Source organism: Aphelocoma coerulescens, chromosome 4A (genome assembly GCF_041296385.1).
Source record: "Aphelocoma coerulescens isolate FSJ_1873_10779 chromosome 4A, UR_Acoe_1.0, whole genome shotgun sequence".
Taxonomy (NCBI): Eukaryota; Metazoa; Chordata; class Aves; order Passeriformes; family Corvidae; genus Aphelocoma; species Aphelocoma coerulescens.
The window spans coordinates 21,227,736-21,338,603 of record NC_091018.1 but is presented as its reverse complement, the minus strand read 5'-3'; the positions used below and the strand labels follow the sequence as shown (position 1 = coordinate 21,338,603).

The 110,868-nt window shown below is 56.8% G+C and overlaps 11 protein-coding genes across 14 annotated transcripts; 9 read left to right on the top strand and 2 right to left on the bottom strand.

The window, feature by feature from the left end:
• Nucleotides 1-4,617: 4,617 nt before the first annotated feature.
• BCORL1 (BCL6 corepressor like 1) lies at nt 4,618-22,084 on the top strand. The gene is made up of 13 exons (XM_069015784.1): nt 4,618-4,736; nt 7,159-7,249; nt 7,497-10,064; nt 10,350-10,524; nt 10,999-11,079; nt 11,235-11,675; nt 13,131-13,360; nt 13,471-13,677; nt 13,756-13,922; nt 14,065-14,210; nt 15,075-15,152; nt 19,440-19,593; nt 20,657-22,084. The coding sequence occupies exons 1-13, from the start codon at nt 4,651-4,653 to the stop codon at nt 20,931-20,933; spliced, it is 4,701 nt and encodes a 1,566-aa protein (XP_068871885.1). The 5' UTR covers nt 4,618-4,650; the 3' UTR covers nt 20,934-22,084.
• An 841-nt stretch (nt 22,085-22,925) lies between these two features.
• Nucleotides 22,926-24,805, bottom strand: LOC138110636 (uncharacterized). The gene is made up of 2 exons (XM_069015783.1): nt 23,610-24,805; nt 22,926-23,468 (listed from the first exon to the last, which is right to left on the bottom strand). Exons 1-2 carry the CDS (start codon nt 24,120-24,122, stop codon nt 22,947-22,949), a joined length of 1,035 nt encoding a protein of 344 aa, XP_068871884.1. The 5' UTR covers nt 24,123-24,805; the 3' UTR covers nt 22,926-22,946.
• Nucleotides 24,806-24,987: 182 nt separating this feature from the next.
• AIFM1 (apoptosis inducing factor mitochondria associated 1) lies at nt 24,988-39,698 on the bottom strand. 2 transcript variants are annotated; one of them, XM_069015780.1, is made up of 16 exons: nt 39,552-39,698; nt 38,309-38,451; nt 35,599-35,692; nt 34,443-34,555; nt 34,225-34,355; nt 33,566-33,656; nt 32,774-32,858; nt 32,261-32,337; nt 31,304-31,412; nt 30,556-30,663; nt 29,635-29,723; nt 29,414-29,554; nt 28,732-28,874; nt 26,570-26,694; nt 25,862-26,058; nt 24,988-25,200 (listed from the first exon to the last, which is right to left on the bottom strand). In XM_069015780.1, exons 1-16 carry the CDS (start codon nt 39,616-39,618, stop codon nt 25,129-25,131), a joined length of 1,785 nt encoding a protein of 594 aa, XP_068871881.1. In that variant the 5' UTR covers nt 39,619-39,698; the 3' UTR covers nt 24,988-25,128. The 2 variants fall into 2 exon arrangements, with proteins under 2 accessions (XP_068871881.1, XP_068871883.1); XM_069015782.1 differs by lacking the exon at nt 38,309-38,451 and adding an exon at nt 37,390-37,517.
• Nucleotides 39,699-39,778: 80 nt separating this feature from the next.
• Nucleotides 39,779-44,036, top strand: MARS2 (methionyl-tRNA synthetase 2, mitochondrial). Its single transcript, XM_069015777.1, has 3 exons — nt 39,779-39,998; nt 40,138-40,472; nt 42,789-44,036. Exons 1-3 carry the CDS (start codon nt 39,779-39,781, stop codon nt 43,989-43,991), a joined length of 1,758 nt encoding a protein of 585 aa, XP_068871878.1. The 3' UTR covers nt 43,992-44,036.
• A 2,185-nt stretch (nt 44,037-46,221) lies between these two features.
• Nucleotides 46,222-49,601, top strand: RAB33A (RAB33A, member RAS oncogene family). Of its 2 annotated transcripts, none has more exons than XM_069015778.1 (2): nt 46,222-46,543; nt 49,109-49,601. In XM_069015778.1, exons 1-2 carry the CDS (start codon nt 46,319-46,321, stop codon nt 49,565-49,567), a joined length of 684 nt encoding a protein of 227 aa, XP_068871879.1. In that variant the 5' UTR covers nt 46,222-46,318; the 3' UTR covers nt 49,568-49,601. The 2 variants fall into 2 exon arrangements, with proteins under 2 accessions (XP_068871879.1, XP_068871880.1); XM_069015779.1 differs by lacking the exon at nt 46,222-46,543 and adding an exon at nt 47,149-47,707.
• A 308-nt stretch (nt 49,602-49,909) lies between these two features.
• On the top strand, nt 49,910-52,230 carry RBMX2 (RNA binding motif protein X-linked 2). Its single transcript, XM_069015776.1, has 6 exons — nt 49,910-50,001; nt 50,084-50,199; nt 50,280-50,331; nt 50,397-50,526; nt 50,626-50,806; nt 51,347-52,230. Exons 1-6 carry the CDS (start codon nt 49,997-49,999, stop codon nt 51,748-51,750), a joined length of 888 nt encoding a protein of 295 aa, XP_068871877.1. The 5' UTR covers nt 49,910-49,996; the 3' UTR covers nt 51,751-52,230.
• Nucleotides 52,231-52,522: 292 nt separating this feature from the next.
• Nucleotides 52,523-60,015, top strand: SLC25A14 (solute carrier family 25 member 14). The gene is made up of 9 exons (XM_069015775.1): nt 52,523-52,648; nt 52,745-52,892; nt 53,685-53,779; nt 55,871-55,956; nt 56,813-56,908; nt 57,245-57,369; nt 58,419-58,554; nt 58,904-58,984; nt 59,556-60,015. The coding sequence occupies exons 1-9, from the start codon at nt 52,585-52,587 to the stop codon at nt 59,595-59,597; spliced, it is 873 nt and encodes a 290-aa protein (XP_068871876.1). The 5' UTR covers nt 52,523-52,584; the 3' UTR covers nt 59,598-60,015.
• Nucleotides 60,016-61,418: 1,403 nt separating this feature from the next.
• GPR119 (G protein-coupled receptor 119) lies at nt 61,419-63,590 on the top strand. The gene has a single exon (XM_069014969.1). The coding sequence runs from the start codon at nt 62,505-62,507 to the stop codon at nt 63,528-63,530; it is 1,026 nt and encodes a 341-aa protein (XP_068871070.1). The 5' UTR covers nt 61,419-62,504; the 3' UTR covers nt 63,531-63,590.
• Nucleotides 63,591-65,740: 2,150 nt separating this feature from the next.
• On the top strand, nt 65,741-90,636 carry ENOX2 (ecto-NOX disulfide-thiol exchanger 2). 2 transcript variants are annotated; one of them, XM_069015774.1, is made up of 15 exons: nt 65,741-65,872; nt 73,296-73,427; nt 74,044-74,175; nt 76,209-76,364; nt 77,078-77,284; nt 77,756-77,989; nt 78,812-79,024; nt 80,512-80,618; nt 82,693-82,807; nt 83,812-83,993; nt 84,547-84,654; nt 85,464-85,520; nt 86,484-86,592; nt 86,836-86,921; nt 88,250-90,636. In XM_069015774.1, exons 3-15 carry the CDS (start codon nt 74,079-74,081, stop codon nt 88,379-88,381), a joined length of 1,803 nt encoding a protein of 600 aa, XP_068871875.1. In that variant the 5' UTR covers nt 65,741-65,872; nt 73,296-73,427; nt 74,044-74,078; the 3' UTR covers nt 88,382-90,636. The 2 variants fall into 2 exon arrangements, with proteins under 2 accessions (XP_068871875.1, XP_068871873.1); XM_069015772.1 differs by lacking the exons at nt 65,741-65,872; nt 73,296-73,427 and having other exon boundaries at nt 74,028-74,175.
• A 1,250-nt stretch (nt 90,637-91,886) lies between these two features.
• Nucleotides 91,887-103,180, top strand: ARHGAP36 (Rho GTPase activating protein 36). Its single transcript, XM_069014968.1, has 11 exons — nt 91,887-92,021; nt 94,245-94,414; nt 96,041-96,103; nt 97,068-97,324; nt 97,861-98,056; nt 98,594-98,649; nt 98,792-98,942; nt 99,410-99,558; nt 99,925-100,095; nt 100,306-100,403; nt 101,199-103,180. Exons 2-11 carry the CDS (start codon nt 94,300-94,302, stop codon nt 101,335-101,337), a joined length of 1,395 nt encoding a protein of 464 aa, XP_068871069.1. The 5' UTR covers nt 91,887-92,021; nt 94,245-94,299; the 3' UTR covers nt 101,338-103,180.
• A 1,070-nt stretch (nt 103,181-104,250) lies between these two features.
• On the top strand, nt 104,251-107,495 carry LOC138110628 (regulator of cell cycle RGCC-like). Its single transcript, XM_069015771.1, has 5 exons — nt 104,251-104,306; nt 104,896-105,051; nt 105,578-105,658; nt 105,953-106,015; nt 106,960-107,495. Exons 2-5 carry the CDS (start codon nt 104,898-104,900, stop codon nt 106,965-106,967), a joined length of 306 nt encoding a protein of 101 aa, XP_068871872.1. The 5' UTR covers nt 104,251-104,306; nt 104,896-104,897; the 3' UTR covers nt 106,968-107,495.
• The last annotated feature ends 3,373 nt before the right edge of the window (nt 107,496-110,868 follow it).

Genomic DNA, 110,868 nt, shown 5'->3' with positions numbered 1-110,868 from the left:
CCCACTCGAGTTTCCAGCAGCTGACCTCGTTTTATATTTTGTAGCCATCCGGGGGATAGAACCCCCTTCCTTCCAGGTTTTGCTGCTCTGGGAATGAATGTTTCAAAGGTGTCTCCCGCGGGTGTGTTTCCAGGGTCAAAGTGCATTGCTCCCGGCCTTCCACAGTGGCCCCTGGCCGCAGGAGCCACACGGTGCTGTGAGAGGGCAACCACGGCATCCTCCCCATCTCCTGCTGCCAAAGGATGTGGGAGCCTTTCTCCTGTTCCATACCCTGAGGCTGGGAAGTCCTTTTCCTTCTTCTGTGCCGCTGGCCCACTCAATGCAGCATGGACGGAGGCACCACTGTCTGGGCAGCGTTTACTGTGTCCATAAAGGCTCTGGAGCAGCTGAGCTGCACCAAGTGACCCACACTGGGATCCCTGGAGTCAGCTCATGCTGTGGCTGCCACTCATGCAGGGGGAAAGGCAAAGCTGATGCTCTTCCTGGGTGAACATGGGCCATCGGCTGAGCTCCTGTTGCCAGCAGTGGAGCACGTGCTGCTGGTTGAGTCTTTGCTCGGTGCTCTCCCACCGGTGTTGGGGATGTTGTGCCTGCCCTGAGCCCAGGCAGAGGGAATCCTTGTACTGGGGGGGTTGAGAAGACTGGCTGCTGGTGTTTCAGTGCCTGTCACCCCACACCTGCCTAGGCAGGGCGCAGCAGGACAGTGTCCATCTCTTGGTGTGTGGCTCATGTGCTGGGGCTGGCATGGAGGAGAGGAAGGGTAAGCACCTTGAGATCCAAGTGGTTTTAGTACTTGGAAATGCACAGAGCAGGAAAATACATGGAAAGCCTCTTGTGGGGGATCAGGGCAGCATGGTCCTACAGAGGGATGTGTTTGCACCGTGGAGAAGTGATTGGCACAGGCTGTGTGTTGGAGGAGCAGGGAAAAGCCCCCTTCCCGCACTGGTAGGCCTGGCTCTGCCGCAGGTGCCGTAAGGTGGATGCTGTTGGAGGTCATGGCTCTGGTTAATCTGATCAAAGTGAGTTCGACCAGGTGGCAATGTAGTTGTGACATCTGTGAGGGCAAACACCAGCAGCACCAAACTCCCCAGTGAGAAGCAAACCCTTGGCTATCTGTGACTGACAGGTTGGTGCCAGCCCGAGAAGTTGCTTTATATGTTTGCCAATGCAAGCACTTGAGGAGCTGAGAGTTGTCAGCTCCGGGATCTGATCAGGCCAAGGGATTGCTGTCACTGGGACAGGAGGGTGGCTTGCAGCAGGATGGCTTCAGAATCCACTTTGCAACCCCTTTGGTGCGTTAACGCTGGGGTGGGAGGTGTGAGTGTGAGGGGCAGCGTTGCTGTGGGAAACAATTAGGCAGCCTCATTTCAGGCAACTCAAGCTGGGATCCCCAAGAGCCAGGGAACAGACAGGGTTTAACCAGGTCAGCATGGAGATGGCATGGGCTTAATTCTTGTCAGCAGTGGGAGCTGGTAGGTGAATGCTGCGGGAGCCTGTCCTGGAACCCTTGCTCAGCCTGCCCTGAAATGATGGTTGTCTTGGTGCTGTTGGGTTTTCATTGCAAGGAGGACTCGTCTAGAGATAATGGTTAAAAAATGTCCATTCCTGAAGAATTTCATCTCGGGAAACTTCTTTCCATCACTGTACAGCAGTATTTCAGTAGAGTAATTTCTTGACTTAATCCAAGGGAGCTTCCATGGGTAGCCAAGTCATCGCTAACCTGAGTAAAAGCACGCTTTCACTGCAAGGAAAACATCTGCTTTGCTTTTCCTGGAGCCTGGAAGAGGCAGGCTTGCAGAGTAGCATCGTTTCCTTTTGCGAAATGATGAGTTGTATTGCCTTAATGAACAAAATCCCCTTTTCTTTTAATTCATCATATTAGCTTCATTGCAAACCTCTCCGAGGACTTGTTGTTGAAGGTGAGCGTGTTCAGCACCTTCCTTGCTCACAGTTCTTAGGGCACGTTTTGTTTCAGGAGGTGAAGGTGCTTTAATACCGTATGAGCTTCCCCACACAGAATGCCTCGATGTTCTTGCTTCATTCTAAACTCGTTTTCTTTGGCGTTAATTAGAATTGGCTGAGCACCTATTTAGCTAAATCAAAATAAGACTGTGGTTTCGTATACACTTCCTTTGGCAGACGTTGTGGATTAAGTAGAGCCTGTGCCAGGCTCTGCCCTCTCTCCCTCTTGGTGAAGCTGATCTAGGAGCTGGTATGGGTTAAAACCAGTCCAGCCAGGAAAAAAAAAGAAAAAAAAAAGTGTTTTAAACAGAGATCAACTCCCTGGTCAAGCTTACTGCGATATTGCAGGGCTTCAGTGACATGACTGAAGGGGTGAGGGGAGAGAAGGGCTCCAACAGTTTCTCAACAGCTTCTTCTGCTCGAAGACAGGCATGTGAAGCCATGCCCTAGTTGTGTTCTCCAAGGGTTTCCTACGAGTTTAATTACATCCCTTTAATGTCGCTTCCAGCTGCACCAGTGTAGATGGGAGATCTGCTCGGTTTCCTTGTGCCGACTCGGCTAGCAGCGTTCTGACCCAGGGAGGCTGCAGTTGCTCTCCCTGGTTCAGTGTTGCATCGGGAGGCTGCTCATCCCTGCATTTCCCAATAAACTTCCTGGTCTGCCTTTTTAAGGATGCTGTTGCTCCACTGGTTTGTGTTTGAACCCACGTCTGGTGCTTGGCCCCTTCTTTATTTCTTCTCTGAGTTCATATCTGGATTCTTTTTCTTTTCTGTTCTTCGTTCCCTGTGAAATGCCTGTCTTTGGCACGTGTCCCACCTCGTCTGTAGAGGATAGAGGCCAAGAATCCACGAAACAGTGTTGATCCCTGTCGCTGTGTCCTCCCAGCTCTCTTCTTGTGGCCGTCGTTCCGGCTCTTTTGACCAGCTCTTACTCGAGCACTCCAAACGTGCTATTTCTCCCAGCTCCTTGCAGCACCCCGTTATCACTCCTCCCTTGGCAGATCTTTTCCAGGGTCACGCCTGATCTCTGCTTGTCCCCAACTCCACGTTGTGCAGCCACACGCATCCCGTTCCCCCGTTGCACAGAAGGTCCCTTTTGATTCCTCCTGGAACATCTGTCCTGCTGCTGTGCTTGGGGGGCAGAACCTTCCTCCTCCCCTTCTTTCAGTTTAGCCTAAGATGGTGAAATCCCCGCAGATTGTTTGTTCCCCTATTTCCTTTATGTTGCATTTCTCTCCAAGCATCGAAAGACTCCTCCCCTTCCTGCTCCAAGCCACCTCGTTCTCTTTGGGTATGACCCTGCTCTCTGCCTCGGCGTCTGCCCGTCTCCCCATCGCTACCGAGGATTTCTCCTGTCTCACAGTGTGTGTTTTTAGCAGGTTTCCCCTCTTCCCCTGACCTTCGATTTCCGTGCAGTGTTTGCTCACTTGTGCCCTCGTACGTGCAGATGGGTCCGTCGCTTTCTCTTTGGCACACCAGCTGCCTTGCCCCCGTTTCTCCCGTGTGCCTGGCCCCTTTTTCCTCTCCCGAGGATCCCCCCCGGCACGTTCAGGCTGCAGCGAGGACACCCGGCAGCAGCTGCGTTCGGAGGAGCCTCTCAGTCCTGTGCCTTGTCCCTTGAGCTGTTGGCCGGCAGGTCCCTGTGTGGCTCCTTTCCTGGCACAAGCTGCTGCTTGTCCCGTGCAGAGCCGGTGTCGCCAGGAGTTTGTCAGGGAAAAGACAACTGACAGAGATTTGGGATCACGTGCTGCTTCCAGCTAATTCCCACTCCCACCGCTGCACCGAGAGCGTTGCCGTGGCTCTGTGCCTGCTTTACCTCCAGGGTTTAGTATTTCCCTGAACCTCCTTGACAGCATCTCTCTCCCTTTTGCAGTCAGTCCTGCTTGGTTTGGCTGAGTCCACTTGTTAGCACAGGAGATCCTCTCTTCCTCCTCTGCCTTTTCCCTGGAGCAGCAGAGCTTCTCAATGCTCCAACACCCAGCGCTGCACGATTGGCTGCAGCGCTCTCCCCTGAAAGCTCCACCCAGCTGACAGTGCCTCATGGATGCTCCCGAATCTCTGGATTCCCTCATGTTTTCCACCCATGACTCCAAAAAAAACCAGCACCTTCCTCACAGAAGGAGGGGATAAACCCTTGGCAGCACCACTGGCAAACCCCTGATCCCTCCAGGGGCCCTCAGTTGAGGAGAGACCCTCCTTGTTCCAGGCTTTGCCTCTAGGACCTGCCATGGGCTGCTTTAGGAGAGTCCTGTGCAGCCTTGAAGTTTCAGTGCTGTAAAAGACCATCACCTTGTACAGCTCTGCTTGTTGTCTTCTGGTGCTGGAGGTTCCTCTGGAGGGAGAAGAAAAGTGGGGGGAGTATTTCAAAGGATGTGTGAGTGTGTGAAGATGCTTGTGTGAAACTCTCAGGGAGGCCAGTGGCTTTTTAATTTTAATAAAACATTGTTTAATGAGAGGATGAGTGGACAGCGGATTCTGTCCAAAGGCACTGCTAATTCCTCCTTTTCCAGACCTGTGGCATCCCTGGGCGTTGTTCCCCATCTGCCTGGCAGCAAAGCTGGGGATGAGTTTTCCAGAAGCACGGTTGAATCGATCATCCTGGGGAGAGGTCCCAAGCCTCTGTTTCCCTTTTGCAGGCAGAGTGGCCCCTCGAGCCCCAGCAGGTCCCGGAGGGTGAGGAGCAGCTGTCATGATCTCTACGGCACCTCTGTACAGCGGGGTGCACAACTGGACCAGCACAGAGCGGATTCGCATGTGTGGCCTCAACGAGGAGAGGTGAGGTGCGTGGGCGGCGGGCAGGGGGAAGGAGGGATGAGAAAGCCACGTAGGGATCTGGAGAGGCTGTGGGAAAGGGAGCTGGTGCTGACTCAGCCCCTTTTTACTGGGGTCAGAAATGGCCTGAAGTGCAAATGAGCCACAGGGAGGAGCTGGATGTATTGGATATGTTGGCATTTTGGGAGGGTCCCCACATCCCATGCTCCAGCAAGGAGTGAGCTGGAGGTCTCGCAGAGGATCTGTTGCCTATGTGTGGTTACATTGCCTCTACGGCTTTGATGGTGATGAGGCCAAGTTGTCTGCATGTGCTGTTGGCTTTACCAGACCTGTGCTCTCAATGGCCAAGAAAGGGAAAGAGCTTGAACTGAAAGCTTTTGGTGACCCAGGAGGGTTTGTGCCAACCAAATGATCAGATGGGAGAGTTGTGAGATGCCACCAAACAGGAGATTAGGGAGGATTAGTGGCTGGGAGGTAGGATCGATCAAGCCAAGCTCTGTGGCTTTGCATCGCCTGTTCGTTCCTGTGGCTCAGGGGTCTTTTTCTCAGAACCGACTCGTACGTGGCTTCCTCAAGGCCACCGTGTCTCTTCCGTGCATTTGCCAAAGCCAGGGAAGTTTTATGTGCACAGAGGCAGCGTGTGGCTGTCATTGCTGGCCGCGAGTGCCGAGGGTTTTGGCGGGCGTCCCCTGAGGCCGGTGCAGCAGCGGTGGGCAGGGACAGCCCCAGGTCTGGCTCGGGCAGAGCTGATCTGCCGCCCGCAGCACCGCCGGGCGCCCTGTGTCCCGCAGATAAGGGCTGCCATGGCGTTACCCGCCGAGCCTCTCGGCGCTGCTCCGAGCTTACAATAAACGTCAAATTTTGGGATATCTGGGCAGGGCGGGGGGCTGCGGCAGGCGCTCTCGCGCCCACGATCCCCATCTCATTCCTTGGGCCCCGTCTCTGCGGGCGGCATCGCGCACTGCCCCGGGAGGAGCCCCGGCAGGGCCGGGCGGAGACCACGCACCGCCCTCAGGGCTGCTCCGGGGCAGCCGAAGGGAGCTGGGCAGGGGGTCCCGCCGGCCCTGCGGGTAGCGGCGGGCGAGCCGCGGGCCGGGAAGCGCCGGGGATCTCCGGGGATCTCCGGGGAGCGCCGGGGAGCGCCGGGAAGCGCCGGGGAGCGCCGGGAAGCGCCGGGAAGCGCCGGGAAGCGCCGGGAGCGCCGTGCCCGGGCGGGCCCCGCGGGCGGGCGGCTGCGCTCGGGCGCCCCCTCGCGCTCGGCCCCGGCCCCGCTCCGCGCCGGCCCCGGGACCCCGCGACCCCCGGGACCCCCGCCCGCTCCGGCCTCTCGGGCCGCTCACCCCCGCCGCCGGCTGCGCTGAGACGGCTCGGCCCCGGCCGCCATCCCCGCCCCGCGGCCTGTGACGGGCGGGCCGGGGAGCCCTGAGAACGCGGGAGCCCCTGGAGGGACCGACCGGGCTGTCGCTGACCCGGAGGTCGGGGGGGATGGCACAGAAACAGCCCCAAGCAGAGTCCCGGCACTGGGATACAGAGCAGCGTCCTGGGGCTAAGGCAGCCCAGAGCGGGGTTCCGGTGACGGGGGAACAGAGCAGTGTCCAGGTGCAGAGGATACGGAGCAGGTTCCTGGCACTGGGGGTACGAAACAGAGTCCCAGGGCTGAGGCAGCCCAGAGTGGGATGCTGGTGCTAGGGGTATGTAACAGGGCCCCAGCACTGGGAGTACAGAGTCCAAAGATGAGTTGTGTGCCCATAGCTTGTGTCTGTGCAAGCCCAGGGTGTAGGGAGCAATTCCAGCTGAAATGATGTCATCAACAGAATCCAAACTTGATCTGTTTTGTCCTGGCCCCAGCAGCTTGTCCCAAGCAAAACACCAGGGAAGTGCTGTCCGGTGAATACCACCAGGGAAGGAGCGTCCCAAGGAGGTCACAGTCCTTGTCCTGAATCCAGGCTTTCCACTGAGAAATCACATTCCAGAGACAAGGGTCCAGACATGCTGGCCAGCAAGACACAGCACATCGGGATGGCCGTGGACACTCGCAGCTCCTGTCCAGGCCTCCTGAGCCCAGAGTGCTTTGGCACCAGAGGGAGATCCCCACTGGCAGCTAGGCTGGGCTGGGAGTCCCAGGGCAGGGAGGAAGCAGGAGGAATGGGAATGAGGAGGTACCTGTGGAAGAAGAGACAAGCAGGATGAGACTCAGGGGAGGATGGAAAGGTGTGGTGGGACAGAATGGGAAACAGAGGGGACAGGAGCAGGTGTGTGGCACGAGGCTGTGACACTGGGGAAGGCTGGGCTGGCCCGTGATGAGGGTGGAAGGTGTACAGGAAGGCGTACAGCTGCTCCACTGTCCCACACAGGGACAGGGAGGGGTGGGATGCTGAGAGGGTATTTTGGGGTTTTGTAATACTGTGTCTTCTTCCTCACCTAGGAGAGCCCCAATTTCTGATGAGGAGTCTAAAACGAGCAGCTCCCAGCACTTGGGGTCTCAAGAGTTTTGTGTCAGCAGCAGCCTTTCCGAGGTGGGTTCTTTGCCTGCACAGCTGGGTCCAAGAAGGCCATTCCCTGATGGAATAAGCCAAGCAGGAGCATTTTCCCTAATGGATTCCATGGCTTGTTGAGAGGGATGCAATGAAGCAAAGCGGTGCTCTCCTTTGGGCAGAGCTGTTTGCTGCTTCTGGCTCTGTGTCCTGAGTGGGCAGATCCTTCCTGCTTCCCTGGGTGCCACCTGCACAGCTCCCAGCAACACTTTCTCCCTTTTTGTTGCAGGTGGAGCTCACAGCAGTCAGCGGTGGTGGCAGCAGTGCCCAGGGGCTGGATGCTGATGGCAAGGTGGAGGAAAAGCTTGGACCCAAACTGGAGGAGCAGCCACCTGATCCCAACCCAAACCTGGAGTGTGTGGGAAAGACTGTGACAGATGACGCCCTGGGCCCTCTGGCAGGTCAGGGGGATGGCAGAGGGCAGGAGCCAGCAACCCCCAGAGCTGTGGAGCAGGAGAGCAGTGGTGCTGACACCGCCTGGACACTGGCAAATCCTCCCAGCGACAAGCAGGCTGATGCTGCCCCAGCCTGCTCTGTGGCTCCAGAGAGTGAGACTGCTGGGAATGAGAAAGCCCCCCCGAGCACTGCAGCACAAGGGCCAGGCGTGCTGGGAGAAGGGACGTTGTCTGTGGTTGTCTCCAGCTGCACCACCTCTGCCTCCACTCCTGCCACCTTCACATTGAACAGGGTTTGCTTTCCCCCCTCTCAGGCCCCTGCTATGCAAAAGCTGCCCCTGTCCTTCCAGGCTGGGGCTGTGCTGAGCCCGAGCCAGTCACTGGTGTACATCCCCCCGCCCAGCTGCGGGCAGCCGCTCAGCGTGGCCACGCTCCCGGCCACCCTGGGGGTCTCCTCCACACTCACCCTCCCCGTCCTGCCTTCCTACCTGCACGAGCGTTGCCTGCCGGGCATTATTGCTTCCCCAGAGCTGCGTTCCTACCCCTACACCTTCTCTGTCACCAGGCCCTTGGCTTCGGATGCCAAAGTGGTGTCTGTGGAGGTGAATCAGCTCAGCTGCCCCCCACCCTCGGGCGGAAGCAGTGCCCAGGCTGCGGCTGAGAGCACTCCCCTGTCCAGCACCGGCCTGGCCCTGCCCTCCAGCCAGGCTCCGCCGGCAGCATCGGGCGGGAGCACTGCTCCCTCCTCAGGCACCACCGTGCAGGCCAGAGCCCCGGCAGCTCCCGAGCCACATGCACCGGGGGCTGCCACTTCCCTGTCTCCTCTGAAGTCCCCTCCCCAGCTGGAGCGTGAGATGGTCTCATCCCCGGAGTGCAGTGAGATGCCTCTTGATCTCTCCTCGAAGTCCAACCGCCAGAAACTGCCTCCGCCCAGCCAGCGCAAGACCCCGCCCATGCCCATCCTCACCCCCGTGCACACCAGTGGCAAAGCGCTGCTCACCACCGTCCTCTCCAAGTCCCAGCGTGCGGCACAGGCCACGGGCAGCAGCGTCACCTCGTGCCTCGGCACCACCCCGCCCTTGGTCATCTTTCCCGAGTTCCTGCGCAACGGCGAGCAGGGCTCCTGGGTGAAGAACACCACGCTCATCAGCACCATTCCCGGCACTTACGTCGGCGTCGCCAACCCGGTGCCAGCCTCGCTGCTGCTCAGCAAGGACGCCGGCGTGAGCCTCAGCAGGGACCCGCGCCACCTGCCCAAGCAGGAGCCCATCTCCATCATCGACCAGGGCGAGCCCCGCAGTGCCGGCATTCCCTGTGGGAAGAAAGCCAACCAGGTCAGCACGGAAGGACAGCAGGATCCTGCCAGGAGACTGCTTCACGGCAGAGTTGCTCCAGGAGCTCCTTTGTGTCAGTCCAAGGACATCGCCACCTGGAATCCCATCCAGGGAAGTGTGTACCCGCGATGCCCCGTCAATGGAAAACCTTCCAATCCTCAGCTTCTGCCCCTGGGCTGGTCTCCTTATCATCAAACCCCACTGCTTTCCATCGGCATCTCCACGGCAGGACAGCTGCCCCCGAACCAGAGCAGCCCCTGCAAGCCAAGCGGGGTGGGTGAGCTCCCGGCCTTCCCAAGCGTGCAGCCCGCCGAGCCCAGCGCGGCCGCCCAGAGCCTGCCGGAGGGGCTGCCCCGGCTCCCGCCTCAGGAACAGGATGCTGCGGCCAAGAGCAAGAGCTGCCGGGCCTTGCCCAAGCCCTATGAGGAGCCAGCCAACCCAGCCCCGCTGGAGGCAGGTCCAGCTCTCCAGACCAGTGCTTTGGATGGGAAGGGAGGGAAAGGGAAGCTGGACAACACTCCGAAGAGTCAGGAGTGCACTCAGCCGGAGGCTGACTCTGGTCAGGTGGGCAATGCACAGACTGAGGCTCCCCAGGGGAGCTGTAGCCTCAAGCAGTCGGATGCAAAACCCAAAAACCAAGTGTTGGCAGCATATTTGTCACATGACCTGCCACCGGCTGGGCAGCAGGGCCTGCGGATGGTGCCAGAGGTGCCCACGGATGGCCAGCGCAAGGAGCCGGGCTGTGAGGGCTCCCAGGAGCCACCGGCCACAGAGCCCCTCCCGTGTGTGCAGCAGGTGGACCTGTGCAGGGTCAAGAAGGAGCGAGTGGAGTGTGATGTGTCCTTTCCGTCGGTGACCTGCCTGCGGGCCGGAGCGGCTCCTCAGGGCTTCGCTGACACCAAGCTCAAAGGAACGGGGCAAATCAAGCAGGAGGGTGGCACACGCTGCAAGGGCAAGCGGCAGCATGACGGGGACACCAGGCAGAGCCACAAGAGACTGAAGTGCCAAGGCCAGGACAGCAAGGAGTCCCCAAGCAAGTCGGGAAGCCGGAGCGTGCACGGCCGGAAGGTGCGTGGGACGGGTTGGGACATCCCACGGCAAAGGTGGGGCTGGGGGAGAGGAGAGAGCTCTCATGGGGGGACAGCTGAGGAGCTACCTGTGCTCCTGGGCATTGCCTGGCTGTGGGGGAATGTACCTGTGCTGCAGGTTGTCCAGGGAAAAAATGTATCTGGAGTGTCAAAAAAGCTGGAGGGGCACCAGCATAAGCAGTGGGGATGGAGTTTTGTCCTTTCTGTGCTGCTCCAGCTCAGCCAGTTGGAAGCTCCAGCTTCAGCCTGTGTCTTCCCTTCACAGTGGCAAAAACACCATGACAATCCACATGAGCTTGGCAAGCAGGAAGGCCGGGAAGGCCGCGGCAGCCTGGGTGCCATCACGGATCACAACAGCCTCAGGGTAAAGCGCAAGCGTAGGAGGCCAGCGAAGACGGAGTGCCCATCTCCGGCTCACCGCGGAGACAGCCATGAGGAAGGTACTCTGGGGAATGGCAGTGGGTTCCTGCGGGGTCAGGCTGCCCTAGGGGCCAAACTGCTGCTCCCCTGAAGCCAAATGGCCTCTGGAGCTGGGTTGGGATCCAAAATAGAGCTGCAGCATGATCAGACTCCCAGAATGGAGGAGGTTGGGGGGGACCTTAAAGCTCATCTTGCTCCACCCTGCTGCCATGGGCAGGGGCACCTTCCATTAGACCAGGTTGCTCCTGGTCGAGCCTGGCCTTGGATATTTCCAGGGATGGCACATTCCCCACCTCTCTGGAGAACCTGTGCCAGTGTTTTATCCCCCTCATTGTCAAAAACTTCTTCCCTATATCCAATCTAAACCAACCTCTGCTTGTTCAAAGCCATCCCCCTTACACCATCGGAGTAGCCCCTGCTATGGTGACACTGCACTGCCCTTCCCACATCACAGGTCTGTGGTCTGTTTTCTCAAGGCTTGGTTTTCCCCACAGGTTACTTGGAGAAGAAGCCCAAGAACAACTTCAGGGATTTCATTCCGGTGGTGCTGAGCAGCCGGACGCGCAGTCAGTCGGGTGAGTTGGTGCCCAGGCTCCCAGTGACAGTCCTGCTTGGACTGGGAGCATTCCCTTTGCACCTGGCCTTGTCCCTGCATTTTGTCCTGCTTTGAGGCTTTGCCTTGTGGATCCTCTTGGCTTTTTTGTCAGCTAGAAATCCCACTTTTTTGCAGGAAGCATTGCTGGCTCTTCTGCTGGTGTGACGGGAGAGTGTGATGTGAGTGGTCAGGAGATTTTACCATTGCTGGAGGAGGATCAGGAAGAGGAGGAGGAGGAGGAGGAAGAGGAGGAGGAGGAGACATCCTTGAAACATCGCAAGCTGCGTAAATCCCACAGGACATCCCGCTGCCACAGCCGCAGGGACAGGGACAGGTCTGTGTCTGAGAAGAGCAGCTGTCACACGAGGAGGACCCGGGAGCTGCCCTGGAGAGCGGAATCACCCAGGCAGCTGTGGGAGCCCAATGAGGAGGAGGAGGAGGAGGAGGAGGATGGCCACATCAAAAGGAAGAAAAGGAGACGGCAGAAAAGTCGGAAATACCAGACAGGGGAATACCTGACTGAGCGGGAGGAGGAGCAAGTGGGGTATCCCCACCGGAGGCGGAAATCCAAAGCAGGTACAACCTGGGAAGGGTGTTCTGGTACTAAACTGGGGACCAGCATGGGAATTTTTTGTTTTGTTATGTGTGGAATTGTGGGGATTTGGTTCTCAGGATTTTTTTTTGTAATGATGAAACTCCCTCACTTTTAATGACTTGGTGGCTGCAGCATGGACTGCTTCAATTGATCAGCTCTTCTTTCAAAAACATTTACAGTAAATTCCAGAGCAGTAAACAGCAATTTATGTGGCTAATTAGACACTGATCTTACCCTCGCATTAAGACAGAGGGCGTGGGAAAACGACAGTGGGACGAGGTAGCACAGTGGAATATTTCTGGACAAGCAGGGCCCCTGGGAGCTGTGCTCAGCAGTCTGGGCTAACGCAGGGGGACGCGGAGCCATCCCGATCCAACTCGGCTGCTCTTGGCTTCGTCTTGCTTGGTGAGGGCCACTTGCAGACTTGCACCAGGGAGCACAAGGGTGAGAGAATTAGAAAGGGTGGAGTGATGGGGGAACCCCCTCTGCGGTTTGTAGGTGTGAGGAGGAACACGCTGTGCCCACCTGTGCCCATCTCTGTTCTGCCACTGCTCCTGTGCCTTCCCCTGCCACTGCCACACCCTCTGCGAAACCTAAATCCATGATGAGCACGTCCCTGAGGGCAGCAGTCCCTGCGGTCCCCTCTCCCTGTGCAGGGACAGTCGAGGCCATGGGATCCGTCTGGCAGTGCACGGGGCTCAGTGTGTGTGGCAGTGTGCTGGCACTTGGCTGTGGCTCATAGCTGTGTCCAGGGTCACACAGGTGACTTCGGGGGCAAAGCTGTCATGGGCAGCCCTCTGCATGTTTGGGCTGTGCCCTTGGAGGGCATGAAGTGGACACGGCCCTGTTGCCTTCTGCCGCGTAGGAGCTCAGACTGGCACTCCTCAAGAGAGGCGGAGGCGCTGCTGAGATGCTGTGGGGAGCAGAGGTGGCTGCTGCCCTCCCGGCAGCCGGTATCTGCTCCAGCACGGTGTTACACTATCCTGCAGTGTCTGGGAGCCTCTGTCAGACCAGGAACAAAGTTTCAAGTCGGTTTCCCGGTGTCTTGGCAACTCAAGGGCACTCTCAAGATGCCTCCTGTTCAGAACAGGAGCCTGGAAGGAGCTTTGAGTGCAGCAGCATTCAGGAGGGTTTGCCCCTGCCCTGGGGCTGGATTTAGAATCATGGAATCCCAGAAAAGTTTGGGTTGGAAGAAACCTTAAAGCTTATCCAGTTCCACCATGTGCTGTGGGCAGGGACACCTTCCACTATCCCAGGCTGTTCCAAGCCCCGTCCAACCTGGCCTTGGACACTTCCAGGGATCCAGGGGCAGCCACAACTTCTCTGATTCCTGTGCAGCTGTCAGAGATGGGCAGTTTGTCTTGCCTGGTGGCAGAGGTCTGGGTGACCTTTGGTGTGGTACCTGAAGAAGCTCCTCATTCACATTTCTCCTTTAGATTGTAGGCACCGGAAGCAGAAGGAGTCTGGGAAGGGCAAAGGCACAGAGCTACAGCTGAGGAGCAGGCTATCCCCATCCCCCCGGAAATCTCAAGGACGCACGGACTTTCGGAATGGCTTCTTCCTGGAGCACTCCGACAGCTCTCCTGTCCAAGAAGAGCTGGAGAAACCATCAGGAAAACGCAAATGTAAAACCAAACACCTGGCAGGGATCTGTGACGAGGGGAAGGTAAGGCTTGAATGGATGAGGGGAACACATGAGGTCGGAGAAGAGGGAGAAGGGGACTCCTGTGAGTTGTGGCCACATGTGTTAAGGAGTTGTATTCCTTTCTTTCCCAGGGGAAAGGCTGCTGCAACCAGCCCAAAACGTGCTCTCTGAAGAAGCCCCAGGACTTGTGGACACTTTGTAAGTCCCATCGGGCCAGCCCGGGGAGTTCCCCTGAGTCGCCCCCGGCCCAGAACGTTCCTCCCGGAGCTCGGCGGCTGATTGTGAACAAGAACGCGGGGGAGACGCTCCTGCAGCGAGCAGCTCGCCTGGGCTACAAGGTGAGTCCTGTGTCCTCCTGCGTGTGCCCCTGCTGCCCCACCTGCGCTGCTTGTCACAGCCGTGCTCTCGTTGTGCAGGACGTGGTGCTGTACTGCCTGCAGAAGAAGAGCAGTGACGTGAACCACCACGACAACGCGGGGTACACGGCCCTGCACGAGGCCTGCGCGCGCGGCTGGATCGACATCCTGCACATCCTGCTCCAGCACGGCGCCAACGTCAACTGCAGTGCCCAGGACGGCACCAGGTGAGCCGGGGGCACGCCCGGGGCAGGGTGGGGCAGGGAGCGGGGTGGCTTCTCCAGGTTGGTCATCACTAAATTGATCTTAACCCAAACCAGAGCATTTCCTTAGCGAACTCCCGGCCCCCTTCTGCTTCTGCCCTTGCAGGCCTGTCCATGATGCAGTAGCGAATGACAACCTGGAAACCATGTGGCTTCTCCTTTCCTATGGTGCTGATCCCACTCTGGCCACATATTCTGGGCAGACAGCAGTGAAGTTGGCCACCAGCGATGTGATGAAGCGCTTCCTCTGTGGTAGGTGCCAGGCCTGGGGTCACAGTGCTCCCATCCTTCCCCTCTGGCAGCATACGGGCCAAGTCTGGGTGTCAAAGGGCTTGAGCAGAACCAGACTCAATCTTTAGCTCTGTCCTGTCACACAAGCATGTTTTTACCACCCAAACTTTAATTGTAGAATTTTATCTGTTTCCTGTATAAGATACAAGTCACTTTTCAGTTTTCAGCATGCAAGGAGACGGCTGCGCTGTGGTCATACGACTAAAGACAGTGCTTTGCTTGGAGATGCTGTTCCACAGTCCCTAGTTCTACTGCCTAACCTAAGTGAACAGATTTTTGCTGCCAAATAATGCTGCAAAAAGAGCCCTGCCCAAATAAATGCTGCTGCTGGCAGAAGGGGCCATTTTGGATCCCTGTGGCCTCGTTCGGTGCCATTTGTGTACACACAAGACGAGTGTTATGGCTTCTCCACAACAGCAAGGAAGGGACAGCCAGAGGTGGTTCCCAGACAGAGACAAGACAGAAAATCTCCAGTGTTGAAAAAACTCTGTTTGCCCACTGCCTGTGTGAGCTCCTCCAGGCTCAACTACTCACACAGGTTTTGGGGGTGGTGATTTGGAGCTCAGGACTGCTCTAAGAATCTTTCTTTCCAAGCCACTTCACACTGTCTGTTGTTTCCCCATGTCAGCTCCCATTTCTTGGTCGGGGGCCTGGGGTGATGCCCACTCCTGAGTGGGAACACCCTTCCTGCAGCCGTGGTTCAGCTTCTGCTGTAATGCCCAAGTGGGAAAAGCAGCAGGGGTGAAGCAGCTCCCCCTGGATCTGTGGGTATGCACACTGGGATGATGCTTTGAGCCATTAACCCTCTCGATTTCCCCTCTCTAGATTACCTGTCAGATCTGCAGGGCCGCAGTGACGGAGACCCTCGGACAGCCTGGGATTTCTACAGCAGCTCCGTGCTCGGTGAGTGCCGTGCGGGCTGGGTCAGCGGCAGCAGAGCAGGAGGTGGTGCTGTGTAAAGCACATCATTCCCTTGGGTTTGGCCACATCCCTCCCCACTCATGCTTTGGGTAGAGACCTTGCCATGCTGATACATGCTGGGAGTTGCTCCTGGAAGGGACTTCTTTGGGAAGCTGAATATGTGCATCCCTTGAAGTGCAGGACTGAGCACCAGGTGCTGCTGGTGACTCCTGAGGGTCTTTGGTTGTCGATCCCGAGCATGTCATTCTTGTAGCAGTTCTTGTTGCTCCCCTGCTAACCAGTCACCAAGGAAGGTAAAGGACATACTCATTCCTCCAAGGTGTACGAGTCTTGAACTCCCAGGTTCCCAGAGCTGCCCATGCCTCTCCTCTGCTTTGGAGGGGAGATGTTCATCCAGGGGAGGTCCTGTTCTCACACCACCAGGCATTTCCCAGTGAAGGGCTGACTTCTGCCTCTACTGTCACTTCCTCAAAACTGTGGTTACAGTGGAAGAAGTTCTGGATCTGGTGTGGGCCTGTGGCACACTGGAGTCCCTCCAGCCTCTTCCAAGTTCAGCGCTCCTGAGCCCTCCATAAGGACTTGGAGTATTTATGCTGGCAGGCTGAGAGGCTGCTTGTTGGTTGTAGTTGCTCACCTCCATAACTTCTAACATCCTTCTAGAAACAAAAAAGATCTGATACATTCAGGAGGGTGCTCTTGGTAGAGGACTTGTCCTTGGAGGACCCTGATGTCTTTCCATTCCAGAACAGGAGAAATTCTGCACTCCTGAGAGCGCTGTTTGTAGGCTGCTGCACCTCAGCCCTGCCAAGGGAACAGTTCAAACCTCAACCTCCTTCCTCAGAATTTCTCACTCTCAAAGCTGTCACAAGCCTTTACAAAGAAAAATAGCTGTTCTTTGTGGTATTTTTAAAGATACTACCCCTTTTGATTTATCACTGATTCCCACTTGGATTTCTCTGATAAACAAGGAAGGAAGATGGTGCGTGAATTTGTGGGTAGAAGAGTTTGACTCTCTTTGGTCACTGCTGAGTTCCTGGTTGCCCAGAGAGCTTTTTGCTTGAGTTCTGGTATCTCCCTGTGTCCCATTTGTCAGTGTCCCTTCCCTCTGGAAGCTCCTGGCTTGGGATGTAGGCTGCTGTCTTCCCACATTTCAGTCCTCCACCCCTACAGGCAAAAACAAAAGGATTGTTTCTTCAGTAAGCAAACCATCACTGACTCTTAGGTGTTCCTTGGGGGTGGAGGGGGACTGGAATGCCACAGTGATGGCAGTTCACTGCTCAAAGGGCCTTACTTGGAGCCTTGGCTAAGACGTGGAAAATCTCCATAGGGAGGGCTAAGCATTGCACTCCTTTTCCTGCCTCTGGACCTTAGATGATCTTTTCAGAGTATTTCTTCATTTGAGGGTGGTGAAACACCACCACCTCTGTGAAACACATCCAGCCTCTTCCAGTTGAAACACATCTTTCCAGGTGAAACATATCCAGCCTCTTCCACTTCACACCGAGTTCTGGCCACTGGGGATGTGTCTCTGCTGGGTCTCTGTCACTCACGTGATACCTTCTGCCAGGTTTTTCTTCTCTCCTGGGCAACCTGAAGCTTTTAACAAGTCAGACAATCCCACACTGATCTTCCTCTACCCTCCCCTGGAAGCATAATTTCATCCTTGCTGTCATGGAAAGATCCTTCCAGTGTTGGATGGGCTGATGTTCACACTTCAGGTGCTTTAACAGAGGTTCTTCCAGACACGGAATGATGATCCCTGGAGAAATGTAAGCTGCACAAAAGGTTCTGGAGCCCTGTGGCTTTGATGTTGCTTGTGGGATATTTCCAGCTGTGGCTGAGGCAGATCCCAAGTTGCTGTCTGAGGGCTGGGCACGCCATCCCTCCTGCTGCCCCATCCACAGAGCATTCCCAGTGCTGCCTTTGGGAGGCTGCCTGGCAAGGCAGGAGCTAACCCAGCTGAAAAGGGATCCCTTACCCTGCCAGGTCTGTCTCCAGCAGGCACAAGAAGGGACCCTCCTCCCCATCCTCCTGTGATCAGTTTACAGCAGCAGCAGCTGCGGTGCCAGCCCAGTGCCTGCGCTGTGCCGGACACTGCCAGAGCCACAGAAAAAGCAGGATGCCCAAGCCCGGGACATGGGGCTGGTTTCTTTACAGCCTGTTTACTCTGTGTCCTGAAATGTCCCTTTCTGGCTTGGGTACCTCAGCATTCGCCTCGGGTTACCTGGAACAGGTACAGCCCAGGGCAGGAAAGTACCTGGTTCTGCTCTGGAATAACCGAGCTGCTCTCAATCATCACAGGCAGCAAACAACTCTCCTCCTCCGGTGGATCAGTCCTTTGAAATCTCCCTTTCCATCAGCTCCACCAGCTGAAGCACTGTACGTCCCTCAAGATACAGGAGAAATCCCAGGCCCTGCTTGGGCTGTTCCTATTCTTTGAGGCAGGAATGCTGTCCACATTTTCCTTGAGGTCTGCAACTCTCTGGGGGCAGAAGGATAATGAAGGAAGCCAGGGTGTGGGATCTCTGAGGTGTGGAAAAGTCATCAGTGTCCTGCACTTGGTGCTGCTGGAGCTCCATACAAAGTCCCAGTCCGGGGTTTGTCTCCACCTGGAACAGGCATTGTTGTGCCTGATTGTCTCCCTCAGTGGTACAGAATGTTCCTGTCCTTGTCCCAGCCTTTGCACGGGCAGACAGGACTGAGCTTTCAGGACAGACACTGGGCCCTATTTTTGCCACGTTAAATGCATTTAATTATTTTTTTTTCTGAGTTGCTCAGGAAATCTGAGGTTTTTCAGTGATGGCATCTGAGCTTTGCCAGCAGCAACAATGGATCAATAACCATGTCACTTATTTTTGTCCTATTCTACAGCAAGTTTTGACAATTACAGCACTCTGTTTCTTAGAGAATTTTTTCCCTTGGCAGCACTAGGAAATAACTATTTTTCCCTGAGACCCTGCCTGCACCAGTGTCTCCTGTCACCTGCTGTTGTTCCTCTGTTGGAATCCCACTCGTGCTGGGTGAGCAGCTGGGTGTGTGAAACTTCCTCGTGCAGCACACCAAAAGATTTTCTTTTTTTCAGTCTTTTCTCTCATGTGTGGGGTTGAACTTTTGCATGATTGGTTTATTTGCTCAGGAGCACACTGGGCCTGGCTGCTCTCTGTAGAATCTGAACTCTCTTACCTGGAAGTTTTTTGGAATTCTCCTGTATTATCTCAGAGGGACAAAACCACTCTGCAACAATTCACACCTCTTCATAATAAAATCCAGGCAGCAAGCTTCTCTTCAACAGGAGCTTTTCAGATGGGTAAATAGGAAGATTATCTGGTATTAAATACTTTTGGATCCAGCCTGCTGTTCTCCATCCCCTCTGGACACAGATCCTGCTGGATCTCAGGTGCCTCCTGGAACAGCCAGGCAAATTCTCTAAGTCATAGAATCATGGAATGGTTTGAGTTGGAAGGGACCTTAAAGACCATCTTATTCCACTCTTCCACCATGGCAGGGACACCTTCCACTATCCCAGGTTGCTCCAAGCCCTGTCAAACCTGGCCTTAAGCACTTGCAGGGATCCAGGGGCAGCCACAGCTTCTCTGGGCACCTGTGCCAGGGCCTCCCCACCCTCACAGGGAAGAACTTCTTCCATATATCCAGCTTAAATCTCCCCTCATGCTTGTAGCTTGCTCGGATTAGTCTCTGGTGGCACAGCCTTGCTGTCCTCACTGGGACGGGTGCTGGCTCCCCTGGGTCACCTGCTGGAGGTTCTGAGGGTGGGATCTGGGTGGAGAAGCTCTTGAGGAGCAGAGCGCTTGCTGTGCCTTCCTTGGTAGGGCCTGTGCAGGCAAAGCCTCTCTACATCCACCTCCCACCTCACTGTTCCAGGCTCTTCCAGGCTGAGGAGGTCTGTGCTGACGTGGGAGAGGGCCCAAGGTCATTTTGGAGAGAGTCTGGGGTCTGCCAGTAGGGTGGCTCATGGTGCAGGCTGTGCCCCATCCCAGCTGTGGCACCAGAGCACACCTGAGCTTCCTGCCATGACTCAGGGTGTTCTCCCCACCTCACCTGGTCAGTGAGCGATCTCTCTGTGCAGGGCAGCAGTGCTTGCTCCATGTTCCTCTGGGACGAGGGGCTGGAGGGGAGCAGGAGGGGCGTGGTTCTCACCTGGCTGCAGGAATGTTGTGGGAAGGTGCCCGTGGGGTCGTGGCGGTGGCCAGGGAGTGCCAGCACTGGCTGGTGTGTGACTGAGCAGTGCCAACCTCTGTCCTGTTGCAGAGGGCAAGGACACCATCGGCTGCGACCTGCTGCTCAACCCTCCAGGGAGTTCAGACCAGGAGGAAGAGGAGCAAGAAGCAGATAACTTCATGTTTGAGTTCTCAGACAAGCCACTGCTTCCCAGCTACAACCTCCAGGTGTCCGTCTCCCGGGGGTGAGTACCTTTCCCTGGAGCAGAGCAGGACCACGGGTGGCTGCGGCCCCGGCACGGGTGGCAGCATGTCGGTCGTTCTGGTGGGGTTAAGAGCTGCTTGTGGATCTCAGGTGGTTTTTTTTCATAGAATCATCACAGAACCCCAGAATGGTTTGGGTTGGGAAGGGCCTTACAGCTCATCCCATTCCACCCCTCTGCCATGGGCAGGGACACCTTCCACTATCCCAGGCTGCTCCAAGCCTCATCCAGCCTGGCCTTGGACACTTCCAGGGATCCAGGGGCAGCCACAGCTGCTCTGGGCAGCAGAGGGGAAGTTGTGGCTGTGGCACAGGGGAATATGGGGAAGCAGCACCTGTCTTGGCACAGCCTGGAGTGTTCTTAGGGAGCAGGAAAGGCTCATCAGGGCTCCCCCCACCCTCCATGGCCAGGCACATCCTGCTGCCCTGCGTGTCCCTGTGCCGTGCCTGTCAGGAAGCTCCCCTCTCTCATCCCTGTGATCCTGCTCCTAGCCCCATTTTCCTTCAGCAGCAACTCACACTGATGGCTCTGAGAATTGTTTCCCTTCCACTATGGCTAAATCAGTCCCAGTACTGGAACAACCCTGCCCCCCCTGTGACATGGTGGCTGTTGCTGGGGCAGAAGGGTGACTTGGAAGAGGCAGCAACCAAAGCACCGCCCTTCTGTTCAGCAAATTTCTGTGCCTGCCAGTGTTTGTCCATGCAGAAGGACACATGCAGCATGCCCTCCAGCAATAAACCACACTAGAAGCTCCATTTCCTGACATGTGGTTTATTTCTGGCAGGGAAGCTGCCAGGACCTTGTTGAAGGCAGGACTTTCACACCGCTGTCCCTGCCTGGCTGGGAGTGTTTTAAAAAGCTGTGACCTGCAAGGCTGTGATCAAACCCCAGTCCGTGGGCTCCTGAGGGGAAGCAGCACATGGAGAACAGTGCCAGGGTCAGAGGGGAGGGCCAGCATGCCAGGAGGCGCGAGACAGGGGCGTGGGCACGGTGCCTGCAGCCTCCTCCACCCCTATAACCCACTGTGCTCTTGCCATCCTCGCAGGCCCTGCAACTGGTTCCTGTTCTCTGATGTGCTCAAGCGGCTGAAGCTGTCCTCCCGCATATTCCAGGCCCGCTTCCCGCACTTCGAGGTGGCCACGCTGCCCCGGGCAGAGTTCCAGCGCCAGGTGTCCCTCAGCCAGGTGCTGGCACAGGAGGAGGTGCCGGCAAGCCCTGAGCTGGCGCCGGGCACGGCAGAGACTGTGGAGCTGGTGCACTACGAGCCCGAGCTGCTGCAGCTGCTGGGCTCGGCCGTGGAGTACCAGGCCTGGAGCAGCTGACGGGGACAGGCCACTCCCGGCATCACGAGGCAATAATAAGGACCAAGGGGAAGCAGCTCTCTCAGCGCCAGCAGCAGGGACCCGAGTCTTTGAGCAGCCGCTCCTCCTCTCCTCAGGGTCTCGGCCAGCTGGGGAGGGAGGACCCTCGACTCCAAGGACTCCCCGAGGTCCCTTGGCCACGAGCAGTGGCAGTCGCTGCCGCCGCCTCATCCAGCTCCGGTGGGTGATGGAGCCCCGTCCACGGGGCTCAATGGGGCAGCGAGGGGTGGGAGCCGCCGCCCCTTCCCTCCGGACCCTACAGAACTGCGCCTCTCTGTTTGCCCTCCCCCTCCCAATGTCTTCCATAGTATTTATTTAATTAGTATTTAATTTGTAATGTTTTCTTTGTTTTTGCTGAGTCTGTATCACTGTGATGGTGAGCTCCGGGCTATGGGATGAGGCCGTCCCCCGCCCCTCTCCAGCGTGCCCTGAGGCCAGCCAGGCCCAGGGGTTCCCGTCCCTCCCTGGCAACAAGCCAGGGGACAGCCCCTTCCCTTGGCTTTGGAGCTGGCTCCTGCTGCCAGCGCTCAGCCCCAGCCGGGAGCCAGCCCCACTGCTCCATCCTCCCCCGGGCTCCTTCCTCCATCTCATTCGTGCTGCTGCTCCCTGTCCCCGGCGGCTGCTGCCCGGGCAGGCGCAGCCCGCGGCCCCCAGCGCGTCCCCCGCTTCGGCAGCTTGTGCCCCGCCCCAGGCTCTGTCCCCACGGCAGAAGCCCCCTCCTCGCCCCGCCGGTGTCCCGGGAGCAGCTCTCTGTGCGGGAGCGGGTGCGGGCGGGCTGCTCCGCCTCGGGGCCGGTACAGTTTTATTGTACAGGTGCTAACAGGACTGAGGTCGGGACAATCGGGGGATTTCTGGCTCTTCCCGCTCCGCAGCGGGAGCCTTGGGTGGGTTTTTCTGTTGGTTCGTTTTTCTTTGTGTTGTGTTTCTCCCCAGCCAGGGCAGGCGTTTCCCCCCTTGGAGCCCCGCTGCCAGCCTTCCCCCGGGGGCCTGGCAGCACCTTCTTTAAGCCGAGGGTTTTTTGCCTTTGGGTGTGTATTCTGGTTGCTCTTTCTGATTTCTGTTTTATTATATGCAGCAACAGGCTGTGGTGTCAAAAACACTGATGTACAGAAAAAACCTGCATCAGGCTCCCTGGCTCCTGCCTTTTTTTCCGTGTCCAGGCAGATTTCCGTGCATGTCAGCCTGAGCCTGTGGCTCAGGGAAGGGAGAGGGGAAGCTGTGTGGCCTGTGGAACCTGCAGGGCCCGTGTCTATGCACAGCTGGAAAAACAGGGAAACTCCACTGCTCCTCCCAGCTTCCTGCCTGACCCTGGTGCTGGGAACTCTGCAGCCAGGCCCAGCCATCCCCAAACACAGATGTCGGGGTAGCCCTGTCTGGTCCCAGCACTCCCCAGCCCGTCCGTGGGGCAGCTGGTCCCTGGCTGGCTTTACTCACCCCTGTGGGAGCAGAGAGAGCTCAGGGCAGTGCTGTGGTTTTGTTATTTGTTTCCTTAGAAAGGGCAGCAGGAATGCCCTGATGGCAGGACTAGGAGGAAAACTTTGCCCATGCACCCCAAGGAGGAACTCCCCAAAGTGGTCCAGGAGCAGCCAAGGCAGGCCTTAAAAAGAGGGGAGAGGGACTCAAGCAGGTGCTCCTACCCCCACACTGGGGAGGTTCCTCGTGAGCCCAAGGAGATGCAGGGAGGAGCAGCCTTAGGGGAAACTCACCAAATTTATGATCTGAAATGGTCACTTGGAGGCAGGGGGGTGGGAGGGAGCTGACGGTTCAGCTGAAGACTGGCCACCAGCACCAGCCCAGGGATCTGAACCAGAGGAGCTGGAGCACCTGAAGCCTGGGAGAGGCTGAGGGCAAGGGCACTGCTTGGCTGGAGAAACACAGAGGGGCTCTCCCGCTCTGCACAGGCCTTACCTGCAGCTGTCTTTCTCCTGATGGACTAGGCACAGATGGGAACGATTAGAGAAATGAAATATTTTATTAGAACTGACTCATCTCGATGAGCCATGGCCAACAGTAGGGCGGCAGTGCCATCCATCCCCACTTCTCTGGTGTGCCACGCTCAGGACACTGTGGCCACTTGGAGCAGTGGCTGTCCCTGGGATCCCACAGGGCGCTGGCAGCATGGGGCGTGTTCTCGGGCTGTCCAGCCGTGCAGGAGCACCAGGAGGCCCTGCGGAACAGGGAGAGCTGCTGCCGGCAAGCCAGGGCATCAACGCCTGTCGAGGGGGCAGACCTGTGGGCCTTGGTCTGTGTCCCCCGGTCAGCGGTTTGAGGAGAAGCTGAATTCTCCTCTTGTGTTGGAGTCTCAGTCTCTTGATCAGCCATGAGGGGAGCAGCTGAATTTTTCTCCTCTTCTGCCACGGTATCTGTCTGTGTCCCCTGCTCGGCATATTGAGCAGCTGAATCTGCCTCTTGTGCCCAGGTCTCAGTCTGGGTTTCCTGCTCGACACAGTGAGAGGCCTCTCTCTGTGGGCCAGGAGATGGTTTCCTCGTGGAGGCCTGGAAGGAGAGTGGGGGATTTGCAGAGGTCACCTGGCTTCCCCCATCAGCAGCTGCTGGGACAGGGGTGCAGGAGATGCCGGGCCTGCAGTGCTGCGGCTCAGGGGAAGCTTCGTCCGACCATCCGGGCTTGGCCCTCACCAGTTCCAGCCCCACCAGGCTTCTGCAGGCCCAGCAGCTTCTCACTGGCCGGTGCTGGCCACGGGCTGCGACTCTGCTGGCCGGGATGGCCGGCTGCGAGGAGCCACCGGGACGGGCCCTGCGCCCCTGGGAGCCTTGGCCCCGCGGCCCCTCGTCCGCTCTCCCGGTGCCCCTGGAGCTGCGGGCCGATGTCAGCCGGGGCAGGGACCGGGGCAGGGGCCGGGGCAGGGGCCGGGCCTGGCTGCCCTGGGTGCTGCGGGCCGATGTCAGCCGGGGCAGGGACCGGCCCTGGGTGCTGCAGGGCGCTCTCATCCGGGCCATGGACCGGCTCTGGCTGCCCTGAGGCTGCCGCTGCCGCAGCTGTGGGCGGGAGGAGGAAGAGGTGTGGGGGGCAGGCAGCTGCCCGGGCAGGGTGCTGGTACGCCTGGTGCCATCCTCCCGTTGGCCTCTCCCTCCATCTCTCAGCTGGTGCCTCTCCTCAGGGCTCTGGGGGTTTGGGTTCTGCTCCTCCATGGCTCCTTTTCCACAGGTGTCCTGGGAAGCTGCTGCTTCCTGAGCAAGATGTTCTGCTTGAGTGGGTACCCCAGGGCGGCTCCTTAAATACCCCAGGGGCAGGATGTGGCCCTGCAGTGTCACAATGGCCCCTTGGGGTCATGAGGCCCTGCAGTGTCACAATGGCCCAAGAGCACCATGAGGCCCCACATCACCCATGGCAGTTGTCAGGTGTGTTGGGTTTGCATGGCCAGGTTTTGGGAGCGAGTGGGCTACCGGGGTGGCCTCTGTGAGAAGTTGCCAGAACCTTTCCCCACATCCAGCAGAACCAACACCACCAGCTCCAGGATGCACCCACTGCTGGCCAAGGCTGAGCCCAGCAGAGATGGTGGTGACACCTCGGGGATGAAAGATTAAACTGCAGCCCACAGGAAGGACTCAGGCTGGGGAAGCTCATGGAGAACTGGCTCCTGTGGGAGGGACCCTGTGCTGGAGCAGGGGAAGGACTACCACCCCTCTCCTGGAGCAGGGACAGAAACAAGGTGTGATGAACTGACCATGGCCATCATTCCCTGTCTCCCTGTGATGATGGGAGGGAGGATGGAGAGCCCAGGAAAGGGGGGGGAAGTGTTTTTAAGATTTCTACTTCTCATCATCCTGCTCTGATTTTGATTGGTAATTGATTTCCCCAAGTTGAGTCGGTTTCGACAGGCTGGAGAAGGGGCAGAGAGCCTGCAGGCCTGCTCGCTCCCCAGCGGGAATTCCTGCAAGGAAAGAGGGAGTTCTGCAGGCTCCCCCAAGGCTGACACAAGGGAAAACCAACCCCAGTGGGCAGCACGTTCCCCTCTCCTCACCAGCCAGGCAGCGGTGCAGGAAGGAGCAGGTGCCTAGAACAATCTGACTTTATTGGTGCAAACACTGGGCTCGGGTGAGTGGAATATTCCCACGTGCTCCCAGGAAGCTGCCCAAGGTGAAGGGGTGCACACAGCCAGCAGCCCACTCCCGCCTGCTGTTCCTGCTGCCGAGCTCAGTCTTCGTGGATGTTGAAGAGCTTTGCTACTTCATTGAGGTCCTCGTGCTCCTCCCCGTCTTTGATGATCTGGAGGAAGGAGAACACATTAAATCCTGCACATCCCATAAAGAGCCAGGGCTGCAGGACTGTCACAGCCAATGCCAGGAACTCCTTGGATGCTCTCTGAAGCACCAGACTGAGACAGCCACAACACGACAGCACTTTCTACACCCAAATTCACATGGGAGTCTTAAATGTACCATCACCTGCCTACAGGAACAGCAGGAAAACCAACCTCCCGTCCCTGTGGGATTTGTTTCTGGGTTTCCCTTTACAGCCAGGGAGAGCAAGTGTTTTAAAAAGTGATTCAGCTCTGCAAAGGTGAGCCTGGCACTAACTTGGAGCCAGGATACCTGGCTTGAACCTGCAACTTTTAGATAAGATGAAGAGACCATGGATTTAGGGTAAGGGCTGCTAAGGGAGGGAGGGAGGGAGGGAAGGATGGGAGGGAGGAAGGGAGGGAAGGATGGGAGAGAGGAAAGGAGGAAGGCAGGAAGACAGGCAGGGAAGGCAGAAAGGAAGGCAGGAAGGAAGGCCATACCAAAAAGCACAGGGACAGCTCCCCTAATTCACCCAAGCAGTGCTCCCATTGGACATCTGCCTTTATTTATCCTCACTTTGAATTGGCAGATTGATTTTTCCACAAGAAAAGCCCCGCTCTAGCAAACCCCCCTTGCCCTGCACTGACCTTCCGAGCAATGGGCATCCTGTTGAAGATGTTCCACAACACAATTCCCACCACGACTTTATCCCTGAGGTAGAAAATGACACCTTTGCCGTAATCTTCTCCTTGCTGTGGGACTTGAGGCGTTGGTGAAGAGCTTTGAGAGATCTGAACCTCTGAGGCTTCTGCTTCCGTTTCGCTCTCAGATCGAATTCCAGTCCCTAAGGCAAAGACAGGAGGAGTCACACACCCAGTGCAGGACATGATGATGGGAGCACACTCAAGAGCAGGAGCCTGAGATGTTTCCCTTTGAGTTGTGTTCCCCAAAAGTTAAGTTTCATTAACAAAAGGATGAAACAATCCCAACATGGAGCACAACACTGACAGTTCCCAACTTCCACCCTCAAATGCAAAGGACAGCAGTGTCTGCTTCCTGCAGGCAGCGGATACAAAATAAACATGCTTGGATCCCTGTCTCTGTTATCCCAAACTGACCATTTTATTGCCACAGAGGAGATCAAACTTCCCTGGGAAAGTTTACATGTCAGTAGAGGCGTTCCCTGACATGTTCTTGGAGGAATGTTGTGTTTTAATCACATTTTAATATCAAAGCCAGCCTTTAAAGCTTGGTCTAGAAACGAGACAGCAGACTGCTGTGTCCTCGTGCTTTCAAAGGTCAGGGTGACTTTGTGGTCCCCACACCAGCACGTGCAGGAGCTCCCCAGTCCATACCTGACTGTTCTGTTGCACTTTTTGGGGTGTCCTTGGCTGTTGCCTTGGCGAACACTCCCACTGTGGGCAGACTGCTGTCCACAAGGCCGATTGCTTCGTACCCCACGTTGGGGCCCAGATCACTCCTAGGAATGAAGTGGGAATAAAATAAATTTGTAGCATTATTGAGACAAATCCAAGGCAATTCCATCCATCCATCCTCCACTCCTTACTCCAGCGTGGCGTGGGCAATGCTGGACACAGGCTGACCCACACACTGACCGATACACGGAGTGTCCTCGGTGCACACAGGTGCAACAAGGAGTCAAGACATAACAAACCCATAGCCCTGAGCTTCAGAAAAATCAGCTCACTGACCAGAACTCTGAAATCCTTCAGGCCTGCTCCCTGGGAGGCAGCTGGAGGCTTCCCAGCTTCTGGCAGTGCTGTTATCCACACCAGGCTTGGCAGCATGGACAATCACTCAGTGAGTATTTCAGAGAGCATTTAAGAAAGACTAAAGAGAAGAACACCTTGCCCTAACACCTCCTTGAACTGGGCACCCGGATCTGAACTGGGGTGCTGATAGGAGACAAAGCAGCTGTGGTTTGGCACCAGTAAGTACCAGGTGTCTGAAGCGTTTCCCAGGACACTGAGGAAACAGATGCATCACAAACCACTTTGGATCTATGTACAACACGACCTTCCCTGCCAGAATCCTCCAGCACAGACTGGGGTCACTGCAAGGAACACCAGTAACATGCCAGCTGTGATCAGGAGGGATCATGGAATAATTTGGGTTGGAAGGGACCTCAAAACCTATCTCATTCCACTCTTCTACCATGGGCAGGGACAACTTCCACTATCCCAGACTGCTCCAAGCCCCCTCCAACCTGGCCTTGGACACTGCCAGGGATCCAGGGGCAGCCACAGCTACTCTGGGCACCCTGTGCCAGGGCCTGCCCACCCTCAGAGGGAAGGATTTCTTCCATATATTGAACCTAAATGTCCCCTCTGTCAGTTTGGAGCCACTCCCCCTTGTCCTGTCACTCCAGTCCCTCTCTCCTTGCAGCCCCTTCAGACACTGGAAGATGCTGTGAGGTCTCCACACAACCTTCTCTCCAAGAGCATCGGGATCCAGAGCATGCTGACAAAATGCATGAGGAATTCCTGTCATTTCCCAGCTTTTCAGCACGGGGGAAGGAAGTGTCACTCTGTGAGGGCTGGCACAGTGTGACACCTGCCAGCAAACACGGGGCTGCAACTCACAGCCCTCCTTCACCTGCATCTGGTCATGGCTGAGAGCATCCTGAGGGAAAGCACCCCTGGGAAATGGGAAATGGCTGTCTCTGTGTCCTTAGCTGCACCTGATGACCTCTGAAGTTTTTCCCAACCTCAAGGATTCTGTGGCTCTGTTTCTTGTTTAAAAGTGAAGTGAGAAATGCTCTGGGCCCCGAGTCCAGGCAGGACAGACCAAGAGCTCAGGTAAATGACAGCAGGTCATAAATAACTGTTTCTGAGGGGATTTTCCTGAGAAAACTGGAACTCTTTCACCCCTATTTGAAATCCTGTTAGCAAACAGGATTTGGGATTTTCAACTGGGCTGAGCTAACAGCCTTTTGGATTTTTTGTGGGGCTTTTTTTTTTTTGTTTTGTTGTTCTGTTTTCATTCATTTTGTTTTAAAAAGAACTTCAGGAAGATATAGCAAAATTGCCCATTTTCCTGATACCTCTCTCAGGAAAACAATTTCTCAGGTACACCTGGATGCAGCAATGCTTTGCTACTAAAGCATCAGTTCAGCAAAGTGCAACACTCAGACCCCCACACTGGGCTGGGGAACTTCAGATAACCCTAACAGAAAATCTGCTGCTAGATTCAACCTGTAAATCAGTCTGCTCTGAGGAAAGGGCTGTTCTGTATTGCTCCTTGCTCTGCGGAATGGGACTCGTTCAGAGAGAAACTGGGATCTGCAGGGAGGAAAAACACTTGAGGGAGGTGAGGGCAGAGCAGCAAACGCTCAAACACCTCCCCCGCCCTGAGCTTTAGGAACATGAAGCTGTACAAGGTGTTTGCTGAGGTGGTTTCACTCCTCTTGGGAAACAGACACTTCCCGAGGCATATCTTGTCCAAGCTCCTGCAACGTGGCCACGCAAGGAACCCCCAAAGAGGAAAGGACCCTTACCAGAACATGGACTGGTGCCAGTAGGGCTTTGCAGCTCCTGTCATGTTTTCTCCAGCCAGTCTCCCGCTCACCACGGCGTGGTCGTGGTGCTCCACGCGCCTCCGGCCCAGTTTGATGTCATAAAAGCAGGCAGCATCCCCTGCCTTGGAGAGAACCATCCCGTGAGCCCCGAGACAGGGACAGCTTCCGTTAGTGCCCAAACAAAAAACATCGGGAAGAGACCAAGTGGAACAAGGAACTGAGTTTTTCTGGCAAACCCCCGAACACCACCACTACCTCATCCCACTCCCTGGACTACACAACTCCCAGTTTCTCAGCATTTTGCACCGATCCTTGGAAAAATAAGCCAGCATGAGGTACGTTTTCCAGAGGAATCAAAGTCTCAACGCCCACCAAGGGACTCTTATGCAAGCGAGTGATCCAGGCTATCTTTAGGTTACCCCAACTCCTCTTACACAGCATAAATATTCCAAACTCGCCGTGGTTACCATGGCAACGAGGCGGCTGCAGCGCCTGACCAGGCTCTGGGCCTGCGCTACGCCGCTCTCCTTACTCTCCTCACTCGCTCCTGCTCACCCCGGTCACCTCCTCGGTGCCACTCGAGGGTCCCGCTGCAGCAGCAGCAGCAGCAGCAGCAGCAGCAGCAGCAGCAGCAGCAGCAGCGAGCTGTGCCCACACTCACCACCCAGATGTTGGAGCGCGCCTGCAGCTCCGCGTTCACCCGGAACCCCCCGAAGTTGGAGTCCACCTCCAGCCCCGCTGACTTGGCCAGTTCCACATTAGGCTCCAGCCCCACCGCAGCCACAATGTGATCCGTCTCCACCTGTTTGGGGATGCAGAATTAGGATGTTAATTCCCTGCATGCCCCTGCAAACGTTGCCCTCTCCCTGCTTTTCCATTTACCTTCCGGCCGTCCTTCAGTTTAATCAGCAGCCGGTTGCCGGACACAGAGACGGATTTGACCACAGCATTGGGCAGGACATTGACCCCCTCTGGAAAGGAGCACAGGACACCTCACTACCTCACTGCCTCACTGCCTGCTCAGGGCTGGGCAGATCCCACCTGCAGCAGGTGGCTGGTGCAGACAGATCCAGGTGAGGAACCAAGACAGAGCCCACCCGAGTTTTGCTGCATGTGCTAGTGCAGCTCTGGGGGAAGCACGAGGAGAAACCCAGCTAAAAAGTCTGAAAGCTGCTTAAATGACAATCCAAAATACATCTTGTGATGACAAGGCCACATCCGAAAGAATTCCCTAAAACAGGTGTTCAGGAATTAAGGACGCTTAATTACCTATTGCTGTGTCACAGCCAGACCCAGAGGTCCAACAAAGCAGCTTCCAAAAGAAGAAATTAACTCAGACCTGTGGGTATCAGGCGCTGCAATCCACACCCAATGACATTCCTCCTCCCTCTCTCCCCCTCCACTTCCCAATGCACGGGATTATTTTGCACTTAATGCAGCAAATGGAAAAAGGTGTCTTAGACCTTACTGACATTATCAGCCAAACACTGCAGCACCTGGCCTGACACACCTGGTGTGTGCACGGGCACAGAGATCTTTCCAGGGAAACAGCCACAGGGAAGGAAAGCCTCACTGGCATCGGCAAGCCTGCTTGCTCAGCCTTCCAGAGGAACTGCCAAGAAGCCAGGAGTTCATGGCAGCCCTGTGCTGCCCAAGCTGCCTGAACTACAACTTCCTCTGTGCTGCACCTGGGCCACTTTGCAGGGCCCAGCCTTCCCAAGGCTGCAGAGACAGAAGGGAGCTGCATGTCCCCAGGAGCAGCTGCCCAGCAGCCACCAGCCCAAACCCGCTCGGCAGCTTCACCTCTTCGGACTTTCTCTGTGGTCCAGTTGCTCAGGTATTCGGGCAGGACTTTGCCCATGTTGCCGTTCTCTGGAAACAGCTGGATCACCTCCAGGCCTCGGGTTCGTGCTGGAAGGGAAGCATGGAGCAGCAGGATAAAGAGCAGCAGCAGATGTAAGGACACACATGCTTCACTTTACACAAGGAGCTTGACAGAAGTTTCCAAATCTGGGAGTTCTGACTCCCAAGGAGTCACAAAGTGACTGACCACTGCTTCTCATACACTTCCAAACTCTAGGTAACAGACTTTTAGGGTAAATGCTTGGTATTTTGGCAAAAAACTTTTTAAAATTACCATAAAGGCACTACTCACACACTGACAGTCAGAATCCAGCTGCTCACCACCTTTTTGAAATCACAGGATTAAGGAATGCTTTGGGTTGGAAGAGACCTTAAAGATCATCCAGTTCCAACCTCAAAATCATAGTTTGAGGGTGGCTTTGAGCACAGAGAACAAATGCGACTTTTCAGAGGGTGGAATGACTTTGCAGCTCACACTGGCCCGCAGAGCTCCCACCTCTGTGGTCAGGGGCTGCTGGGCAGCTAATGAGGGAGAAACTGGCAGAGCCTCAGCCAACAAAACACCCGTGTGTTGTTTCCTTCAGGCAAACAGAGGCTGTGCAAAAACCGAGCAGCTGGGGACTGAAAAGAAGTTTCTGATGTGAGGCTGCTGCCACTCAGTGCCTGTCACAGCTGGGGACACACTCACCTCTCCTTCCCAGAGCACAGGCCAGCTCGCTGCCGAGGAATCCACCACCAATAATTGTGATGGACTTGACTTCCCTGGAAATCTTCTCCAGCCTTCGGAAGTCCTCGATCTGAAAGAACATTTACCCCCATTTCCAATCCTCTCTAACAGGAATGGCAGCAGAAAGCATTTGTCTCCAGTCTGTCCCTTTGAAATAAGAGTGACTCTCCCCAGCCTGGAAAAAGACATGTTGCTCCTTCCTCCTGTTTGCCTGTTGCATAGAAAAACCTCCCTGGATTCCTTAAGTCTGTGCAAGCTCTTCCCTGTCCAGGAAATCTCAAATGCCTGCATTTCCCCCTACATTTCAAGGGCAACTACAATAAAACTTCTAAACTCAAATGTCCCACAGCACACCCAGTACAAGGATGCCACAGCTCACACCATCCATCCCTCCCTTCCCCACTGAGCAGACCACACCTCAGGGCAAGTCCAGCACAGAACACAAGACTCCCATATGCCTTATTCCCAATCCATTCCCTGAACATGACTAAAGGGAAGGCTGCATGCTTCTTCTTCCAAATCCCACATCTTCAAGAAAAGTAGAGTTTGCCAAAAAAAAAAAACAACTCTGCAGCAAATTCCAGAAGATTTTGGCCACATTCAATGGCTTTTATTCACCTTGGAAGGTGCAGCAAAATCACACAGGAAGGAAACTTTAAAAAATACCTAAACCCCATAATCCACACACTATTACAGCTCTCAGGCCGAGGCAAGCAGGTGAGTGGTTGAGTAGACTCTACCCTGGTTCCTGCATGGGAGAAGGAATAAGCAGCCAATGGATTCCTGGGCACCGTCTGAGGGGGGGCACTGCCAAGGCAGGACTGTCCCAACCCAAAGCAGAGGAGTTTAAAAACTGAAAGCAGTGGCAAGTGGCTCTGACTCATCCAGCCTCAGCCGGCTGGCAGCACCTGAGGTTACCTTTCGGAACAGGGTCAGCCTTTTCTGCACGTCCTTTCCTGCTCGTTCAATGGCAGGCAGGTTTCTTGGGGATCCCCCTGGACACAAGGAGGAGAGAAGAGAGACCAATGACACCACGGCCCTGGCACTGGATATCCAGACAGTGCAAAGCTGTCTCGGATCTCAACCGTGCTTCCCAAACTGCTCTGGTATGGGAATATCCCAGTATCCCTGCTGCTGTCTGAATGTCCCAGAAAAGCTGATGATGCAAGGCAGGTGAGAAACCCAGCGTGGCTGGCTGCACAACTGTCCTTCACGGGACTGCTCCCCAGCATGTTTGACACTGCAGAAACTTCTTCTCAAACAGAACCAAAGAATCACAGAATGGTTTGGGACCTTAAAGCTGGACTCCCCCAGCTCTCCCAGCTTGGCTCCACAGGGGAAGCACTCCAGAGAATTTATCTCTAGCTAAATGTCACTGAAATAAAAAGCCTGGCACAAGACCAGGAACAAGAGAAAAAACCCAGCACTTACCAGTGGCAATGAGACATTTGTCGTAGGATATCTGGGTGCCATCATTGAGCTTCACCGTGTTCCCTCTGACATCCATGTGCACAACCTGCAACATGAACCCAGCTGAGCTCAAGCTCTTCACTTCATGGACTGCTGATCAGAGACGCAATCTTGGAATTAACATTCTCCCACCTTTAGGTTTAGGGTGGGGGCAGGAGTGGGGAAGTGAGAGGACTGGAAGTGGGAATTGAGGCAACTTCTTTGGGAGTCACCATAGCTCAGGCTGATCTTCCCATGGTCTGAGTGTGAAATGGGCTCAGAGTACAGCTCAGCAGGAAGAGGAATCACTGACATTTATCATAGCAACATACAAAAAACTGAGGATATAAATATATTAGAAGGTTCACCATAAATTTCTCCACCTTCCTGCTGCTTCGGCACAGTGCTCCTGCTCACCTCATCACCCACTACCTCGATCTCTGTGCTCTCCTCACATCACCCTCCAGCCCACACAGCCCAGTTCCCACTTGTCACACCCCATCTCTAAGGTCTACATATTTTTGTCCCATGCCCAGACTCCAAACTTATCCACCTCTCTTCCCCATCATCTTCCCTCAGCTCACTTCTATTCCTCTTGCCTTCTCCCAACTTCACTTCAGAGTAGCATAATCTCTGCTCCATCACACTTTTCCCAAACTTACACAAATTCCCTTCCCAGCCAACTCCCCCTCCAACTCCAGTGGCTCAGTACCACCTTGGAATGCAGGCTCTGCTTAGAAGAGCTGTAGGAACAAGAGCCAGTGCTGTACCCACCTTCTTGCCAGGCAGAACTGCCACCCCACCATTTTCCACAGAAGGCAGGTCCTCGACAGGCACATAGAAAGACGGCGGCTGGAAATAGATACTGAGAGAAGCTCCATTACCAAACAGGTTCCACTAGCTCTGGGGCACCAGAAATCCAGCTGTTCAGCAACTCCAACGAGACAAAGACAACTCTGTGCATCCATAACAAGCTCCACAATTATTTATCTATTTTTAAGAATTAGGGTCTTCACACTGTTGAAGTTCAAGGGTTTGGATCACAGAATCACAGGATTGGTCAGGTTGGAAAAGATCATCAAATCCAACCACCAAGAAAGGCTTAATCACAGAAGTCAAAAAAATCAAGTGTGATCCCATGTCCCTGGACCTCTGCTCTAACCTGTAGAGCTTCACCTTTATTAACTTATTTCAGAGGACTCCTGCCCATAGAGGGATGTGTCTAAGGGGAATCACAGCAAAGTTCAAGAGGTATCGAGTCCTGAGCAAACCCCGGTGGGAAGCAGAATTCTTCAACCCCTGCCAGCACCGACACAGCCTTCCCTGCTCCTCAGTGCTCCACTGGCTGGTGGCTCTCTCCCAAGAACAGTTTGGTCATCGTCACCTTGTCACTAAACACTCTCCTGCGCCCTGTCACCTGCAGTGCCACGTACCTCCTCTCCTTGCCATTCCACTGCTTGAACCGCAACGTTTCTGTCACGTTGGGATCATCGGAAAACCACAGTTCTTTGGAAAGAGGCGGACGCATGTAGGGCAGGTTAGGATCTTCAGACACAATCAGCACCTTTAATTGGCCAGGAAACACATCAGCTGGAGCGACAGCAGGCAAATGGGAGCACACACAGGGGCTCTGGAGCAGGACAGCTCTTACCCGGGCTCCGGGGTCGCGGGCCCGGATGGATCTGGCAGCAGCGAAAGCAGCGGTTCCTCCACCAATGAGCAGGAAGGGGACGTGGGACGGGACCTTGGGATGAGTGCCTGGAGCTGCAGGTGACAGATGGGACAACTTACTGCAAATACAGGCAAATGGCCCAGCCCCAGGGCACAGAGTGTGTCACCAGGGGCCTTCCACATCCAGACTTCCTTTGGAAATTGTCCTCCTTCTGCCCCAGCATCCTTCCCAAGAACCCTGCTGCTGCTTCTCCCAAAGCTGCTCCCTGCAGGAATCAGTCAGATTTCAGCAAACTGGTTTTTCTAAGCAAGCCCAAAACTCTGCACTGGCCAACCAGTGTACACTTTATAAGAAAGGGAAGTTCCCCAAAAGGCCAAGGCACGTTTTTCTGTAATTTTGTTCAAGGAGACAACTTTTGAGTTCCTGCAGAAGGCACCTCCTCCCACAGGCAGGTCCTGTTGCTGAGCAACATGCGGTTAATCCGTAGGCAGGGACTAACCAGGCAGTTCAGTATTAGCACCAGAACTCACCTGCTGCACCCCCAGGAGCAGCACCTGCACTTGAAATTCGCTTAATTCAGCGGAGTACAGGCTGCAGTTTGGGAGCTGCAGCTCAGGGCTGACTCCAGCATGAACAGGCTCTCCACCAGTCAGGGAAAGAGGCCCTCTGGAATCAGTGTCCTTGCCAGACTGTGCAAAGGCAAAAGCCAGAAGCAGGGCTCACTCCTTTCTCTTTTTATCACAGAAGGAGTAAATGACAGAAATCAGCCCCAGGAGACATCCTACTTCATCCTCTGTAAAACAGCCTGTTCTGGGTCATGGAGCCAGCACTGTCTTCTGTGCTGGGAAATCACAGAATAAGAGAATCCCAGAACGGGCTGGGCTGGGAGAGACCTTAAAGCTCATCCAGTTCCACCCCCCTACCATGGGCAGGGACACTTTCCACTAGGTCAGGTTGCTCCAAGTCCCATCCAACCTGGCCTTGAATGGGAATTCCGAAACAAAGTCACACACTGAGAGGTACAATCCTCTGCAGGCATGATTGTGATTCCAGAGAGGCTCTGTTCCGTTTGTTTTGGAGGCCTCAAGCTCACGAAGAACAGAGCCAACCCCAGAACTGGCGGGCCGGTACCCACCGGAGGCAGAGGGCTCATCGTCTTGGGACCGCCTGGTTCCCGTCGAGAGCCGGCTGGTGAACCTCTCTTTGTTATCCCTCAGTGTTTTGTACACCTGCAGACAGACAGCAGACATTTACCTTGCCCACCTTACAGCACCAAGGCACCACCCTGCTGCTGCCCCTGGCAGGCTTTTGTCCACCCCACGTGCTGGAAAGGCCAGTGACAACATGTGGGGCAAAATACACCTCCCTGGACAAGGCTCCCATCAGGAATGTGCTCAGAAAATGACCTGCTCCACCTGGTGTGATGAGCCTTGGATGTCTGGCTGCTTCCCAGAAGCAATGAACTTTCCTGCAGGTGTCTGGCTGCACACCCCTTCCAAGGAGAATGGCTCCAATGAAGGAAATGCAGCCAAACCAGCCCCAAGACCACATGCAAGCTGGGCCATGACACAACACAAGGCTGCAGAAATGGAGACAAATCCAAAGAAAAAGCATTTCCCAGCTTCCAAAGCCCAGAGCAGCTGGGCAGAGCCAACAACCTGACTGGCTTGCTCTAGGCCAGGTGGTACAGGCACGGTGGTGGCAGTGGGGACACCCTGACATTAGCAGGGCCTTGAGCCACGGGAGTGGGGCTGCTCCAGGTATTGGCCCTGGGACATGGAATCTCTTCCAGCTGAATGCTGACCTGCTCATCTGACTGTGAAACTCGGGATACAGCATAAGCAGAGCCTGCATGTACAATTTACTGGGACAGACATCTCTTATGTCACTTTAGCTTCCAAGAAAAGCTGGCAATGGACAGGAGCTGAAGACACTGGGAGTGCTGGGAGCAGGTCAGTGTCCAGTATTTTTCCCCAAGGATAAAAAATTAGAGGGAAGCAAACCTTTCTTTAAGGCAATACCCAGCCTTGCTAATAGTCTCTGTCATGTGCATGACATCAAATTTCATTTGCCAATCCTCACAAGTTGGTGTTTTATAGCAAACAGTCTCAACCAAGAATGGAGGAATTTCATGCCAGGCACAAAAAAGAGCACAGGACAAAAGCCTGTCCAGGGAACTGGAGAAATGTCAGAAATATTAGAAACCAGGAACTTGTCAGTGTTGAGAAGAATTAAGATAAAGGTATTTTTAAAGCCTTTTGCTTCGAGACAGAAAAGCCAAGGTTAACAAACCACCTCTGCCTTTACAGGCAGAACCAGGAAGGTTTTAAGTGAGTCCAAAGGGCAGCATACAGCAAATTAAATCTGATCCTTCAGGAAAAAACACTATTATGCACAGGCAAAACATCAGATCAGGCCTTGAGGATAAATATTTCCAATGGGACAATGTCAAGTTATTTCTAGTCAGAAACAGAACTATACTTTGCCAGGACATGGGGTGATGTTTCAGTGCTCTTCCCTGAGGAAATCACCAAGTTGGACAAGTTTTCTTCCCTTCCCTTTAGCACACTTATATTCAGGTATTATTTCCTTTTCTGCATGCCAACATTACTGATATTGGGAGAGGTGCATTAATTAATAATTTGTGCCCTTACACAGTCAGAAGCCAAAGATGGCCAGTTTGGGTTCAGATTTACTTAATGTGGAAAGGTTAATTCTAAGGCAGGTTTCCCCACTAAGAACTGCACCACTTGAGAATATCCAATTTGTAACCGTAAATTATTTGGCAATGTCCCTTGAAAATGAAATACCTGAGGCCAGGGAGCACGAAGAGGGCTGGAAGTGAAGGGTAACAGGGTGGGAGGTACAGACAGGTGCCCCCCCTCCACCCTCCCACCCCACAAACACCTTTAGGGAAGCGTCTTACATAAGCTCCTGTCCCAGTGACTGTTCCTCCCACTATTAAGTATAACAAGAGGTTGCTGCCAGCTTTGCCAGGAACACCTGAAGACGTCAGGGATCTAGAAGGGCATCTTAGCTGATGGCATTGCAAAACTGCAGGGGAAGACAGGCAATGGAAGAGAAGAGGGAAAGAGCTGAATATTAGGAAGGATTCTTGATTAAACAGGTCTTGGGAAAAGCAGAGTGTGCTTTGTAATTTCAGCTACCTTGTCTGCCAAAGAAAAGGACAGCAGGGCACAGGGAATAATTATATTTAAAGGAAATGGGAAAATATTTTTCTTCCATGCACTGTTTTGAATTTTTTCCCCTTTCCCAGGAGCTTCCTTAGGAGAAAATCGGGATTTTGAACTTTTAATGAACACGATCCTCCAAGAGAAAGAGCTTGGAAACAAAGGTTTGTGTGATTTAAACCTGGGGTCTATCCACTCCCAGGCAATGCTGATACTCTTCAGCTCTCTGGGAATGTCATTTACTCTTTAAGTCAGGCTGAAAACCTTTATCCTTTTCGAGGAGGACATAAATGCTCCCCAGCTGGGGGTTGATTTGGTATACTTACACCAGTTAAACAAATGTTCTGAACTGAGATTTGGCAAGGAATCGTTTGTCCCATACAAGGCAACAGACAGAGCTGTGGTTGGTCATAACAAAAAAAAACAAGAGTGCCTTTAAGGTAAAAAAACTTAAAAGGTAACTGAAATTACAGTTAAAACCCAAGTAATCATAAGAAGTTAATTTCCATTTAGCTCCCCTTGAAGTTTTCTGAAGGAGGAAACAGAGATAAAGCTACAGAGATCAAAAGCTGAGTAAACAGAGCTGGAATACAGCAAATGCTCGACAGGAGAGATGGATTGCGGCTTCTTCCCAGGAACCACCTTTCTACTTACATAGGCACCTGCTCCTAAGGTGGACAAGCCCACAATAAGGACAAAAACCGAATTACTGCCCTTTTCCCCAGGCACGCCTGTGCTAGCCACTTGTCTGCTCAGCTGCAGGTCTGGGGGCACATTCCAGCGCTGCAACAACGTGCCTAAGGAACACAATTTGTTGGAGAAAACAACACAAAAACACTGTCAATACAAAGGTAAGTCTGGAAATTTAGAGACTAAGTCAGTTCTGAACCCAAACAAATTCCTTGTTTGGAAAACCCAGCACCACATCTGAGCGACTTATCCTGAGCCACAACAATGTGCTCCGGGCAGCTCTGGATACCAAAATACCTGTAAGATCAAGGGGTAACTGAACTGATGGAGAGCAGGAGCATCTCTAGGCAGCTGGAAAGGCTGCCTGCAGCTGCCGCCTCCAGCCACGCCGGGCTGGCCGAGCACGGAGATGTGGACTGGTGGTTCCTACACCCTCTCCAGGCCTCTCCTGTCCGAGGATGCACCTGGCTCCAGCACAAGCAAGCAGAGGCTGAGCTAACCCGGCCAGGGCCGGCAGCAGGGATGCTTACACCAGAACCAAACTCGCTCTGCTCACACAGCTCATTCCACCGGGATAAACCACCAGCAGGAACGGGCTTCTGCGGGCAAAAAAGGCATCGCCGGTGGAAATGAGCAGATCCAGGTGCAGGCAGCTCCCGCTGCGCAAGCAGGACAAGGGGCACCCCTGGCTGAGCCGCTGCACAGCGTTTCATTTCTCTGTCACCAAATCACAGCCACGGCCGCCCCAGTTCATCCCTAAACGGAGCGAGCGATGGCGGGGACGGCTCCGAGCGCTGTTCCCAGCACGGCCGATGCTCCCGGGAGAGGTTTGGGCTCTCTCCATCCCCACCTCCACCTGCTCCCGCCCGGCGAGTGCAAAACCCGCCTCACCCCAGCCTGAAGGCACTTATTTGTGACAAAAACCGCAGCAAAGCCACCAGCACCCGAAAGGCGACCAAGGTCCCAAGCAGCTCCGGGTAATTCACGCTTCCCAAACGCGTTCCCGAAGCATCCACACCTCCCCGCGTCCCCTCCCGCAGCGCCCCGGGCCCCGAACCGATCCCGCGGGGTGACCGCCCGGCCCGGTGCCCTCCGCAAACGGCGCTCCCGGCCGGGATCCGGCCGCGGGCCTGTGCCAGCCCCGGGCCGCGGGACGGAGCGGCGGGAATCGCGCCCGGTGCCCCCCGGCCCCGCGCCCGGCACTGACCCGCGTGGGCGCGTCCCCGCGGCGGGGGGCGCAGGGCGCGCGCCAGGGCCGCGCGGCAGCGGATCATGTCGCCGGTCGCTCGCCGGTCGCTCGCCGGTCGCTCGCCGGTCGCTCGCCGGTCGCTCGGTCGCGGCCCCGCCGGCCTGGCCCGGCCCCGCCGCGCACGCGCCTCCCGCCGCTTCCGGGCGGCCGCTCCGCGCCGCCGCATCGATGGTGCCGCCGCCGCCATGTGGCGGCCGCTCCGCCGCCTCCCGCGCCCGCTCCGCCGCGCCGCCGCCACCGCCGCCGCCACCGCCTCCGGGCCCGGCCGCCGCCTGCTGCTCTCCACCCCCATCTTCTACGCGAACGGGCCGCCGCACATCGGGCACCTGTACTCGGCGCTGCTGGCCGACGCGCTGCTCCGCCACCGCCGCCTGCGCGCCGCCGGCCCGGCCCGGCTCTGCACGGGTCAGCGAAGCCCCCGCTCCGAGCCCCCTCCCCGGGGCTGACCCCTTCTGCCGGGGCTGAGCCCCCTCCCCGGGGCTGACTCCCCTCCCCGGGCCCCTGTGTCCCCCCGGCCTCTCTCCACGGCCTCTCTCCGTTTCAGGGACCGACGAGCACGGGCTGAAGATCCAGCAGGCCGCGGCCGCGGCGGGGACGTCGCCCGCGGAGCTCTGCGAGCGGGTCTCGGGGCTCTTCCGCCAGGCCCTGACCCAGGCCGGCGTCGCTTACACCGACTTCACCCGCACCAGCGAGCCCCGGCACCAGCGAGCCGTGCAGCACTTCTGGGGGGCCCTCCGCGATGGCGGGGTGCTCTACAAGGGCTCCTACGAGGGCTGGTACTGCACGCCCGAGGAGAGCTTCCTGCCCGAGAGCCAGCTGGCCGAGCGCACGGACGCCCAGGGCCGCCCCTGCAAGGTGTCCGTGGAGACCGGCCACGAGGTAAGGGCGCTGCAGGAGCGCTGCCTGCTCACCTGCCGCTCTGCTCCGGCCAAATTTGGGGTGTTGAATGCTTCCCGTAGCCTTTTGTTAATTTTTGTTGGCTGAGACTCACCTGTATTTCAATAGAGTGTTACCTGTCAGTCCAGAAACCCCCTGGGTGCTGGGCTGATTTCCCAGCGAGAGCAGCAGGAATGGGGGGGTTCAGCTCCTCTGCCCCGCTCAGGTGAGACCCCACCTGCAGAGCTGCCTCCAGCCCTGGGGTCCCAGCACAGGAAGGACATGGAGCTGTTGGAGCGAGTCTGGAGAAGGCTGCCAAGACGATCAGAGGAATGGAGCAGCTCTGCCCTGAGGAAAGGCTAAAAGAATTGGGATTGTTCAGCCTGGAGAAGAGAAGCTTTGGGATGACCTAATTACCCTCTCCTACCTGAAGGGAGCCAATGAGGAAGATGAAGAGATGCTATTTACAAGGGCCTAGAGTGACAGAACAAGGGGGAATGGATTCAGAGTGACAGGGTTATGTAGGATATTGGGCAGAAATTCTTCCCTGTGCAGGTGGAGAGGCCCTGGCACAGAGTGCCCGGAGAAGCTGTGGCTGCCCCATCCCTGGAAGCGTCCAAGGCCAGGCTGGACGGGACTTGGAGCACCCTGGGGTAGTGGAAGGTGTTTCTGCCCCTGGCAATGGGGTACAAGTAGAACAAGATGGGCTTTGAGGTCCCTCCCAACCCAAACCATTCTGGGATTCTGGGATTCTCTGTGTTACAGTGGTGAATGGGGATCCCAGGGAGAGCTGCCAGACCCCACCCGGCAGGGGCACATTGTAGCTACGTGCCATAGGAAGGATTCAGCTTCTGCTGCTCCACAGGCTGCTGGCCTGGGAATGGTATTCTGCAGGGGTGATGAGAGAAGTTAGCTGAACAGGAGGATATGGGTATATAACTGAGGTGTTCCTTGGGGGTTCAGAGTTTCAAACCTGTTTTGTGAGACAGTTCAGTTTGGGCTCTGGACACTTACCCATCTCTTAAATGGGTTCTGGTCCTGCCTAAAGCACTGTAACATCACCTGCCTGTGGTCAGCCTGAATGGGTGCACCCAGGAGTGTGGTACCTGCCCAAGAGTCTCTCTACCACTGCTTTCTAGAAAGTGTGGAATTACATGATTTAATCCAGCAGCTACAGATAATCCTGCTCAGAGCTCAGCACAGGTCATGCTCCTGTGGTGTTTGTATGAGGCTGGGATGTGGGAGTGTTGGTCCACACAGAAAGGGCTTTATTGGCAAATAGTAACTCTTGAGAAAGCACCTAAGATAATTGGGGAAAGGATAAGTTTCCAAGCGAAGTAATCATTCTTCAGACCTAAAACAATCAGCAGACTTCAAAGTCAAGCTACCATGAGAACAGTTCCTGGCCTTGCCTGTTGAACTGTCCAAGGAAACGGGAGTGTGCATGGAGCAGAGAAGCTCTTGCAGTGTGGTGGGAAGGGATGGGAAGGTTCATCTCCAACCTGAAAGAGGCGGTTGGGCAGTTCCTTCCTTGGGAGTTTCGTGAAGGAAAAGGGGGAGTTTGCACATGCCAGACTTCTGGTGAGTGAGTGGGTTCTGGCATCTGGTGGAGCCTGGGGGTGAAGATGTACAGCTTGTCTTTGAATGATGTTCTTCAGGTCTTCCTTGTACACTGCAAGATTGCTGACCCAGCCACGGATCCCTGAGTGCCTTACACAGCTCACTCGTACCACATCCACCCACCAAGTTTTCACTGGTTTAGCTAAATGTGTCATTTAATGGATTTAACTGTGGGGGAGAAGTGCTGTCAGTGCTGTAAGCAAACAAAGTTAGTGACAGAGGCATTAAAGCATAAACTGAGGAAAAAGAGGAGTACAGCCCCAGGAAAACAAAGGCAGGCACCAGGAGTGGCAGTAGGGCAGGAATTACAATGTCATTTTGTCTTTTTGTGATTTTCCACTATTATTGCAGAACTATGTTGTTAAGAAGGTGTATTCTCATCTCCCTAACTCCTTTCTGATGTCACATCAGCCTGGCAGGTGGAAGGGTGTTCCTTCCCAGGGTTACAAGTGTTTTTAGAAGCAGGATGCTGAACCATCCCAGGTGCCTGAGACCTCAGGTGTGTTCCTGGGGATCTCAAGGAGGCAGTGTCTTGGGTAAGAAGGTTCCTACTAGTCCTGGAAAGATGCTGAGAGCTTCCCATGGCATGGGAGGACACCCAGACATGGGCAGTGTGTGACAAACTCCGTGCTGAGAACGGTGTGTGCAAATGTCAGCCTGTTCTTGGGGCCATAATCCTTTCCTCCCCTGCTGTCCCAGGTGCACTGGACCAAGGAGGAGAATTACATGTTCAGGCTCTCAGCATTCCGGGATCCCTTGCAGAACTGGCTCCGGGACAACCCACGTGCCATTTTTCCTGACCCTTTCTACCAGCGCGTGCTCCGCTGGCTGGACGAGGACTTGCCAGACTTGTCGGTGTCCCGCGAGCGAAGCCGGCTGCAGTGGGGCATCCCCGTCCCCAGTGACCCCACACAGACCATCTACGTGTGGGTGGATGCCCTGGTGAACTACCTGAGCGTGGTGGGGTATCCCGAGAGCCACGGCGCGTGGTGGCCGGCCGTGCACCACGTCGTGGGCAAGGACATCCTCAAGTTCCACGCGCTGTACTGGCCGGCGCTGCTGCTGGCGGCAGGGCTGGAGCCCCCCGAGCGCATCCTGGTGCACTCCCACTGGACTGTGCGGGGCCAGAAGATGTCCAAGAGCCTGGGCAACGTGGTGGACCCCACTGTGTGCGTGGGACAGTACGGCGTGGACGGGTTCCGGTACTTCCTGCTGCGGCAGGGCGTCCCGGAGCGGGATTGTGACTATTACGAGGAGAAGGTGGTGAAGTTGACGAATTCAGAGCTGGCAGATGCACTCGGAGGGCTGCTGAATCGCTCCACAGCCCCCAGCATTAACCCCAGCAACACCTACCCGCGCTTCTCAGAGCCCTGTTTCCCAAAGGTCCCGAATTCCAGGGAGGCAAAAGGCACAGGCAGGGCATCTGCTGAGGACTACGAGCTCGTGGCAGCAGTGGCCTCACTGCCTGCACAGGTGGACAGTTATTTCGAAGGCTTCCAGATCTACAAGGCTTTGGAATGCATTGCCCAGTGTGTGAGGCAGACCAACGGCTTCTTCCAGAGACACAGGCCTTGGAAACTTGACCGAAGGGATGGTGCGGAGCAGCTCTGGCTGGACACCATCCTCCACGTCACGCTGGAGTGCCTGCGTGTGTACGGGACGCTCCTGCAGCCCGTGGTCCCACAGGTGGCAGACAAGCTGCTGTCCCGGCTGGCTGTTGGGCCAGCAGAGAGGGGTCTCTCCGGGCTGGCGTTCCTGGCGCGCTATGATGGAAAGCCATGTCCCTTTGAGGGGAGGCAGCTTGGACCTGACACCGGCATCTTGTTCCACAGGCTGGGCAAGCTGGAAACTATGAAGAAGAGAAAGCAAGAAGCTCGAGTCCCTGACAAACAGCTTCTGTGAATAAAAACCTCCAGGAATTCCTGGAAAACATTGTCTCTGTTAAAAGGACTTTCCTCCCATTGGTGCTGGAGGGGTGGGAAGCCGGTCTGGGCAGGGCTGCACTGTCAGGATCACTCGTGCCTGGGCAGGTGGGGGTGTGAGTGGGGCTGAGGGCTTGGGAAGCTCAGCACCCTCGGAACATCTGAGTAGCCGAGTCAGTAACTGAACTGAAGGGCACAGCCTCGGGTTTGAACATTGCTGCTTTTATGCCCTGATGTATTTTATGGGATGTAAAAAGCAACTGAGGCAAATATTTATCACCTTAAAACAGGAAATTTCCTGCACAGTCCTGGGGCTCCATTACAATCCCCTTGCCTGTGTCTGTCACTGAACCATAGAATGAATTCCTGTCTGGTTTGGATTGAAAGGAATGTAAAGCCCATCTTGTTCCGCCCCCTGCCATAGGCAGGGACACCTTCCACTAGACCAGTTTGCTCCAAGCCTCATCCAGCCTGGCTTGGAACACTTCCTTCCTTTGCCTTGTCTGATGTGAGGAGCTGTCAGGTGCTTTGCTGAGGCCATTGTAACCATGGGTGTGGCAGACTGCTCAGCCATCCTTTCCAGAGAGACAGCAGCTCCCACCTGCTCACACCAGGAATCCTTTCTTGGGTGGACATTGAGGCTGAGATCCAGGAGGCGCAAGCAAGCCTTGAGGACAGGGTTGGTCCTGGGCCTCCTTGGTGTTGTCTCCTTGCACGGGGAGACGGATGAGCGGTTGCTGTGCAGTTAATGTCCTCACTTTTGATCCACAGGTTTTTGGCCAGGTCAGAAGTAGCTGGGGATGGTCAGAAATGGTTCTATGGGGCCGTGGTGCCCATGGATCTCATGGATGCCCACTGGGTCTCTCATCTGAGCTCCCTTTGTGGGCCAAAACAAGTCTGAGTGAGCCTCAATGGGGACAATGCTATGTGGCTGCTCTTTATTCTGGGGGGAGGATGATGCCATGGTTAGACAGTGGGTCTCATTCAGCGGTGCAGACCTGCAGACGTGACCAGAATGGGAATGGGGGGATGTGTTTCATCAGACTCGGCTTCCTGAGGCTTTTCCACCTGCTGCAAGGCTTAGTGCACCCTGTTTCATGTCCATGCTGCTGGAAGCAGCTGAGCACTGACCCTCTGGGGTGGTGGTGGCCACTGGGGGTCTCTGATAAATCCTTCCCAGCCTCTGGCTCCTCCAGGTCCTATCAGCGCTGGCACTGCAGGAGTCATCTTTCAGAGGCCCATTTTGGGGGACTCTGAGTTCTTTTGGGATTGCCTGGGCTGTGTGAGCAGGAGCAATGCAGCCCCTGGGGCTCTGGCCCATCTTCCCATTGGTCCCCATGTCACCGTTGCTGTGCCACAGCCTGATGCTGTCCCAGGCCAGGCTGTCCCCTCATCCCCTCCTGCCATGGCTCTCCTCTCCTCTCCTCCTGCAGATTGCCAGCTGCTCCCCTCACTCCCGCAATCCTTGTGTGCGTCCTTCCTGCTGCAGCCCCCGTGCCCTCGTGCCGTGGGTGCTGGCTCCCCACTGCCCTGTTCCTTGGGGACAGGAGGGACACAGCCCCTTCCCGGTCTCTCAGGCTGGCACACGGGGGCTGTGGCTGCCCGGCTGGATGGACATGGAGAGGGTCATTCTGGCACCGCTGGTTGTGATCCCGCTGACACCTCTTGGCACTGGGAACGCGCGGATGTTGGTGTCCCCCGGTGTCCGGTCCCGCCTCGCTGTGCCCTCTGTCTCTTGCTCCCTCCCGGGAGGGGCCAGGCCCGCTGCCCGCAGCCCTGCCGGTCGCCGCCGCTCCGCTGGGGATGCCCGCTCCGGCCCGGGCTGAAGGCACTCGGTGCCCGGTCTGCGGCTTGGCTCAGGGCTGGCCCGGGGCCGGAGCTCTGGGCCGGGTCGGGGTCGGTGCCAGAGCGGGGAGCGCAGGGCGGAGCCGCGCGGTGCCGGTGCCGCTACGCGGGGCGGGGCCGGGCCGGGCCGTGGCCGGTGCGTGGGGCGGAACCGTGTCGTGCCGGTGCCGGTGCGCGGGGCTGTGCCGGTGCCGGTACGCGGGGCGGGACCGTACGGTGCCGTAGCCGGTGTGTGGGGCGGGGCTGTGCCGGTGCCGCTGCGCGGGGCTGTGCCGCTGCCGGTGCGTGGGGTGGAGCCGTGTTGTGCCGGTGCCGGTACGCGGGGCGGGGACGAGCTGTGCCGTAGCTGGGGCGTGGGGCGGAGACAAGCGGTGCCGGTGCCGCTATCCGGGGCTGTGCCGGTGCCGGTCCCCGGAGCGACGCGCCCCTATGAGCCCGTGAGGCGGCAGCGGTGCGGGAGGGATGGCGGCGGGCGGCGGCGGGGGGCGACCGCCGGGCCCCGACCCCGCGCTGGAGCCCTACGTGCAGACCCGCATCTTCAAAATCATCGTGATCGGAGACTCCAACGTGGGCAAGACGTGCCTGACCTTCCGCTTCTGCGGGGGCACCTTCCCCGGCAAGACCGAGGCCACCATCGGCGTGGACTTCCGCGAGAAGACGGTGGAGATCGAGGGGGAGCGCATCAAGGTGGGCCCCGCACCGGCTCCGGGCTGGGTGACACCGGCCCCAGAGGGCCCTGCTCAGCCCCCGGTGGGTCCCACACCGGCCCTGCTGGGCCTCGCTCCGCCCTCTGTGGGTTCCACACCGGGCCCCGCTCCATCCTCGGTGAGCCCTGCTCTGTCCCCTCTGGGCCCCGCACCGGCCCCGAGCTGGCCGGCAGCAGCCCCAGCAGCGATGGCAGCCGCTCCTCATCCCTGCCCTGCTCCAGGGCTGCCTCTTGCCAAAGCCCTCCTGGGGGCTTTTCCTTTCATCCCAGTTGGAGGGAGGGAGGGAACAGGGCCAGGGAAGAATTCTCGTCCCTGTGTTGCAGAGATGCCCCTGGACCAGTCCCTGCTGCCTTGTCACTATTTCTGGGGTTGGCTTGAGGCTGCAGCGACCAGAAGCGATGGCTCCGGGTGAGTCACCGCCACCCTTCTGATGGGCACAGCTGGATCCTCGAAGCATTGGGGTGGCTCCAGCTCCGGACACTGGACCAGTGGAGGGGTAGAGCTGCGGAGGGATGGGGGACTCTGTGCCACAGCCAGGGGGTCTGGGGGGGCAGAGGGCGGTGGGCTGGCAGCAGCCGCGCTGGAAGGCCGAGAGCTCACACAGGCCAGCGGCAGCAGGCTCGGCTGCTGTGGCAGCGCTGCTGGAACCTGCTCCCAGCTGCACCGGGAGCTGTGACTGCAGCAGGACTGGGGCAGGATGAATTTGCTTATGAAGGCTGGTGTGACACCTGTAAAGAATGATCACCTCAGACCTGGAGAGCTCTGGCTGGTGTGTCAGAGCAAATCTGCCACTGGTAGGAAACCACCCGGGAGCAGAGTTTTGGTGGAGCTTGGCCTGCCCAGCTGTGGGGATCAGCACCCGCAGCCTCCGAGGCTGGTGCTGGAAGAACAAACATGGCCACTGTACTGACAGATGGCTGATCAAAAGTTGAACTCTCAATGAAACCAGAGCTTGTGTTGGTGGGTGAGAGCTTTAGTTGTGCTTCTAGGCTGTCCATGAATGTTTTTCCCTCTCTTCTTTAGAGGTGCTCATTCTCCCTGCCCTCCCCAGCTCTGTCCAGCCCCATGGAGCCGTGCCGGTGTGAGCTGTGGTGCAGGCTGGCATGGAGCCTGTTTGCTGCCACTATCTGGAAAATGTTGCCAGGTTTTCTACCTTTGGATATTATTTGAGCTCCAGTGGGCAGGAGTGGGAGGCAGTGCAGCAAACCGGCCTTTTCCTGGGATATGTATCCAAGAGAGGAGGTGAGAGGTGGGAGAGGGACCCTCCCTCTCTTGCTCTGCCTGGGAGAGACTGGCTCTGAAAGGACTGAGCAGCAGCTCTGCTTTGCCAGCGTTTTTCCATTGGAAAGACTCTGAGGCATGTGCTGTCTCCATGGGTACAGGGCAATATGGATTAATTTGGAAATTGCCACTTCCAGGCTACAAAACATTACCAGGAGAACCCAGACTGACCCCGGGGGTACCCTGCTGGTTACCAGCGTTCAACCAGACCTGGTGTCACTGACCAGCACTGTCTAGGCCCAGACATTCAGCCAGTTCCCAATCCACCTCCCTGTCTGCTTATCCAGCCCAGAGGCCTCTTGGCATCTCTGTCACTTGGGTCAGTTGTCATCGATGGTGTCCTGGAACGTTCTGGATTGCCTATGCCCTGCTGTGCTGTCCTTCCAGGAGGTGTTGGAGTGGCTGAAGTTCTCTGTGAGAACTAGGGGCTGCAAACACAAGGCTGCTGCTCACTGTCCATGGAGCACCTCATCTGCTTGCTCTTCCTGGCCAGGTGGTCTGTAGCAGAGACCCCCTGCAATGTCACCCATGATGTTCTGTTCTTTAATCCTCCCCCACGAGCTCTGTTGGCTTCTCACCCCTCCTCACAGAGCTCCTGGCCCTCCCACGGTGCTCCTACACAAAGGGTAGCTCCCCCTCCTCATTTTCTCTTTTCCTCTGTGAAATTGTCAGGGTTCTTGTTCATGGCGTAGGATTTTGTGCACAAATAGACATGGATTTGTTGGAATGAGTCCAGAGGAGGCTGCAAAGATGCTCTGAGGGCTGGAGCCCCTCTGCTCTGAAGACAGGCTGGGAAAGCAGGGGTTGTTCACCTGGAGAAGAGAAGGCTTGGGGGAGACCTTAGAGCCCCTTCCAGGGCCTAAAATGACTCCAAGAGAGCCAGAGAGGGACTTGGACAAGGGCCTGGAGGGACAGGACAATGGCCTTAAACCGAAGGACGGCAGGTTTAGATTGGATATTGGGAAGAAATTCTTCCCTGTGAGGGTGGGGAGGCCCTGGCACAGGGTGCCCAGAGCAGCTGTGGCTGCCCCATCCTGGGAAGTGTCCCAGGCCAGGTTGGATGGGGCTTGGAGCAGCCTGGGATAGTGGAAGGTGTCCCTGCCCACGGCAGGGGGTTGGACTGAATGTCCTTCCAGTCCAAATCATGCTGGGACTCTCTAAAAGCCGGACAGCTGGAAGCCCTCCTGTAGCCCCCTCCCATGGCCCTGCCAGGGCCATGCTCCGCACTCCTGTAGCCTCTTTTCTTGTCTGCTTCACTTCCCAGGTGCAAGTGTGGGACACGGCAGGCCAGGAGAGGTTTCGGAAGAGCATGGTGGAGCACTACTACCGCAACGTGCATGCCGTGGTCTTCGTGTACGACGTGACCAAGATGAGCTCCTTCACCAACCTCAAGACGTGGATCGAGGAGTGCAACGGGCACGCGGTGCCCCCGCTCGTCCCCAGGGTGCTCGTGGGGAACAAGTGTGACTTGAAAGACCTGATCCAGGTGCCATCCAGCCTGGCCCTCAAGTTTGCCGACGCTCACAACATGCTTTTGTTTGAGACCTCGGCCAAGGACCCACAGGAGAGCCAGAACGTGGACGCCATTTTCATGTGCCTGGTGTGCCGGCTGAAGGCGCAGCGCTCGCTGCCCTGCCGGGACACGGAGGGCTGGCCGGCGCAGCCCCAGCCGCATTCCCGGCGGCTGGACGAGGCCAGCGGGAAAGGCTCCTGCCCGTGCTGAGCGGGACCCGCCCGGACCCCAATAAAGGCTCTGAGCCCCCTGCGCTCCGACTCTTGCTTTGCGCCTCAGCCCGGTCGGCCGTAATCGGCCGTAATCGGCTCGGCTCGGCCACAATCGGTCCGGTTCGGCCCGCAGAGCTCGCTTACAATCGCCCAGCTCGGCTGTAATCGGCCCGGCTCGGCCACGCTCGGTCCGGTTCGGTGTGCAGCGCTCGGCTACAGTCGGTTCGATTCGGTTACAATCGGTCCTGTCCGGCCGTGCTTGGGCACTCTCGGTGACTATTGACCTGACTCGGTTACAATCGGCCCGACTCGGCCACGCTCGGCCCAACTCGGCTATAATCGGTCGACTCGGCTGCTCTCGGCTACGTCCGTCTCGGCTCGGGGCGGGGCGGTGCCGCGCGCAGGCGCAGTGCGCCTCGCCGCCGCCATGAAGTAGGTGTGAGGGCTGCGCGGGGGGAAGGCCGGGCTCAGGTCTGTCCCGCCGGTCCCGATGCTGACGGTGCCTCGCCCGCAGCCCCCTGACCAAAGTGAAGCTGATCAATGAGCTGAACGCGCGGGAAGCGGAGCTAGGCGTGCAGGAGGCGGTATCGTGGCACGCGGAGTACAAGGACAGTGCTTGGATCTTTGTGGGTACGGAGCGGGCTGGGGGCGCGGCGGGGGCCGGTGCTGTTGACCCTTTCCCTCGCTCCCTCCCTCCCCTCTCCCCGCAGGCGGGCTGCACTACGAGCTGACGGAGGGCGATGTCATCTGCGTGTTCTCTCAGTAAGTGCCGTAGCCCCGGCCCCGCCGCCGCGGGCGCTGCCGCGGGCGCTGATAGTGTGTCACAGGTACGGCGAGGTCGTCAACATCAACCTCGTGCGGGACAAGAAGACCGGAAAGTCCAAGGGCTTCTGCTTCCTGTGCTATGAGGACCAGAGAAGCACCATCCTGGCTGTGGACAACTTCAATGGGATCAAGGTGAGTGGAGCTCGGTGCTGTCGTGGCTCCCTGAGTGCTGCCTCACATGGGCAGCAGCCCTGGGAGCCGGGAGCTGCCCGTGACAGCCCGGCCCTGCAGATCAAGGGACGGACCATCCGCGTGGACCATGTGGCCAACTACCGGCCCCCCAAGGAGTCCGAGGACTGGGATGACGTGACCAGAGCCCTCCATGCCAAGGGCTGCGGGGTCAAAACGCCACCTCACAGCTCGTCTGACTCCCTGTCAGAGGATGAGGATGTGCCCGTGAAAAAGCAGAAAGGTGAGGAGCGTTCTTGGCAGGCTGGATCCCACGTGGGAGTGCCCATGGTAGGGTTTGGGGACTTGAATCGGAGTGGAGAGAAGGCTGGAGGAAGGAAAATGGGCACAAAGTGAGGGTGGGAACAAGGTGTTGCTCCAGAGTGCTGAGGAGATGCTCAAAAATGAGAGAGGAGAAGGAGGGAAAAGAGTCCTTGGATCTGGAGAGGTAATTTCCACAGAGTGGATCACACTGTTTCTGAGGAAGGGCAATGAAAGGGGGGTTCTTGGCATTCCAAGTGGTGTGGAAATGCCCCACCTTGCTGGAAAGAGCATGATGTGAGTGTTAAAGAGGGAAGTGGGATGGCTGCAACTGGAGGAGAAAAAGTCATGGTTGGAAGTGGACAGGGATCTCCCTGAAGGGGAAGCAGGCTGGGAAAGGGGTGGAGAGGGAGAATTTGTAGTGGAAGAGGAGTTGGGATGGTGCCATGGTGGCAGGCAGAGCCCAGGGGAGCGAGGTGCTCCTGGAATTTGGTCCATCCCAAAGTGTGACCCCTCATTCCAGAGAAGCCACGGAGCAGAGCAGAATGGTCAAAGTCGAGCCCGCAAGCTGGGAAGCGGGCGAGCGCGGAGGAGCCGCATCCCAGGATCAAGATCAAGAAGGAGAAGGAGGACCCTGGGTACGAGCGCTGTGCTGGCGGGAGCGCTGACAGGAGCGCCGGGAGCAGGACGCAGCGGGACGAGGAGCAGCGGCGGCAGCGGCACTCGGACAGGAGGGGGGACAAGAACTGCCACGAGCAGAGGGGCCAGAGCGGCTCCTGGGAAGAGCGGGAGAAGAGGGAGCAGGCTGGCAGGAGGGGGGACGGGCACAGCAGTCGGCAGGACGTGTCCCCCAGGGGAGGCAGATCCCGGGAGCCACATTCCAGGCACAGGGAGCGGGGCTCTGGCAGAGACTCCGGCCGCTGCTGAGCTCTGGGTGAGCGTTTGGGGCGAGGGAGGCCCGGAGCCTGCCCAGACCTGCTCCAAGCTCCCAGGATAACACGGCTGGACCCTTCCCCTGGGAGCTTCCCTTTGCCTCTCATCCTGCCCTGGGCCGGGGCTCTCCACACTGCCCGTGCTGCCAGCTGGGACACGGGTTTGTCCTGCGACCGGGGAGGGTGTCAAGAGGCGGAGGCTGGGAGCAGCAGGATGCTCCCCTTCCCTAAATCCCTGGGACAATGTCCCCCTCTCGCACTGGGGGGAGAGGCTGCTGGGTGTCTTGTCTGGCCTCGTGGGCTGGGTTTGGGCCCTGTGCCCACCTGGCATCTCCTGGATTCCACGATGGAGCCGCAGGGCTGCACCGGTGCGTTAGGGTGATTTACCGTGGATTTGTTTAAAGTTTTCTTAATAAAAATTCCTGTTAGGGAGCAGCTGGTCCCGGGAGCAGCATTCCTGTCCCTGGGCCAGGGAGGAGGTGGCATCTGTTTTTCTTACACTGATTTTGGGCTTATTTGGCTGGGAAACCGGGAACGCTGGAGTGGGGAAGTCACAGGGTGGAGAAGGGAGGGGCTTTACCTGGATCCGGTTCCTACAACGAGAACTCCCTGCGGGCCGGCTCCGTGCCCGTTCCAGGCGCAAGGGGCGAGTCCTTCCCCCGGGAACCCCCGCTGTGGGCTGGGGGGGGCGGCTCCGGGGCTCCCCCGTCCCGGGGCCGGCAGGGGGCGCGCGCGGCGCGGCGGGGCCGAGCCCTGTTCCGGTGGCGGTTCCGGTTCCGGTCCCGGCCCGGTGGCGGCGGCGCGCGCGGCGGTGTCCGCCCGCCATGCCATGTCCGCGCTCAACTGGAAACCCTTCGTGTATGGCGGGCTCGCCTCCATCGTGGCCGAGTTCGGTGAGGCGCAGCGGCCGGGCGGGCGGGGCCGGGGCCGGGCGGGACCCGTGCGCGTACCGGCGGGCGCTGACGCCGCTGTCGCCGCTGTCCCCGCAGGCACGTTCCCCGTGGACCTCACCAAGACGCGGCTGCAGGTGCAGGGGCAGAGCACCGACGCGCGGTTCCGCGAGGTGCGGTACCGGGGCATGTTCCACGCGCTGTTCCGCATCTGCCGCGAGGAGGGCGGCCGGGCCCTGTACTCGGGGTGAGCACCGGGCCGGGCCCGTCGGGGCCGGGGCCCATCGGCAGCGGGTCCCACGTCCCCCGGGACCCCCATCCATCCGTACCGGGACACCCACCCATCCGCCACGGGTCCTCCCCCCGGCCCGGCACCTCTTCCACCCACGCGGGCCGCCCCGCTGCCGGCCCCGTGTCCTTCCCCTCTGGCTCAGGGTCTCCCACCGCCTGTCCTGGGCTCCCTCTTCGGCCACAGCATCGCCCCGCCTGTCCCGTTCGTCCCCACCAGCCCGTCCCGGGTTCCCCGTCCATCCCGGCATCCCCCTCCGCCCACCCCAGGTCCTCCCCCTGCCTACGCCGGGACCTCCCCCACACCCCGGCATCTTCTCCTGCCTTCCCCGGGTCTCCCCCACCCATCCCGAGTTCTCCTCCGCCCACCCCGGCCCTGCTTCTGTCCTGGTACCCCCTCCCCAGCCCGGGTCCCCTTTTCCACCTTCTGTCACGGCATCCCCCCGCTCCCTTGCTCCCTGCCCATCCCGGCCCCCCCATTTCCCGCACGCTGCTGCGCTCCCCTGGAATCTCTCTCGGCCTTGAACCCCTGAGCGGAGATTCCCGGTTTTCCCGAGGCTGGGAGCAAGGCCGGGGATGCGTGGGTGCCATCCGCTGGCACTGGGGCTGCGTGGGGCAGTCCCGGGTTATCCTGGGCACGGCTGCGTTTCTCGGAGCCGCCGCAGGGCCGTGCCTGGCCCCGGCAGTTTGCGGGCGGTGGGGAGTGGCCCGTGCTGGCCCGCAGGGATGCTCAGGGTCCGTTCCCCCTCAGGATCGCCCCGGCACTGCTGAGACAGGCGTCCTATGGCACCATCAAGATCGGGATCTACCAGAGCCTGAAGCGGCTCTTCGTGGATCGCATGGAAGGTCGGTGCCGGGGAGCAGCTGCACGGGCACCTCCCAGCTCCCCCACCCCACACTCTGGGCTGTGTGTTTTGCTCATTCCTTGCTCTGTCCTTCCAACCCCAAGATTCCCACAGGAACGGAGCTCCATTACTGGGTGTCGTGGTTTTGTTTGCCAGTGAGAGCAAGGATTGGTTTCAATCCCGATGGGAACCTCACTGTGCTCTGCACTGCCTGTGGTCCCTACCCAAATACCTCCCTCTAGCCAGCCTCCTTCCTTTCATGGAATCATAGGAGAATCACAGAATCATTGAGGTTGGAAAAGACCTCCAAGATCACCAAGTCCAGGCTCTGCCCGATGCCCACCTTGTCCCCAGCCCAGAGCACTGAGTGCCACGTCCAGTTCTTCCTTGGACACCTCCAGGGATGGGCACTCCAAACCTCCCTGGGCAGCCCCTTCCACCCTTTCCATGAAGAAATTCCTCCTGGTATCCAACCTGAACCTCCCCTGGCACAGCTTGGGGCTCTGTCATCTTGTGCTGTTGAGACTGCTCTTGAGACTTTGCACCTCAGAACTAAAAATCCAAGGTGTTGTTCCTCAGGCTCATCTCTTTTTGATTCGTCTCAGGGAGACATCCCCTTCCAGCTGTACAGCAGATGTGTAACAGGGATTGGAAGCTTCAGGAGTGAGTGTCTGCTGTCTTCTCTCTGGAGCCTTTGAGTCCTTGTGCTGGGATGCAGCACTTAAAACAACTCCCAGAATTGTTTGGGTTGGAAGGGACCTTAAAGCCCACCCAGTGCCACCCCTGACAAGGGCAGGGACACCTTCCACTGTCCCAGGTTGCTCCAAGCCCCACCCAGCCTGGCCTGGGATACTTCCAGGGATCCAAGGGCAGCTACAGCTTCTCTGGACAACCTCTGGATGGGAATTGTGCAGTTCAGCTCTGTAGCTTTGGGCCTGACTGTAAAGGTGAGGTTCCACCAGTTCCCTTGACCTGTGGCCTCTGCAGCTCCTGCCTGGGGAGTGGAGCAGCACAAGTCTGGTGGGTGCACCCTGAGGGAGCACCAAGATCTGCAGGTGAGATTTTCATCCCTGGTGTGATAGTAGGGAATGCTGTAACACCATTCCAGCCTGGGAAAGCAGGATGGGCAGGTGAAATGCAGCACACTGATGGTATGGAACTGTGTCAGGGGGGTGTAGGTTCAGTATCAGGAAAAGGTTATTTTCCCCAGAGGGTTCTGTGGCACTGCCCAGGCTCCCCAGGGAATGGTCGTGGCCCTAAGGCTGCCAGAGCTCCAGGAACATTTGGACAGCGCTCTCAGGCACAGATTGTTGGGGTGCATGTGCAGGGACAGGGGTTGGACTGGATGATTCTTGTGTAACCCTTCCATCTCAGTAGATTCTGTGATCCTGTGACTCCAGAGGTCCTTTCAGGGCTGCTGTCCTGCTGCAATAACGCCTGTCCCTGCCTGGTTCTCTCTGTGTACAGGCCCCACATCCCCCTCGCTGTTCAGCCTTTTCTGCTGTGAGCTCCATGCCTGAATGTTTGTCTCCCTACAGGCCTGGGGCAGCCTGGTGTCCTCTGGGAAGTGTCGTGGTCAGTACCAGCACAGGCCTGTGCCTTTTCCCAATGTAACCATCATCCTAATACTGGGCCTCGAATCTCGGGCAATAATTCCCTGGCACTAATCACATCTAACTCCCTGCCTGGTCTTGATCCTCAGCTGGCTCCAGGTGGCTGTGTGTAGGCAAATCCAGTTGGTATCAGGGGAAATGCTGGGTTGTCCCTCTCTGCCTCTGTCCTGGCTTGTCCCTGCTGTGAGAAATGTGTCACTGGACACTGAAATCTCAGATAATTGTTCACAATTTTCATATGTCCCAGTGTTTTCCTTCTCATCAGTCAGACCCTCTGAGAGTGCATTGCTGAGTGTTTCAGCTGCCATCCCTGGCAGGTGTGGGGACAGACCTGTCATGGGCTGTGGCACCTGCCCAGGCCCTGCTCCCTCAGCTTCACCATGTGATTTAAGAACTGAGCTGCTCTGCTCTTCCCAGCCCTTGTTCCCTCCTACTGTGCCCCTTCCCATTAGGGTCTGACCTTCTTTCCTTGGTTGCAGATGAAACGTTGCTCATCAACGTGATCTGTGGGGTGGTCTCGGGGGTCATCTCCTCTGCGCTGGCCAATCCCACAGATGTGCTGAAGGTAAGGGCTGCTCCTGGCTGGATGTGGGACCTGTGGGAGGAGCAGCTCAGTGCTCCCTGAGCCACCAGTCCTGCTCATTTGGGGTTGTTTAATGAATGGGGACCAAAGCCCAGAGTAATTAACAGATGTTTAAAAACACAGCTCTTAAAGGTCACAGAATCCTGGAACGGTTTGGGTTGGAAGGGACATGAAAAACCATCTCCTTCCACCTCCTACCTTGGGCAAGGGCACCTCCCACTAGACCAGGTAGCTCCAAACCCTGTCCAACTTGGCCTGGAACACTTTCAGGGATGGGGCAGCCACAGCTTCTCTGGGCAACAAAGATCATGACATTTGTCCTGGTGAGGGGTGGAGGCTGTGTTGTCTGACCTGGGCCAGGTGGGCGGGTGGCAGCCAGCTGCTCCTGTCCCCTTGGTCACTGTGCTGGCACTGCCCCAGGGGCCTGCCTGTTATGTGGAGTGAGCAGAGCCCAGTGGGGACTGCCTGGGGCCCTGGGCTCAGGGTAGCCCTGCTTGGGGTAGAGAAAGCCTGGAGAAATCCCCACTCTTCTCCCTGTGTTGATCCTCCTTCAGGGACTGCTTTCAGGGTGGGAAGGCCTTGTCCCTCATGTCCCTGTGCTCCCACCCTGCTGCTGTCCCTGCCCCATGCCTGCTGCCGTCGTTGTGTTGTCCATGTGGTGTGCAGGGGGAGGGATGTGGAGAGCAGCGTGTGCTCTGAGCTGCTCTGTTCTCCCGGGAGTTCCATGGAGCTGCTGTCCCTGCTGTCCCTGCCGTCCCTGCCGTCCCTGCCATCCGGGCAGGTGCTGCTGTCAGGACAAGTGTTGATGTCCTCCTGCTGACTCTCCCCTTCCTTTCAGATCCGAATGCAGGCTCAGGGCAGCTTGTTCCAGGGCGGGATGATTGGCAGCTTCATCGACATCTACCAGCAGGAAGGTACCCGAGGCCTCTGGAGGGTGAGCACCAACTCCCAGAATCCCCCACCAGCGTCAGAACTAACAGAAATCTTAAGGAAGCAGGTGCTCTCTTGCTGTTCTGTAGCAGGGAGCACCTGGAGCCCCTCCTGGCTCCTTAAACTGCTGCTTTTGTGGGGCAGAGTCTCTCCCAGTGTTGAAATTGGTGCAGAGGGTGAGGGGGTGACAGCCTGGCTCCCATGTGCTGCGAGGAGGGAAGCAGTGTGGAGTTAATGCAGTTGGTGTGCCTGCAGGGAGGGTACAGGGAGGATTGTCAGGAGAAGGCCCCAGGAGCTGGGGGGTGTGGCTGCAGTTGGTGACAGTGTCCCTTCTCCACAGGGTGTTGTCCCCACGGCCCAGCGAGCTGCAATCGTGGTGGGGGTGGAGCTGCCAGTCTATGACATCACCAAGAAGCATCTGATCCTGTCAGGCCTCATGGGGGACACCATCTTTGCCCACTTCGTGTGAGTCCCTGCTGCAGGCTTGGGGGATAGTGTGAAGCAGAGGAGCCTGGTGGGACTGGGAGAGTGCTCTGGAGCTGGAGGGAGCAGGGTTGGTGCTTCCAAAGGACCTGCTCAGTCAACTGGAGCAGCTCAGAGTCAGCAGCAGGTGTGGGATCATTAAGGTTGGGTAAGACCTCAAAGACCATCAAGTCCAGCCAATCCCCCAGCACTGCCAAGGCCACCACTAATCCCTCCCCACATCCCAGAGAGACCTCCTCGGGGAAGGACCTGGCAGAAATCCTTTGGTGACATGAAATGCCAGCTTGGTTTCAGCTGGCTGATGACAGAAATGCTGTTGGCCCACATCTGTGCCCTGTATGAACCAGGCAGGAGATCCCTGTGTGTGGCTACCTGTAACAATCCCTCAAAAGCTGCTCCAGTCCCTAGTCCTCACCTGGCCAGACCCTGACACCTTGCAGCCCCTGCTGTAAGAGCCTTGAGAGAGGAACAGACACGGAGCTGACAGGACCCAGAGCAGGTGTTGCAGTCAGCCTGCTCTGGGCAGGGCTGGCAGAGAACACTGAAGTCCTTTTCCACCTCATGTTCCCGTTCCTCAGCTGCAGATGCTGCAGTGCTTCCATTGGCTTTGTGGTGAGAGTGGGGAGCACTGGACTGGTGGAGGGGGAGACTGGCAGCTCTGTGATCCCTTCTGGGCCTTTGCTCTTCCTCCCTCCTTCCCAAAGAAGTGTTTGCTCTGGTGGGAAGGCTGTGTGCTCCCAGGGGATGCCTTCAGGTCTGTGTCACCTGGGCAGCACCTGGGACCCTTGCAGGGGTGTCTGAACCACTGTGGGCTCAGATGAGGGTCTGGATTAGCTGAGCTGAGCATTTCCGTCCCCTGAGCTCTGCAGGCTCCAGGTCTGCTGCTGCCCCTTTCCCAGGTAGGAGCAGGTAGTGCAGCTCACGTTCACTGCCAAATGCCTTTGATAAAATCCAGGGGAAGGTATTTAGTGCCTGTCTGAGCAGGAGTGGCCGTGTCCAGGGCTGTCCCTGCCCTGATTTGGTGTGTGCAGTTCCAGCTTCACGTGCGGGCTGGCGGGGGCCATCGCCTCCAACCCCGTGGACGTGGTGCGGACGCGGATGATGAACCAGCGGGCGATCGTGGGCAGCTCGGAGCTCTACAAGGGCACTCTGGATGGCCTCGTCAAGGTGAGGGGAGAGGTGGGCACACCCCTGTCCTGGGAGGCTGGCCAGGCACCAGCACCATGCTGATGGGAGCAGTGAGATCCTACAGTGACACAGCCTGTCATGATGAGACAGGAGAGGGCCCAGAGTCACTTCCCTGAGGCCATTGTCAGCCTGAGCATCCTCCCAGCCTCCTGGGACAGAATTCAGGCCGTGATGCAGTTAGCTGGGTTCAGAGGCTGTAAGTGGTGCTTCACACACTCGCACGGGCCCATCTGCTCCCTGCAGCAGCTGGAGTGTCACGTGTGGCACTGGGGGGGTGGGCAGGGTGTGGGCCTGATGCGTCTCCTAATCCACTTGTCTCTCCTCCCAGACGTGGAAGAGCGAGGGCTTCTTTGCACTCTACAAAGGCTTCTGGCCCAACTGGCTTCGTCTGGGTCCCTGGAACATCATTGTATCCTTCCCTGGGACACAGGGAGAACCCATCTGGGAAGGGCAGGGCAGGGCTGACACCCCGATGGGTTGCACTGGGGACCCTACTGGGCAACTCTGATGGTTCCTGTAGAGCCTCTGGGGGCTTGGCTGAGACCTTCCCTGGCCTGGGCTGCAGGAGGCTCCTGGGTCAGCTCCTGTTTGGGAGGGAATCGTGGGGAATGTTCCGCTGCTGAGGCAGGTGCTCACCCTGTGCAGGGCCAGCGCTGCTGTGTGCTGACCCTGACCATGCTGCCTGCTGAAACTGGTGGGGAATTGACTGTGAAGAGCTCCCAGTCTGGGCTTGGAGCCACCTCCCTCTCCCAGTGGTCCGGGCAGGGCTGGGTTTGCTCTGGGTCTGCGTCCCCACTGCTGGCAGCACCTGTGCCCAGCTCTGTCCTGCCTGGGCAGGTCGGGTTGTGCTGCCTGGGCACGGAGCTCCGTGGGTGGGTTTAAGGAGCTCCCTGGAGGGATGTCCAGCCCAGCTGAATGCTCTGCCCACCCTGCCAGGCAGCTGCCTCACATCTATCCCAATTCCTTGACGTTCCCTTCAGTTTTTTATCACATACGAGCAGTTGAAGCGCCTCCCCTTCTGAGAGCTGCCTTCATCTCACCAGAGTCATCCTCGGGACTGGCAGCTGAGCTGTGCTGCCGCCTCCCTCTTCATCCCACCATCCCCATGTCGTGGTGTTTGGTACCTGTGGGCTGGGCTCTCCCCCAATGCATGGTCCCTGCAGCACAAGCTGCTGGGGGCAGCCCGGAGCCGTGCTCCCCACCCGGAGGTGTCCGTGTGCCTGGGCCTGCAGGAATATCTTCTGTGAAGATCTGTGCGTTCCAGTGGCCCTTGGGGCGTTCCAGTGGCCCTTGGGGCGCTGTGGCTCGTGGTTGGCAGGTGTGGGTGTCCTCCCGTGCCTGCGGGGTGAGGCTGGGGCCTGGGAAGGTGCCATTGTCATGTTTCTTGCAGAACGGTAACTTCATTAAATTATTTATTGACCGGATAGCTTGGGTTTGGGTCTGTGCTCCCTCACTGCAGGGGTGTCTGCCCAGCACAGAAGCTGGTTTTCACCACGCTGCTGATACCTTCATTCTCCATATATTCATATAAAAGCAATCTGTAGGATTCACTGCAGTAGTGATGTTTCTAAACCCAAGTTTGTTAGTGTCAAAAAATGACCCTGTTGCCCTCTCAGCTCAGTTTTGCCAAACCTCAGTCCCTTAAATCCCTGCTTACATTATTATTACTTACACTATTTTTGCTTAGATCGTTTGCAAAGCCAGGTACTGTGCTTTAAAGGTCAGCTCAGCACTTGAAAATGGTGGTTCTGGTGCTGAGCAGGATATTTTGGTCACCCTCTTCTGTTTTTGGTTATTTTTTAACGTTCATGGCTAGGGAAGCAAATAGTTCTTATGTTCCTGCTCCCTTTCCTCTTTGTGGGGTGGCTTTGGTTTGGATGAAGGTCCCTTTGTGACACAGCAGCACGTCCAGGCTGAGCCTGCTGTGAGCTGAGATTCTGTGCAAGCCACACAAGGAATGTTCAGCCAAATCCCGCTGGGAGAAGTGGGAAGAAATTGGTGTTACAAAGTCAGAGCTGCCTGGGGAAGCTGCAGGTGTAGGGAGGGCAACTCCACTGAGCTCTTGGACTGAAATCCTGCGTTGAGCAGGGCTCTCTGCAGCGTCCAGCTCGGCAGGCTGTGCCAGGCAGTGTGCGGGAACACACCTGAGCAGTCTGTACCTGCTCCCCTGCACCCACAGGAAGGTCCAGGGTGTGGAACTCTGACATGGGAGGCTCCATGGAAACCAGTCAGCCCTCCCCAGGTGTTTAAGGCAGAAATACGTGTGGTCCTGATCCATGAAAGCCAGAAATGGCAGTAAAGCAGGATGGGGAGGCACTGGCTCCAGCCTGTACTTGCCATACTGCCACTTCTCCCTTGTCCTTGATCTCGTTCCGGGGATTTGGACTCTCTCCAAAATCAGGGAAAAGGCTCCCCAAATGTCTCCCTGGGCAAACAGAAGTGGAGGGTGTGTAAGGTCACCAGAACCCTTCCTGTGGCCACTTGCAGTGCAGAGCCCGGGTGTTCCCGAGGGGCCTCCCGGCTCCAGAGCTGCACCCAGTGCCCACCATTCCCGAGCCTGCTGCTCCTTCCCTCCCTGGGTGCGCCCTCCCGGCCTCTCCCCAGGTTACTGTTTGACAGACAAGGCTCAGTCCTGCCCGTTTCCTGGCAGCTGGATTTTTCCAGCTCACGAGGCAGAAGAGGCTTGTGACGCTGTGTAGGGGCTGGAGCTGTCACTGTCAGTCCCTGCGGAGGTCAACCCCCCCGGGAGGTGTGAGGGATGTTGTGGGATTCTGTAGCACAAGGATGCAGAGGCTTTGCTTTAGTGAATTTCTTTGTTACAAGTTACTTCCTAGTCAGGTAAATACACTCATGATTAGCAGAGTGAGCGAGCGTGTATAGAACCATTACCTTTTACTGTTAGTAGCACTTACATAGATTTCATCGGCAGGCTCACGGCAAAGTTCATTAAACTCTCCCAGGAGTGAGGTCAGTCGATGATGGACAAAGTCTCTCTGTGAATATGGCCTGGGTCATGGAGCCTGGAGTCAGCCTGGTGCTCCTGGGGGTCTGAGGGGCTGTGCAGGGGGAGCTCTCGGACACAGAGAGGCTCTTTTGGGCAGTAGCCAGTTACTTCTGCGTGGATCCCTGAGTGGGCAGAGGACGCCAGCTCTTGGAGGGCTGTGGCTGCCTTCTGCCTGGATCCGAGGCCCCTCTGCAGGTTGTGGGGGTTTTCTGTCCTGCAGGTTCCAGCAATTCCTTGGTTTCTGCCTCCCCAAGGATGCCCTGGGCTCCCTGCTGTGCTTGCCCAGGGCACTGCAGGTTCCCAGCTGTCAGTGCTGGTTTCCCAGGCTGGCAGATGTTTCTCCATCTGTATTTGAGCACACATCCCTCGTCAGTGCTTTTCACCACTGTAACCAGGTCGCCTTCAGAGCTGCTGCTCCAGCAAGGTGTCAGAGCTGTTCCCTTGGTCCCAGCAGGAAGAAATTGTCCCGGGTCTGGCAGTGAGCCCCAGGAGCCCCACGAGCTGTGCTGGACACTGGGAGCTCTCTGTGCTTGTCCCCATTCCCAGCCCCGGTGTCTGAGCAGGCACTGCTCTGCTCCAGCCCCTGCTGCCTGGGGGGGACGGCCACCGCCCCGTGTGCCACCGTGGCAGCTTCCTGCCCAGGTGCTCCCTGCTCACCCCCTGCTCCAGGGTTGTCTGGAAACGTGGCTGGAGGGGAGGGACCTCCGTGGGCACAGCGGATGCTGCGATCCCCACAGTCCCTTCTGCAGGCAGCTGCTGGCAGAGCTCTGCTTCCTTGAGAGACACCCCTGCTCCCCAGGCTCCTGCAGCTCCCCGGGCTCCTGCAGCTCCCCGGGCTCCCGCTGATCCCCGGGCTCCCACTGATCCCCGGGCTCCCGCTGCTCCAGCTGCCAAGCTGCACCTGCTGAGAGGCCCCAGGTGAGCAATGCCTGAGAATCACTCCCTGTGCTGTGTCCCACAGGAGACAGCCATGGCCAGCCAGGCCCTGGGAGCCATCCTCGCCGGGCTGGCCTCGCTCATCATCGCTGCCAACGTGCTGGTGGCCATCATCCTGCTCTGCCACATCCAGAAGAGTGGCTCCAAGGGGCTCTGTTTTGTCCTCAATCTCGCCTTGGCAGATGCCATGGTTGGCTTCACAGTCATGGGCTTGGCCATGGATGAGCTTTCCCAGCCCTTTTATCCTTCCCAGAACTTTTGCATTCTGAGAATGGCTTTCGTGACTTCCTCCTCTGCTGCCTCCATCCTGTCGCTGATCCTGGTTGCGTGTGACAGGCACCTGGCCATCCGGAAGCCTTTCCACTATTTCCAGCTGGTGACAGGCCTGCGGATTGGGGTGTGCTTGGTGGGGCTCTGGCTGGTTGCTGCCGTCGTCGGCTTCCTCCCGGTCCTCATCCCGCGCTTCCAGAAGGTCTCCAACCATTGGAAGTGTTCCTTCTTCAACGTTTTCCAGCCTTCCTACCTGCTCACCATGTTCTGCCTCGGCTTCTTCCCCGCGCTCTTCCTCTTCCTCTACCTCTACTGTGACATGCTGAAAATTGCCTCGGTGCACGTGCAGCACATCCAGGAGGTGGAGCAGGCCGGGCTGGGGGGAAGCTGTCCCCCACCCCGTGCCACCAGTGACATGAAGGCCATGCGCACGGTGGCCATGCTCATCGGGTGCTTCACGCTCTCCTGGCTGCCCTTCTTCATCGCCAGCATTGTGCAGATGGTCTGCCCCGAGTGCTTCCCCTACAAAGTCATCGAGAACTTCCTCTGGCTGCTGGGGGTGGGCAACTCCCTCCTGAACCCACTGCTCTATTCCTACTGGCAGAAGGATGTGCAGCTCCAGCTCTCCCAGCTGGCTGCAGGTGTGAAGAGGAGGGTCCTGCTCCACCTGGGCAATGGCCGCTGTTTCCCTGGCAGAGACACCAAGGCTCTTCCCACTGTGTCCTGCCTGGAGCTCCAGGACTGACTCGGTAAGGAGCGGCTGTCTCCAGCTTTCCAGCTCCCCTCCTGCATTGTGACCACGAGCTCGGGGCCTGCCGGCTGTGAGGGAGATCACAGATGGGTGGGACCAATCTGGATGTTAATTCCCAGACCCCATCACGGCCGGATTCCAGCCTGCCCACTGCCCCACAACCCCCAGCACAGCTGGATTGGCCCCAGCCCCGGGCATTGCAGGTTGTCCCTGGAGAGCCTCCTCTGGAGCAGCCTCGTGTCCCCTGGACCAAGCTCTCCCACTCACTCCACAGGCAAAGCCCCTTCGCCCATCCCTGCCCGGCTTCCCCTGCCAGGTGTGCACCCCCTGCCCTCCCCTCTGTCTGCAGCACTGGCTCCATGGGCAGCAAACCCCCCGTGCCTGGGGCCGGTGTGGGCACAGGGAGGGCTCCAACCCCTCAGCCCCGGCAGCAGAGGCTGGGAGGGTGTGAACATCCCCAAGCTCTCCTGGACCACAGGCGCTCCTACTCCCTTCCCAAACCCACCTACACAGGGCTATCCCTGTTTTGGGCTTTCGTGCCCACACGAAGCACAGGTGAGGGGTTTGGGCATGGGGAACACAGAGGGCTCAGCAGTGGCCCTGCCTGTGTGGGGGCTGATGTGACCCAGGGCAGGGGGGGCAGCCCCAGGGCAGGGGCAGCCTGGGCACTGCCATCGCTGTTTACCCAGGCTGTAAAGGGAGTCAATGAGTAACTGGCTGAACACGGAGAGGGAGGATCGGCTGCCTCAGAGGTCCCCACGAAGGAGAGCTGCTGTGTCCCACTCAGGATTTGGGACTGGAAGGGTCCCTGCACACCCACTCACCCCATGGGAGCCCCCCTTCTGCCCCAGTGGCCAGATGGCTGCCCCTGCCAGAGGCTATGCTGGTATTTAATTGCTTCTCATAAAATCATTTCGTTTCATCCGCTCAGCAAGAAAACTCCCCTTAGAAGAAGTTCATTTACTAAAATGTACCCTCCCCTGAAAATGAGGGTGCTCTGCATGAAACAGCAGCTGTTCCCACCTCTGTTCTTGCCCCACTAGCAGACATGAAGGCTCAGGGCTGTATCCACTTGCATCCAGAACTTGCTATGGAGCTGAGGCCTTTCCGATTCTACAGAAAGAGACAAAAATGAAAGTGTCTTTAAAAGACCCCAAAACAAGAGGCCCTCTGGGGCATCCCCCTCGGCCTGGGAAAGGCCTGGGACCACGTACCACACGGCAGACACTCTTCCTGGCTGTGCCAGACGGACTCAGCCCGGGGGAAGGCTGCCCAGAGCAGTCTGGCTCCGTGGGCCGCTGTGTGTGGATCCAGCCCGGCTCAGCTCTGGGCTCAGCCCGTCACCTCCCCGCACCGGCGATTTGCTGCCTGTTCTTGGTGAGCTCTGCCGGCCGTGGCTTCGATCATCCTCATCCTCGCCGTTCCTCGTGAGGCCATGCCTGCTCCCATCCCTCAGCCCAGAGAGGCCCTGCCGCCGTCCCCCTCCAGCCCGCGGTGACCGCGGCACCGAGCAGCGCCCGCGGGAGCGGCCGGACCGGGCTGTGCGCAGGGCCCGTGGGGGCGCGGCCACGGAGCCATCCTGCCCCACACGGAGACACGGAGGGCGCTTGCCCCGCTGCTGCCCTGCGCTGAATAAACGCCTTTGTGCTGGGCTGGTCTCTGCTCCGGTACCGGGGGCTCGGGGCGGCACCGGGGGCATCCGGGCTGCAGCAGGAGGGCGAGCACAGAACCGGGGCGGGGGAAAGGAGGGCGACGGCAGCAGACCCGCGGCTGCGGGGCCGGCCCTGTCCCAGTGAGGTGTTCCCGGTGGGATGTTACTTCTGGGATGTTCCCGGTCCCGGTGGGATGGTCCCGGCCCCGGTGGGATGGCCCCTTGTCCCGATGGGATGGTCCCGGTGGGATGGCCCCTTGTCCCGGTGGGATGGTCCCGGTCCCGGTGGGGTGTGGCCGGTCCCGGTGGGATGGTCCCGGTGGGGTGGTCCCGGTGGGGTGTGGCCGGTCCCGGTGGGATGGCCCCTTGTCCCGGTGGGATGGTCCCGGTCCCGGTCCCGGTGGGGTGTGGCCGGTCCCGCCCCGCCGGACGCCTCACGGTCCCGTCCCGGTGCGCGCGCAGCGCCCGCCCCCCCCTTGCCCCGGGTCAGCCAATGGGCGCGCTCGGCGGGGGCGCGCGGGGCGGGGCGGCAGCGGCGGCAGCGGCGGCGCGTGCGGGAGCGGCCGGGCCGGGCCGGGCCGGGCCGGGCCGAGCCGAGCCGAGCCGAGCCGAGCCGAGCCGAGCCGAGCCGAGCCGAGCCGGGCCGAGCCGAGCCGAACCGAACCGGGCCGAGCCGAGCCGGGCGGTGAGTGCGGGAATCGGGGGGAGCGGGGCCGGCCCGGCTCGGCCTCGACCTGTCCCGGAGCCCCGGCGGGAGAGGCGGAGCGGGCGGCGGCCGCGGCTGGGCCCGGAGCGCTCCCCTGCCGGGGCCCGGGCGTGCGGAGGGGCCGCCCCGCTCTCCATCGCCCTCCGGGCCGCTGCCCGGCCGTCAGCGGGGCTCGCCGGGCAGGACCGGCCTCCTCCGCGGCTCCGGCCGGGCCGAAGCAGCCGGGGAGTTTTGTGGAGGGTCTGAACAACCTCGTGGGAGCCGTCGGGACTTGGGGAAGACTGGCGGGGACACCCGCGGGGCTCCGGTCCGTCCGGGTGGTGGACAGGCTGTGCGGGAAAGTTTATTGCATGCGGGAAGTGTCTGGGCCAGTGTTTGGGTTCAGTGGTAGTTAAAATCACTTCAGAAAGACCATGAAAATCGCGTCAGAAAGGATGGAGAGTGTCCAGCGAAAGGTCTGGAGCCGCAGGAGCGGCTGAGGGAGCTGGGAAAGGGGCTCAGCCTGGAGCAAAGGAGGCTCAGGGGGGACCTTGTGGCTCTGCACAAGTCCCTGACAGGAGCAGCAGCCGGCGGGGCCGGGGTCTTGTGCCGTGTCGTGTTTCCTCAAGGTGGGAGGAACTGGCCTCAGGTCGCGCCAGGGTGGGTTCGGGTTAGGCATTAGTAACAATGGTTTCTCTACCAGAGCGGTCAGGCCTTGGAATAAATTGCTCAGGGGGTGGTGGAGGCACCACCTCTGGAAGTGTTCAAGAGGCACTTGGGGATGTGTTTTAGGGGTTATTGTGGTGGTGCTGGTGGGGTGGATGATCTTGAAGGTCTCTTTCACCCCCGATGATCCTGTGAAAGTGGCACAAGGAGAAATTGGTTACATATAAAGAAATTATTCTGATGCTCCAAGAGCGAGTGGTTTGCAAAAGGGGTGGGGGGTGAAGGTGGCAGCAGCTTCCCCCGGGGAGGGATGCACCTGGCTGTGCTCTCCCTCTCTCCCGGGGCTCACACGTGTATCTGGGCTGTGCTGGATCCGTGGTGCCACAGCAGATGGTCCGTGGGCAGCACAGGGAGCTCTGGGGACGCTCGTGCCGGTGCCCACAGCTGCCGTGGGCTGCAGCTCTCCCACAGCCCTGGACTGTAACTCCTATATGCACATGCACTCATTTGTTTGGTTCCTCGAGTGTTTATATCGAGCTTCTTTAGTTTATGTGCTTCTTACTCTTATTTTCCTCCTGTTTTAGTGCTGTGTGCTGTTACCAGTAATGTCCATCCAGGTCATGCTGCGTGGAGGTGTTTTTGTTCTTTAGTGGCATGTGTTTGTTACACAAACATTAATCCTTGGGTAAGCTCCTCATTAGTCTGCACCATTCCTAACTCCCCTGTAGCTACATTAATTAGCCATTGTATTTTTTTGTATTTTCCCGCACAAAGTTGCAGCAGAGCTGTGAGCTGGTGGGAAAGCATGGAGGCAACCTGGGGTAGGAGTTTGTCCCTCCAACTTGTGTTCCTTCTTACTCCAGCCATCCTCTTCCCTGTGCTGCAAGCCAAGTGGTTGGGTTCTCTGTTTCTTCAAGGCTTATTTGAGGAATTTTGAGGATCTAGTTAAAAAGCGCCTTGAGCGGAGTTGTTGAAAGCTGTGTGGGAGCTGGGGTAAGGTCAGGTTTCCGTGTTGAAGGTCATGTGTTTGGAGCTCGTATCAGGGATGAGGTTCAACCACCGACTCATTTCAAAGATCAGGTGTTGCTGCTGAGGAATTCTGTATACCTTCCAAAGATGGTGTGAGATTTCTCCCTTAATCCCCAACTTTACTGCTGACATTATTCCAGTTCCAGCGTGTCCATCCCATCCAGCTGCTCCACTCTCAGCCAGCAGTTCCTCACGCTGGTGCTGGCTTTCCACAAGGCTCTCTTGCCCATCAGTCCAGGATTTTGCACTGGGATTTTCTAATGATCCTGATTGCTGGCTCTCCTGGAGTTTTATTTGTGTATTCCCCCTTTCCCCCCCCTCTTTTTCTTCTTCTTCCCCCTTTTTTTCTTCCCTACTAGCTCTGTGTAGTTAGTCTTGCATCCCTTTGCCCATCAGTTTTTTTCTCCTAGCTTTTCAAAAAGATATTTCTGAAAACAGGAGCTGTTGAGCATTGTTCTGAGCTGGCACGTGCTGGGTGTTGTTCTCCAGGAGCACTGAGGGGGTCTGGAAGGACAGAAAGGGATGGGGCTGATGAGCTGCCTGCTCTGCACCCCATGGAGCACGAGCAGCTCCCCCCCCCCCCGGACATCCCAGCGTTAGAGTTCCTAGATGTGTGTGCAGAGGGAGGGTGGTTTGGCAGAGCCTCGTGAGCACCCTGAACACATCCTGTGGAATATTTAATAATTTGGTGTGGTGGGCAGGGCAGGGCAGGCTCCTCTGTTGGGAAGCACCGAGGGCTGTGTTGGGTCGCTGCTGGTGACACACGTGTATACACACATGCTGGTAAGGAATTTTTTCCTTTGTTTTGGGTTACAACAGTGAGTGAAGAGCACAGCTCACACAGGGCTTGGTTAGCCCCCTATTTTTGCTGCTGTGGCTGTATTTTTGTGAAAACTCTGCAGGCTGGTGTCCCTGACTGGGGTTGCTGACTGCTGTGTTCTCGGCGCAAAGGAGAAAGGGGCTCTTTGTGCCTCTTGGTTTTACAGTGCCCTGCTAGAATAATTAGCTGCCTGAAATTAATATATTTCTTTCAAATGCAAGTTTCCAGAATCAAGGAAAGCGAGCAGTGTGCCTCTTACCATCAGGGATTACCAGGAATTAATCTTTCAGTGCAAAGGCCACTAATCTTGGGCATGCAAACAGGGTTTACTGAGCTGCGTGCCAGTGCTTAGAGCAGTGATGTATGAAATCCCTGGCAAATTCAGATGCTCTGGTTGTTAATTGCCTCCCCACCTGCTCATCCGCCTCCATCCCCTGCATCCTGGAATCTGCCTATGGGTGTCAGTCACAGGAGACGGATGGTGACACATGGAGCTGCTGGGTGCCAGCCCCAGGCCAGCTTGGGCTCTCACGCCTGGGCTGTCCTGCCTGCCCCCGGGCAGTTCTGCTGTCACTAGGTCCCAGCTTTCCTGTTGTGCTGGGAGCTGAGCGAGGGGGCTCAGCCTGGCACTTGGATTTTCAACCCAAAAGCCAAGCTGGGAGCAGTGGGAGAACTGGCTGCACTCCTGCCTTACGACGAGCATCTTGCCATGTTCCTCATGCAGTTCACAGGTAATGTGGGGGGGTTCTGGGATTCCCTGCACGGATCCTGCTGCCCTGTAGGATTATCTGGAGCTGACAGAAGTCACTGTCAGAATTGTGCTGCTCTCATCAGCGTGCCTGGCCAGCTCCCAGCTCAGGCTGATGATTGTGAAGCCCTACCAGTGATAATTAAGCCAGGACTGTGGTAGAGGAACATGCACGAGCCCAGCAGTAGTTTTTGAATCTGGGAATTAGTTTTCAAAAGGAAATTATTGGGATCAAAATGTAACTTCAAAGCTTCGGTGTCCCTCTCCCTTCCCTGCTGGTCTCTTTTCTCATGTGCTCTAATAGATTGCTGCAGATGTACTTTGGTGTCTTCTAAAGTGCATTTCTTGAGGGCTTAAAACCAGCACTGTGTAATCAATGGCACAGTGTATCCTGGAATCCAGTTTAGTCCCACAAACACAGGCACCCTGCTCAGACTGAGCACTGCTTATTTCCTATATTTGCCAATGTTGGCAAAAGGTAAATCCGTATTTATAGTAAAGCCTGTGTCAGCCTATTTCTGGAGTTTCCCCGATGCTGGGAAAGAGAAGTCTCATATGTGTTCAGAGGAGCCCAGGGGACCCCAAAACATCACCTGAGGGGCTCAGAGGGACCTGGGGCACCCCAAAGTGTGACCCAGAGTAGTTGAGAGGGTTCCAGGACACCCCAAAATACAACCATACAAGCACCAGCCTGCACGGCCTTTTTGAGTGTATCATTGAAAGGCTTTTAGGTGTGTGACAGTGTCAGAGTACCTGTTCATAGTTGTAATTTGACTTTTGGGGCAGAGGTTTATGTTCCTGCTGTTTATTAACTGGTTGGATGGCAGGAAAACTGTTCCAGTGCCTGGGCGGAGTGAGGCTGCAGTCGGAGTGTGTGGCTCCAGAGCAGCGCCAGGCTTGTGGCAGAGCTCGTGCCACCCTTAACTAGCTGTTCCTGAACCCAGCAGGGAACATTTTGCCCACATCCCAAGGTGGCAGCCCTGTAGGTGCTGTGTTGTTTCTAGGTGGTTCCAAGAGTGTTGCACAGGAGCTGCACAATCCCGTGTTTTGGTTGTGATTTCCAGTGTTTCCAGCTCTTGGTAATGGGAATGATTTTAGAACAGGCTTTTCAGTTCACCTCAGGGACTGTTTGGGGTTTATTTTCCCCCTGGTCATTAAGGCGAATGGCCAAGCTCTGTTAGCAGGGTTGGAAAACCAAGTCCTGTCCTGGGTCTGGCACGGGACCCAGTGAGGATGGATACTTGCCTTGATTTACGCTTGGAACATTGAGATCTTTGCTCTCTCTCCAGCCCCTTTCTGAAGCTGTGCTGTGAAAGCTGCAGCCATATTTAGCCCCTGGATTGATCCCACCCCAGTGGAATGGGGGGACTTTGCACTGTCAGTGCTCTTAGGCCAGTGGGAAGCTGTGGACTCTTCCCATTAGGCACAGCTCAGCACCTATTTCCAGAGGGATAAACCACCCACAAGGACCCGCTGTGCCGAGGGAGAGGCCTTGCTCAGAGTCGCCTTCTGCTCATCTTTCAGCATCCCCCCTTCTTTCCCTGATCTGTTTTTCTACTGAGGAATCTTCTAGCCCAAGTTTTTATTTTTAAATGTTTAGTCACTGCATTATGGCAGTGCCTCGTGTCTCACTCTCAAAAATTGACTCTTCTGAAAATCCCTGGAGATAGGAACGGGGAGATGAAGGGCACACTGACACCTGTATGGCTCTGGAAGTGCTGATACTGGTTCTGACACTTGCTGGAAACCCAAATTTTCTCCTCCCCCCCTTACTTTCTGTGTAGCATTTCCCAGCAAATGCAGAAATCTGATTTTGGCCTTTGCAGGCTGGCTCACTGCGGGAATACTGAGCAAACCCCCGTGGTTTGCTCCTGTGCTGGTCCCTTCCCTCCTGAGCAGAGCAGCTTGGAATGGCCAAGGACACTTCATTGTGGTTGGCACAAAGGACAGAGAGATGCTCCTGTTTGTGCCTCCTGGCTGTACTGGCTGAGCCTGTCAGCTTTTATCCTGCTCTGTGCCCAGGAGAGAGGATTTTTTGCAGCCTCAGCTTTCTTCTGAGCCCGTTCTCTGTATCCAGTGGGGTGTGGCTGGAGCTCCGGCTGTTCGCTGAGATGACAGGAGAGAGGCAGGCAGGTCTGAAAGTTGGCTGCTGTCCACGGCATTTATCCTGTGTAGGGTGGCAAATCTGACATAATGAGGGTGTTGGGAATCTTCTCTCTGGCTTGTTTTAATTTTTGGAGCAAACTTGCTGCTGCAAGAGCAGCAAGCAGGGTCCCTTTCTTACTGCTTCCATCGCCCACTTTCCATACTGCCCTTTGCTTTCCTGGGGCATTTGCTCTTACTCCATCCTGGTGAAGTGAGAGCAAAGCTTTCCCAAGGACTTTTGCTCCCCCATTGTTGTTAGGTTCTGGTGGATGGTAGCTGGTCCTGTTTTGGGGAGCCTTGAGGGCAAGGCTCCTGCTCCAGGTCACACAGGTGCCTCCACCCAGAGCCTTCCAGCTGATTTGTTTCTGGCTGTCAGCTGGCCCTGGGGACACACTGGGACATTTGAGCATCCCAGCTCAACCTGGGGCTGGAAATGCCTGGAGTGAGTGGCTGCCTGTGTTCCCCAGTGGGCTGGAAAGCAGTGGCTGGAGCAGTGTCCACTGGCATTCAGGTGCTGGTCAGTGCCAGGTCTCCACAGCATTGTCTTCAGCCAGAGCAGGGTGTCTGTCCATCCTGGTGACACCAGTGTCCAGCTGTACTGCTGCTTCTCTCCATCCTTCCCTGTTCCCAAGGATGGGAAAACATTTGTTTGAGTTCAATTTTGCCTTTTCTGTCACACGGGTAATATCAGTGTAAGCTTAGAACTGCTCCTTTTCCTTTCTCCTGCTGTCTTGCCTGTGCACAACCTCTCTATTTTTAACCTACTGCATTCAGATTTGTTTTCCTGAGCCCTCATGACCTCCATGATATTTTGACTTTGGAATATTTAAGACACAGCATTGTAGGCATCCTGCATAGCCGGGCGTGACTATTGTTGTTGCCAGCTGAATAGTCCTTGTTTTCTTGGCTGCTTCTTGCGTTCTCACCTTTCAGTGGCTCAGAGAGGAGCCCTCCAGGCTCCCTGTATCCCCTTGGCTATTTACAGCCAGACCCAGCAGCCACGTTTGTTAAGTTCTTGGAAGTGGAATCCTCTGGAACAGGGACCACAATGCTGCAGAGAGTCTGGAGGAAGGTTTGGTACAAATGCCTTGGCCCATCAGTGCCTTGGGATGGGATAATTATCATTGTTGCTACTCTGGGAGTTCTGCTGATTCCCCTGGGAACACAGAGTATCTTAGAAATGTGGTTATCTGTATCAGTTTATATGGGTCCACAAAAAAGATTTGTTTGGTTTTTTTCTTTTTTTTTTCTGTATTGGCTGTTCAGAGTGAATTTGCTGAGACAGAGATAAATCAAACTCGATATTTTAATGTTCCTTTGGACTTGCATCCCTGCAAGTGCTGATTGTGGTAAGGTGGAGTGAGGAACTCGATGGTCAGTCAGTTCAGGGAACTGGACCCATCTCTTCAGCCTGGAGAAAAGGAGGCTCATGGGGAACCTTCTTGCTCTCCACAGCTCCCTGACACGAGGGTGCAGCCAGTGGGGGTCTGGAGCTCCCCTTTTTGGGATGTGCATCCCAGAGCTCCTTCCACAGCCATGACCAGAAGCAGCTGTCTGGCAGACTCTTGGAACAAAAATTCCAGCAGCATCTTCTCGTTTTGAAGATTATCTCAGTTGTGCCTTGTTTTTTGGTAGTAAATCACTCCAGGTGAATTCTCCACTGGTGAAACATAAGTAATTATTAACAGTGTATTCCTGGACTGAAGAAATGGGGAAAAATCCCGTCCTTTGAGTTTCCAGGCTTGAAATGCTGCTTAACCCGGGGAAGATGCACCCCTGGCTTACACTGTCAGGCAGTTTGATTTGTGTGGGTGGTGGAATTGATGCTGGTGAGTAATATTTTATTGTGTAACATTCAGATCAGGTGGAGCTGGGGCCTGTAAGCAGCAGTCAGGATTCCTTCAGGGCCTGGAGTGCTGCTTGTGCCCAGAATTGGGCATTTCTCTCACTACTGTGATCCAGAAGCATCACAAACCAGTTTAAGTAAAGCCTCTACGTGTGTTCCTCTCCTTTAGGTTTAAACCACCTGCCCTTTGATCGTGCCAGCACCGAGTCCCTGGGGCTGGGCAGCGCTGCTGGCCCGCGGGGGTCGGACAGCCCGGCTGAGGATGGAAGTGACCCGAGGAAGAGGAGCAGCATTCCCCCAGGTGAGCCGAGTGCCACCTCCAGTGCTGGCAGTAGGTGAAGGATCCATGAATCCAGCCTGAGCACAGCTGCTGTGCTGGGGTGTGGCTGTGCAGGCTGGGCAGGGCAGCTGTGCTCTGCTGCTGCTGCAGCCCCACTGCTGTGCCTGGAGCCAGGCTCGGATTGTGGGATCTCCCCAAGGAGTACATAGTGATAGAACAGGGGGGAATGGCTTCCCAGTGCCAGAGGGCAGGGCTGGATGGGATATTGGGAAAGAATTGTTCCCTGTGAGGGTGGGGAGGCCCTGGCACAGGGTGCCCAGAGAAGCTGTGACTGCTCCATCCCTGGGAATGTCCCAGGCCAGGTTGGATGGGGCTTGGAGCAGCCTGGGATAGTGGAAGGTGTTCCTGCCCATGGCAGAGGGTGGGATGGGATGGTTTTTCATGTACCTTCCAACCCAAACCCTTCTGTGATTCTCTATACCTGTCCCAATAGATTTATTTTCATAGCTGGACAGAATCTGGCTCTTCCCTGAGAGTGGGTTGAGCTCTGGTTTTGGGTGCTGACACTGCAGAGCCTCACTGGGCAGAGCTGAGATCTGCTCTAAGCCCTTAATCACTTTTATGTTTCTCTCAACAGATGGTGGCAGAAATCTGAGCCTGGACTCCATTCCGATGGGATTGCCAATGTCCGACCCGACCGCCTGGGCCACCGCCATGAACAACCTGGGCATGGCTCCCATGGGCATGACAGGACAGCCCCTCCTGCCTGGTGAGCTGAGCCTGCCACAGCTCTTTGGGAATAGCCTGTTTCAGTGCTGTTGGGCAAACACCCCCACGTACAAACTGAGCTGCGTTTGAAATGCATTCATTCTGCACGTGATTTATTTAGAGACCTGAATTGAGAGGAAGCGAGGATACATGTGTTTTAATGCAAATAATAGTTATTGTGGGGTACCTCTAGATACCCTGCAGCGGAGCAGGAGGAGGAGGGTGCCACACAGAGGTCAGGAAGCCAGTGATATCCAGGGATGAGTTACTCTGAACTAAACTGGAATGGCTTATAAGGAAGGATGGGAGGAAGGTGAAGAGGAAAGCAACAGGGCAGCAAAATGGATATAGCAGAAATTAATGGAAGATTCTGCTCCAGAAATGACTACCTTATAGTCTGAAATACATGTGCATGGGTGTGAGTCACCTTGTACTGGATGAAAGAGGTCCTGCAGGAACAGAGCTGAGCTGTGCCTGATTGCCCAGCAGTGCAGGATGCTGGACATCAAAGTCCTGAATGGAACTGACTGTTCCAGTGCTTTGCTGCACTTAGAAGGATGCTCTCCCCTGCCTCAAGACCAGCCTGCTCACCTGGGGAGGGAAATCCGTGCTGGCAGCACTCTGCCATTCCATTTGTGGCACACAGCAGGTGGGTTGCTGTGCAGCCAATCCTGTATTTAACACCACCACTTAACTTGCCCTAAGTTTTGCCTCCAGTCTGTGCTCTTGGAATCATGGACTGGTTTGGGTTGGGAGGGACCTTAAAGCTCATCTTATTCACTCCCTGCCATGGGCAGGGACACCTTCTATGAGCCCAGGGTGCTCCAAGCCCTGTCCAGCCTGGCCTTGGACACTGCCAGAGATCCAGGGGCAGCCACAGCTTCTCTGGGCACCCTGTGCCAGGGCCTGCCCACCCTCACAGGGAACAATTCCTTCCATATATCCCACTTAAATTTCCCTTCTGGCGGTGGGAAGCCATTCCCCCTTGTCCTGTCACTCCAGTTCCTGATGCAGAGTCCTTCTCCGGTTTCCCTGTAGTGCCTTCAGATACTGGGAGGTGCGGTGAGGTCTCCACACAACCTTCTCTTCTCCAGTTTGAACAGCCCCAACTCTCTCAGCAGTAATAGAGGAAGTTCTCTTCTGTCCCCGAGGCCTTGGTTCACATTTGGCTTTGCTGTGGAGATGGTGTTTCCATGTCCTTCTCCTGCTCACATTCCTCTGTGAAGTAAAAATCAAATCTCTCCCATGGATAAGGATACAATTCCCATGTGCTCCTACATCCATGTTTCACAGTTGAAACAGGAAGGTTTCTTGTCCACTCCTTCAAAAGTGCTGGTTGATGGCAGAGGGTTGGCCTCAGATCCGTGTTTTTGCTATGACTGTATTTCAAAATACCAAGGAGATGGCAGGTTCTTTGCTGCTGGAATTGCTGCACTTGCCTGGTTGGTGAGATGATGCCCTAAATCCCAGAACCATTTAGGCTGGAAAAGACCTCCAGGATCATCGAGTCCAACCTGTGACTGATCCCCACCTTGTCAACAGCCCAGTGCACTGAGTGCCACATCCAGTCATTCCTTGGACTCCACTGCTTCCAGTGCCTGATAACCTTTTCCATGTACAAATTCTTCCTGATGCCCTTAAGCCTGTGTCACAGCTGTCTGTGCTGCTGAACTACTTAATACAACCAAACTGGGTCAGGTTTTCCACTGTTCCCTTATGTCACAGGTGTCTTTTTGTGGACAAACCTCTCTGGGAAGGGTTTGACACTGGATGGAAGCCAGTTTCTACAGAGGAGAGAAGGAAGTAGTTTATTTTAACAGCGAAAAGTTACAGCGAAAAGTTACTTCACTGTGGCAATGAGCAATGAAATAGTTTTAAAACATTATTTTAAGGGCGCAGATGTAAAGTTTGATGTTGTCACGTTCCCGATTTTCACCGGCAGGCGTGGGAGCGTTCCCCGTTTGCTGTCAGGGCTCACAGTCGCTGTGTGGCTCTAGCCCCCCGCTTGACCCCCTTGTTCTCTCCCCCACTTAGATTTTGATCCTGCTCTTGGGATGATGACTGGAATCCCTCCAATCAACCCCATGATGCCAGGCCTGGGGATCGTCCCACCTCCCATCCCTCCGGACATGCCGGCCGTGAAGGAGATCATCCACTGCAAGAGCTGCACTCTCTTCCCACCTAACCCACGTAAGTGTCTGCTTGTGCTTTGTCTCTGTAGGAGTCCCCCCATGCTCCTGTTTCTATAAACCCCAGGTGTGTGTGAGAAAAGGGCCATTCCTGTGACTCACTGCTGGCAGGAAGGTGACAGAGCAACAGGAAAAGCCTGTTCTTGTCACTGAGTGTTTGCCATCTCCAGAAATAGCCTTTGCAGTTGCTAGATTGATAAGGACTGGGGAAAAAGCCATTCCAGTTGCTGGGTATTTGAAGTGTTCATGGTTTGATTCCTGTGTGTGGTGTGAGGTGTAGCTCAAGCACACAAGTCTGGAGCGTGTGCAGTTGCAGCACAGAGGATCCCCTGAGCAAGTTTTGTATGTGTTATTTACATTAGGGCACTCTTTTAAGCTGTGATTTTATAGCACCTCCCATGCTAAAGCTGGGAGCTCCTGGTGCTGCTTGTGTTCTTTGACAGCAGCTCAGTGAACCTCCTGCACTTGGGAGAGTGTTCGGAGGGCTCCAGGCTCCCAAGGAAGAGCCTGGAAACACGCTGGTGAATGTGCTTATTTTTTTATCCAACACTTCAGCAGTGCTGTGGATCCACTCCATAAATCTGAGTGTGGCATAGCCAGGTGTGTGTTTGGAGGAAGCCAGGAAGGTGTGGTCATCCCTCAGGAGAGAGGAGCAGGTGGAAGGAATGTGTGCTGGCAACCCAAAACCTGACCTGCTCTGCTTTCTCCCTTCAGATCTTCCCCCTCCGGCCACGAGAGAGAGGCCCCCAGGGTGCAAGACAGTGTTTGTTGGAGGCCTGCCAGAAAATGGGACAGAGCAGATCATCATGGAGGTGTTTGAGCAGTGTGGGGAGGTCATAGCTATCCGCAAGAGCAAGAAGAACTTCTGCCACATCCGCTTTGCTGAGGAGTTCATGGTGGACAAGGCACTTTACCTGTCTGGTGGGTGTGTTTGGCTCAGAGGGAAGCTTAAAATTCTGGGACAGAACTGTGATGGTGCCTTTATAGACGGAACAGTAGGAACTGGGGCAGATTTCTCTGATGCTGTGTTGGTTTGCCTTCTGCTGCTGTTGAATTTCTGCTTAAATACAAGAAAGCAGCTCCTGAGAGGAAAGGCAGCAATGCTTTGTCACCTGAAAACGTATACAAAACATTGGGCTGAGGTACATAGTCTGTCCCCATCTTACATGGATAAGCGCCCAGCTAATTCTATAGATAGTGCCTACAAAAATGGACAGTTGCTCCTAATTTGCTGACTGGGCTTGACTTAGTGGGGTTTTATTTGGCTGGTGGGCTTGGCTTGGTAGGATTTTCTTCCCTGTCAGCCATCGGGGCTGAACCCCGCGGCCTCCTTTTGCCCCGGGAGCCCCAGGTAAGCCCCCGTCCCACCTGAGCACCCCTCGTTCCCGCCAGGCTACCGCATCCGGCTGGGCTCCAGCACGGACAAGAAGGACATGGGGCGGCTGCACGTGGACTTTGCGCAGGCGCGGGATGACCTGTACGAGTGGGAGTGCAAGCAGCGCATGCTGGCGCGCGAGGAGCGGCACCGGCGCCGCCTGGCCGAGGAGCGCTTCCGCCCGCCCTCCCCGCCCCCCGTCGTCCACTACTCCGACCACGAGTGCAGCGTGGTGGCCGAGAAGCTCAAAGGTGAGAGGGGCTGAGCAGGCGCAGCGCTGTGTTCGCCGGGGGTCAGCATTCAGCAGCTCTCCCGCCAGATTCCTTCTTTTTGTCTGAAAACCCCCCCGCGCTTGAATCGTATTTGTAGAAGCTCAGGATGGAGAGGACCTGAAGGCTCACCTGGCCCAACCTTTCTTGGCAGAAGCACGATCTAGACCAGATGGCCCAACACTCTGCCCAGCCCAGTCTTGAAAGCCTCTGGTCTTGGGGAACCCAGCGCTTTCACAGTGCTGCCATTGTGAAAAGTTGTCCCCAGGAGTACCCATTCCCCCTCATCCTTTCCATCTTCATAGCCCTCCCCAGGATTTAGTGATGAGGTCTCCCCATAATCTTATTTTCCCAAGGCTGAACAAACCTGTTGAGTGCAGCAAACTTGTTCAAATCAAAACTGTTCAGTACCAGTTTCTTCCAGATAATTTTGGTTAAGGTTGAAAGGACTAGTGTAAGACCTTCTCAGAAGCCTGAGATTCATGTGTGACCTGATGATTTTGGAGCTGGAGGACATTTCCTTTCAGGGCCCATCTGAGTAGACATGAAGTTTTCCAGTAAGTTTCTAGTGCTCGTTCCTCCTCTTGCTGCACCTCAGCAGGTGATTTGCTCCTTCAGTTTGGTCCTAGACTTGCTTTCCTTTGTACAGCCACGTGTTCAGATCCTTCCCTGCTTCCAGGAGTCATGATCAGTCACCTGAAGGATGCTGACCTTTGAAGGAGCAGTTCAGCTCCAGGAAAAGGACCTGAAAGCTGCCCAGGCCACCCCAGAGCTGTGGTGTAAAGCTGTCCTTTCTTGCTGCAGATGACACCAAGTTCTCGGAAGCCATCCAGACCTTGCTGACCTGGATAGAACGTGGGGAAGTGAACAGGAGAACTGCCAACAACTTCTACTCCATGATCCAGTCGGCCAACAGCCACATCCGCAGGCTCGTCAACGAGAAGGCGGCTCACGAGAAGGAGATGGAAGAAGCTAAAGAGAAGTTCAAACTGGCTCTCTCAGGGATCCTGGTGCAGTGTGAGTGGTGTCTCCACGCTGGATGTTGGTTGTCTGCTGTAGGGAAGACTCTTTAATTTCCAGAGTCTGGAGAGGCCCTGCTAAAAGGGCTCTGGGAAAAGAAGTGGCAATCGCTTCTGTGCAGCTACGGCTGATTTGGAATCATGTGGCACTAACCTGGCAAAAATTCCTTGTGGGACTTTTTACTGGAGTAAGAGTTCACATCTGGGGGGAGGAGAGAATGAATTCTGAATTTGTTTCCTCTTAATTATCATCTGTTATTAGTTCTGTCATCTTTTCAACCTCTCCTGTGCACAGACAAGGTAAGTTCCTGGGAATCTGGTGCCTCAGCCAAGTGTGCAGGATTTGTTCGCCAAAGGTAGGACGCAGCAGAGTGCTTCCAACACCCTGCTGCAGAACCTGGGACTTTCAAATCCCAGTACTTTATAAAACCAGGAAATCAAGGAAGAGGCATGGACTGTATTAATTCCAGGATGTGATTTGTAACAGTTCCTCAGACCATTCATTGCCTCTTACACATCCTTGCTTTAATAAATCTGAATATTTTTACTTCTTTCCGAGTACCTTCTCCACCGTTGTACTAATTCTCCTTGAGTCCCTTGCCTAGCTTGTGAACATTCTTAACTTTTGGTTTTGTATCTAATAATTTTAGCTGTTAGTTGATTTTTTAAATTATTTTTTTTTCTTTAAATTCTCTTAATGGTAAAAACTACGGGCACACGGTCCAGAGGGACATACAGTGAGCACTGCAGAGTAAGTAGTAATAGAGACTAGTGTGTAACTCCACTCTCTGAAACCAAGATGGATATCTCAGCCACTCTTAGGTTACTCTAAGGAGCAGGGAGATATGTTTGTTTTGTGAGAATTATGGGTGCTGCATCACAAGCATAGAAAAAAGTCAAGTGGATGTGCTTTGTGCTGTGGGTGAGCTCTCAGCCCAGGAGAAGCACTTTGTATATTCCAAATCCTGTGAATTTTCTAGACAATCAGAAGGCATAAATCCCAGGACCAAGAAAAGGTGATGGCTGGTGCCTTTGCTTTGATCCTGGTCCTTTTCCTGTAGCTCACACAGGCTGTGGCACTGTCCAAGGGCCAGAACTCGTGGTTGTAGCTCACCCCCTTTCAGAGGTGAGTTCTGCCCCTCTGAACTTACACTCCCAGCCAGCCTCACACAGCATATTTGGCTATTTTTCAGCACCTGTGCTGCCTTTTTCTCCACGTGTGCTGCCTTTTTCCCAGCTGAGAGCAGAGCCCATTCCCCAGTTGGTCGTTGCTCCGTGAGTGTTTGGCACTGGCCTGGTGAAGCCCACAGGGCTCTTTCCAGACTCTGAGCCCCTTCCCTGAGCGTAGCGTCAGCGCAGTGCAGTGTTATGAGAAAAGGGGAGCCAAACCACCTGCCTGATTCCACTTTTTTACTCCTTTACTCCTCTTGTTCGCCCTCTCTGGATGCTATTCGGGCCCGATTTGCTGCTGATTTGCTACTCCAGTCGAGCAGATAGTGGCCGTGTACCATTCTGCCTCCAAACAAAAGGCTTGGGACCATTTCACGAAAGCTCAGCGTAAGAACATCAGCGTGTGGTGCAAACAAGCAGAGGTTGGTAATCTTTTCTTGTGTTAGATCCTCCAGCACGGTCTCTTGCTTGTCAGGATGTTGATGTTCAGTTTGCACGATGCTCGCGTGGATAACAACACCTTCCTTCACAGTGTGAGGTGGGGATCACTCAGGAGGCTCTTGTGGTACAGGTAATAAATTTTCTCTTGGTATTTGTGTCACCAGTAGCAATACATCAAGACCTGTCTGCTGTTTGAAGTTGTGCACAGTAACAGTCATAATAATGATAATAAACATGGATTTTTCTGCTGGTTTTTATCTTAAAGCAAGAAGGATTTCTAGAGAGATGTTTAAAAAAGCAACAACAAACCCTAAGTGTCATCAGAATCTGTTTTATCACATTTTTATGTGATATTTCCACCTTGAGAGGTGGAAATGATTGCAGATGAACAGCCTGGAAAGCTTGAGGGCGGATGTTCTCATGTTTGTGTATTTATCCCATGAAGTGACATGATGAAACGTGTGGTTTAAAGATGGTAATCAGGAAGGAGCTGATGGAAGAAGGCGTGTCACTCCCACTGCTCTTCCTGCAGGAGGAAGAATAGTTCTTAGTCCAATAAGATTTGATCAAATCAGATAAAGGAGTCAGGCAGAATGTCAGAAATAAGGAAGCTGAGGTAAAGAAAGGGTGTCCACTGGAAAGTGATGGGTGGGGAGATGTTTGTCCTGGGGGCTGTGGTGAAATCCGTGCTGCCAGCTGTCTTGGGCCTGCAGGACCTTGCACTTGGCCTTGTTGAGTCTCATGAGGTTTAATCCCACTCCTCCACCCTGTCCTGGTCCCTTTGGCTGTCGTTCCTTACCTCTGGTGCAAATCTTCCTGTGGTTCTGGGTTTGTCTGGGATATTGAGTTCCTTACAACAAACTTGGAAAGCAAGTCTATCCCAGCAAAGCCAGCAGCTGTCTTTCACCTCTAAGATTATTTAACATCCAGAGTGAATTTGGGCAAAGCTGAGAGGCTGGTGATCCATGATCACTACAGGCCAGGGATGTGCAGGCTTGGGATCCCTGTGGGCTGGAGGTGTCCAGGCCTGTGATCCCCGTGGATTGGGGTGTCCAGGCCACCTTGCTGTACAGCTGCAGCCTGAGAAGGCTCTGGATCATGCCCAGCCAGGGCCCTGCTGGTACCAAGCAGGTGGTTGATCCTGCACCATGCTGGAACGTTCTAAATGTCCATGCTGTCCTGGGAAGTTTCCAGCTGTGATCCCCCCATGAGGCTGCACTTGTGAGACTTGTCAGAGCCCACTGAGTCAAACCTTGGTAGCAGCTAAAAGAGGAGCCAAGGTTCCTTTTGCACCTGTGCAATCTGATTTGCACAAGTGCAGTCTGATTCAGATTCACTCTGAGCTCAGTGCTCCTGTCCTTCCCTGCCTTCTGATTGCTGGCTGTGGCTGGGGTGGGAGCTCTCTCTCCAGCTGGAGCTGTCTTTTGTTCCAAGGTAAGTTCTCCCAGTGGGAGGAGGCTGTGAGACCACTGGTGAGGCCTCTTTCAGGAGCATTTCAGCTGCCAGGCTCAGTCTGCTGCTCTCCCCCAGCTTAGGGACTGCTCTTAAGGGAAGGTGGAAGCCACAGGATGCAGCTTCTTGGTACAGGTGTTGGCAGATATATTTATAAAAATGTTGCGAGTAGATGATGCATTTTCAGGTGTAATTTAAAATGTCTCTCAGCTCATTGTAGATATCAGATGCTGGCTAAAGGGTCTCTCAGCCTTTTGGGGTCACCTTGAGGAGGTCCCTGTACATGCAGGGGTGAAGCTGTAGCTTGGTTTGCTCTGTCCCAGCTCAGGTTGGGACTTTTGGCTCCGGAGAATTAGGGCTGACTCCAGTTCCTCACACAGCAAGGCTGACCTGCCTCATCACAAGAGCAGAAGGGAGATGGAAGAGTCAGTAATCCCAGTAGCACTGGCAGAGTGTGCTGGATATTGCCCTTGATCTAATAATCTGTGCCAGTTTTTGAATCGTATCCTGGTGTTTTGCAGACCTAGATTTCAGCAACTTTTCATCCAGCCAACCTGTTCCTCGAAATGTGTATTGAAACTCCCTCTGCTTTCTGAACCCCAGGAAATCCGTAATATCCACAATGATGAGCTGATGGGCATTCGGAGGGAGGAGGAGATGGAGATGTCTGATGAAGAAATAGAAGATCCATCAGAGATGAAAGAAACAGAAGAGTCAGGTAAAATCCCTTTTTGCAGCTCATAACGTGCTTCTCTTCAGTGGTTTCTTTCAGGAGTCCCATTCTGAGTGTTTTGTGCCCCAAACTGGCCACGGGCAGAGCAGAACCAGTGCAGTTACCTGGAGCTGTTTCCTCTCGGTGCCTGGGTCTGCAGCCAGGGTCTGTCACTGCTCCCTGCCACACTCAGGGGAACTGAAAGCAGTGTCTGAGCTGCTGTTCCTGGGAGAGGGTTGGGATTCCTGGAGCTGGATGTGGAGGAGCTGGAAGCTCCCTGCCCTGTGCAGGTGATGTCCAGGGGCAGAGATTCACCCTGGAGCTGTCCCGTTCCAGTGCACTCCTGAGTCTGCCTCGGGATGTTCTTTCCCTCCTTTTTTTTACCTCTTCCAGCCTAAACATTGCATTGACATGGAGAGGGCCTCTTTGTCCAGCGGAGCTTGTTTACTAAAGAGATCCTGGAATCATGGGATGGGCTGGAAGGGACCTTAAAGCCCATCCAGTGCCACCCCTGCCATGGGCAGGGACACCTTCCACTGTCCCAAGCTGCTCCCAGCCCCGTCCAGCCTGGCCTTGGGCACTGCCAGGGATCCAGGGGCAGCCACAGCTGCTCTGGGCACCCTGTGCCAGGGCCTCACACACTCCCAGGGAACAATTCCTTCCCAATATCCCATCCATCCCTGCCCTCTGGCAGTGGGGAGTCATTCCCCTTGTCCTGTCACTCCAGCCTTTGTCCAAAGTCCCTCTCCAGCTGTCTTGAGCCCTTTTAGGCCCTGGAAGGAGCTTTGAGGTCTCCCCCAGAGCCTTCTCTTCTCCAGGTGAGCACCCCCAGCTCTCCCAGCCTGGCTGCAGAGCAGAGGGGCTCCAGCCCTGTGATATCCCAAACAGCAGAAGCCATTCCTTTGGGTGCTCAGGATTTGTAACCGGGAGCTGCTGAGCCCCTGTGCAGGGTGGGGAGAGCTCCCAGGGGCTTCTTGCTCCCAGCTGTTTGACCCTGGTGCTGTCCCCAGCGCTGGTGTCGCAGGTGGAGGCGCTGAAGGAGGAGAACGACAGCCTGCGCTGGCAGCTGGACGCCTACCGCAACGAGGTGGAGCTGCTCAAGCAGGAGCAGGGCAAGGCCACCAGGGACGAGGACACCACCAAGGAGCAGCAGATGAAGCTCCTCCAGCAGGCTCTGCAGGGCATGCAGAAGGTGGGCCTGGAATTTTCCATAGCCGGGGCCATGCTGCAGGGGAAGGGGCTGGGATGGGCGGCAGAAACCTGTGGAAAAACACTCTGGATTTAAGCAGGATCCAAACTGGCAAGGGGGAGCAACTCTGTCGTTTCCAGTGTTGCTAAAAAAAAACCCAAAGCAAATATTGAAACCAGGGATTGTGTGTGAGCTGGTAAGTCCCATGGAAGCGATCCATTGTTAATGGATTGCTCGTGTGCTCTTCACCGTGACTTCCAAAGTGCCCAGTCTGTCCATAACCAGCTGAGTAAGGAAGTGGGGAATCCATCCATTGGGGATGGAATTACTGCCCCATGTTACAGAACCATGCTTTTTTGTATGCTGGGAGGCAAAGGCATTTCTGAGGTGCCCTGTAGATCCTTCTTGTTTTATGCTTCGTCTTGTAATGATGGATATGACCGGTCTGGTCTTCATGGAAAAGCCCTTCTAAATTGTATAGTCTTTGAACAATAGTTGGTGGAAGGCAGGTTAAGAAGGTGGCAGGCAGATTAAGAGTTTATCTTGTCTCTTCTAGCATCTTTTGAAAGTCCAAGAGGAGTACAAAAAGAGAGAAGCTGAGTTGGAAAAAGTGAAAGAAGACAAACTGAAAATAGAAACATTACTAGAAAACCTGAAGGAGCAGGTATGTGCCATCCAGGTCTTCCTCATGCAGTGCTTGGATTTTCTGGTTGCTCGGGAGCATGGTGAAGGACTTCTGTCCTCCTGCACTCTTGGTGAGAATGCCCAGCCCTGGTTTGGAGCAGTTGCCCTTGGAAAGTGAGGAGAAATTACCTGTCAGATTGCAGGATGTCTGTCAGTAGTGGACCTGCTGATGCTTCATGTACCTGTGAGACAATCTACTGTATAAATAAAATATAACTGTCACTGAACAGTGTACAGTGGCATCACAGCTGGAATGGGGTTTTCTGCAACCTGAGCCTTTAAAAGATAAGAAAAAGTTCTCAATTATCACTCTGATATTTACAGTTGTGGTTTAGGAACATGTTTTGATATGCCCTCCTTTGGAACGGGAAGTTTTTCTGGGTGTTCTAACACTTCTATGCTCGCTGGGTTTATTCCAAGCAGAAATCCACACAGAATTCCAAGCAGAAATCCATAGTGCTGCTTCTCAGGTGTGATCCACTCTGATTTGATTGTGGATCAGGGCATGAATCTACACTTGCCTGGTCCTTTCCTCTATAGCACAGACACAATTACACAAGAAGCATGAGGCAGCACTCTTCCCCCGTGGCCCACACAGCCTGATACTGGGTTTATCTCATTTTCCATCTTTAGTCCCACTTTTTTGTGCCAGGAGCTAAGGAAGATAATAAATACTATTCTACTAACTAAAAATGGCTTTGTGTATTCCCGTAATCATCAGAGCAGGAGCTTCAAAACAAAAATGACAGATTATCATCAGTAATCTTGCCTTTCCTTGCCCATATACAGCAGAGCATGGCAGATGAAGAGGACAAGGAGGGAGATGCAGCTGACTGCCAAGGGAATGTAAGTCCAAGAGCTGCTTCTCTGGGACGGTGGAAGGTGTCCCTGCCTGTGGCGGGGGCTGGAACGGGGTGGGCTGTAAGGTCCCTTCCAACCCAACCCATTCCATGACTGTGATCTCCAGGAGAAGGCAGCCTGTGGGTTTGCAGTGCTGATCCAGTCCCTGGATCAGCTTCCACAGGGCAGAGCTCCTCTTTCTCCCCTGGAAGCAAATGTGGGGGCTCAGGCCATTCAGGCACAGCCTCAGCCCTGTGCAGCTGAGAACTGCACTGGTATAAGAATTTGAGCAAACCCAGGGGACCACTCAATTCTATCTTCGTCCCTGGCCTCCCTCCAGCCCATCTCACTGGTCACTGGAGCTGTTCCCAGTTATAGCTGTCCACAGCTCTCAGGCCACTGGAATTCCGCATAAAATTAGGGGATAAAAGCGAGTCCTGCTTTTAGTGCAGCCACCGTCTTTGCATTGTTGTGTTTGTGTCAGGGATAATAAATGGTGCCAAATTCTGTTTTAATTCAGTACCACAAACTCAAGTCAGGAACAGTCTGATCCTAAGCCCTGTGCAGCCCCATGGCACTTGATTAATCACATTCGTCTCAGTTTGGGCATTTGTAAAACAAACCTCTGCAGCTGAATTAATGGCAAGGCCATGGTCTGGTTTGTATTTTGCTGTTTAAATCAAGGCCCTTCTGGAGCAGATGTCATGTCAGAGAGCAGGGCTGGTACAGGGTGCATGGTGGCATCTGGTGAACTTCATGGCCTTTTCATCTCACTTGGTGGATCAGGCCCAGCAGCATGGACACAGCTGTGCTTTGTTGGGAGCATTTTGGAAAATAGAGAATACAGCAGTGATGGCTGCAGTGACTCAGAAACCAGGAAAACACCCCTGCATGCCCTGTTGAGCCTGCCCAAGGCAGTGCCTGGTGTGCCAGGTTGTCTGGAACGTGCCCTGGGGTTTTGTTTTGCAGGAGGGCAGCACGTCCAGAGTTTGTGCCTGCAGCCAGGAGAAGGAATGTCCAGTGGAGAAGACATTGAGCAACAGCCCTGTGAAATCTGAGCGAGAAGTTCTCTTGGTTGGTGAGTCCTGCTGGGCTTGGTGGTGATGCTGGGGAAACCTGCTTCAAGGTGACCTTGCACTCCTCCTGCCCACCTCTGTCTCCTTTGGTTATCCCAGGGGAGGTGGCAGGCCTGGAACTGAGGAAAACCTTGAGCTCTGCTGTGGTCAGGGTGTGACCTTGTGCTGCCTGCAGTGGCGCAGGGCCGGTGTTCCCAGCTGGCTTTTGTCTCGTGACAATGACCTCTGTGGTGTTCCTTTCCCAGGGATAATTTCAACGTTTCTCCACGTGCACCCCTTTGGAGCCAGCATTGAGTACATCTGCTCCTACCTGCAGCGCCTGGACAGCAAGGTGGGTGTGGGGACAGCAAGGTGGGTGTGGGGACAGCAAGGTGGGTGTGGGGACAGGGGGGTGTGGGGACAGGGGGGTGTGGGGACAGGGGGCTTTTGTGCTCCTTGAGTAAATGGGAGCTGCTGTGCAAAGGCTCCTGTCTGTACAAAGGAATTACAGCTCATTCTCCTCTATCCTGTTCTCCAACTGTCTTCCTTAAAGAGCCCCAGGGACAGGAGGCCCCACAGGCATGGGAATCCTGTCTTGGGATTGGAACTTTTCCAGCTGCTTGTGTTTGTGATTTGCTGAGTGTTTAATTTACCCTTTCCTAAGAAAACATGACTCCCTGGGCTGGCTCACTCCAGCCTTATAAAGACAGAGTTAATAATTCATCTCCTCATTCTAGCTTGGAATTTGTCTGTGGGGCCAACAGCCGCCTTTATTTTGGTTTGGAGCTCCTATAAAACTGCCATCACTGCGCTCAGCTGCCTTCTGGAACTTCCTCTCTGGTCTCCACAGTGCAGAGAAGGGCTCCTGGAAGCTTCTGCCTGGGAGAACCCCTGTGCAGAGCCCACCCTTTAACCTGTGCTATGGCATCAGTCTCCTCGTGTTCACTCATGCTCAGGGCTATTCCCGTTGTCCTTTGTGTTCCTTCTGAGCTCTTCTGTCTCCTCCTTGACTCTTGCAGGAGCTCACATTAGTTTGGGATGTTGTTTTTAACCCTGAGCAGATCTTTGGGCCTGAGGTGAGGCAGGAGGAGGGCGAGTACTTGGAAGTACAACCTGGTTTCTTGAAGCTGCCAATAGGAAAGCAAGGGGAATACCTTTCCCCTGTTCCCTGTCCATCATTCTCACCAAGAGGGTCAGCAGAGAGTACAAAAATTAAGATCCAAGGTGGTTTGGAGCCCTTCAGAAGTTGTCTGTAGCCCTGAGTGTGGCTTGGCAGGACCTTGGGCTGACAAACCCACCTCACCTCAGGTTCCTTCTCCTCAGTGGTGCAACCCCAGTTTTAGCTCTTGGCTCTCTTGGAGCAGCTCCTGCCCTATCAGGGATGTGAGGATTAAACTAAAATAAAGATAAAAGTGCTCCCTATTCAGTGACTTTCGATACCTGGGAGGTTTAAATCCATTCTCTTGCATTCCACAGGGGAGAAGTTCAGCCAGTCCCTTTGCCCCGACGCCAGTGTTTGTCCTGCAGCCATCTCATCCCCCAGTGTGACCCAGCATTATCCCCACGAGTTCAGGGAAAGCCTGGGTGTACCTCAGCAATGTAACTCCTTGAGTCTGAATTATCCCCAGCCAGCAGGGCTTCCATCTTCGCTTTCAGTGACGCTTTCCTTGTGTTCCCCAGATCTGCACGGCGGAGGTGGAAGTTCTCATGACACGACTGCAGAACACGTTCCGGCAGGAGCTGAGCGGGGTTGGGGCCAGTCTGGAGAAGAGGTGGAAGTTTTGTGGCTTTGATGGGTTGAAAATGACTTGAACTTCGACTTAACACTGGAAACAGTGGGATGTGGATGCTGAGAAAACCCGGGGTGCTCCTCCCTCTGTTCCTGATGATTCCCTCGCACCACGGCCTCGGGGTACAAGGTGTAAAAGTGAAACCAAGTCCACAGCAGCACTGGAAGGAACATTCTGCAACTCCTTTGGTCAGTTATTTGTTAATGGGCAAGTGCTGTTCAATATATTTGGGGAAAAAAGCTCCTGCCTGACCCTTTGAAGCACAGCATGTCGACTCCGTGTTCTGCCAATGTTGTATGTGCTTGTGTGCCCAAATTCCTCCTCCTCAGCCTTCCTTCTGCTGGGAACAGCCATAGACTGTCCTGAAGCAACAACCAAGGGGCATCTTCTGGTTTCTAGATCACCAAAAGGGACAAAAAAAGGCATTTTTTAGATATTTCTATGAGTAAAAACCAAGGTATGTTTAAACAGAAGATTTAGATGGCTCAGGAGCCTCTGAGCCAAGGCATTGGTTCTTTCTGTGCTGTTTTCTCTGGTAGCAGTTAAGCTGAGGTGGGGCAGAGGGGGATTCTGGCAGTGCCACTCGTGCTCTGGGTCAGTCTGTACAGAACCTTTCACGTGGGAAGGGTGTTTAATTTCCTGGGGCTGTGGGTGGAGCAGAGCTACATCAGCCTGGCTTTTGGTGATTTTTACCACCCAGTTCCTCCACCTGTGTTGCTTTGGAGACCAAGCTCAAGCAGCACAGACTCTCTGCTCCTGAACCTTCCCAGCACTGTTCCCCATGTTCCCAGTGCACGCCAGGCTCTCCCCAGCTGTGCAGAGGTGCAGGGTAGCACAGCTCAGCCCCACATCCCTGCCCGGCCCGGTGTCACCTGCAGCGTTCCCATTCTGACATCCTGACTGTTCCCAGCCCAGCAGCTCTCTCTCTTTTTTCTCACTCAGTTTTCCAGCTGCACTCTTCCAGCCCCTCCTGTTTGTTCCCCACGCCCCAGGTGTTGGTGCGCTTCACTTGGGCTATCGATCCCGCCTCATTTTTGGGAGAGAAGCCCCAGTTCCTATGTTCCTGTTCTCAGGCACTTCCTGAATTTGTGACACATCCCCAGCCCTGGTGTCGTTGTGCCAGGTGTTTTGCCACCCTGTGCCATGGCTGAGGTGGTGCCCGGGTGAGCACAGGGACATTTCTGGAGTGTTCCGTGTAGCTGGGACAGACACCTGGTGTTGTGTGAGCCAATTCCTCATCCAAAACCCCAAAATTCCCCTGGTGATGGAGCCAGGCATTGACCTGCTGGCTCTGTTTCTCCCCTCACCATTCCCTGCAGGTGGAAGGATAGAGGAGAGCCCTCCCTGTGCTTCTGCTCCCTCATCCACTCGTCCCAAGGCCCTGAGGTCTCTCCAGATTCCCTGGATTTCTTCCTGCACCTTCATCCTCCAGCCCAGATGAACCATCCTTTCCCTGTTGCTCCCACTGGCAGGGCCTGGCACCAGTTCTCCCCGGGCACTGGGGGAGTCGGGATGGTCACAGAGGGGACACCCCTGCTGTGCCAAGTGGGAATGTGGCACCTGTGCCACCTGTCCCTTGGGGTCAGCCCGGCGGAGAGAGGGCAGTGAGGTGAGACCTCTCCTTGGGAAAATCAGGGAAGGAACTCCAGGACGGTTCCAGAACCCTGAGAGCAGCCGTGGCTGGAGCACACCTGGAGTCAGGGGAGACGTGGGATGAGCGGGGCCGGGGCTGGGCTCCCCGGCGCGGCAGCTCCGGCAGCACAAGGACTGCGGGGTGGGAGCTGGGATGGGGCCGGGGCACTGTGGGCAGCCAGAGCCCCCTCCCGGGGGGCTGAGGGGGCTGGGGCTGTTGGAGAGACCGGGCAGGTTGTTCCATGGGGCAGCAGGAGGGAGAGGAGCCAGGGCCTGTGGAGCAATGGCTGGTGCTGTGAAAGTGAGTCAGGGCTGGAGCACCCACCCCAGGGTCCTGCTGCTTCCCCTCTCACGGCTTTCCCTACCAGAGCCATTCCAGAGGGGCTGAGGTTTCTCCCAGGAGAAATCTGTCCTGCAGATGGGCTGCCGAGGTGACACCCAGGGGTGGGTGACAGAGCCCTTCCCTCGGGACGGGCTGTTCCTGTGGGCTGTTGCTCTCCCTGCTCCCAACACTGAGCACTTGTCACACTGGGAGCAGATAAAAACCTGTTAAAAAATGTTCTGAATAGTTGTGTCCCTGCAGATGAATGCTGTATTTTTAAGGAATAAACATTTTTTATGGGCAAATCTTGGCCCTGCTGCTTTCTTTGTCTGGTGTTCATTGCCTGCCAGGGGGAAGGAGAGGCTCCATCCCAGCTCCTCGGCTGTGCTCCTTCCTATCTCCTCTTCCATGCTCCCTCCCAGGTCCTCCAGCTTCCTTGTGAATCTCAAGAGCACTCACAAACACCAGGCCCCAGCTGCTCCCTGCTCCCTCTGCAGCCTCTCCAGTGACCCCAGCCCAGGCAGCGAATTCCTGGACCAGCACTGTCAGGGAGGTGATGCAGAGCAAACAGAACTGAGCAGCCCCCAGGGGGTCTGGGCTGGGCTGGGAGGGAGCTGCGAGCGGGGCTGGGGCCCTAGAACGGAGCTGCTGTGGGGAGAGAGGCTGGGGGTGACTGGTGGCTGCTGGACTGGGACAGGCAGAGATCCCCAAACAAGCAGGAGCTGCTGAGGTTAAAAGGGAGCCTGGGGATAGCCCAGGCCCTCCTGAAGGAAAGATGCTCTGGAGATACTGAGCTGGCACAGGGTGCCCAGAGCAGCTGTGGCTGCCCCTGGATCCCTGGCAGTGTCCAAGGCCAGGCTGGACACTAGGGCTTGGAGCAGCCTGGGATTAGGGGAAGGTGTCCCTGCCTATGGCAGGGGTGGAATGAGATGAACTTAAAGGTCATTCCAACCCAAACCATTCCATGATCATGGGCCAGGAGCCTGGCTGTGGCCCCCGAGGGCTTGTGGAATGGGCAAGGAAGTGCCAATTTTGGGTGTTGGTGGAGGTTTGGGAGGCTCTCCAAGGCCTGTAACCTTCCAGGAACAACCTGAGTTGTAGATCCACCTGATCAGGTCTGTGAGCTCCTCAACACCAGAGCTCTACAGGGACCCTGGATGTGGAGAGCACCCCTGTGCCCAGGCTGTGCCAGCCCCCGCCGGACACTCAGTCACTGGGAAGATGCCATGAGGGAGCACCAGGAGGGTCTGCACAGAGAGCTGAGGTGGAAACCATCCACTGGCCCTCATGAGCCAGCCCAGGCAGCACGTTCCCAGCACATTCCCAGTGCAGGGTTCACCTGCCAGCACAGCCGATGCTTCGGGGGTGTCCTGGTCGCCCTCGGGTGGGAGCGGGGAAGCCGAGGATGGAGGGGATTGAGCAATGGCCGATCCCTGCCAAGGCTCAGTGTCCAGCGTGGGAAGCGCAGCTCCTTCCATCCAACCCTGCCCTCTCTCCACACGCTGTTTCTGGCTCTCATTTCTTTGGCAGAAAATTCACATTCTCATCCCCTCTCTCCTCCCCTCAGCTCTGGCAGCTCCTTTCCATCACTTCCCCACTTCTCCTCCCGCCTGTGGGCTGGGAAGGGCCCCTGGAGCCATTGAGGAGACGCTGCTGTGAAAACCTTCATCCCAAAGGAAGAGCCAGGAGCTGCTGGTCCTGCTGCAAGGTAAATGTGGGCCCTTTGTTCCGGCAGGGAAGAGAGAAACTCTGCTGCTGAAACTGGGGGAGCAGCCACTGCTCCTTGGGAATGGAGGGGGCTGGACTGAGCTTTCCCCATGAGATTTCCTGAAAAAGCACTGGTCCTGTTTTGAGTGAGATTCCTGCTCTGGCATCCCCTCCAAAGGAGGATTTCTGTGGGGCTCTGGCTTTGCCCCCACTGTGGGCTGGCATTTCCTTCCCTGTGGGGAGCCCCAGGGCCTGTTCAGGCTGAGTGAGTTCTCCTGTCCCATGGGATCTGCAGGGATCGCTGATCCCTGTCCCCTGCAGGGACACCCACGTTGCTCTTGTGCCTCTGGGTTGGAGGTGCTGGTCCCCATCTCAGTTGTTCCCAGGGATGTAAATCCACACCCGGGGTGAGAAGCAGGGGCAGGTGTTTGGGGTTAACTCCTGGAGGATGAGCTTTGGGAGTGCCAGTGGTGGTGGCACGTCACGGCGCTCTTCGAGTGGTGCCTGTGGTTGGGCAGATAAGCAGCAGCTTGTCCGGGCTTCTCCTTCCTGCCTTTCCTTCCTGCCTTCCCTCTGCTGCTCCCTCTCCTGACTGGGATTCCTCCTCCTCCTGCTCCTCACCCCATGGCAGCCATGACTCCCAGGGCTCTGCTCAGGCAGGGGCTGTGGCCGTGGGCTCTGCTGGAGAGTGGAGCTTCACCTGCACAAAGGTAATTCCCTGCAGTGTCTGGGGGTTTATCCATCCATCCATCCATCCATCCATCCATCCATCCATCCATCCATCCATCCATCCACGGCAGAGCTGCTCCCGCCCTGCTGGGAGCTCCGGGTGCAGCAGAGGCACAGGAGCTGTCCCTGGCATGTGGAGATGCTCTCACTGGGGACAGCCAAGGAGTCACGGGCCCCGGGCTGTCCCGGGGGAGCAGGATGGAAGTTGTAAAAATCCCTGCATTGCATCTCTTGAAGTTGACAGAGGGGAGGGTTGGATGGGATATTGGGAAGGAATTGTTCCCTGGAAGGGTGGGCAGGCCCTGGCACAGGGTGCCCAGAGAAGCTGTGGCTGCCCCTGGATCCCTGGCAGTGTCCAAGGCCAGGCTGGATGGGGCTGGGAGCTCCCAAGGACGGTGGAAGGTGTTCCTGCCCGTGGCAGGGGTGGCACTGGATGGTTTTTGAGGTCTCTTCCAACCCAAACCAGTGTGGGATTCTGTGATGTAGCTGAATTCCCTTTTCAGTGTGTCCTTACAGGGAGCTCTGAACAGCTCTTTTATATTTGTTTTCTTCTTTAGTTTATGTAATTTCTAAAGACCTTTAGAAACTGGAATTTCAAACCTGGCCAGAAGGAACCAGTCTCAGGGGCTGGAGGGGGCGGCAGCCCTGGCTGAGGCTGACAAAGGAGCTCTCTCCCGTTCCTGGGGGTCTCACCCTCATCCCTTGACACTTCCAGGCATTTATTTTTCATTCTTGCCTTAAGCCTCTTCGGGGAGGCTCCTTTCAGAGCCCGTACTCTGACCTCCGTCCTGTCTTCCCTCTGGGGCTGCTGCTGCTCTTTGGACCGTGCCGGGCGGTGCCGGTGCTGGGGCGGTGGCACAGGTGGCACCAGGAGGAGCTGGCACCGGCTGGAGGCAGCCAGGTCAGTATGGGGTGAGGAACCAGCTCCCTGTGCGGGCTCTCCCAGAGCCTGCACACAACAGGGAGGGCTCCCCAAAGCTCTGGGACAGGGGATGGAGTGTCCAGGCTGTGTCCAGGGGCTGTGGTCCAGCCTGTGCTCGGGGTAAAGGGCTTTGGCACCTCTGGTCATGTGATTTAAAAGAGATCAATCAGAACTGTGGAACTGCTTGGGTTGGGAGGGACCTTAAAGCTCATCTCGTTCCATGCAAGGACACCTTCCACTATCCCAGGGTGCTCCAAGCCTCATCCAGCCTGGCCATGGGCACTTCCAGGGACAGAGCAAACACAGCTGCTCTGGGCACCCTGGGCCGGGGCCTCCCCACCCTCACAGGGAGGAATTCCTTCCCAATATCAAGTCTAAGTCTCTTCTCCTGATGCCTCCAAGGGTTTTGCTTGGAAGGCTGAAGTGAGATGATGTGGTTGGGGCATCTGCAGCCCCACTGGCTCTTTGGAGAGGTGACAAAGGGACAGGTGTCTCCTGCAAAGACCCCCAGGGCTGTTCCCGGCACTTTCTCTCCTAAAGCCGGTGTCGCTGCCGTGTGTTCCTTTCACACAGGTCTGTTTTCCAGAGGACCTTTGGCTCGGCCCCTGTGCCAGGCCCCGGCCCCGGGATGCAGCCCGTGGCCCTGCAGAGCCTGTCCGAGCTGGAGAGGGCCAGCCTGCAGGAGCTGGCGCTGTTCTGGCTGCAGGAGAGGCTGCTCGTGGGGCACCTCAGTCTGGACAGAGGTACAGGAGGGACAGGATGGGAGGGGATGGGACAGGAGGGAGGGGAGGGAGAGGATGGGAGGGGGGCTGAGACTGAGCCATTCATGCTGCTCACCCCCGCACCACAGCCCGGGGTGATGGTTGTGGAAAGACATTTGTGACACTTTTTGGTCCGTTTTATTTCTCATTCCTGCTTCGTTCTGAGCCCCGAGGGCCTGATCAGCCTGTGGAGGGGTTTGCGTGTCCACAGCAGTGTGAGAACATGACCCTCCAAACCCAAACCAGATGTGACAACTCAGCGAGGGCTCCACTGGGATTGTCTGAGTGCCCTTGGGATGGGACGGGATTTGCTGATTGGATCCACGTCCAGCACTAAGTCCCAGTGCTGGAAAGGGGCTTGTGGGACAGTGGGTAATGCACTGGGACATTGAGGGTGGATCGGTTTAGGAGCTCCACAGGAACCGAGCACAGAGGCCCTGTCAGGGTTGCCAGGGCTGCCTGTGTCCCCCATCAGCAAACCCAGAGAGCTGGGGTTCCTCAGACTCCTTCCCAAATTCACTTCTTACCCCCTTGATGTGCCTCCTCTGCCCTGGGCCATGTCCCAGCATGGCAGGGGATGCTCCCAGCTCACCAGATCTGGGGCTGGGGGGTGCAGAGGGAGCTTGGGGGTCTCCAGCCCCCCTTCCCCTCACAGCAGCCCCAAGGATGGAGGCCCCAGGTCTCTGGAACCTTTCCCAGGGACGGAGCATCTCCCAAAGCCCAGCCTCACACCGAGCACCAAGCACCTGAGGGGACACCCGAGTTTGGTTTCCCCTTAATATTCCGAAGATTTCATGCCATGAAATGGCTTCATGAAGAGTCCAGCACAGCTCCCCTCTCCCTCCCAGAACTCCCAGTTGTTCCAGGGCTGCAGCCCCAGTCCCTGGAGGACTCTGACCACAAACATCCTGATTCCTTTTCTGTTTTATTTCGGGCTGTTGTGATCCCACTTGCAGTGACACCCTGCAGCAGCAGCTTCTCTAGGGACCAGTGCAGTGCCAAAAACAACCCCAGACCCCAATATTTCCTTCCTGGTTGGTCAGTGTGCTGCTGGATAATTTATGTTGGCTTCCACACTCATGTTCCTCATTCCAGCTGTCAGAGCTTTCCTCTAAGGCTTACAAAATAACCCAAACAAGTAGAAATAAGCTGTTCCTAGGAAGAGAATTCCTCAGGAATGAGGAGTATGAGCCAGAACAGGGGGATGTGTCCTGGAAGGATTTAGGGTGGGCAGTGACCGAATTCTCCGTTCACTGCCGCTGGATGTGTGAGGTGGGAGTGCTCCAGAGCAGGATGGGATTTGTGATGGTGTTTTGTACAACTTTGTGCTCCATAAAACATTCCCCAAAGCCTTTCTGGCCCACACTGCTCGTATGGTGCCTCCATCCCTTCACTGGGGGAGGACGGTGCCCATCTCTGGGAATGTCCATCTCCAGGGCTGCTCCCTGGCCAGCTGCTGCCCACCACGTGTCCCGGGGGACTCCTGGACCCCCTCGGGGCTGTGGCTGTCACTGCAGTGTCCCCAGGCTGGAGGCTGCAGCGGGACAGGGAGCCTGTGCTGAACCAGCCCCAAAATCCTGGTGCTGAACCTTGCCCTTCTCCTCGCAGATGGCTCCAAAGGCATTAAATCCATCCGGCAGAAGCTGGAGAGCTTCTCAAAGGAGAGGAAAGGTGAGCAGCCTCTCTGCTACCCTGCTTTGGTCCCTGCTCTCAGGGGAACTGGTGATTTTTGGTGGGGTGGGAGGTGCCCGAATCCAGCAGGATGCTTCATCCCAGGTTGTTCTGCTGTTCCTGGGGTGGCACGAGCTCCATCAAGCCTGGAAGCACAGACAGATGTGTGGAATACAAACCTGCATTTCCGAGCTGTACACCTGGAAATGTGTCTCTCTGCCCATTTTGCCCCAATCTTGCTGCTTCCAGTTCTATTTTATCATCCCTTGAAGGACCTCGGTGACAATCCCAGGGCACACAGAACCCTAGAGCAGAGCCAGGTGGGAATGAGCTTCCCCACACCAGCACTCAAGGGAACGACTTACATTGATGCCTCCTATTTTACCAAATGGATTTGTGGCTCTGCTCCGGGTGTGAAACCCCAGGGCAGTGCAGAGGCTGGGGGTGAGGAGAGCCCTCCTTGCCAGGGGGGTGGACAGGGACAGTTATTTGGGAAAAATGCCACCAATACTGAGACTTTTCTTGAGCAGACGTAGCCGAGGCAAACTCTGTAGAGAATTGGAGGTTAGAATTTGGGAAAGTGATTCATAAAGCTGTTGCTTCATAGACCCCACAGCATCTTCATGGGGCTGTACCCAGTTAAAGAAAGGAGAAATTCCAGGAGAAACTGGGACAGGCTCCAGCAAGCACACTGCTGAGAGCAGCTGTCCTTGGTGTCTCGTTCCTCTTCCTCCAGCACCCCATTTCCCACACCATGCCCTCCCCGCTCGTCTCTTTGGCACCCGGGGTCCCAGCACACCTTTCCTGCTCTCCAGGAGGAGCAGCTCCCTTTGGGCTTGCCTGGCTCCTTGGGAATGCACCACCGGCTCCAGGTGCTCCCAGGGGCAGGAACACTGGGCTGCACAGAGCAGCTCCCTCAGCGGCGATGCCTTTCCCTCCTTCCCTCCCTCCCGTGTTTCCCCAGACTGCTCTCCCCACACCTTCGGGGTCCCACTCCCCCAGGTCATCGCCAACGACCGCGCCTGCCGGCAGCTGCAGGAGGCCGTGGGGAAGAGCCGCCGGCTCTGCCTGGAGGTGGAGGCCACGGTGACGAGATTCCGGGCTCAGAGGCAGCGGAGATTGGGAACGGGCACCAGCTGCATCCGGGCACCCGACGGGGGCTTCCCAGAGGAGCCTCTGTCCCCAGCGCTTCTGGACAAGAGCTCCTGGAGCCAGCGGAGGGTATGGTCCCCAAAATGGGCTGGGGTGGTGCTCTGGGATGGGGGGTCTGAATTCAGTGATAAATGGGATTTTCCGGGATCTTTTCTTACTGACTGAGTCGGTTGTGTCCCAGGCTGGGCCGATCCCAGTCTGTCCTCAGGGAAAGGGTGATGCCCCCAGTCCCCTCAGAGATGGACTCTGAGGAGTGGGAGGCTTTCACTAGCGCAGCTCTTACGGAGCTGAGGTTACCAGGGGACATTTAAGGGTCCAGAGGGCAGGGAGAGATGAGATACGGGGAAGGAATTGTTCCCTGTGAGGGTGGGCAGGCCCTGGCACAGGGTGCCCAGAGCAGCTGTGGCTGCCCCTGGATCCCTGGCAGTGTCCAAGGCCAGGCTGGACATTGGGGCTGGGAGCTCCCCAGGACGGTGGAAGGTGTTCCTGCCCGTGGCAGGGGTGGCACTGGATGCTGTCCTTTCCCAGAAGCCCCTGAGATCGCGGCAGTGATGGTTCTGTGGGGTCATTCCTGCCACCTGCAAACCCCCTCTGCCCCATCGCAGGGGGCCATGTCCGTGGATTCCATCACAGACCTGAGTGACAACACGTCCGAGCTGCTGGAGGCACTGCAGCTCTCACACCCGCACGAGCTGGACCCTCGCAGGAGCCGGGGCAAGAAGAAGCCGCTGAGCCTGAACCCCATCAGCTGGCAGGTGCCACGGATCGTGGACAGGTGCTGCACTCACCTTGAGATGCACGGTAAGGGCTGGAAAAGCTCCCGGTGTGGTCACTGGGACATCCTGGCCTGGGCACCCCCAGGGTGGGAGGAGGCGCCTGGTTTAGTGGGCATCGTGGGAGTCACCCGAAGGTCGGACTCAATGGTCTTGGAGGTTTTCCAGCCTTAATGATCCTGTGAGTCCTGGGTAGGGCATCTCCCAAAAAGCCTCCTGTGGAGAGTGCCCTGGGCTGGATGCAGCGCCAGAGGGGAATGTCACTGAGAGGGGAATGTCACTGAGAGGGGAATGTCACTGTGTGTGCCAGTGACCATCTCCTGGGGCCTTAACTCCTGCTGCACATCCAGCCTTCACTCACAGTGACTGTAGGGATGAGATCTCCTCCCTTCCCGCAGACAGCCCAAGGAAATTTCATGGCTCCACAGCCTTTCCTTTTCCTCACTGCCTGGAGAAGGGAGAGCCATGCAGGAGGAGCCCTGCCACGGTGCCGAGGTGCTCCCAGGAGCAGTCAGGGTGGCAGGGAGCTGTGGGAAGGCACAGCACTAACCTGTCTGTCCCCCAGGGCTCCACACAGTCGGCATCTTCCGCGTTGGGAGCTCCAAGAAAAGAGTCCAGCAGGTAAAGGGAGACACTCTCTGCATCCTCTGGCTGTGCCTTGTCAGGAGATGGGGATGGATAGAGCTGACACTGGTGTGGAGAGGTCTAAAACAGACCAGAACCAACTGTGATTTTCCTCCTCCTCATTTCTTCCATCTCCAAGCTGAGGGAAGAGTTTGACCAAGGGCTGGATGTTTTCTTGGATGAGCATCAAAGTGTTCATGATGTGGCTGCTCTGCTCAAAGAGTTTCTGCGGGATATGCCAGATCCCCTGATCCCCAGGGAGCTCTACGGCGCCTTCCTCAGCACAGCCAGTGAGTACCTGTGGGGCAGAGCCTGCGCAGTCGCAGGAGGATTTGTGCTGGGGGCACCTTAAATCTCGTGGGCACCTCTCACTAGGTCAGGTTGCTCCCAGTCCTGTCCAACCTGACTTTGGACTCTGCCAGGAACGGATCCTTCCTCACCACCCTTCTTTTCCAAAGCCTCTGGACAGCGATGGGGTGGGTGTTGTGTTGTCTGGCACTGACACCTGCAGTTACTGTCATCTGTGGGTTTGGTGGGGGCTTGGTTTGGTTTCTTAAAAACTGGATTATAAAAATCCCTCTGGTCCAGGACAATCTGACTGGGGCTGTGCAATATCCAGTATCCTCAGCCCTTGCTGGGTTCCCCATCCCGTGGGATGAAGGGTGGGACAGCAGCCTGGCTCATTCCCACACACGTGGAGGAGGGCTGGAGGTGCCTGCTGGGCTGGGAGCCCCACTGACCGCTGCCCTCTGCCCAGCCATGGAGGGGCCGGCACAGCTGGACACGCTGCAGCTGCTGCTGTTCCTGCTGCCCCCGTGCCACAGTGACACCCTGCTCCGGCTCCTGCGCTTCCTGGGCGAGGTGGCCCGGCATGCTGAGAGCTCCCGGGACCCCGAGGGCCGCGAGGTAAGGCTGATCCAGGGAGAGCTGCACGGGGAAAGGGCGCTCGGGCTGCTGCGGCTGGAACTGAGCAGCTGCAAGCCTGGGTGAAGCCTTTGGGAAAAAACAAATCCTTCAGGGAATCTCGGGATCCCTGAGGTTGGAAAAGGTGGGAGGGTGAGGCAGGTGGGAATGGGATGAGTGTGTGCTCCAGCACCTCAAACCCTTTGTGCTGGCCCTGCCACCAGCTCAGAGAGGACCTAACTGGACCCAGACCAACATCTCGCCCTCACCTTGCCCTTGTGTTCCTGCCCTGGGGTGCGTGAGGGTATCCTGGGACATCCCATGCCAGTACATCCACAGTCCACAGGTTCCTGTTGTGCTTCCCTGTAGATCCCTGGGAATAAAATGACAGCTTCCAACCTGGCTACAGTCTTTGGTCCCAACATCCTGCAGAAGGAGAAGCCTGGAGAGAAAGATGCTGGTGCCCTGAACTTTGAGGACAGTGCTGCCATAATCCTGGTGCTCCAGAGGCTCATCGAGCACCACCACTCCCTGTTCATGGTACGTGGGGCTCCTCAGGGCGGCTCCTCTGGGCCCTCCTTCCCTCTGAACTCTTCCAAGAGTAGCAGGGGAGAGGTGTGTGGGGTGTGACACCAACACGCTGGGCCTGTGACCACATCTCATCCTGGAGCCCTTCCAGTGCCCTCGGCTGTCTCTGCTCAGCCTCCTGCCAAGAGGGGCCCCTCGAGTGACGTGGCTGTGTCTCCCCAGGTCTCTCCAGAAATGCAGTGTGACGTCCTGAGGAGGCTGTTCCAGACAGACCCCGATGTCATCGAGTACCTGCTGCGCAGGAAGTTCCCCGACGTGCCGTAAGTGCCCAGGGGCTCCTCAGGGCGCGGGGACAAGGACAGCGCACCCTGCTCATCGTCCTGCAGATTTCTCCTTCCTACACTGCTTCTGGCCAGGAGCTCCCCAGCAAAAGCCCTTCCCACCCCAGTGTTCCCATCCCTCTGAGCTCCCAGTTCTCCCTGTTTCCTCCCCAGCCTGTGCCAGCTCTCTCCAGAGCTCTCAGTATCCACACGGCTCCTGTCCAGCCCCTCCCCTGCTGCTGCCTCTTGCTGTCACACGCTGATGCCTGCTCCATCACCGGCCTTCTCCTCCATCCTCCATGTCCACGTTTCCATGCAGTTTTTGCCTGCCCCGTGTGTCTGTGGGTGGCTGCCAGCTCTGTCCCTATGCCCACATTTCGGGTGCAAGGTGGGACAGCAGGGCTCAGAACTGGAGCTCGTGCCCTTCCCTGTGGTTGGGTGGCTAAAAGGATCTCGTGTCCCATGAGCTGGGTCCACCACGGCACCTTCAGCAAGCACGAATTGTCCCGTGGGAAGGGTTTTCCTGGACCACAGGCCACTTCCATACCAGTTTGGATGGGGCTTGGAGTAACCTGGTCTAGTGGAAGGTGTCCCTGCCCATGGACTAGATGGTCTCCAAAGTCCCTTCCAACCCATCTGTGCCACAGCTTCTTGTCTGCCTTCACCTTTCTTTCAGGGCTGTCTGGAGATGGCAGCCTTTGGGACCTTTGGGATCACTGCTGGAGCCCGTTTGGGAGTGCAGCAGGCAATAGAAGCATTTGCAGACAGCATCTCTGCCTCTTTTTGTTTCCTTAGGAGCCCAGAGCGTGAGGATCCTGGGGAGGACCCCGCTCTGTCCGCACTGCCCGGCTGGACACGCAGCATGGAGCGAGGCTCGGTCTCCTCGGAGCTGTACAGCAACGTCTCCTTCCTAAACCTGGATGTCGGCATCTAGCGAGCCCTGGCCAGCCCCTCTGGACAAAACCAGGCAGCTTTTCCCAGCAAAACCCAGTCCCTGCCTCGCTTTGGGGGCAGCCCCTGCGCCTGTGCCGTGGGGGCAGAGCTGTGCTCGGGGCTCAGCTGCCAGGCTGTCACCTCCTCCCTGCAGGCCCAAAGGCTGCTGTGCCCTCAGCACAGCCCTCCCTGCCCCCTCCTTCCTCACAGGACTTTGGGGATTGGGTTTCCATCCCTAGAGCTGAGGGCACTGGAGCATCCCTCTTGGGAGGAAAGGCTGAGGGAGCTGGGACTCTTCAGCCTGGAGAAGGCTGAGAGGGACCTTATCCATGTACCCAAATGCTTTTGTAAGGGCCTGGAGGGACAGGACACAGGGCTGCCCACTGCCAGAGGGCAGGGCTAGATGGGATACTGGGAGAAATTCTTCCCCGTGAGGGCAGAGAGCCCTGGCACAGGCAGGGACACCTTCCACTGGACCAGGCTGCTCCAAGCCCCATCCAGCCCGGCCCTGTGGCCTTGGACATTTCCAGGGATGAGGCAACCACAGCAGGGCACTTTTGGGGGTAAAACAGCACTTCTGCAAACACACCCAGGCTGGAATGATTGGCAGAACCACAGCACAGGGAGGGAGGGGGTGTTTAAAGGGCTGAAGCTCCATCACTTGTTCACTCCATGCAGGTTTTCCTACGTTCACGTCCAGAGCTCGTGCATGGATCATATCCCATGGTTGTAGATGATCTTTAAGGTCCCTTCCAACCCAAATCCTTCTGCGAGGGGTGGAACAGGGAATTGCAGCTGGAGCCAGCGCCCCAGGAAGCTTTGGGCTGCTGGAATGGTCCCATCACAGAGCCACGGCTTTGGGCACATCTGGTAGCTCTGAGGGGATCATGAAGGACTGGATGAGCCTTTCCACGTTGCTGCCTGAGAGGGAGGAGAGATTCCATGTTCCACATTCCACCACAGCCTGCACCCAGCCCTGGTCTGAAGGCACCCAGACCTTCTCAGGCGCCCTGCTCAGGGCTGGGCTCTTTTTCTGCAAAGGTCCCTTCCCTGCAGATGGGTACAGTTGGGATGGGTGGGGAAGCATTTCCCGGAGGAGCTTGTGCTGTGAGATAGCTGGTGAGACCCCCTGGGAGCTGATAAGCTCCAGAGAGCAGCAGAGCTGTTGAGTCTGGAGGAGCAGATAAATTTGGGACACCACGAGGCCGCGGAAGGTTCCAGAGGCCACCGGCACAGTCGAGTGTCAGCTGTGAAACCAACACTGTGTCCAGCCACTGCTCAGGGTGGGACTGTGCCCGCTGCAAGAGCAGCCCCCAGACTCTCAAATTCCTTCCTAGGGTGGGCAGGCCCTGGCACAGGGTGCCCAGAGCAGCTGGGGCTGCCCCTGGATCCCTGGCAGTGCCCAAGGCCAGGCTGGACACTGGGGCTGGGAGCAGCCTGGGACAGTGGGAGGTGTCCCTGCCCATGGCAGGGGGTGGAACTGGATGGACTTTAAGGTCCCCTCCCACCCAAGCCGTTCTGTGATTCCATGACTCTAGGACGGGGCAGGGGCGCTGACACAGGAGGCAGCTCTTTGCAGGAAAAGTCCTGTTGAATTTCACGTTCCCAGCACCGGCGAGGGGGCACGGGGAGCTCGCTGGGAAGCGCCAGCTTCCTCTGTTTAACTGCCGCCCCACAAACGTGTCTGCAGGGTGTTTATCCCCGGCAGTGCGTGTGGGACATTGCTGGAAACTCCGCTTGAGGGCAGCCCGGCACCGGCCTGGCCGCGGCCTCCTCCCGCCGCCGCAGAGCCCCCGCCCGCCCCGGAGCCGCCCCGGCGCTGCTGGACACGCAGGGCTGGCTCGGAGCTGTTCTGTTCCAGCCTCACGAAATAAACCCCCTCCCCAGTCGGTGGCGAAGCTCATTCATGGAGCCTTGGCTCCGCTCCGGTTGGCTTTTGTCGCGCTCCGGGTTCTGTTCTCCGGGGCTCTTTGCCCCTGCAGGCCTTGGGGGTCACCTCAGAAACAATCGGGGAGTTTCTGTCTTGGTCTTTCCTGATCCCCAGTGAGGGCACAGGAGGGGCTGCTGCTGCTGGGGCTGGTGAATGCTTGGGGGTGTCTGCTGTTGTTGGGGCTGGTGGCTCTCGGGAGCTGGTCCCCGTTTGGGGGTGGTTAATATTTAGGGGGTCACTGCTGTTTGGGGAGTGGTTTTTAGCACGAGCCCCTCAGCACCGGTGGGGATTCACAGGCAGAGCCAGGCCTAGGGCTTGTGCGAGGGGTACAGCAGGGGATCTGCAGGAGTGGGATCGGCTGCTCCGATTCCTGAGTGAGTTTAGAGCCAACAGCAAAGAAAGCAGAGCCCCTGCTCATCTTTTTATAAACCCCTGTGTCTCCCTCGCGCTGCTGACCAGGATCCAGGGCAGTGCCCAGACACAGCTCTGGGCTTGACAGCTCTCTGGGAAACCGGTGGGAGAGAACCGTGGAATCGTTGAGGTTGGAAAAGCCCCCCAAGACCACCAAGTCCAACCACAGCACCTACAGTCCACCCTAACCCCTGTCCCCACGTGCCATATCCACGCAGCTTTTAAATCCCCCCAGGGTTGGTGACTCCACCCCGGCCCTGGGCAGCTGTGCCAGGGCTGGACAGCCCTTTCCACGAAGGAATTTTCCCCAATACCCAACCCGACCCTCGCCTGGCACAACTTGAGCCCGTTCGTCGCTCGTTCCCCGGGAGCCGAGCCCGGGCCCCGTGTGCCAGCTCCTGTGCGGGGTTTGTGGGGAGCGGGCAGGGTCCCACTGGGCCGGAGGGGTGGTTTGGGGTCAGGGGGGTGACCCCGGGACTCCCCGGGACTCCCCGGGACCCCCGGACCGCGCGGCCGCTGGCGGGCGGAGCCTCCTGAGCCCCGCCCCCGGTGCGGGGCCAAAACCCGCGGCACCGGCACCGGGAGCTGCTGCTGCCGCCGGGACCGGAGCGCAGGGAGCCGAGCAGCCGGTGAGTGCCGAACCGAACCAGGGACGCCGCCTCCTCGGAACCCCCCGCCCGCAGGGGCTCCGCTCCTGTGTCCCCCCGCAACCTCCGGGCACCCCGGGAGCGGGATGGAGCCCGCGGCTCCCGCACTGTCCCGGCCGGGGGTTGTGCCCCGCTCCGCTCCCTCCGTGTGCCGCCAGGCTGCCCAGAGCAGCTGTGGCTGCCCCTGGATCCCTGGGAATGTTCCAGATGAGGTTGGACAGGGGTTGGGGCAGCCTGGGACAGTGTAAGGTGTCCCTGCCTGTGGCAGGGGTGGGATGGGATGAACTTTAAGATCCCTTCCCACCCAAACCATTCTGGGATTCTATCAAGTCTGTGTAGGACCTTACTTAGGATCTTACTGGGTCGGGCCCCAGGCTCAGCTATGGGTTGAGCTGGAGGAAAGGCTGAGCTGTCCGAGGAGCTGGATGTGCTCGGACCAGAGCTGGCCACTGCCTGCAGAGACGGGACCTGGAGCCTGGCTCTGTCCCATCCCAGCCTGGGCTGCTCCCAGGAGGCTCTTGCTGGCCCTGCCTGCCCGGTGGGCACCACAACATCCCTGTGTTGCCCCCAGCGATGGCTGAGGAGCTCAGTGAGCTGCTGAGGGAGTTTGACGAGGTCATGGAAGACTTTGACCGGGGCCCTGCAAGTCAGTACCAGCAGCACCTGGAGGAGCTGAAGAGGAAAACGGGACAGAGCGTGTACGACAGCGGCATCGATGAGCTGGAGAGTGAGTCCAGGGCTGGGGGACGGCATCCATGAGCTGGAGAGGGACTCCAGGGGTGGGGGATGAGGAGCCCTGGGGCAGGATGGTGTCTGTCAGGGTGGGAGCTCTGTGGTTCCTCCATGAAAAAATCTTCCTGCTGATGCTGCCTGACTCATCTGTGGTGGGCTGGATGAGCAATCTGGGAGGATGACCGCTGGATACTTGCCCAGGACCTGCCAATATCTACCAGGGCTCCTTATGCCAGGCTGGCTGCTGCAGGAGAAGCTTGGGATAACCAGGAGCTTGGAGGGACCCAGTTCCCTGTAACAACCCTGGCCTCATAACTGTGCCCAGACAACCTCTGGTGCTCTTTGACCTGACAAAGAAACTCAGTTCCATTTTTCCAAGCATTCCCAGAAGCAGGGGAGGAGCAGATGGGGTCTCCAAGAATGTGCCACCCTGTGCCATGGGCGTGATCGGGCCCTGTTCCTGCAAAGTGTTCATCAGGTGCCTGTGCCCAGGGCCAGTGACTGATGCTCTGTGTCCGCAGGTGCCAGCACATCCCCGGGAAGCAGCCTCAACTCCAGTGAGGAGCACCTCAACACCCCAGCTGACACCTTTCCCACCAAAGGTGAGCCTGGCCCCATCCAGAAGGGTTTGCAGGGCTTCCTTCTCCATGCTCGACTTGCCTTGGCAGTGACAGGCAGCCCTGGATAGGGGGGTGCCAGTGGGGCCCTACAGGCTGGGAATGAGCCCGGCTGTCCTGGCGGGAGCCTGGAAGAGGCAGAAGCTGGATTGGGATTTTCCCAGTCGAGGCTGGACTGGCTGGGACAGAAACAGCTGGAGCAGCTGTGTCAGGTTGGGGTCTTTCCTCTCCTCAGGGAGAGGGGAAATGGGAAGAGCTGACCGTGTTTTTCCCCACTAGCAAAGCTTGGAGACACGCAGGAGCTGGAGGAGTTCATCGCAGACCTGGATAAAGCCTTGGAGGGTACGTGCCCAGCCTTGACCCCTGCACGTCCCATGGGTGGGACACCTGGGCTGGCACAGCCTGGCCAGCACCTCCTCTGCCTGGGGGTCCCTGCAGGGGGCTTGGGACTTGATTTTGGCTGCAGTGGTGGAACCCTTCCATCTTTTCTTCTGGGGAGGGGCTCGTGGATGTCACCTCCCTCTTCAAGCTCTTTCAGCTTGGGAAGAAATTCCATGGCTTAAGTGTCTTTCCCCTCTGCTGCCTCAGTTTCCCCAGATGAGGTGGAGTGCTGGTGCCTGGGAGAGGGGACTGGGGGCATGGAGGCCAGGTTGGTCCTTGCAGTGAAGCCCAGCAGCACAACCTGCAGAGCTGCTGATGTTTTTGGGAAGATGCACGGGGACCTGTGGCCCTCTGCCCGCATCCTCCCTCCAGCTGCTGCTTCAGAGGCTGCTCTTTACTTGGGGGGTATATCCTAACCCTGTGGGAACACCCCATGAGGAGGGAGGAGAGTGGGTCTGTGTGGTGGCAGAGAGGGCAGTCCCAGCCTGTGGGTCGTGCTCGCCTCCTCCAGTTGTTTCCCTCCTGATAAGAGCCCGGGGGTGTCCCTGGGAGAGGGGGTGAAGCTGTGCTGGGTGTCTCTGGCAGCAGCTCTGGAGAGTTTGGCTGCTTTGCTGGGGAAACTGAGGCAGAAGCCACTTCCTCTCACAGGGGCCCTGCATGACAGGCTGGAGGCAGAGAGAACCCGATTAAAAAGTACTTCCCCCCACGCAGACTGTGAAGGCACAGTTCTGGTATCTGTTCCCATCCCTGGTGTCCGAAATGAGGTGGCTGGTGGGAGGTGTTCCTCTGCAGGCCCCAGCCGTGCTGGGAGGGAGGGAGGCAGGCAGGGCACCAGAGCTGACCCCCTGCCCAGAATTCCTGCTGCAACCCTGCAGAGTGTCACCATCTTCTGTACTGTCCTGCAGAGATGTGAGCCGTGCCTTGGAGTCTGGCGAGGAGCAGCCCCAGCCCTGAGTCTCCCTGATGCTGCCTCTGCTTCTGCACCCCTGGCTGGGGTGGGGACGGCTCCTGGGCCGCGCCGGGGACAGGGACGGGCACTGGGGACGGATCTGGCCGTGGGACGATGGTGGCCAGGCCCTGCCAGCGCCAAGAGAGCACAGCCCTGGGCAGGCAGCGGGCCCTGCCCTGCGCGGGGTCTGGTGGCTCCTGGGACCGAGGGGTTTGGGGGGAGTCTGGGCCGCTGTTGAAGCCCCCACAGTGATTTTTGGGAAGATCAGCTTGCAGGGTGTCAGCGTGACCTCGGTGTCCCCCCAGGCCAGGAAGCCCTGTTCCTTGGTGGCATCTGCCACTGCTGACCCTTTGCTTTGCATGGGGAGCCCCAAATCGGGCCCCTCCCTGTCCCCCCCATGCCTCTGCCCCACTGCTGCTGTAAATACTGTAAAAAAGATGTTCTGTGCTGTACAGAGGGGACGTGTTTCTGTGAACAGGATTTTAAACCTCTGCTTGTCTGTGTCCATCTTACTCCCTTTGGCAGGGGTGGGAGCAGGGATGCCCTGGGGCTTCCAGCTGGTGGAGCTGGCGCTGGAGAAGGGGGAGACCTCAGGGAAGCAAGCTCAGCAGCACATGCCTGGCTGAGGAGGAATAATCAGGAATCCCTCGTCCTCCCTTCCCCCTGGTGCTGGGACACTGTGGGGTGGGAGAGGTGCAGAGTCCGTCCCTTTCTCCATGTGCTCAGGGAGAGGGGCCACTGCCGATCATCCTGCTGGGGTGGATGACACTGCTCCGGGGGTCCTGCTCCCACAGGGAGCTGCCCTGGCGCCCCTTCCTCTGGATACTGCCCCTGGCAGCGGCCCCAGGAACCAGGCCCCCGGGATGTGGGTTTGCAGCCCTCTGCCATCTGGGCTCCGAGTGAGCTTTGGCTATTGAGTGGTTTGATGGGTCCCGCCGGGATTCCCCCCCTGTCTTTCCCCCGGGGGTTTCCCATCCCCGGGAGGTGCCACCCTGAGCACCGGGATAACAGAAGAGGAACCTGCGGCTCTGCTCGTCGCCCCTCTCCCTGTGCTCTCCTCCTGGAGCAGGATCACGTGCGGCTCTGCTGCAACTTGTCCGAGCAGCAAATGGCCAGTTCCAGGCTCTTCCCTCGGCCCTGGCCCGTGGGTGCTGACAGGAGGACGTTGGGCACCCCGCTGCCAGCGCCAGGGCTCGGTGCTGCCGCAGCAGGCTCTGGGCACACGCGGATCCCAGACCCAGCAGGAGGGTGGCAGCCCCAGAACGCTGGGCAGGGCAGGCGAGGGGACGCTTTGGGCTGTTGCTGTCCCCTTGCCGTGTGATGTGACCACTGATGCCCGTCCCAAGCGGACCCCGAGGGGCAGCCCGGAGATGGAGGTGAGTGTGTGCCAAGGTGGTGACGCTCAGGGATGTCTGTGACACTCAGAGATGTCTGTGACACTCAGGGATCTGCCCACGATGCTCTGTGGGACACACAGCCCCCATCCCTGGGGCCAGAGTGGTGCGGGGACTGTCCCCGCTGTGCTGATGGCAGCAACCCCCCTGTCACCGAGGGCGTTTTTCCCCTCTGAGTCACTGCACTCAGCGTTTTGCCCTCGCTGTCTTGCTCTGACTCTGCTGTTTGTTCCACCCACGGTCCCGTTCTGCCCCTGGGCATCACCGGCTTCTCCTCAGCCTGTGTGGGAAGGGCCTTTAAACCCACCACACCCAGCACAGTTACCCGATGGGTCACAGCGATGCTCGGGCTGTCACTGTCCCCAGGTCCCCTTCGCCCCCTTCCGCCCCCACAGCAATGGCAAATGTTGCCAAGCTACAGAAAGAAATATTTTCCAGCCCCAAATCTGCAGAGGCCGATAACCCCCGCAGCCACAGCACAGCTCTGGTGACGCTGCGGGGCTTTGTTTGTTGTGGGGGTTGCCAGGAGCAGGTTGGGGTGTCACCCCGGGCTCCTCGGGATCGGGCTGGCTGCGTGGGAGCTGCCCGTGTCCCATGGCTGAGCTGTTCCTCTCCCGCCCCAGTGACACAGATCTCAGCATCTGCTTGGGTCGGGGCTGGGGGGTTCAGGGGGTGTCACTGGGCACCCCACAGTGCCAGTTCAGTGTGTGGGGTGACAGAGGACCTAGTGCCAGCCCTGTCCTGCCCAGCCTGTGCTGACAGCAGATCATCCCAAACCTCCATGCCGGGCTTCCCAGGGCAGTGGTGGAATCCCCACCCCTGGAAATGTTCAAAAACCACGTGGATGTGGCATCTGGGGACATGGATTAGTGGTGACTTCGGCAGTGCTGGGGGACTCGATGGTCTTGGAGGGCTTTTCCCACCTAAATGATCCCACAGTTCTGTGGCTTCTGCACATTGCTGAAGCAGCTCCCTGGGGGCACAGGGGCTCTTCTGCAGGGACAGGGGATGGATAGAACCCCAGGAAGAGCTTGGGGACACACCAGGGTGGCACTGAGATGGGGGTTTTGACATCCACTGACCCATGCAGGGACAGTTGTCCAAGGGCTGTTGTGCAGCCTGGGAAGACCCCTGACCTCCCTCCACACTCAGGGGGGTATGAGGCTGAGGGGTGTGGGGGGCTGAGGAGTCTGTGGGTTGCAGGGTCCGTGGGTTGCAGGGTCTGTGGGTTGCAGGCTCCATAGGTCAGAGGCTCTGTGGGTTGCAGGGTCCGTGGGTCAGAGGCTCTGTGAGTTGCAGGGTCCGTGGGTCAGAGGCTCTGTGGGTTACAGGGTCCGTGGGTTGCAGGCTCTGTGGGTTGCAGGGTCTGTAGCCCTGCATGTGCTGTGGAGCTGCTGCAAAATCAATCAGCGCTAACTCGCACATCCTGCAGCACAGGCAGTTCCTCCCCAAGGCCCTGCTCCCCACAGCAGGAAAAGCATCCCAGCCCGCCCTGGCCAGGCTGGAGTGGGGCTGTGGTGCTGCACGGGGCCACCAGCGAGGCTGTCACTGCTCCCTGCTGCGGTCCCCAGCGGGCCCCCGAGTGTTTTCTGGGAAGCGCCGGCAGCGGGAAGTGGGTAACCCGAGCGGGGCGGCTGCACAGGCCTGCCACAAACCCGGCTCTTTTGGGGCCCACGTGGGCACGGGGTCCCACACACTTTCTCCCATGGTCCCCAGTGAGCCCCTCTCCCAGGCTGGGGGATGCAGCTCTGGCTTGGAGCAGATCTCCTGGGGACCCAGAGGGACGTGCTGGGACAGGGAGGTGACAGCTTTAGTGGAGGTGGCCCTGGCTGGCAGCCAGTCACCTCCTTCCCGTACTGCATGGTGGGCACCACTGTAGGGACCACCTCTGGGCAGGGGTTGCCCCTATCTCCCTGCCTTTCCCTCTCTCATATCCCCAGGAAAGAGGGAGGGAGGAGGGTCCCTCAAGGCAGGAGCTCTGTGCAATGCCAGGGCCTCTGCCTGTGCCTGGGGCTGATGGAGCTGGAGGAGCTCCTCACCCTGCCCGGGTGTGATGTTCCTCAGTGAAGCTGCTCCCCCCTGGAAGGATCTCCCCAGCCACTGAGGGGGCAGGAAGAGTCACCAGAGCTCCCCTAGAAGAAGCTGTTGCCACTCTGTGATTTGGAGAGGAACCTCAGCTCTCTGGGGAAGGGAAGTCCCCGGCTGCCCAGACAGTCTGGTTATGATGGTGGAAGAGGCTGTAACTATTTTGGGAGACAGCCTAATCCCAGGGATGTCACAGGCTTTCTGTGCTGTAAAGCCCCCTCACGTGTTTTTGTGGGATTGTAGAATAGTTTAGGTTAAAAGGGACATTGAAGCCCATCCCATCCCACCCCTGCCATGGGCAGGGGCACCTTCCACTGTCCCAGGCTGCTCCAAGCCCCAATGTCCAGCCTGGCCTTGGGCACTGCCAGGGATCCAGGGGCAGCCAC

Excerpts from the sequence above, each read along its gene's own strand:
- LOC138110636 (XM_069015783.1), bottom strand. The coding sequence starts at position 24,122 with ATGGAGGAGCAGAACCCAAACCCCCAGAGCCCTGAGGAGAGGCACCAG. Across the intron at positions 23,469-23,609 it reads GCCTGGTGGGGCTGGAACTG|GCCTCCACGAGGAAACCATC; the intron begins GTGAGGGCCAAG and ends CTCTCCTTCCAG.
- MARS2 (XM_069015777.1), top strand. The coding sequence starts at position 39,779 with ATGTGGCGGCCGCTCCGCCGCCTCCCGCGCCCGCTCCGCCGCGCCGCC. Across the intron at positions 39,999-40,137 it reads CCCGGCCCGGCTCTGCACGG|GGACCGACGAGCACGGGCTG; the intron begins GTCAGCGAAGCC and ends TCTCCGTTTCAG. Across the intron at positions 40,473-42,788 it reads CCGTGGAGACCGGCCACGAG|GTGCACTGGACCAAGGAGGA; the intron begins GTAAGGGCGCTG and ends CTGCTGTCCCAG.
- LOC138110628 (XM_069015771.1), top strand. The coding sequence starts at position 104,898 with ATGGCTGAGGAGCTCAGTGAGCTGCTGAGGGAGTTTGACGAGGTCATG. Across the intron at positions 105,052-105,577 it reads CGGCATCGATGAGCTGGAGA|GTGCCAGCACATCCCCGGGA; the intron begins GTGAGTCCAGGG and ends CTGTGTCCGCAG. Across the intron at positions 105,659-105,952 it reads TGACACCTTTCCCACCAAAG|CAAAGCTTGGAGACACGCAG; the intron begins GTGAGCCTGGCC and ends TTTCCCCACTAG.
- BCORL1 (XM_069015784.1), top strand. The coding sequence starts at position 4,651 with ATGATCTCTACGGCACCTCTGTACAGCGGGGTGCACAACTGGACCAGC. Across the intron at positions 10,525-10,998 it reads CGGAGACAGCCATGAGGAAG|GTTACTTGGAGAAGAAGCCC; the intron begins GTACTCTGGGGA and ends TTTTCCCCACAG. Across the intron at positions 14,211-15,074 it reads GATGAAGCGCTTCCTCTGTG|ATTACCTGTCAGATCTGCAG; the intron begins GTAGGTGCCAGG and ends TCCCCTCTCTAG.
- SLC25A14 (XM_069015775.1), top strand. The coding sequence starts at position 52,585 with ATGTCCGCGCTCAACTGGAAACCCTTCGTGTATGGCGGGCTCGCCTCC. Across the intron at positions 58,555-58,903 it reads CTCTGGATGGCCTCGTCAAG|ACGTGGAAGAGCGAGGGCTT; the intron begins GTGAGGGGAGAG and ends CTCTCCTCCCAG. Across the intron at positions 58,985-59,555 it reads TGGGTCCCTGGAACATCATT|TTTTTTATCACATACGAGCA; the intron begins GTATCCTTCCCT and ends CGTTCCCTTCAG.
- ENOX2 (XM_069015772.1), top strand. The coding sequence starts at position 74,028 with ATGTTTCTCTCAACAGATGGTGGCAGAAATCTGAGCCTGGACTCCATT. Across the intron at positions 80,619-82,692 it reads TGTGGTGCAAACAAGCAGAG|GAAATCCGTAATATCCACAA; the intron begins GTTGGTAATCTT and ends TCTGAACCCCAG. Across the intron at positions 83,994-84,546 it reads CTCTGCAGGGCATGCAGAAG|CATCTTTTGAAAGTCCAAGA; the intron begins GTGGGCCTGGAA and ends TGTCTCTTCTAG.
- RBMX2 (XM_069015776.1), top strand. Across the intron at positions 50,200-50,279 it reads CAGTGCTTGGATCTTTGTGG|GCGGGCTGCACTACGAGCTG; the intron begins GTACGGAGCGGG and ends CTCTCCCCGCAG. Across the intron at positions 50,527-50,625 it reads ACAACTTCAATGGGATCAAG|ATCAAGGGACGGACCATCCG; the intron begins GTGAGTGGAGCT and ends CCGGCCCTGCAG.
- GPR119 (XM_069014969.1), top strand. The coding sequence starts at position 62,505 with ATGCCTGAGAATCACTCCCTGTGCTGTGTCCCACAGGAGACAGCCATG.
- AIFM1 (XM_069015780.1), bottom strand. The coding sequence starts at position 39,618 with ATGATCCGCTGCCGCGCGGCCCTGGCGCGCGCCCTGCGCCCCCCGCCG. Across the intron at positions 34,556-35,598 it reads CGATGAGCCCTCTGCCTCCG|CTCCAGGCACTCATCCCAAG; the intron begins GTGGGTACCGGC and ends TGTCACCTGCAG. Across the intron at positions 25,201-25,861 it reads GGATGCCCATTGCTCGGAAG|ATCATCAAAGACGGGGAGGA; the intron begins GTCAGTGCAGGG and ends TCCTTCCTCCAG.
- RAB33A (XM_069015778.1), top strand. The coding sequence starts at position 46,319 with ATGGCGGCGGGCGGCGGCGGGGGGCGACCGCCGGGCCCCGACCCCGCG. Across the intron at positions 46,544-49,108 it reads TCGAGGGGGAGCGCATCAAG|GTGCAAGTGTGGGACACGGC; the intron begins GTGGGCCCCGCA and ends TTCACTTCCCAG.
- ARHGAP36 (XM_069014968.1), top strand. The coding sequence starts at position 94,300 with ATGCAGCCCGTGGCCCTGCAGAGCCTGTCCGAGCTGGAGAGGGCCAGC. Across the intron at positions 98,943-99,409 it reads CGCCTTCCTCAGCACAGCCA|CCATGGAGGGGCCGGCACAG; the intron begins GTGAGTACCTGT and ends CCCTCTGCCCAG. Across the intron at positions 100,404-101,198 it reads AGGAAGTTCCCCGACGTGCC|GAGCCCAGAGCGTGAGGATC; the intron begins GTAAGTGCCCAG and ends TTGTTTCCTTAG.